The following is a 131037-nucleotide window of genomic DNA, read 5'->3' as shown; positions in this document are numbered from 1 at the left end:
ATGGGGCGCAGTTGAAAAAGACACCAATCGCACTTCCAGTAATACAAAAGCCCAGTTAATGGATAAAATTAAAACGGTTTTTGCGGCACTTCCCAGGGAGACTGTAGCATCAGCTTGTTCGAGGTTCCGAAGCAGAATTGAAGCTGTGATCGATGCTAATGGTGGTTATTTTGAGTAAATCTTGTTGATAGTATTGTAATTAACTCTGCCTGTAATGTTTTTTTGTCAATTCATTAAATTTAATAGATACAAAGAAGATTTTCTTTTTCCTTACGAAACTGTCAAATTTATCCCGAACACCCTGTATATATATATATATATATATATATATATAATATATATATATATATATATTGAATAGAGTTGCAAATGAGCTACATCCCTATCTGACACTCTGATTTATTCCAATTTCTTCTGTTAATTTATTACCTAACTGTAGTTTTTGTATTTTTTACAAACATTGTATAGCTTTTACCATATCTAATGGATATCCTTGATTTTGTTTTAATTTTATTCCATAGTTTTTCTCTGTGTATTTTATCAAAAGATTTCTCGTAATCTATAAAAGCCATATGAGTCTCTAAATTAAATTCTCGTATTTTTTCTATAATAATTTACAGTAATATCATTTACAGTAATGCAAACCGGGAATATACAGCACAGCAATCAATGCTGTGTTTTAGAACATTAGCAATTCAGTTCGCCACAAAACAGCGAATTTTTCAACTTGTATTTACACTTAATTTTATTAGTAAAGAGAATAACAAATGCCCACAGTAACGGGAATTCTCCTTATTTAGAAAGACTTGGGGGGGGGGGACTACAGGACAGTCACAGTTGAATGCGATTTCTTCTTTCTTTTCCTGCGTGCTACCGGCAGATTAATGAGAAGATGATCCCAGAAGAAAGTATCGTCCCACCCAATTAGACAAGCGGCCACGTCCAAATAAGAGGTCATGACATTTTCAGCAGGCAGTTCTCCGAAAGTGATGACAACGAGGTCTTCCTTCTTTCGCAGGACTTCCTCGTGGGCTTCCTTGAATTCCGACAGGCTGCATTCTTTCCTCAGGAAGTTGCTGCAAATACAGTTTCCTTCGGGATATTAGGGGTGATTCACGAATTCCTTAAGAATTCTATTACAAATGCAAATTATAAAATTAAAGCAGCACAAGGAATACTTTCTTTCTAAAGCGGGACTCCTTTTTCTACCAATTCTAGAATGTGAATTATACACTATAGAGCAGAAATTATAACGTTCTACCTTTTTTTTAATATGCCGAGCATTTGTGGCAAATACTTAGCACAGAAACGTATGAAGGAAAGAAATGTACACTGTACTTGTCACTGTGCGGGTGTACAATATCGAAAATAAAAAGTGTTTTAATTAATTCAACGTCATCGCGCTCACCAACGTAAGCCACCATATTAGTCATCAATCAGTTCGCATGAACAACTCGAGCAGCGTCCGATGGCATGCCAAAAGATGGAAAGAAAATGCAAGAACAGTTAGTTAGCTAAAGGAAAAGATAAGAGAGAGTACTAAAACGATGTGCATACTTCTGTTGAATCAGGGAAGTTTCGCAAACAGAGAATTGACAGCTGTTGAAGTTCAAGAGAGAGTATTGCATATTAATTTCTGTACACTCTTTTCTTTGTCGAGGTTGCAACGTCAAATTGCAGAAGTCACAAGCGGCATACACACGTTCTTCCGATCAGATTGATGTGTTTCGGATAAGACGTGACCAGCGGATACCAGAAGGTTTGACATTTACCGAATGATACATTCAACCTGCTAAACGTGGCAGCCGTAGTGTATTTCAAGAAAAGTTCAATAAAATGTACTACTTACAGTTTTCTGCTTGTTAGACTTCACAGGTTGTTCCTTGTAACCGTTGTACCCACCGTGGCAGCAATCGGAGGTTCTAACACTTGCTATAGCCGTTAATTATTATGAGAGAGACGTTGGATTTAAGGGTAGTAGCTGAACAACTGATACAGTCTGGCCAGCAGTTTTCTGTCCAAAAGGATAGAACAAAAAATAAAATCACTTCGGCTTAGTATTCGGCTTAGGTCATTGTGATTGCGACATCATGTGCTCCGTATTTTAGTGTGTCCCAATTGAATAACAGGAGAGGATGGACATGAAATGATCACACTTGCTTTATAAAATGTGAGCAGGATGAGAGCAGATAATTAAGTGGACATTCCGAAGTATGCAAAGGCAGGTTTGCCATTGAAGGACGAAAACTCACTTTTGAAAAGTAAGGAAATTAATAAAATGATCATGCAGTGAATAAGGACAGTTAATCTATTTTAGAATAAAATCAACACTGAAAATTTAATTCAGAACATCAGTTTCCTGCGCTGAAGAAATCAGCGTAACTCCTCTCTTAACGAAGTACGAATGCCCATTATTATTTACTTCCCGCTACGATAACAGAGGTCATGGTTGCAAATGTAACCTCTGCTACAATAGCGGAAAGTAAATATGCGTGACTGTCGCTGCATTCCCTGACAGTAAAGGAAGAAGAGACAACACGAGCGTGTACATTTTGTCAGGAAGAAATTATCTCTGAAATCATTTTAACGAAAAATATCGCGGGTGAAGGGGTTATCTCCGCATTAAGACGGCGATGTGTCTTTACGTTCAATGCAGTCGACAACCGATGAGACTGTTACTTTCGCTTCCAACTTAACGTCCTGCCTTGCGTCACTTCCTCGTGGCGACTTCTTCGAACTTAAACTGCGCCATTTCCTTCCTGCAACGCCTTTTTTATTTTTTGAAAGGGGGGATGAGCGGAAAACCAGCAGCCTGACAGAATAGCATTTTCTGTCTTCACATAGCAAAATGCTAAGGTCATGTTTGCTTCTATTTTCTGCCAGTAATAAGCTGTTCAATATTCAAACCTTCACTGAGACTCTCTTCTCTGTTAAAGGAGAAATACGTCTCAAGTTTGGTGATTAAAAAAAAAAAGCACCTAATTGTATCACATTTACAGCCTTCCGTATTAGCTGCTGACGCCATTATAGATCGTGATGATAATAAATAAACCACACGTACTGATTGATCAATTCATTATGTAATCTGCGCTGTCATCCTTGAAATGCACCGTTGCGTCGAAGACAGTATCCGTTCAAGATTATACGAAGGAAGACTGTTAGTGATTTCAGGATATAATTCAGTGGCTTCTCCTGTTAAGCGTCTTCTTAATCCAGAAGGTTGGCTGTTATGGATCTCTACCTGAGATCTATAATGTGCAGTAGAAAGTTAAGATGGTGAAGCCTTAATCTCTCCCCTCTCGCAGTTAATGATCCAATGTTTGTAGATATGTGTGTTTACTATTTTCAGGGACGAACTATCCTCCACCTCCGTGTGAGACCGGCATACGCATTGCAAACAACTGATAATTAAAGTTCCTCTCGTCATAGAAAAGGGCTCGAACTCCGGTCTTACCGACCAAACGGCTGGTCCATACCAGCTGAACTACTGAGGCTCCGACTCAGTGTAGTAACAGACCGATGGATGTCGGGAGCGAATATGAACGAGGCACAATAGTAGGAGCATGACACGCGGCGAGTGCAAACATCAAAGGAAATGCTAATCTGCTGAGACATTTACTGTTGAACCAACGTATAAATTGAAGTGGAGGCCGACCGATCGTTTAACGGAGTATTCCTTGTTAAACAAACAACAGGGTAGTCGTCTGCAAGGGCCACCATTCGAAGTTACTTCAGGTGTGGTGCTGCAATGCGAGGGTAGGAAATAAAGGTCGGACTGTTCTCCGATATGGTCATTCCGTTTTCAGTTGTTCCCAACCAACACCAGCAAGAGACACCGCAGTCCCTTTCGCTGGGTGACGCTCTTTACCCTACTGATAGCGGTAATGTTTTCTTACATTCATGAGATTCTTCGATATCGCGAAAGTGATGGCTGCTCGAACCCTATTTTAGACTAGGGACATTTCCTTCTGTTCAAGAGGCAGTAAGAGAATTCTGTCGACTCAGGTCATCAAAGGGGAAACGAAACGAGTATACGAAGTTCACTAAGCGATAATCGATCCGATCGAATATCATTTAGTGAGCATCAGCCAGGAACCCTCCCCCACGCCCACATGAGCTGACACCAAACAAAAGGCAGAATTCTCGCTTTTGGGTAAGTAACGAGCCTCACTGGGCGGCTACTCGGTGCCCATCTGCCATCTCATTGTTTTCATCTGAGACAAAATAAATCAATCAATTTATTTTTTAAGTGAAGGTTACTCAGACTCACCTGGACATGAAAAGAACCACTTTCCTGCTCTGCTCAATGGCTGACCTGATGTTGTCCAAACAGCCGAGTGCGATGAAAACATCTCGATGCAGAAGACACACCTCGTGAGCATTTTCTCTTTTTTCCAACTCTAACAGGACAAGAAATAACCAAGATTTATTTGACGCAGATCCGCGCTGCTACTAAACTATAAATTGTTGTTTCTTTGCAAATGCTTATCGCATGTTGGATTATCTTTTATATTCCAATCGACCATAACTAGAAGTGGATATTAACAAGTTCCTCTAATGCGTGAGGTGTGAAAGCTCCCGAAGTGTAAAATTCATATAATTAAATAACCGTAATGACTAGAGGCCGAGAGATACGAAAATATAAAAAATCTTGTTTATTATTTGAACACACAACTAGTCCAAGAAAAACAAGTATAAAATTACTTAAATATAAAGAGCTAATATGCTTCATTTCGGCGATATAAACATTAATTAAATTAAGGGGATATTAGATCCCACATTGTTTTAAAACCGAACAAGAAACTCAAAGTTTGGAATCAGAGAGATTCCTGCCGAATATAGCATAAAAAACTATAAAAGTATCGGCGATTACTAGCGTGAGCTAAATGCAAGTTATCCTAGAACGTAGTGCAAACACATGCAACTCGTTGTAAAGGTGGGGAAAGTTCTGATCGCTATTTTTGGTATTTTCCATAATGTAAAAACACATTTCCTAGGAAATGTATACATTATGGTGGGAGGTCACTACCCAGACCGGTTTCAGCCTTTATTGAGGCTTCATCAGTGAGTAGCTAGACCAAATTACGTGTTTGTACTACGTTCTAGGACTACTTGCATTTAGCTCACGCTAGTGTTCGCCGATACTTTTATAGTTTTTATACCATATTTGGCATGAAACTCTTTGATTCCAATCTTTGAGTTTCTTATTCGGTTTTAAAACAATCTGGGATCAAATATCCCCTTAATTTAATAAAAGTATAAAATTTCTTAGTATCTTTAACGTATTTTACACCCAAGATAAAAAAAAAACTTTCCACATCTTTCTCTCATCCAGAGAATTTTATTAAGAAGATCAAGCACCTTTTAACTACTTGTATATGACATATCCATATGACTTCTGCGTTACTTCAACCTTAGTATCTCTCCCGGGTCTGGTTCCTGCTGATGAGACCTCGATAAAGGTCGAAACCAGTCTCAGTAGTGGTCCTTCCCATTACGCATTGCAATATATACGCCTGAAAGGGGAAGGGTATGCTTTGCATTATGGGATACATACTAAGGCAAGTGATATGAAGTCATCAGCCTCTATATACAAGTAGCTCAGACGTGAATACATCTCAAGCGCAAAACTTTGTTTTGCTTACTTGGGAAAAGAATTAAAACCAAATATAAAATTTCTTGGTATCTTTAACACACACACACATATACAGTCGAGTCTCTTTTCATGCAGTAGACATGTTCCACAGAAAACCGCATATAAAAATGGCACAAAAAAGACTTAACTTATGTTGAAAAATTAGGGATATGTTCCATACTTTTCTCAAAGCGCATAAAACCGAAGCAATGAATTAAAATAAACCTAAAATCGCATAAAAAAGTTTATGAAAATTCAGGAAAATAAGAATGCCTAAGTTTATTTTAAAGCTTTATTCATTTAATTTTATTGAAAAGTAACATTTTTTTACATTTTGTCATCAAAATTATCTCGCTATTAGACAATATTCGGCAACGTTTGCGAACTGGTGAATCACTTTCATCACCAGAAGAGAGTCAGCCCATCAGATCTGTATGGTAAAGGCAATGGTTCTTCACAAACAGAATTATCTTCACCCTGGTTCTGTGCGGATTTTTTTCTTCTGACAATGTAATCAGAGATTAAACTTTGCGATAATGATTTCATTAATTTTTTATATAGCTCGCGATATCCAGACATGCAGTTCTTCAGCTCACGTTGGAATTTCAAGGCTCTTTCAGAATTTGTGTCATTAATAAGAAAATGATTTTCCAATTTATTGCACAGTTGAAGACCTTCTCGAATTATATTTGCAGTGAGGGGGGGTTTTTCTTTCGCTTCAATATCGTTTTCTGGATCTTCGACGATATCTATAGTTAATCGATATCCATTAATATCATCATCATTTATGGCATTATCCACAAGCAATTAGCCTACATCATTCAGGCTAAATGTATCCAAACCTTCTCCACCAATTTCATGTGCCACAGTTTCAGCTGATAATGTAGACGTTTCCATGGTTGCACTGTTTGCAACACATCCAGGCCAAGCTGCTTTCCAGCAGGCATTTAAGGTTTGTGGTCTTATTTCAGCGATAGCAGATGCAACACGATTTAAGCAGTCCAAAATAGAAATTTTTTTCCAAACGTCAGTTACTGTTAATGATTCATTTTCTAGTTTATCTAATATAAACTGAAAAGTGTGCTTAACATAATATTTTTTAAAAGTAGCAATAATGCCTTGATCTAATGGCTGAATAATGCTTGTTGAATACTTGATTGGACCAATATCCACTATCTTCAATAATTTTGGCTAACTACTTCTCTTGAAAACTTTTGGCTCCTTCTTCATCTGCTGCTGCAACCTCGCCTGTAATCTTCACTTTATGAACTGCATTCCTTTTTAAAAACCCGGTTAACCATCCTTTGCTAGCCGAAAATTCTTTATCAGCCTGGGAATCGGAAGTAGACGGCTCCAATTGCTTCATCTGTTCATAAAACCGAAGAGCTTTTTGTTTAATTAAATAACCACTTATAGGAATTCTTCTTTGAGTTTATTCTTCAATCCAAATTACGAGCGGTCGTTCCGTTTTTTTTCTAATAAATCATCTCTTGATTCCGATGATAATTTGGCTTTTAACTTAGTTTTGTGCCAGAAATTATAGATTTTCTTATTGCGATTCATTCTTTTTAATTGCTCTTATAGCAGATTCGCCTAAATTAAAATGTTTACCAATTGGCCGTAGATCCCTCTCCTTTTGCTAAGCGATCTAAAATTGCACTTTTCATTTCCAAAAAAATTGCTTTTTTTCCTCCATTGGGCCAAATTAAATCTTTAAAATGAAAATTAGCAAAATTTAGACTTTCGATAATGAAAAGACAAACACTCACATGCAAAATTAAACTTCACGGACACTCACTGCTTGCATGTTACTCACGTTATGACAGAATGTGCTGCAACACGTGTTCGTTATGTACAACGGTACATAAGTTTTGAAGTTATGCATCGCATAACTTCCAATCCGCATAAAAAAAGATACGCACAAAAAGAGACCCGATTTACTTGGTATCTTTAACATATATTATACCCAAGGTAAAAAAACTTTCTACATCTATCTCTCATCCTGAGATTTTTATTTAATAAAGTCAAAGCACCTTATGGTAACTTGTTTTGGTATTGATAAATGTTTAATAATATCTATTAATTATAAGCTCTGTATTATTTAAAACTTAGTATTTCTTAGCCTGGCTCCCACTGACGAGATCTCAATAAAGGTCGAAACCGGTCTGGGTAGTGGTCCCTTGTCTTTAATACATAGCATCATACACCTCCTCCAGGAGATGTGTTTTGCATTAAGAGTAAATATTAAGAATAGTGATCAGACCTTATTCTACCTTTACCACCAGTTACCTTGACTTTCACTACGTGCAGGGTCAACTAGACTTGCAACACTTGCAAGCGGAAACTTGACTGACTTGTCTGTTTGCTTACTTAGGAAATGGAGTAAAAAAAAACAGGTTTGTATTTAAAATAGCATGGTATCTTTAACATATATATATATATATATAATCACTACCAGTAGGCAACGTGTGTTTGTGAGTAAATTTCAAAATCTGCCATCATCATAACACACCTGCATTTATTTCACGCGCCGAACTTTGTTTAGCTTTAGCAATAAAGGTTGAAACCGGTCTGGGTAGTGACCTGCTCCTTTAATGTTAAACAACATACATATCCTAGGGGATGTGTTTTACCTTAGGGGAAAACACTAAAAACAGTGATCGTATCTTTATCCACCTTTACTGCGAGTTTCCCAGTATAGTACTACCAGGTGCTTGCTTACGCTTGGACTCGACGAATTTTTATAGTTTGCTATATTCGGCATGAAACTCTTTGATTTCTATTTTAGAGTTTCTTATTCGGCTTTGAAATAATGTGGGATTAAATGACCCCTTAATTTAAATAATTTTTACATCACCGAAGTGAAGCCTTTTGGCTCTTTATTTCATTAATTTGTTTAGCTTACTTGGGAAAAGGATTAAAACCAAGTATAAAATTTCTTAGTATCTTTATATCTTGGTGTATATATATATATATATATATATATATATATATAAGCAGCGCTACCATTAGGCAATGCACGTCTGTCAGTGAATTTCCAAATCTGCCATTATTATAACACCTGCATACAAGTGAACACGACGAATCATGTCGCCCTCTTCCGCATGTTGAACTGTTGCTTTTCAGCGTGCGAGGGTGATTTGAACACATTGGTTTCAGAAAAAGGATTTCATCGGATGACGTCACTCAAAGAAAGGTGTGATGGGCTAACGAATCCTGCCAATTGCTGGTTATGAAAAAGACGCTAAAAATTCTTGGAGGTTGAAGGGATTGGTCGTTTTTCAGGCAGAATTCAAGTCAGCAAGTTATTCGGATTGCTCATTCCAGAACATAAACGGATGAATAGGTGGTGCGTAATTGTGGAAAAGAAATTATTAAATGATAATACAAAGAGAAAAAAATTCCTCGGTTTTAGATGTTTCGAATTTTTATTTTAAGAAGCGCTTGTTTTACTTGGCTTGTGTTTCGGGATGTGCCAGTCAAGAAAATTCAAGGAAAATGAGATAAACTTAAAAATGTTGCCTACAAGAACGCACTTTAATGAGTTCAACTCTTAAAAGAGGACCCACCTGAAACCACATTTTACATTTTCATTAAATAAAAAGCGTTTCGCGCCCTTTGGGGATGTCAGCAGGCGAAAAGAAGTCTCAATAATATAATCACGTAATCACAAGAAAGATATTTATTTAACCAAATATTTCGGTCTGGAAATAGCAGACCATCGTCAGTGGTATTACAAGAACAGTTTAAAAATACAAGCTAGAATTAGTGATGTTAAATCACTAAGTATGAAACGGAATATTTGAAGTACAAACATGATTGAATTTGCTATTAAAAAAAATTAATTAATGAGTAATCTTGATTAGACTTTCCCAGAATTTTGATATAGATATACAGTCATTACGATTCAGGTTGGGGCGATGGAGCAAGGCCTCCACACTTTCCTTGAACAAACGTTCGAACCTATAACGGGATCTATGTAAGAGGCGAGTCCTGGACCAAAGGATGCTGTGGTCGGTTTCAATCCCGTGTTGAGCCAATCCAGACTTTTCAGGTTTGCTGTGAAGAATGGAGGATTGATGTTCTTGGATTCCTTTTTCAAGAGATCGTCGAGTCTGTCCAAAATAAGAGAGATCACAGTTGCACGGAATTTGATAAACTCCAGGAAGAGATAAAGTTGAACGTTTGTCTTTAGGAGAAGGAAAATGAGAAGACAATTTGTTAATAGGTGAATATGTAGTTGTTAAATCACATTTCTTTAAAATTCTTGCGATAGGTTCTGAAATACCGGAGATATAAGGAATAGGCACTCGACGTATTGAAACTTTGTTGTTTTGTGGAGGATTATAAGAATTGAGAAGACGTTGAGTATTTTTTCAGAAAAGCCATTAAGTTTCATGTGTTGTTGAATAGTAGAAAGTTCTTTCTGTAGATAATCAAAAAAATGAATCGTAATGACTGTATATCTATATCAAAAATCTGCGAAAGTCTAATCAAAATTACTCATTAATTAATTTTTTTTTTTGATAGCAAATTCAATCATGTTCTTACTTCAAAATATTCCGTTTCATACTTAAAGATTTAACATCATGCGGCGTGTTCTAATTTTAACGATCTATTGTTAGTATTCTAGCTTGTATTTTTTAAACTGTTCTTGTAATACCGCTGACGATGGTCTGCTATTTCCAGACCGAAATATTTGGTTAAATAAATATCTTTCTTGTGATTACGTGATTATATCATTCAGTCTTATGTCGCAAGTATCCCTGAAACAACGACAAGAAGTCTCATAACCAAAGACTGTGCGACGCTTCTCTATGAAATTTGATCTTTTAATTATGGTGGTGAAAACCGAAGGAAATATTTCTAAATAATTCAAGAAATAACCAAATATGTTTAGAAAGTGAAGGTTTATTTAGTTTTCCGTTTTCAATAACAGAGATTAATAAAACATAATCCGAATATTAACGACAATGAACGGCCCTGATTGGTCGAGTCGATATATTTCCACTCCCGCTACTATCCAACCCCCCATGTGTTCGATTCCCACTGTTAGCATCAATGTTTGGGAAAGTCTCGATGGTACTTTGCCTTGTGTGAGACCACGCTGGTGCTTATTGGATGCCTGCGACTTGAAATAAGTCCATGATTTGGTTTTTGAAAGCTTTTCCATTTGTTTATGCTATAAATTAAAGATACCAAGAAATTATATTCTTGAAAGCGAAGGTTTCTGTGGGTAGGCAGTTCTGGAGATAGTTTTCGGTATTCACCACATAAACATGTGGTCTCAATACCGAAAAGTATCTCCAGAATTATATTCTTGGTTTAATCCTTTATCCAAGTGTAAGCAAACAAAGTCTGCGCCTGAAGTATTTTCAGGACTGGGGCAACTCGTAGTAAAGGTGGTTGACTTCAGCCTTAGTATCCCATAATGCAAAGCACATCTCCTTGCGGGCATGTATAATGTTATGCATTATGGGAAGGGTCACTACCCAGACCGGTTTCGACCTTTATTGAGGTTTCATTAGTGGGTGATACCCATAATGCATAGCATTATACATATACGCAAGGAGATGTGCTTTGCATCATGGGATACTAAAGCAAGTGATATGAAGTCAACCACCTTTATTACGAGTTGCCCCAGTCCTGAAAATATTTCAGGTGCAAACATTGTTTGCTTGCACTTGGATAAAGGATTAAACCAAGTACATAATTTCTTGCTATTATATATTCTTGCCATGATTTGCATCTCCAGCAGGATGTGATTGCATTACATAATCTGCTCACCCAACTGTTATTATTAATGTACTAAAAAAATCCAACACTTTTCCATTGAGTAGCAGAAGCCGCGAACTTTTTTTGTGGCATGAGTGTTTATAATAACTTTTTCCAACCCTGGAAATTTAGTTTGGGGTGGATGGGTGGGAAGCCATCTTTGAAAATTGAGTGAAATATTGCGAACGTTTTTCGGAATCATGCTCTTGAATGCTGTGAGTGCCGAGGCATGTTTGATATCAAATTTGATTAGCACTGCGAAGGAAATTGAGTCATTTTCTTGTTGGCAGCGAGTAAAATTTTGAAGTTAAAATTTTAAAAGAAATCTGAAAATAATTCGCTTTTAAATTTATTGAAGTTTCAATAATAGTTTGTTAAGATGGGTAAGAGTGGGCACAAAAATCTTTAAGAAAGCAAGATATGCTCAAAGGAGAAAAACATTAAAAGGGGTGAATTAAAAATAATATTCACCTATAAGTGCTACGCCGAGGCTGACATAAAGGGGTAAGTTCTCAGGGCAAAGCATATCAACATCCAGCTTTATAATGATGAATCCCTTCAGAATTCCGCTCTCCTCATGACCGCACGCCGTCTGCTCGGCATCTTCCACCTTGAATTAGATTAACACCAAACCAGTACTAAGAAAAATTCAACGTTTCTTTGGAACAAAAGCAGATAATTTATTAGAATATTAGAAAAGTAATTCATCTAATTTTTAAAATAGTACGTTTAAAGGATTTGAAAACATGTTCCCCCCTTGCAATGGACGACGATCTCAGTGCTTCGTAATTATTAAAACGCTCATACTTCATTCATTTTTAAGATTCAGAACTGAACTAAAAACTAAACCAAAGAAGGAGCGAAGGGTAAAGCAAAATTCAATAGAAAATAGAGAGAATATTGTGGCATTTAAATAATCGTGTGTGTGTGTGTGTGTGTGTGTGTGTGTGTGTGTGTGTGTGTGTGTGTGTGTGTGTGTGTGTGTGTGTGTGTGTGTGTGTGTGTGTGTGTGTGTGTGTGTGTGTGTGTGTGTGTGTGTGTGTGTGTGTGTGTGTGTGTGTGTGTGTTTAAGTAGTCGGAAATTGTCGAAAGAATTTCATCCCTTTAAAAGCTCTTATTCTGACTTTAACTGCGATTCCCTTTCTTGCAGTCGAAAAGAGATTAAAATGTAAAGTTAGGAAAGACAGAAGGGCACAGAAGTAGTGGAAAGAATAATTGCACTCACTGCACCCAAAGTGAACAACAGAATATATGTGTGGGTTTGAAACTTGTCTTACTAATCTCCAGATCACCCGTGGGACGCTTGTCGTCATCACCGGACTCTCTCTCTCTCTCTCTCTCTCTCTCTCTCTCCTGCACAGAAAACTTCCGCTAGAATATTATACATGACTATAAACATATTGGTCCATTATGAATAAGTTGTTTTGCCCTTTATTAGTAAAGGCTTTTGGCCAGTTTCTACAAATTGTCATTGAGTTCTTTCAATACAAAATTAATAACGGAAAACTCACGTACAAAGATTATTTAATAGTATAATTTTCGCCTGTGTGTCACAGGCATCTTCAGTACATATTAACCTAAAATTAAACAATAACTGACAATTCCAATAAGCGTCACCTAAGTAGCTGGTGTAAGATAACTAAAAAGGTCAATACATTTCCTAACAAAAAAAAAAATCTATACAATAAAAAGTTAGGAAAGATTAGCTGATTTGTAAATTACTATCTCCCATAAAGGGGATAGACGTAAGCCGTCGGATCTGTTTAAGTTAGGAGAATGAAGTAAAGTTTCACATGTTTCTTCATAATGGCGTTCATTAAGGAACCGACGTTTGTGAAGGACTCTTGCCTTTCTCCAATGAACTCTATGTCTAGTGAAGATGGCATGTTCTGCAAGTCCAGACTTTTCAGGTTTAAAGTACTCAATATAAGATTGGTGTTCTTCTAGCCGAATAGAGGCAGATCTTCCTGTTTGTCTGAAATAAGATAATCCACAAGAGCACGGAATCTGGTAGACACCTGGATAAGTAAGATGTGGAAGCTTGTCCTTAGAAGAAGTGAGAAAGTTGGAGATTTTTCTAAACGGTCGAAAGGCAACAAAAATATTCAGTGGTTTTAAAACTTTTGCTATACGTTCACTAATGCCTTGTACATGAGAGATAGTAAAGCGCGTTATTTATTTTATATTTGAAGAGGAAGACATATTAAACCTACTAAAAGCTCTTTTAATGAAGCAATTCTTATAACCATTAGATAGAAAGGAAGAAGTTATATATTGCAGTTCTTTCTGTAAAATATCGTCTGAAGAACAAAAGGAGTGGGCCCGATGAACCAGTGTTTTAATAGTTCCTGCATTTTGCCTGGGATGGAGATGAAATTCAGCATGGATATAATGGCCTGTATGAGTCTTCTTTCTATAGACTGAGAAATGTAGGTTACCATCTGGTTGACGAAGAATTAGAAGATCTAAAAAGGCTAACTGCTTATTTCGGACAAACAGGAAGATCTGCCTCTATTTGGCTAGAAGAACACCAATCTTATATTGAATATTTTAAACCTGAAAAATCTAGACTTGCAGAACATGCTATCTTCACTAGACATAGAGTTCATTGGCGAAAGGCAAGAGTCCTTCACAAAAGCCTGTTCCTCATGGAACGCCATTATGAAGAAATGTGTGAAACTTTACTTCATTCTCCTAACTTAAACAGATCCGACGGCTTACATCTATCCCCTTTATGGGAGATAGTAATTTACAAATCAGCTAATCTTTCCTAACTTTTTATTGTATAGATTTTTTTTTTTTTGTTAGGAAATGTATTGACCTTTTTAGTTATCTTACACCAGCTACTTAGGTGGCGCTTTTTGGAATTGTCAGTTAGTGTTTAATTTTAGGTTAATATGTTCTGAAGATGCCTGTAACACAGAGGCGAAAATTATACTATTAAATAATCTTTGTACGTGAGTTTTCCGTTATTAATTTTGTATCGATATGTCTACTCACGGTATACCTCTTTTAAAACTTGAGTTCTTTCAGTTAAGACGGAGGTCTAGGCGTCTCCCTCGGCAAACTCTTTCCAAGAGTGTTCTGTAAAATTAATTTCGAGACTGTGGTGATCCCCATTCTCTTATTTCATCGAATCACGCTACTCCTGTCCTTGCTGGGTAATCATGCTGATAACGAGGTCATCTCAAATCCCACAGGGAAGGAAATATAACATTGCATCGAAAGGATGGAATGACAGACTGCTAAATGATTTCTCCTTCTCCTGAGAGCTGCCATAGCCAAGACGAATCCACGTGATTTGAAGAGTGTTTGTGCTGTGTGGGTGCTTTGTGATTCGCCACTCCAACCAACCCCATACACTCAGCCAATCTCTGATAGGTTAAAGTGCACTGGGGTCGCAGGAAGTGATTAGTAAATAATACTACAGTAATTTATACTGCCTGTGATGACGCCCCGCTAGTAATGCATTAACCAAAATCATGCTGTGGTTTTCCATATTGTTACACAACGTAAATTATTTACGTTAACTATAAAACCTCCAGATTACACTGCACTGTATTGTTAAACCCTGTTAGGTTTGGGATATTAAGATTGCAGTTATCACTGTTTAACAGAGCTAACACCCTATAAGAAATATAAAACTATGCTTGTTTTCTAGGTATGTTTAGTTATGTACTCTTAGTATTGAATACATTAGTTTAAAAAAAGAAAGAATTGTAAAATAACTCAGGGAGACATTATTTACTTGGTATAAGAAAAGAATATGTAAGAAAATTGTGCCAATGTTAAGTGTATGATATTAATACTGGTTTAAAGTTGATTTTACCCTTTTTGTGAAATAACGTGCAAGAAAATGGCAAATTTTATCAGCAAATGGCAAAGATTATCAGTGTATTCGGGGGGGAAGCAGAAAGTTGCCTCAAGCAGTCTCGTACTCGCGGGACGTGAAAAGAAAATGGAGGGAAGAATCGGACGTTGTGAGGTCAGACACATATGACGGAGAATTCTGCGTGCCGGGTGAACGACCTAAGTTACGTGATGGCCGGTAGGGAGGAGTTATAAAAGGGTTGGAAATTCCCCCCCCATCGACGTCGCTTGTATTTTCGTTTCACCTCGTGGTCGACCGGAACTCTGGGTGCGTGGTCCATCGCTGGCCGGACGGTTGAGGGAGCAACTCCATTCCTATGCGCTCGGACGAAGTTTCTGCGGGAAATCTAGCCATGAACTCCCTAGAAGCAGCAGCAGCAGCCCATGTCGCTTGGAATTTGGAAGAAAATACGCGTCCAGAATGCTGTAACCATAGAGATCAAGGAAAGGATCGCGTAAGCATATCGACGATCGGAAAGTCTAGGCCGTGGAACAGATTGAGGACGTCGAGGATGGTGATTAATGCATCAAGGGTGAAGAACTATCGTGTGTAGATAAGTAGAAATTTTGTTCTTTGATTTGTATGTAACCCGAGCATTTTATGTTATGTAAGACTTTAATAGCGAAGGACTCAGAGATAGTCATTAGAAAGGACTGTAGAAAAAGGATTTGCTGCATAGAAGATCCTGAGTGTTTAGGACTTTAATGAGTCTAAAAATATTGTATATGTTTAAGAATGTTAAGTAGATTTAACCTAAAGAATGAAAGTTGATAGGGATTGTTAGATCTAAGATTATAGTGTGAGACTTATGTTTTATATGAGTTATTTAAGGTGAATTGGATTTTGATGGGCTTATCTGTGGAGGGTATTAGTGTTAACTGATTTGATCTAATCTTTAGCTAGCTTTGAATGGAAATTTTTATTTGTATTGTTAGCTGTATGTACTTTATGTTTAATAAGCCTTGCTATTCTTTAACCAAGATTGTCTATGAATGGAATTCGATGCACCGCTTGTAAAATTGTTACAAATCCAGGGTGGGAAAATTATAGAATATCGATTTAGGGTCACGATTGCAAATCTAGTGTTATCCGAGTGCATCTTGCCAACTTTTTGATTAACATTTTAATTAATCTAAGATTTCTAAGTGGCGCAGCATAACAAATAAATTTCTTAGGACCTAAAGAGAAGTTGGTTACGAAGGCTCTACCACATTGGTTTTGGCTCGACCCTGGGCTTATCCCTTTGTGCTCCAGATCACGTGGCACACATAGGAAAGGCTATGAGGTAACACTGAGAAATATTATTTTAAAAGAAATAGGATACAACAGTACCATATCTGAATGTAATGTAAATGTTTAACATGTTGCGACGTGTGTGCAACAATCGATTATCTGATCTGATCGATGCGGCACATCCCCTTCAAATAAGAGCCACTACTTGTTAACATTTCAATCACTTCGACCAGGATTAAATCAGAATCCAGATGTGGAATTTATAGAAAGTGGGAGCATTTCCCCCAATGCACTCAGCATACGTAAAAATAACCTGTTCGCTGCTTGAAGAAGAAAACTCCCCTTAAACCGAGTTTAATCCGAATTAAACTATTTCAGTGTATTGCATTCGCCTTTCTCTGTTCTCGCAACGAGAGTTTAATATGAGTTTAACGTGATATTTATAGAACTATAGGTTAGGTAATTAATAACAAGCCTTGGAATGAGCTTACAGCCATCGCATAGCAGAAAATATTGCAGGGGAAAGATTTTAGCGGTGCATGGGATATCGGTAATCAGTGGGTATCTGAGGAAGGCAATATCAGAATTTATTCCCATGGTCAGAAAGATAAACAAGGTAGGCATTAGATGGAGGAGAAATAGTATCAGGCTTGATCTGCAAAAAAGCATCTTAGCGAAGGACTCAGAAATTAAAAGGAGAAAGGTGAAAATTACATTCATGAGCAGTATAAAGCTCAGGCTAGAAAGGTTACAAGCATAGCAAGAAAAGCTAAATCAGCTTATGAGAAGGCTTTAGCCAAGGGGATCAAGGGTAATTCCAAAGAGTTCTTCCACTTGTGGCAAGTAAAAGGAAGAATAGCTTTGGAAACATTACCTTAGTAGGTGCTAATGGTATAAAGGTGAGTAATATGGAACCCTTTAAACAAGATCAAGATCAAGAAAAGATAAGTATTCATGACGCCATTGGTGATAAGTTCATTGACGTCATTATCCGTGATTCTGTGTGTGACGTCATGAGATTGCAATATTTGGAATTTCCCTGGGGAACATGCGTTATAGACAGCATGTTTTGTGTTTTGGTTTGCATATGGAATTATGGGTGATAGTTAGAGATAAGATCGGGTAGGTATCCTTGGAATTTCCCTGGAGGACATATATATCAGGTACATCACATTTTATCTTTGGTTTGAATGATGTTTAGCGTATGAAACTCTAGGGAATATTTCTTCAAATGTTAGGGTCTTTGGTTCTATTGTGGAAGTGTTGGAAAATATTTGCCTATGGGTAGCAGCACAAATTTTTCAATTAAGTGTGTGGAATTTCGTTCCCATTATTGACTATGGGAATTTTTAGTTTAGAGTGAAGAGATGCCGTCAACATTTACACATCTTCTTAGCAATTATTTTTAGGCTATCATTGGTGTGCCCTTAAGCACACACACACACTTGTTTTTCTCCCATATACATAACTCATCCGAATATTTTGATTTGACTACAATTTTAAGACCTTAAAGTTCATTACTTTTTTCTAATTAAATATTATCTTTACTACAAAGTTTTTGGCTATTGGAAGTTTTAGTTTAGAGTCAAGAAATGGCATCAGCATTTAGACTAATTCTTAACTGTTATTTACAGGCTATCATTGGTGTCCCCTCATCACCCCCCCCTCTCAAGCCCACACACTGTTTTTCATTGCAAAAACCATCTTATAACTATATATAAGTAATTTAGACATGAAAATTCACTAATGTAGCACATGCTGAAAGTCTGTAATGTACACGTATATACCCTATGATTAATATTGTGACACATTATTCGGTATTAGAATTAGAATTGCTCTTACCAAAATCATATGATCAGTGATCATTTGAAATTACAAATGATCACTGTAGTATCATATCAAGTGTAGTTACTTTATATGATATTTAAAGTAACTACACTCAACAAATATTATCTGTTTTGGATGTATATGAAAAAAAATAAAATCTCAACTGATGTTAATATTTTCAAATGATGTATGTTTAAGCTACGCAAAAGAAACATTAACTTACTTTCTCTCCAGAATGCTCTCCTTGGAACCAATTAACTTCTGAATGCAAACAGTTATTCCAAATTAATTGAATTATAACCATATATTCACAACACACACACACACACACACACACACACACACACACACACAAAGGCCTGAAAGGATGAATTGGAGTAAATAATCTGAACTGAAATACAGTTGACTGTGTTTCAGATTATTTGTTCCTTATAGGTTTCTGACTGTGTTTATGGCTATGCTTTTCTCACTATTGTGGAGATTCTCTAGTTAGTGACATCATTGGGAGAAAAGTAAACTCACCGCTTGCCTATTCTGTTAATTTTCACAATGTAGTGCAAAAGTTTCTACTAAGACTTGATAATTTGCACTCGAAATTTTTTTTTCAATCTGATTGGTTGTTTTTTCTCTATTTTACTTTTAAGAATTCTAAATATGTTTTTCAAGATTTAGTTTTCATGTCTCCGTTGGCATACACAAACGGCTTTTGCTTGCAAAATTGTGGGGATGAACTGGTTTTCCTTCTCAGGCAAATAATTTACCATCGATTCCTTGTGTTTCAAACCCACTTCTGTAACGGAAATTCAGGAAATTCGCATGTCTCAATGCGGACTTTTTTTTTGCTGATTGGTTGTTTTTCTCTATTTTACTTTTAAAATTCAAAATAACTGGTGCTTGCAAAACTGTGGAAATGAACTGGTTGTCCTTCTCTGGCTATTAATTTTACCATCGATTCCTTCTACTTAAAACCTACTTCTGTAACTGAAATTTTATTTTTTTTCTTTAGAATTAGTACGTTTAACTAAAGGAAATGAGACAAACAAGGTTTGGAACTCTTTGTTAGAGATTTCTTATTAGAAGCTTCTTTTGCCAGAACAAATAAATAATTATTTCTTATTATTTCAAAAATACTAGCTCTGTAGTATACTTTGTTAATTTCTGTCTTACAATGTTCCAAACATTTAAAACTTTAGACTATAGTTTAGGTGAGCATAAAACTCAAAGCGTTTACTTTACTGGACACAAAACACCACAACACAATACGATAGCTACACTGGATGAATGATTGCAGTAAGTGAAAAGAACCTCAACTCGATTGTTTTTCCTTATAGTACTGTTTAACTTGACCTTTTCTTAAAAAAAACTGCAACATTTGCACAGATGATTCATGAGATGTTTTGCGCATGCTGGTGGATATGATGCCGGATATGATTCCTATCCATATCAAAAAAATACATTGCAGACCATATACCAGTTTAAACATCCTAGCATACTGTGTGACTCTACTTTTTTTTGTACTCATTGTCAGCAAACTCGCAAATTTCTTTTGGTTTTTCTACTCTTACAGTGAAAATGTGAAAAACTGTTGGACCCATTTCCTAATGTTTTAGTAACGTGATGGGTTAAAATATCTACTGTCTCTCTGAAAAATAAACAAACTCTAACAGTCATACTTTAAGTATGACTGCTATATTCAAGACTGGTGGAGGTATCTACAGATATAGTAACAAATTTGTCACTTTTCAGGTGAAATATTCTCCACTAAAAATTCTGGCTATTAATTTAACATCCAATTGATTTGCTTCCAAGAGTTGAAACAATTTCTGGACATATTTTAGAGCTGGCATGAACAAATAAGACTAATAATTCACTGAGTGGATTTTCAAAACTTTCTCTGGTTATTTTCGGGCAAGAAATTTCAGTAGAGTTTTCTCCAAACTTGCAAATATCTTTTGGTTTTTCTATTCTAATATATTGTTACATCTAATATAGTAACAAAATTGTCACTATTTAATTCATTTTCTACTTTATCCATGAAAAAATCCACAATTACTTATTTGCTAGCTATCTACATGTTAAAGATACCAAGCTATTTTAAATATAAACCTGTTTTTTTTATTCCATTTCCCAAGTAAGCAAACAGACAAGTAAGCCAAGTTTGCACCTGCAAGTAGTCTGGGTGACCCGCACGTAGTGCAAGTCTTAGGCAACTCGTGGTAAAGGTGGAATAAGCTCTGATCACTATTCTTAGTATTTACCCTTAATGCAAAGCACATCTGAGGAGATGTATGATACTATGTATTACAGGCAAGGGGCCACTACCTCGACTGGTTTCGACCTTTATTGAGGTGTATTTAAGTTAGTTGCAGGTGCACTAGTTGCAAGTGCAAACTTGACTTACTTGTCTATTTGCTTACTTGGGAAATGGATTAAAACCAGATTTTAAATCATATTTAAATATGATTTAAAACCATATTTAAAATAGCTTGGCATCTTTAGCGTATATTATACCCAAGGTAAAAAACTTTCTACATATTGCTAGCTCTCTTATTTGTTCTGTTCGTAGAATAGTAGTGTTGTAAAGTTTTGAAATAAGTTTCAACTGTTAGCCACATGATTTTAAACTTTTATCATGTTCATGTGTGGAAGAAAATAAAATGTAACTTCTCTTTATTTTTGAAAACATCATTGAGTGTTACTAATATTACTTGCTCAAACAGTGTCTTTGATGTCAGCGCATGTGACTAGTTCTGTCACTCCCAAAATTGTTGGGATGGCAAAGAAAGTATAGCATTAGGTGGTGGAAGGTGAAAGGCTAGTCGAGAAGGTGACAGTGGTCTTCCATACAATGCTCTCCACCCCTCTCTCCTCCAGAAGATGTCTTCTCAGCCAAGGAGAGATGAGCAAACTGATACTGATAATATCGGAGCAAAAAAAATGATTTTTTTGCTCCGCAGTTATCAGTATCAGTTTGAGATAAATGACATCACTAATAGATATCTAAAAAAAGAGAAATCATGCATCTCCCTGGTTATCACTTTGAGGTGACATCTCTATTCCACAAAAGATATCCACAAATTTGCGAGCGAGCTCATCTCCCTATGGCTGAGCAGACATCTTCTATAGGAGAGGGAGTGGGGATGAGGGGATGGGTGGGGAGCATTTTAGGGAAGACCACTGTCACCCTCTCAACTACCATTCCCCCCCTCCAGCCCCTGATGCTATATTTTTTTCCATCCCAACAATTTCAGACATATGAGTGACAGAACTAGTCACATGCTCTTACATCAAAAAACGCTGTTTGAGGATAAAAATACTTCACATAATAAGGATAAATAATGTATAATACCATCCAAGTCACAGAGATAAGGTTTGCCCCATGATGTCATCACAAAGTAAGATAAAAATCGCATGAATATTATGAACACCAATATGCAAAAACACGTCCATGAGTCATATGTGTGAAAGTTACATTTTTGAAGAAATGGTCAGAGTAAATAGTACTATAAGTAAAAAGAATTGCGTCGATTGCAATTTCAGTTAGTGTAATTTGTTCATCCAGTGCAGCTATCGTATTATATTGTAGTGGTTTGTATCCGGTGAAGCAAAATAATGCAAAATAAGCAAAATAATGCAAAATAAGCCACAAAAGTCTTTGATTTCCTTCTTAAGGAAAATAGCATGAGACAAAACTCACACAGCTCTAAAAGGATGGAAACCGATTGTTATTTTAGAAGATACTTTAATGTGGTTATCCAGACCACTTGGGAAAAGTTATGCAGGAAGTGGTCTGATATCCTTGCCTACTTGCAAAGAAGAGTTGACTACGAATTGGATGTCAGTGAGTGTTAAATATATTCTGAAATGGCAAGATGGGGAACTAATACTCGATGATACAGGAGCTGATGGAAGTAAAGTTTTTTCTATTAGTTGTGAAGAAGTTGAGAGATTTTAACCAAAAATCTATGATATTGATAATCATTTAATATTTTTGGAAACTAAATTACCAGCTTTCGTATAAGGGGACGAATTATCGCTAGCTAGCTAAATGAATCAATCATAAAATTACACTTTCAAGATTTTATTCAATTCGATAAAGAACTTTATACAAAAAACTGCTTGAGTATAACTTGTGACAAAAGTATACATGGAAAGTTTAGGGAGGGAGGCATGGTGTCATTTAACGACTAATGCAATATCAAATGTATGGAGCTGTACTTATGGAAGTACAGCTCAATATTGTAACTATAGTCTAAAGTTTTAAATGTTTGGAGCTTTTGTAACATAGAAATTAACAACGTATACTACAGAGCTACTATTCATTTGAAATAATAAGAAATAACTATTTATTTCTGGTGGCAAAAGAATTTTCTAATACGAAATTGCTAAGGTAGAGCTCCAAACCCTGTTTCTCTTATTTCCTTTACTTAAATGTACTAATGCAAAAGAAAATAATAATAATAATAAATTATGTTTATGCGAACAAAAACACACAACGTGACGTCACAGACACATGTTTCCCAGTAAAATTCCAAACTCATGACATTATGATTCCTTATCTCTAACCATCACCCACAATTCCCTATGTGAACAAAAACACGCGACATGAGATCAATGGCAGATGTTCTCCCAGGGAATTCCAAACATTCCACACTCATGACGTCAAACAGCGAATCACACACAATGACGTTAATGATCTTATCTTCCAATTACGTCACGAATCTTTACCTTATCTTGATCTTGTTCAGAGTGACACCCATATTACTAATGAGTTTACAGATCTCTGTTTGTCCGTAGTAAGAAAAATTACAAGAACATTGTACTTCGTACACACCAGGTATGATCATTGGTGAGAGTTTGTCTTTTGGAGAAGGTAGCAAGTTGTGAATTTGGTTGATTGCTTTATAGGTAGCAACGAGTTTGTATTTCTTCATAATTTTTGACAAGCGTTCAGAGATTCCATATATCAAAGGCACATATATGACGCAAATATAAGGACGCTTAGCAGTGGTCGTGTTATTTTGAGTTAGCTTGCGCTACTTATAATTACACGAACTTTTTAAGTAGCTTGCACTACTTAAAATAACAGTTAAAATAGCCTGAGAGCTCACGAGGATTGTATTCTCCTATGCTATCAGGTCAGATATTGGAAACTTTCATGGTTTCTTCAAACATTCGGCACTGAAATAATATTGGATCTTTAATATCCACTATTTCTATGTAATTTATTATACAATTTCTTGGCTTGTGACATTTTTAATTTTTTAATATTTAAAATTTTTCATGTTTTTCTTCTCCCAACGTATGATAAATCATATGGATTCACTCAAGTGACAACAATCCGGAGCAGTCGTGCGACCATTTCAGCTGCACAAAAGGAAAACAAGAAAAAGACACCCATTTTCCTTTAGTGATTACTGTAAATAACTTGTGTGGTTTATTTATGCACTGATATGCTTTTAATCTTCTTCTTCTCTCTTCCATCATCAATGCGGATGATGATGATGAGGCCGAATGAACTCTTTCCACTTCTGTCTGTCCTGGGAGAGTCTGAACAATTCTGTCCAGTTTGGTGTCGCTTGTGATTTGGTTTTCAGGTCATCTTTTATTTTGTCTATTCAGCTAATTCTGGGCCGTCCTTTGGATCTTTTTCCTTCCATCCTTGTATTCAGGGCTTTAGATGGTAGTCTGTCTGTTCCCATTCTAGTCACATGGCCGAACCATCGCAGTCTTCTTTCTTGGATTTTGTCTACTATTGCCATTTCTTGTTTTAATCGCTTCCTTATGTCTTCGTTTCTTAGTCGATCCAGCAGAGATACTCCAAGTAATCTTCTTAGCCAACCCATTTCAGTAACTAATAATTTTTTATCTTCAGCCATTTTGAGATTCCAGCATTCACTTCCATGGAGGAGTATTGGGAGGACCATTGTTTCATAGATTCTTACTTTTGTTACTTGTTTGATGTCTCTTGACTTCCATATTTTATTAAGTCGTCCAAAAGGTTGGGATGCTTGACTGATTCGTCTGTTCATATCTTTTATAATTCCACCACTGTACTCAGTAACTCCTCCAAGGTAGGTGAAGTTTTCTACCTGTACTATATTCTTACTATCAATTTCAATTTTCAGATTGGTGCTTCTTTTTACTATTTGCATAATTTTTTTGTCTATATTTATGTTTAATCCATATTTTATACACTCCACCTTTATTATATCAAAACTTCGCTGTATATTTTCTTCTGTGCTTGCAAGTAATGCAATGTCGTCTGCAAATTTTAAATGTGTTACATTTTCCCCATATATTTTGATTCCGGAGTCTTCATTGTTTAAGGCCTTATTGGTTGCTTCTTCCAGTGTAAGATTGAACAGGTCTGGTGACAGATTGCATCTCTGTATGGAACCAGTTGGTTAAGGTGTCCTCCATTCGTACTGCACTTTCAGATTTCTAATACAGATTCTTTATTATTCTTATGGTTTTGTTGGGAATTCCAAATTCTTCTATAGTTCTCTTCTACGGATTGAATCAAATGCCTGACGAAAGTCTATAAAATTTATGTAGCAACTTTGGTTGTACTCTAGCCTCCCAAACGGCCATGACGTCTATAGACGTCCAGCTAAATCTGGATATGATTCAGCCCACTTGTTGAAAGAACTGGGATAAGAAGTGCAATTTGACCGTCATGTCCATTAGAAGGTGTGATAAACCCTCACGCTGAAGAACGGTTAATTAGATTATCTCCCGTTCGTAGCTGCCTCTCAGTTGCCTATAACGAGAACCTCACTTCCTTATTCTATGCTGGTCAACTGGATTTTAGTTGTATAGAATAGACTAAAAATACAGAAATTATTTATATTTTTGTTTTCTTTGTCTGATTTAAAACTGTCTTTGACGTTGATTGCGCCCATCACAGTGTTTAACTGTGTTCTACCAGTTTAACTCTCTTTCTTCTGTGCATTTAATTTCTCCTTTTCTTCGCTTATTCGGAACGAGAAAAGCTCAGTTGTTGGCAAAATAGTTCAGTGTTTTCCAAAGTGTGGTCACTTATACCTGGGGGGGGGGGGGTACGCGAAATGTCAACAGGCCGTACATGGCAATTTTCGGCTATGCATCATTAACACATGGAATGAATCATTATTAAGAAAAGGGAATTATTTTAAACATTTTTTAATTTACTAAAAGAATTATTATAAACGTAGTTACTATCGCCCCGCAGTGAATGTCAGGGCGATAATAACTCGCTCCCTGCAGTAAACAACATGCCCTCCCCAACAGACAGCATAATGCAGACACAAAAAACAAGTAGTTTTATTATGAACTGAATCAGGTGCAGAGACGTTTGCAGGCTGTGTAATATATTTCTGAACAAATAGTGCAATTAGAGACAACTGGGATGAAAACGGCAATAACTAATGAATGACATGTGCCCAACCACAGAAACTGCTGTGTAGACTCAATTGTGCTGCATAATTGTTATATGTTGATATAAAAATTATACAGGGTGTTCGGGATAAATTTGACATATTTATAATTAATTATATTTTCCCGTAAGTTACATGTATTAACACACACTTCTCTTCATTTAAAAGTTTGGACCCTTCTTCATTCATATACAAGATGTCAGAAAGGATGGATAGCTGGAACCCACCTGAATCATGGAAGAGAATAACTTGTATCATGATGATTCGTGCCCGCCATCAAAATAAGGATATTACGACTGCTGCCCAATGCTCCCTGAATACAGTAAAAACAATCAGGCATGAACTATGCAATGGTGACTACGAGGATGTAGCAAGAAGAAAGATCCCTAGCAGACGATCTGATTGCGTTCGTACAGCAGAATTCCTCGCAAATCTGCAGGAACAGGTGTTGAAGAACCCTGGCATTGGAATTCGGGCTTTGTTCGTGGAGTTGCTAACTGTAGTCAAGCCCTGGATAACAAGGGTAGCCAATGGTAGGCCGTATGTATGGCAGCAGGATTCGGCCCCTTGCTACACCTCTGGGAAAAGTCAAAAATGGTTGTCTGAAAATTTCTACGACTTCACCAGTCCAAATGTTTGGCCTCCAAACTCCCCAGACCTTAACCCCATGGATTATTTTGTATGGGGCGCAGTTGAAAAAGACACCAATCGCACTTCCAGTAATACAAAAGCCCAGTTAATGGATAAAATTAAAACAGTTTTTGCGGCCCTTCCCAGGGAGACTGTAGCATCAGCTTGTTCGAGGTTCCGAAGCAGAATTGAAGCTGTGATCGATGCTAATGGTGGTTATTTTGAGTAAATCTTGTTGATAGTATTGTAATTAACTCTGCCTGTAATGTTTTTTTGTCAATTCATTAAATTTAATAGATACAAAGAAGATTTTCTTTTTCCTTACGAAACTGTCAAATTTATCCCGAACACCCTGTAAATTGTTATATCAACTTCTAAGAAGAATAAGGGAGTAAAAAACCTTAAATATTTTTGGCATGGCCATTTCAGTAGAAATCAATCTTTTCATTAATCGTTTTACATAACTCAAGAAATATTTTGATCTTTTAAAAGATTCTGCTTATAGATTCCTTTGTCACCAAATATACACAAGCGTATAGTTTTCACTTTCTAGATTTTAAAACTCCATTACTATTTTTCCTCATTCAATATCAACATTTTTTAACATAAATAAACAGAATTGTATTAAGGGATAAATTATGGATTTATATACCAAATTCTAAGCAGAATAACTGAGAAAAAACCTTAAATATGTTTTGCATGCATAATTAAGCAAAAATCTATGTTCCAATAATCTTTTTACACATATAACTGAACCAATATTTTGATCTGTGTTAAAGATTCCTTTGTGGCCAAATATACACAAACGGTTTTCATATACAGTAGATGACATTTTACAGCTATCAAAAGCTCCTTAATTTTTCCTAATCAAATGTTAACTTTGTTTTTTACCAGAATTAAACAAAATTGCATTAAAGTATAAAATTATGGATTTATATATCAACGTTTAAACAAAATAACTGAGAACAAATTTGACTGTGGTGTAAATTAAATATGGAAAACACTCCAATGACACAGAAGTTTATTCTTTTAGGTTTTACGAATGCATATTTTATTTTGCTGAAATATTATTTACAAGTATATTCGCAGAGAATAAATCGCAACATGTATTTACCTAGAAATATTTCACATGATTTAGTTTACACTGTTAACATTCTCCAATGAGATTAATAATAAAAATGTTAGTTACTCACTGTTTTTTCTTTTCTTTCTTTCTTTCTTTTTTTTTTTTTTTGGTTACAGTACATCAAAAGAGCTGGTCACGCAAAAGAATCTGAAGAGAGGATATCATGGAAAGCACAGCCCCATACATCTGATACGGTGTTAGTCCAGAAACTACACTATGCCTATGTAACGATTCCCAATATTCCTTTCATATCAAATATACACAAGCAATCTTCGCATGGTGATCGTAAATCTTCCAAAATAAAGAACCTTTATCGAATTGAATAAAGTCTTGAAAGTTTACTTTTGCCATCAAAGAGTTGAGATGAGTGGCTACAATCCTTTTCGTGATTCTAATAGCTGATAATTCAGTTTCCAAAAATAGTAAAATCAACAATGTCCTACATTTTTGGTGAAAATACTCAGCTTTTTTGCAGATAATAGAGAAAACTTTACTTCACCTTTATCATCGATGATAAGTTCACCATCTTGGTATTTGAGAATATTACAGTCTCCAGTGTCCAATTTGTAATCTACTATTCTTTTAAGAATAGGAGGATATCACACCACCACCACTGGCATAATTTTTCCCAAGTGCTTCTGGATAACCACATCACAATGTACACCCTCTGTCCAAAAAGAAACCGAACCTTTCAAAAAAATAACAAACTAGTGTCGCCACCTGTGGTATCTTTTTGTAGTCGAAAGCAGCAACCTTCATTAGTGTTGTTTCAACTGTTTATGACATTTGTTTAATTAGAAGCCGAGTTATAATGACAAGAGTGATGACGGTGATCACGATATTCGTGCCATACGAGACGAATTCTCGCTATCAATCGCTTCAAAATTTCTACATAAAATTCACCATTGACTCTGTGGCCAGGCGGAAATAATTCGTTTAGATAATGCCCTTGAAATTGTAGAAACAAATCAGCATTGTCTTTACTTTTGACTTTTCCAAGCGACTTTTTTTCAGATGCCCCTAATCTGGTGGTCTCCAATCAACACTCTGGTGCTTTGTTTCGGGCGCGTACACAAAACGCCACGTTTCGACACCAGTAGCCGTTTCAAGGAAGTTTGAGTCCTTACGAACGATTTTAATGAGGTCCTTGTAGTGTTCAATTTGATACATTTTTTGGTCGTCGATCAACTTGTCCGGAACAAATCGGGAATTCAATTTACGAAGGCCCAAACTCTCAGTCAAAATTTTAATTGCAGTTGATTTTGGAATCGCCAATTCATCTTCAACCAATCTTATGGACGATTTCAAGTTTTCTTTGAAGAAGTCACGCACCATTTTGGATATTAACTTCGCTCAGTCCTGTCTTAGGATGGCCGGACTTTCTGTCTTCCTCAAGCGTCTCACGACCATATTGATATCGCTTAAACCACTCATAAACTTGATTACAGGATAAGCATTCATCACCGTATGTTTATCCCGTAATCAAGCAACTTTTTAAACAACTGATACGTATCGGAAAAACTTTTACCAAGTTTAACCCAAAAGTCAATCACAGTTCTCTGTTTGAAACTCATTTTCCGACCGTTCGTCAAAACACACTATCACTATTGGCACTATAACTCGGCTTCTAATGCAATAAATGTCATAAACAGTTGACACAACACTAATGAAGGTTGCTGCTTTCGACAACAAAAAAGATAAAACATGTGACGCCACTAGTTTCTTCTATTTTCGAAACCTTCGGTTTCTTTTTTGGATAGAGGGTGTATGTACATTCCAAAATAATAATCCATTTCCATCCTTTTATAACTATGTGGAGTGTTTTGCCTCGTTCTATTTTTCTGAAGAAAGAAAATTTCAAAGGTTTCTGGGGCTCAGCCATTTTTAACTTTACAGGAAACACAATACAGCATAACCCAACATGATTTCTGGACAGAATGAAGGAATTACAGTAATCTGAAAATGCACTCGAGTGTTGCCCCTTATAGGATTGTTTATCCTATTTCCTTCGAAATGTAACTTTCTTGAAGATGACTCGTGGGCATATTTTCACATGATGCTGGATGTGATCTTGAAGTGATGTTATCCTACCTTGTGATGTCATCAGGTAAAAGCTTATCTATCTTTGTGCCTGTCTGGGAAAATTTTTCTGTTGTAAAATTGATACATTTTATTTTAAAAAAACTAATGCATATATTTTTGAGCATTCATTTAGCATAAAATCTTTAGTTATGTTTCCAGTAATATGAGTAAGATAACACTACATCTTCACATTTTGACAATCAGTATCGTTTAAATCAAGAACAGGTCTCTCTAATAATTTCAAAGTCATTACTGCAAAGTATTCTTTTGATTTGGGTTGCATTGAAATCATACTTTCCTTCATGTGTGAAAATTCTAGCCTGACTAATCAGAATTTTTTGAAAATCCACCTGGTGATTTATTATCCTCATTTTTCATGCCTACCTTCAATTTCTTCAAGAAACTGTGTTAACGTTTGAAAACAAATATGAATTTTCATCTGCAGAAGTTTGAAGTACAAGGAATTGAAAGTAAAGTTAATAACCAGAAGAAACAACAAGCTCGTCCCCAAAGCTTTGGAAGCAAATGTTGTCTCTGTATGCTAATGAATGTATGCTAATAAAGTAGATTTTGTAAAGCATATTGTGAATTTTTTATAAGAAATATATCTCTTATTTAGAAATGTGAGAAAGCAGTCTCGAAGATAAAGAGCAGTTTTCTTGGATACAGTAAAGTGGGAATTTTGAGCTTCAAAAATTTTTCAAGAATGTGTGTGAACGTTAAAAAAAAATTAACTCTCAGCTACAGAAGAAACTTTGAGGTACAAGGAATTGAACGTAAAATTAATAGCCAGAAGAGGCAATTTCATCTCCACAGCTTTGCAAGCAAAAGTAGTTTCTGTATGCCAATGAATGCAATGAAGTAGACTTTGAAAAGCATATTTTGAATTTTTATGAGAAATGCATTTCTTATTTAGAAAATGTGAGAAAGCAGTCTCGAAGATAAAGAGCAGTTTTCTTGGATACAGTTAAGTCAGGATTTTGAGCTTCAGTGCACAAATGTTGAGGCCTCTGCAGAATTTGTTAATTCCATATTTCATTTCGATTATCAGTTGTTGAAATAGACAAACGTTTTGATTAGGTTTCAATTATAAAAATAACACTGCAAGATTTAAAAGTAAAGTTGAGGAAATCAAGAAATCAGATTGAAGAATATAGAAGCATATCAGAAGGCCACATCAAGTGGTGTTAAATTACGAGTTGCAGTATTCAAAACGATGAAAAGAAAATGGGAGTGAATGTGAAAACTTTGAAAAGCTGATGGAGTTCATCTAATGCTTGCCATGATCCACAGTTCCAGTTGAAAGCATTTTTTCTCTGATTAACAATGTTTGGTCTGCTGACCGAAACAGTGTTTTCAGTTAAAACAGACTTTTAACTGAAAACACTATTCTTCAAATAAAAGTGAATTCAAATATGAATTACTCGTTGTTCTATGAAATGATAATAGTTACACACTTTTTTTTTAAAGAAAGTTCATTCCTCTGAAAAATACGAATACTACAATTAAAGTGAATAAATATTTATTTGAAGGTAAAACATTTAATTTTTCTTTTATTTTGATCGACGTAGATGTCGCTTTTTACTTTAAAGAAATATGATAACCCTACTTGTTGACACTGGTCTACGTAACAACAACGTATTAGAGTAATGTTTTCCCCTCTATCTGTTAAAAGAACAACACACTTTCTAATATGAGCATATACGCTCTGCGGAAACTTTCATCAAGTGAAGTTTTTAAAAAAAGGAATAAAACCAGCTCTTTCTGTTTTCAGACATGGAAAATATAATATTGGATGTTATGCAGTGTAGAATATCCAAATGCTCCAATCAGATTATGTGAAGATTAGCAGTAGCTACCGCGCAATTCTATGTATAAGCTGTGGGATAAAATAATATGGAAAAATAAGTTGAAGAAAGAGCTGATGTATTTGATTGAACGTTCTTTCATATTTGGTTATAGTAAATATTCGTTGTATTCGAAAAATTCACATCACATTAAGTAATGAAAGAGAAGAGCCTATCTTACACAAATAAGTAAAATTATCACTTGCCAAAAATAAGGATTTTTTTTTTTTACAATTACAGTTCATTCACACATGAACAGTAACACTTCTCTAGAGTATGAATATAACTAACAGACGCCGTGTTACACTGTCTTCGATTTTATTTACTTACTATTTATCGTATGATCAGATACAGCAAAATAGGGCTATTTACATCTATTACGAATCACGATTTAAATTGGGAACATTCTAATGCTCTATCTGTAGCCATCTGATGTAGATGTAGTTCCGCTATCCCCCTCTCTCCAGGCGAATGGGAAATTGGACAGGACTCCACTATATGAGACACGGTTTGCGGAGCAGAGCTCTCACAATTTGGCTTATTGGCATGTTTCCAACTATGAAATAGATATTTACACCTTCTATGGCCCGTTCAAATCCTGTTTCGGGAGGACCATTGTTTGCGTAGTAGATCAAATCCTAAGGGATCAGAGCAGGGAACTTCAATAAGTGATCGATTAGTGATGTTAAAATTGATCTAACGATTCCTCCATTCATCCTCAGGATTAAAGTTGTGACTTTCCAATAACTGTTCCTCAGACCAAAACGGAGTGCGCGATCTGAGTCGTGTTCGCAGTGGATTGGTTAGTATATTTGAGATTGGTTGTAAAGGATCAGATTTTACTTTGCTATATCTTTTCAACGTTGCAGTCTGTCTTCTAAGATTCAGTGCTGTGACATTTACTATGACAGGAAGCCATGGTACAGCAGTTGATTTCCGAGTACCTGAGATAATATGCAAATAATTCGTGTAATGTAATATTACTGGTGTCTGTAATTATTGTGGTTGTATAAACATTTGAATGTGTGCCTCTGTTTATAAAAATCAATCTGAAATAAAATTAGTTAACAGATTTGTTTAATACCCATAAACATGGGCATTAAACAAACTTCCGTCTTTTACTTACCGTCTAATAAATGCTAACCTATAGATATCAATACAGGGTGTAATATCTATCGACAAAATGTGTTTCTTATGAATTATATGAATTATTTATAAAGAGGAATAATGGGAATTCCTCTTTCTGCATCATGACCCTTAAATACGTCCTTAACCAATGGGCCAAAGTTACTAAGAATCATATGATATGCAATTCTCTCTTTCTTGTTTGGTTAATCGTGTCTCAAATGTCTCCCAATTAGATCTCAAATAGGAACCATGCAAACGCTAAAAATAAAATTGTCAATACACTTCGCAACCTTTCGTTCTGCCATTGCTGATCACTTTTAATCTAAATGTGACTTCAGATTTAAAGTGAACATGAGCATGCGCAGATTATTTTTGAAAGCTGTCTTGAGTCAGTCTTCATTTCTTATATTCGAGGCCATTCTCTTGACGAGAGGAGGATTTTAATGTATACTTCGTTGTCATCAAATTTGTTAAGAGTGAATGTAGACTCGGATTAAGCAAATAATATGCAGAAAAAGCAATGCACGTTTCCTCTGACCACATAGTATATAAGTCATCAATGGTCTATATCTTCATTACATAAAGTATCATTTCAACATAATTAATGAAAATTGTTTGGTTTCTATAATATTCATCTCTAATTCAGCGCATACATCGACTGATCTAATAAAGATATTCCCCGGCGTCTCTACAGAATTTTTCTCAGCACATTAACTCCTTACATTTTTGAAAGTTTGTATTTATAATCCTGAACTGTTGGATCGGACATTAATATTTTCACTTTGCGTTAGCAGCCATCAGCCCCCAATGTACACTACTGGACAAAAGTAACTTAGAAAAGGTCTTGAAACGAGTGCATTTAGAGATTTAGCATGTCATACCTGTTCTTAAACTCTCTCACATTAGACGCAGTCACCACTTAAACGGGCACAGTTCCACATATTCGCTGTTCTCTGTCAGAAACATTAACACCTCACTCCACTCTTAACCAAACTTACCTTCCACAGATTACCGGTTGTTCTCTCCCTACCTTCCACATAAAGAAAGAATTACTCTTAGAAGTGTATAGGCTTCTAAAATATCTTTGTCTTGTTTAACGATGTCTGTAGTCCACATAATCTCAATGTATCCTCATAATCTGCATTCCATAATCTCGAATATTTTCATTGTAATGAGTCTTCGCGCACTCTTTCTGCATCTCTTCATCCAGTCGGAATCCGTGATCACAAATTCACACTAGTTCAGGTGGAGTTGGAAAAAAAATCCACTATCGCCTTTGTTGCCCAAAAGGAGTAGTCAGAACTTGATTCTTTATTTCTTTCTTTTAGATCGGTTGCCAGTTATTCTCCAAGCTTTGTCATTAGCGATTCCCAGGGTCAAGCGATTGAAGAATCATCAATAACCCTGAACTTGACAATCGCTGCAAAACCGAATTACGAGAATACGCCAGTTACTTGTGAGTATTACTTCATACAAATCTCGAAAACTCATTTCTGTCTGAAATAGTGTGAGTTCTACGGTCGAGTTTCCTGAATTATGAAATTAAGAACTTATTTTCTATCTTCAGAAATGCACCAAACCTTGCCTAATTCAGGAACCTTCTAAAGAAAGGTAAATAAAAAGTGTGATCTATAACCATAAATTTACAACATTCAGGTAATTGTTCTCTCTCTCTCTCTCTCTCTCTCTCTCTCTCTCTCACACACACACACACACACACATGTTATCGAAACACATGATCTATTTGTTCATATGCCCCCATTCACAAAATTCAAGGTTGCTTTATGGAAATCAGAGGAAAATTCCCGAACTGGAACTGCTGTCACATTCCACTGGGAGCAGCGATGATTTTAGTTTTAAGCAAATAATTTCTTTTAGAAGTTATTGGTTATCAATATGGCTTAAATGTCAAAGGCTATGAAGGCAGTGTGCTCTCTCTCTGCCAAATCTGGTAGCGGTGGTCGATTTGTCTTGTGATGAAAGAGCTTACAGTTGCCAAGTGGAACATTGCACCAACAGACCGATCATTGAGTCTTCTTATTTCATCGGATGAGTTCAGGCTAAAAATTCATCAGAAATGCATCTCAACCATGATCAAAGCTGAAGGGTATGCGATGGGGAAATGTTTACTAGTGAATTCCTCGCAATTTTTAGAAAAATTAATTTAATCAAAGAAACTCAGGAGAAAAGTGTTTTTTTTTTTCATTTAGTCTATCAGTTTCTATACACATTTTTTTTTATTTGACTGGACACAATCGGGTAACATTCTTATTTAAGATTTTTATGTATAACCGCTTTCTAACATGATATAATATTGATAAATTCATAATCAGCGTACCACCTTCATTATACCATCTTTATTTTATTGCATTTTATAACAAATGTAAGAAAACAATTGATTTACGAAATAATAAGTTAGGTGATGATGATCATGCTATGTTCCATCTTTTAATGCCCATTGATTTCACAATTTACACTCTTCCCTCTGAAATATTCTGTTTTCTGAAAGTTTTTTCTTTCTTTTATGCACTTCTCCGATGTGGGTTTCCTGTCTGTCTATCTTTCTACAGCTGTTTCCGCACTCCAGATCCAAGTAGTCCATATAATATCGCTCCAAAGATAAGCGCAACAATTTCAAAAATAGTCGTTCCTCTAATGGCTGCAGACCTCTCCAATATTGAAAGATAGTTTGTAAGCACACCCTGTTAAAGAAAATAGATTAGGTACAATAGAAATGCACTAACTGCATTTTAACAAGTAATTAATAATAAGAGTATTTCAAAATTCAATATCTAAAACTGAGTATAACAAAATTTCTTTGTATACATAAACTGAATGATACACATCCACATTTTCGTACATGGGCAAATGTACGAAATGTAGTACGAAATCTACTAAAATGGCCATTCAGTGTTTATATGCGTAATAATCATGAAGTATAGAAATAGAGCTACCTGTAAACTGATATGCTTTTTAAAATCGATTAGCCGTTGTTTTCAGTTACGTATTTATTTTTTTCATTGATTTCAGATAACAATTTATGGTGCATATTGAAAAGGAGTTGTGGAAATCGGCAAGAAAATTAAAAGAAACTAGGAATGCAATTGTGCTGATTATCTATCACATTCCCAATATACGATATAATAATTCACACCCTTTATAAAACACGTTGATGATGAAAGGGGGTTAGTGAATTATTTAAGGTGCTGATAAAAAAACTTCTTGTGTTGAAAGACGGTCAAAACTATTAATCGAGTATACTTAAATATTAGCAGAAACGTCAGTTAGTATTACTGCAACAGGCATGACTATGTTGTAGACATTATAAGAAGGTAGAACTGGCGAAGAATGAAAGATGGATCGATTACAGTTAATTGGCTGAGGTTCTTCTAATTGATATCTACAAGAATTTCGTCAGGCAATAATATTAGAAACAGAAATGAGTACATCGTTATAGCGTTCAACAATAAATACAAAAAATATAATATTCTTGAGTGGTAGTAATATCAAGCAGGTGATGGAATACATGCGGAATTCGAATGAGTCTTATTTGTCCTAGAGATGGTTCCTCGAAGAAAAAACTGGAAACAAATAAATGGAACTGTTGGTCCTTGCTGCAGATCTAAACAGCAGAATAGGAAATATTATCAGACACAGAAATGTTTTGGAAAAATCAAAAATCAAAGCTAATAGTAATAAGTACTGCTGTATTTCTTCAGGACAAAGACCTATCATTGCATATCATCTCATGGACGATGGTCTTACGTGTAATTGTGGACACTAGTGTCCTCAATCTGGTTCTGGACATTCTATGGTCAACAAAGTATTTAAAATAGGAAATGAAAATGATTTTGTTTTAAGCATGAATCTCATATTGAAAGGAAAATCTTTAACAAAGATTTAAACAAAATCAAAGATAAGCTTCTTTAAAATGTAAATACCAAACACAACTATATAAATATTCTCTGAGAAAAATGGACTTTGAAAGAATGCCTATCGAAACTTTCTAGCAGTTATATCAGCAAGTATCATGAGTGAATTCAAAGAAAAATGTAAGGAAGAAAAGTGTTGTTTAAAAGGGGCTAAACAAAAGTCATGGGCAGACCTCGTGAAGAAAACTGAAAATAAATATCACGAAGGTAGCAAAATTGTCGGACCTTAGAAATGGAGGAGTGAGGACTGTAAAAGGATCATCAGAAATGACAAAGATGATACGAGAACTGAAGATGAAGATAACCTAGATGCTGCGAGTAATTTCTCTGAAAGATCTAACCAAGAATTCAAATGAAACAGGTGGTAAGAAAATATTCACGAAGAATTTTGTAGGAGTACACATGAATGCTCGAGGTAGAAAATGACACTAAAACCTGAAAAGCAAACAGCAACTGGACAGTAGAAGATATTCCATCAGAGAATCTACTATCAAAAGTAGAGATATTAATCGCTGCAGTTAACTTGATGCAATATTATTATAAAAGCGAGGAACATGAAAAGAATCTAACGCATTCTGAATGGAAATTTTATAGAACAAGTAAAGTATTTCAACTATTTAGGTGCAATTTTTAGTGAAAATGACAAAGTAAAAATAGAAGTAGACAACAGAATTAGCAAACCTGGCTTGATAGGGAATAAACTAAATAAACATATATGGATAAGAGAGTTATGAATGAGGTATGTTCGAAAACAAATAGTTGATTCAACTCTAGTTAGTGACAAGAGCCATAAGAAATTTCCTAGAAAAATTCAAGCAGTGAACAAATGTTATCAATGACAGAATCGCATTTAAAACGAGAATATTAGGAATGAACTTGACACTGTTAACAATGAGGAATGTGTGAGCAGAACTGTGGTGAACTTGAACAGACACTGGGGCAGATACCGTTAGCAAAACAAATGGTTTTTGTACAGGAAAAAGATACAGCGGAACACCAAAATCTGGTAGTATATACAATTAAAAGGTGTCTAGAAGATAAAACAGGAGATCTGACAAGCACAACATATTATTATTATGATGTATTATCATTATGTGACACTTCCAGGGAGTCCAAAGACTCATCGAGGGAGGATGTGCCAACAGCATCGAACGATTTAACTCTTTCCAACTGTTAACCGCGCTCAAACTTGCTTAACTTTTTGCGTTTGTCATTAGTATCAGAGGCTCTACGAATCGACCAACCTTTACTGGCAAGTATAGAGGAAACTTCTCGACTAGGAGTTAGTGATAACGAAAACTTTACATGTGATGTTCCTGTACGGTCTTTTGACTGTAGCTGCCAGCAATTTGCTGATGTATGTTTTCCTGTACCTACTGAGGGTTTGAACGCGGATTATATGGACAATTCACTTACGTTTTCAGCATAGATTGTAATTGCGTGGACAATTATCATGGAAATTGCGGCATATGTCTTTGTTATTCCCATGGTGATTGCTGCATGCTCAGGAGCCACGTCCAGGTGATTAGCATAAAAACCTAAAAGAACAGGAAAAAATGCAGTGTAGTCTCATATAACGAGAAAATATTCCGTACATGTAAATAGCACTTTTTATCCAATTTTCCAGGTTTCAGTCATGGTTATAGAAAGTATAATATCAAAAGTCATACAATAACAGAAAAAATAAACATAAAAAATTAAGAAACAGTGGCCATTTTTTAACAATAATTGCGAAAATGTGTTTTAGTGTTCTCGTCTGGACAATGTAAAAACGGCTTAAGAAGTTTCACTGATTGTATATGAAGGCTGCTTTATTATAATAATATAATTGCATATGAAATTCTAAAAGTATTTAAAAATGGAGGCTTTTTTATTTATGTGCAGTTAGCCTGTATAGCGTCTGCGATGCTGTAATAGCTTCCACCTTCACAACATCTCAAAGCCAGAGTAAAAAGTGAGGTGTGTTCGTTTTGTAGTTGAAATGTTTTTACCTGATATTCCCCAATGATCTCCGCCTAGCAGGGATCATTGAGGAATACGAGGTGATACAAGGCGTGAAGTGAAGTTTCACGTGAAGTATCTGATCTTTTACAAAAGGATGGGAGACGAGTAGTTCTTAGTTGTCCTTTTGCTTGGAATTCTGATGTATGCGGAAGAACAATCCCAAGCAGACGGTGGATAAGACTGGTTTTCTTTCATGTAATCAACAGCTGGTACTCCACTGAATAACAGGCTTACTTTTGTAAATCTGCGTTTGTGCAATTCCCTAGATTAATTGAATTTCTGTTTCTGACGAATATTTTTGCGGAGTTAAGGCCATGCGGAAACAGTATTTCTGATTGTTTAACTGTGTGTTAACTCAGGTGGATTTATCTGCTTTCATGAGTTTAAAACTGGACGAAATCATTTTTCTTATCATGTGAACGTTTGATAGCGCAAGTGTTCGTTGAAATTATTATTATTATTATTATTATTATTATTATTATTATTATTATTATTATTATCTAAGACCTCCAGGGAGTCAATGACTCATCGAGGGAGGCTATAATTCATCCAAACCAGCTATTATACCTTCCCTTAATCATTTATACTAGATGCACTCACTACCCCTAAGGGCAAATTATTCCACTCACTCACTGCTCTCTGAGAGAAAAACCTAGCTCTTACCCCTTTCTTGGCTGAGAACAACTTAACTTCCATGGATCCCCCTCATGTTCTCTCCCGCACCTTCCGCATAACGAAAAATTTCATCAGTTGAAATGCTATAACACTCATTCAAAGGTTTATAGACCTCTATCATATCACTCCTCTTTCTCCTGTTAGCTGTCTGCGCTCTACATATTCGCAATCTGTCCTCACAATCTAAATCCCATAATCCGGATTATAACTCTTCTTTGCACTCTTTCCACAGCTTCTTTATTCTCTTGGAACCCAGGTGACTAAATCTGCGCACAATAATTCAGGTGTGGTCTTATCAAACCCTTATAAAGAGGCAAAATGTCTTCCTATTCTTTACATATCAAAGTTCCCTTCAACATCGCAATTATTCTCCGAGTTGTATTTGCAACGTTTGCTATGTGACCTTTGAACTCTAAATTCCTATCCACCAATACGCCAAGATCTCTTGCCTCTTCAGTTTCTTGTAGCATAACTCCGCCAAAATCTGAAACTGTAATCAGGCCAAATTGCATACCTTTAGGCTTACTAACATTAAACTGACAGCCATTTTCGTTTGCCCAGATTTCCAGTCTATTCCTATCATTTTGTAATTGCTGGCTATCAACAATTATAAAATTACAATCAGTAGCATCTCTGGTTACACTGCCTATCTTCGCGTCATCGGCAAACAATTGTACATCTGATGATAGACCTGCTTGATGGCATTAATGTACAGATTGAACAATAATGGTCCAAGGACTGAACCCTGAGTTACAAACCTTAAATCTTGCAGATTCACACCCACTGTATACTACTTTTTGTTATCTGTCTGTCAACCATTCCCTTTATTTATTTATTTATTTATTTATTCGTATGTCATGAATAACAAAACATGCGGTATAATACACTCACTTCAAAAATATATAAAATTAAAAGTCATTTTGAAAACCAATAAAATTAAAAAATTACATCCATATTGGTCAAATAGTTCATAGCTTCGGGTGTAGCACTTAAAAGGTCCAATTTGTCTCCTGAATATGCTCTGAGATAAAACTGAGTCACAATATGGTCTACGGTTTGTGTTCGAGCTCCATAATCAAAATGCGGGGATGGTCGTTTACCCCATTTAAAAAGTATGTCCGCACATACACCATGACCAGATAGTATTCTATTAAGCTGAGTAATAGAAGTTTCGTCGGAGGTGTGAGCAAGCATCAAAACTTTCTTGCAATTCGTTGAGAGAGAATTCTGTGATGTCCTCTGTCTGGCTCTCCCACTGTTCTTGCAACTTTTGCTTCAGGTCAAAGTTAGATGGTAGTAGTTGGGCTAATTGTAATGGTGGATTTCTTGATCTCAATCGTTGTACACTTAAGTCTGGGAGATCTAAATGAATTTGTAGGGCTGTGTTCTCCAAGATTTTCTTATACTCCTGTAAGAGAGCCTTAGTCCTGCGCAGATTATTCGGTGGAATAATGTTGCTAAGGACTGGAAACCAGTGTGTGGGCGTTGATTTAATTGTGCCAGAAATCAGTCTCATTGTATTATTTAGTTGGCTACCAACAAGTTTAACATGTGTGATATTTAGCCACACTGGTGAGAAATATTCGGCAACAGAGAAAACTAGATCAAGAGCAGTAATCCGCAGATTATCGGCTGTTTCTCCCCGTGTCGTGCGTGTTAGTTTTTATATTATGTTGTTATGGGTTCATAACTTAGCAGAAACATTTGTTAGGTGTTACTTGTAAGAGAGCGTGCGGTCCAGGGTCACGCTCAAGTACTTTGGAAACATTGTGTCGTAGTAGACATCCTTCAAAGAAAATATGTAAAAGTGACATCTGCCATGTGATTATTAAGATGAAAGCTTGATACTTCTGTTTTGTCTGAATTGAGCTGGAGCCTCCATTTTTTGTAATTTTCACCTATTGTTTTCTGATCTTTTGTAAGTATCTCTTCAGCCTGATTCATATTTTTGTGTCGAATGGCAATTACAGTGTCATCAGAAAAATCCAACATTATCATAGAGCCATTCCCTTTATCCAATTCGGCCGTAGCATTGTTATAAAATATAAGCAAATTGCTAAAACATGACCTTACTTTAGTAACGAATGCTGTTCCTTGCAAAGTATAGAATGCTTGTCTAGCCATTTCTGTATGTGAGTTCTTAACGTCTTCTATAAAATCTTCACTACCACACCACAGATAATAATAGGTCGGTAGTTAGGCACATCAGTTTTTGTACCCCCCCCCTTGTGCAATATCAGACATTCCTTCCATTCCTGTGGTGTCATTCCTGAGCTAAGACTCAAGTTATACAAATGTGTGAAAGGCCTATCCAATTCAGCTGAACATTCCTTTAACAAACGGGCAGATATTCCATCTGTCCTTATTCACAAATTCTTATCCAGGTTATGCAAGAACTCTTTAACCTCATTTTCATGAACCTCTAACTCTTCATCCAACGTAGCAGTAGCACCATGACACATACACGAGGTTGATATATATTAGCAAAGTGAGTACTCATTAAGTGAACAATCTTCTTAGGTTCTGACACGTGTATCAGCTGCATTCAATAAAGTTATTCTTCCGCATTCATTCTTTCTTTTGCTTATGGCATAACGATAAATTTCTTTTGGATTGCCTTTAGCTTGCATGGCCAATTTCTTTTCATACTCCGTTTTTGCTTTCCTCACAATACTGGTTTCTTTTCTTGCCTGAGATTTATATATTTTATAACTCCTCTCACTCTTATTCTCATGATATTCTTTCCACATCATTTTCTCCTTGTGGATCTCTAGCTTAATAAGGCTGCGCATCCAATTCACTCCCAACCTATTTATACCTGGAACACTAGGGATACATTCAGATACTGCCTCATTCAAGCACTTTTTCAAAGATTTCAATGCATTGCTGACAACTTTTCCATTCAGAAACTGATACCATGGGACCAAAGATAGTATGCTTCTAAGTTGAAGATGATTTACAGCTTTGTAGTTCAGCATGTAGTCTGTTTTAATCGGAGCTTCAATACAAGTAGATACTTCCCAAGAAAGAACAGCATGATTACTGTCACCAATTGGTGGAAAATTAGCCATATTCTTGACAGAGATCCCTTTTGACGCTATGAGCAAATCCAAAACTCTTCGACCTCGAGTTCCTTCTTTCACATGATTCTTGAGAAAGTTCTCTCGCAACAATTCAATAAATTCCTGTTCTTTCTTATCATGAGACTTCTCTTCTTCTCAACCAATGTTTGGAAAATTGAAGTCACCCATAATGATCATTTGATTGGTACCCATAAGTCTAAATTGGCGATGCATTTCTTCGTCCCCCACAAACTGAGCCGCCAGGTCTGTAGCAACACCCACCATATATTTCATTCTGTTAACCTCCACTTCACACCAAATAGACTTAAACTCATCGCTACATGGGACATTGTTACCATCATTGTTTTCTTGTATTTCTACTCTAATTGGACATAAGTCATCTGATATCATTAGTAGTACTCCTCCTCCTTTCCTATCTCTTCTGTCATTCCTAAAAATAGTACACCCATTACACTCCATCCCACTTATCATATCTGATTCTGAAAGACAGGTTTCACTAATGTCAACAATATTAGGCCTCTTCGTATTCAATAAAGCAACAAACTCAACCTCTTTGTTTCTAATGCTCCTGGCATTTGTGTATAGACATAACAAATTAATACCTAGCCTATTTTCATAATTAGATATGCAGAGTCTATTTGGTCTTTTTCTAGAATTTTCTCTTTTCCCTCCCCAGACATACTTAAAAGAGGACCCAAAGCATATTTTTCCACTCCTTCACCACATACATAAACATGTTCAAAGTCATTCATATCTTTATCACGTTTGCATGCCATAGCTGATCTTTCACACGTATTTTTCTCATTCCTCCTTGATGATCTGGTTTCCATGACTCTGCATTAGGTCTCATACCAAGAAGTAAATTCTCCAGGTTTCTGATGCCAAATGAATTCAAGTGCAGGCCTTCATTCTAATAGAAATCTTTTCTGCCATCAAACATACCCCAAACGGTTAAAAACTCACATCCATATCTTTCACATAACCTGCGGGTGAAATCATTTGCTATCATCGCCCGTTTTTTAACTCAGTACTATCATATCTAAGTTTTAATCCTACAATTTTTACTCTTTCACATTTCTTTCTCGCTTCGTCTAACAGACTTTTCTCAAATGGTGAGAAAAGTGACTAACATCAGAATCGCTTTGTAAGGTAAAAAGCGGTCCTCGACCTGGTGCACACTCGCGCCGAGAACAATCCTGAAAGAGGCACATGTAGTTTGAAAAAAAAAAAGATTATTACTATCATTATTATCATTATTTGTCTCATATATCTTTGTCTCAACTTCGTTTTATTACGTTACCTACCATCCACCCCCTCCCGCCACCACATAAGTCGACAAAACGCGATCATACTAAAGAGCATTGTCGATAACCAAGTAAAAAATACAGACTGGAATTCCCTCTTTAAATAAACGATCCTGTAACATTATACGAGAATTTTCAACTAAAGTGCACAGAAATATACAAAAGAGCAACAAAGCCTACAAACACGAGACGACAATCAGACAACAATCCATGGATAAATGACGACATTCTAAATATAATAGTATTACTGTAAAAGAAAATCTATGGAAAAAACTCAAAAAGTCACCCAGTAACACACATTTACAAACTTTATACAAAAACACAAGAAATCAACTAACAAGAAAAATTCGGAGGGCAAAAAGACACTACTACTTCCAAAAATCACGGAATATAACGACAACGTGAAGCAAACATGGGCTACACCCAACGAACTAGTCACTCGAAAAAAGAAAACTTCAGCACAAGATTTTATTGCAAAAAGCTTCGGTCAGGACACAAACCAAAAGGAACTAGCCATGCCTTCACAAACAATATCACACAACTCAATAAACATACTACCAACGATCAACAGAAAACTACCGACACAAAATGTATTTTCCAACCCATAACAAAACAGGAGCTAAAAGAAACACTATTACAACCAAAGACCACTCCAGGAATAGACAAAATAAGACTCACAGAACTTATAACACACTTCGAACAAATAAATCCAATACATTTGAGACTCGTGAACATAATATTCGACACTATCCTTAATCCACAACAAATAATAATTACGCCAATTTACAAACATGATAAAAGAAACTATACTCAGAACTACACACCGATCGCTACCCTACCAGTCATTTAAAAATTCTAGAAAATATAACACACACCAGAACCACAGAACTATTTAGAGAAGTACAACATCATCTCACAAAACCAATACGGTTTTCAGAAGACAAAAAGCGCCATTACTTTATTAGAAGACATCGCTGACACAATAAACAAAGCTCTCGACAAAAACAAGTACGCCGTCCTTATACTGCTGGACCTATCCAAAGCATTTGACACATTTGAACATGACATACTACTCACCAAACTATACTCAATAGGTATAAGAGGAACACTGCATACGTGGTTCAAGAACTACCTCTCAAACAGAACACAAGTAACAAAAATAGGTACATGTCACAGTCGGAGTATACAAGTAAAACATGGTGTACCACAAGGTGCCATATTATCACCCACTCTATTCAACATATACATTAACGATGTTCATAACACGGCCATAAGAAGTCAAATATTTCAGTACGCAGATGACACCGCACTACTAGCAATCCACACAGACATCATCACGGCTCTCTTTAAAGCACAACATACTTCTACCAAAACGCAATTCTAATGAACTGAATCATGCGCCCCGCAGCACTATCAATACACTGTCACACATACCGTTTCTTTAACAACAAAAAACCTGCCAATGTCCCGAAATCAAACCTGTAATACATTCAAAATACCTTACTCTCTACATAGATTGCCACCTTAAATGGATAAAACATATAGAATACCTACATACCAAACTCCGGATCATCGCAGCAAAACTCTTCCAAGTTAAAGACATTATTCCACCCAGCATAAAAAAAAAAAACTTCTATATCACGGTATCTGCAAATCCCTACTCAGATACGTAATAACAGTCTATGCAAATACATCAAACAGCCACCTAACAAAATTAGAAACACTACACAGGAAAATCGTGTCAACAGTGATCTGGACACCTTATGCACAACAGCCAATATCCGACCAGCACATGGTGACACACAGAATCCTGAGCATTAAAAACCTGATTACATAACATTAACAAGGAATTACTTTAACACCATTTATCAAAACAACAGGGACACATATCGTATAACACGACCTACCACAACTCTCTACATTCCTACACCCTTCAACAACTCATACGGTTGTTTTGTGAGATCACATCAGGATATCCACGAAACTCAACAACCTACCAAGAAACTTATATCACATAGACAACTACAGAACATTAAAACACGAACCCTGGAAACCATACCAGCAAAGTTAAGAAACCATTAACACTAATATACACGTCACAAATCACCAGCATCGCATCCAATGCCTACATGTCATACACAAACAGTAATAACATCAACATAAATAGTGAAGGCTCCCACTCTCTTCATGAAAGCTAACCCACGCTTCGAAGTAGGTGGAATTAAAACAGCCTCACTCATCTATACGTAATCCTTATTATCAAAGAATGCAGATTATGTAACAAAACAGTCAGAAAGGTGTATAACAATAATGAAAATACTGATATTTAAAAAAATGTATATGTAAATAGTCTGTATAATAATAAGCTATGATACTGATATTGAAAAAAAATTATATACATTTATATTTAAAATAATCATTTTACTCTACATTTTGTACTGAACAGAAAATGTAATAGTATACTTTATTGTATAAATGTAAATGCTCCGTATGATGATAAATAAAATGTTATTATTATTAAAAAAAAAGTACGCAACTAATACACAACTAAAACAAGATCCAAGAATGTAAGAATAGTCTATCAGGTAAAGAATAAAATATGGAGTGTTAAAAAAAATTACATATATGTATGTATGTATGTATGTATGTATGTATTTATGTATGTAATTTATCTTAGATATAATAAAATGTTAAAAAAAAGAAACATGCAGGTAGTTAGAAAGTCATTGAGAGCGGCCACATTAGTGGCTTAGCTGAATTCATCTTCTTGAATTCACATTATTCACGCAACCTGCACTCACCAACTACAGTGACAATCCATTCCAATCAGGCATTATGCTAAGAGAGAAATATGTAGGTGTCACACCTTTCTTGACGGCATTCATTCTCAACTTTCAAGGATGACCTCAACACCGTCCATAAATTAAAAAAATTCTATATACTAATATCTTGAATTACCCTCTCAAACTTTGAAAGTCTCAATCATGTCACCCTTCTTTCTCCTGTCTGCTAGTGTCTTCGGTCCACAAGTTCTCAGTCTATCCTCAAAATCTACATTGCAATCTTAATATCAAGATTAAGAAGGCCTTGTAATATCATCTTTAACATTCTTTCTACTGGATCAGAATCATCAAGGAAACAAAGACACCAGACATGCGGTCTGGTGTCTTTCTTTACAAGCCCTTGAAAAGACTTTGAGGTCTTTTCAAGGCCTTGTAAAGAAAGAAAGTGACTTCCTTATCCTTAAATATCGAGGTTTCGTGTCTAGACGTGTTTCCTTACATGTCTAGATATGCGGATGGGTAGGCAGTCGGATACATCAGTGTTTGCCTCATTCTAATCTTTTAATTTCATATTTGTAAAACGGATAAAAATTATATACTTTGCTTGCTTGAACACAATCTTACGCGCACGCTTTATCGTCTCCCGGTTGGGAATTTGAAAGCAATGAGTTTCATTATTCACATTAATAGAAACTAAAGCTTACAATCAGTAAATAAATGCTTAGAAACAAAAAAAAAAATTTTCTGTTGGTCTTATTTTTTTATCCACTTTTTCATATTATGATAATGAACAGCCTATTTTTCTACCTGCAGGGTGAAGGCTTTCTCCTACTGAGGGAGGATTTGGGTCTGCTACTCCCATGGTGACCCAGTCCATATTGGAAGAGTCTATCTATACTTGGGTGAATGAATGTATGAAGGTGTCAGAGAATCACAAACATCCATGCTTACCCGGAATTCGAACCCGCAGTCTCCTGGCTGGAGAGCGGATACGCTAACCACTCGGCCAACCAGGCCATCATATATAATATAATTTGCATATTATGTACATCACAATTTAACATTTTAATTCTAAACGATGAAATTGTAAAACACAAATCCTTAAAATAATGTACTCCAGGAGCAACAGCATTCCTCAACTTCAAAAGCAAACCATGTGTTGGTGTTTTACTCCTTTTTAGTTCTGCAACAGCACGTTTGTATCGATCTACTGATATTTGGAGTCAAACTAAATGAGTACTTATTCAGTACGAGATGCTGAAGATTAAAGTACTTACCAGTAATTGAAAACGCCAGACAAAGGGGAATTGCAAAATATAAGCACATGATGGTAACATGGCCGATATATTCTATTGCTGTCAAAATGCTTATAATTATAGCCAGAACCACGAAACCTAAACAGCAAATAAACATATGAAACCATTTTCAACGTCTCTTTCATTTCATTTCAATTTATTAAATGAACTTAAACATGAGAGTAAAAGAAACTATCAGACATAACTTAAGAACAACATTCATTGTAAAAATGACTTGTCAAATAATTGCATGAATGTTCAAGAGCATAGCATTGCGTACGCTCGCTAACCTCAATCTAAAAACAGCGAGTACTGTGCTTATATTTGGAGATAATATTCGCATCTCTAGCAATAACGCACTCGAATAGAACCATCTTTATAATGGATAATGCTATCGCGTGTCACACGACACCCTCATTAACCTTACTGCCGATATTTTCTGCAGAGAGTAAAAATGTTAAAAAGTTCTACGAATCGTAAAAACAGTCCCTTAAAGTGTCTTATTGTACTTTATAAACAGCCCAGGGAAATTCAGCGTCAACTGAATTGAGGATTTAAAACGGCAGTAAATTCTTCCACAAATATTTCTGCAGATCACCTCCTGTAGTAGGTGATCTGCAAAATTTGTACTAAATTTGCATTTGGTTTTTTCTTGCACTGCTTATGATCATATCAAAATTTGAGCCAACTCAAAGCAAATTACGGCGGCGCTAAGCAATCACATGTATAGATGAACAGTTTTGACCAGATACTTGGTAAATTTAATGTCCGAATTTATACAGAAAGTGGAGGATAGAACGTTTAATTCATTCATATTTTATATAAGAATCGCCACATGAACTCCACCGAGTAGCTGGACACTACTTAGGGATGAACTAGAACTGATCCAGTGAACCTGCTCCAGGGATCCATCCCTAACGATTTTATAAGTGAAATAGGAAAATATTGCTAGAGCTCCAAAGCGAAAATTTGCAACGTAAATTGTTTGTTGCTCAGAAAATAATTTGATGGGAACTAAATCCTTCAGTTGACATAGCTCGCTAATAGCCCACGCATTCTCTAAGCTGAAATGCACTCAGAGAATGTGCTGATAATTGAGACTGTTAGAGGTATCGCTTCTGATTACAATATGGAACAGTCGTAAAGCTGTTTGAAGCATCTATAAAATATTTTAAGATTATAAAAGTACTATTTTTAAGATGAATCATTACTTCTTCTTCAGTATTCTGCAATTGAGCAGGTTCTTCTTTTAGTAGCATGATTCTATTCCCTATCAGAATATGTCCGATCCAGTTTCCCTTTCTTCTTTTTATCCTCCTTAACAGACTTCTTTTTTCTTTGTAAAGCCTCTTCATTAGTTATTTTACCTGTCCATTTGATTTTTCCATCCTTCTCCAAATCCACACCTCAAAGCTTTCCAAAATCTTAATTTATGATTTCTTCAATTTCTTCAGCTGCAGGGCAACGCTCCACACATAACATTTTATTAGTCTTTGCTTTAGGTTTCTATCCATTTAACTTCTGAATAAATTCCATTTTCTATTAAAGGCATCTCTTCCCATCGCCATTCTTGCTTTTATGTCACTTTCACATCTGCCATCACTGCTAAGAACACTAGCTAGATATTTGATTCAATTTTTCCCCATTTATTCTGATATCCATATTTGCCTCTTTCCTTGCTATTTTCATTACCTTTGTTATTTCTGGTGTTAATTTTCATTCATAATTGATACAGGATTCCAGTAATCTGTTCAACAGATGTTGTAGTCCTGTTGTAGTTATAGAGTATGATAGTAATGCCTTGACATCTGCGTATCTTATTGCAAATATCTGTCTACCTCCAATCTTTATTCCTTCTTCCGAATTCTCCAGTACTTCTTTTAGCATTGCTTCGGAATACATGTTGAACAAAATTGGTGACAGAGAACAGCCTTGTCTTACTTCTCATCCAATGATATAAGATTCTGTTGCACCATATACAGTTATGTCTCTCACCATGGCAGTTTGTCCCATATATAGTGAGATAATTAGCCTTCTGTCTTTCCAATCTATACCAATCTTTTCCATTACTTCCGCCATCTTATCCCATTTTACAAAGTCAACAGCTTTCTCAAAATCTATATAACAGATGTTAACTTCTTTACTCACTTCTAGACCTCTTTCACTTACTATTCTTAACAGTCCAATCGCATCTCTTGTTTCCCTACCCTTTCTGAAACCAAACTGATCTTCTCCAAGAAATTCTTCCACCTTAGATACAATTCTCCATGTTAGATTTCTCATAAGTATTTTTTGATGCATGGAAAATGAGGCTTATTGTTCTAAAAAAATCCTTTCAGTTCACGGCATTACTTTTCTTTGGCATAGGTATAAATATTTGGTTATTTCTTCAGTTACTTTCTTCTGAAGTTGTTTCAGGAATTCTGCAGGTATTTCGTCTATTCCTTCTGCCTTTCCACACTTTAGTTCTTTAATAGCCATTTCTACTTCTGTCTTGTATCTATTCCCAGAGATTTTGAATCTCTGGGCCTAGATCAACTTCATTTACCTTTTTATATCTTCTAATGGCAACACATTTGGTCTATTTTCCTTGTCATATTGATCTTCAATGTATTCCTTCGATCTCATTAGGATTTTATCTTCTTCAGTTATGATTTCTCCATTCTTATTTTCTATGCCTCTAGCTCGAATTCCATTTCTCTTCTGATTCATGCTTCTTGATTTTTCATACAAAAGATCATACCTTCCTACTCTCTCATAATTTTCCATTTCTTCACATTGTTTTTCAAGCCAATCTTCTCTACTTCTTTCTGCTTCCCTTCTCAATCTGTCATTCAGGGTTCTCTATTGTATTTTCCCTTCAGGGGTGTCTTTATTTCCCATTTTCTTCTTTCCTCCATTAGAGAAATCAACTCATTAGTTATCCAAGGTTTTTTTTTTATTCTTTTACATCTTATATATCCAATTTCTTCTTCTGCAATCTTCTTTATTTTCTCTTTAACTTGTTCCCATTTCTTTTCTGGATCTTCAGTTTTGACAAAACTTGTTTCCTCTAATTCTTTCTCCAATCTATTTCCAAATTCCTTGGTATTTTATAATTTCTCTAAGTATTTTTTCTTTTCATAGGTTCTTTAATCTTCTTTAGTTTCACATTTATTTCTATGAATAGTAGGTTGTGGTCAGAGTAAATATCAGCTCCAGGATACGCGCGTGCATTTTTTACACTATTCTTGTATCTTTGCTTTATTATAATGTAATCAATTTCATACCTTACCGTATCTCTTAGTTTCTTCCATGTGTATCGATTTTTTAAACCAAGATTTTTTATTCATTTTCTTAGATGTTTTAAACCAAGTATTTGTAATTATTAGCTTATTTTCTTTACAGAATTCTACTAACCTTTCCCCTGTCTCATTTCTATTACCTAGTCCGTATCTTCCTACTGCACTCCATTCATCTTCTTCTCCCATTATAATCATATAGTCTTTTTTTTTCTTCTTTAAATAAATAAAACTCCTTTCTCCTTTCAAGAAAACTCTTTAGTAATTATTGTTCTTTTTTAAAAGAAGAATCGTTACTAAGGAGTTTTTTTTCCTGAAAGAAATAAAATAAGTTGCGTGTAAAATGTGCATTAATGGAATACGTCAGTTCCGTCGTGGGCAAACTAAGGAAAGAATTATTAACCATAAACATTCGTAAAAATATGTGTGATAATTACTTTTTCAAAACTCAGTTTTCATCTTTTGTTTTTTAATGCAAATATTTGTTGGTTTCTTCGCAAAGTTTCTCATTTACGATATGTGAAAGTCGGTGGGTAAAAAATTAACTTCGAAATTAGTAGACCTCAAAAAAAGTATACTGAGTGGATAATGAGGCGGAACAGATCAATATGGTCTCTACCCGTAATTAGTGTTATGATGAAGATTAAGAAAATGCTGCTGTTTGAAAATAATGAAACGCAAGTGATCAAATGCGATCATTCTTCCCTTGACGTTCAGGGAGAAACATCGCAGCGTCTTTCAAACTTCTTTACTACGTCTGTTTTAGTGCGCAGATCTTTTACAATTTGCTCAAATTCTGAATCCAGTAATTCTACGTGACCGTCTCACTTTCAATTTAGTTAGTAGAAGCAAAAAAAAATCATTCTGAAATTCTGAGTACCCAACGCAGTTCACCCGACACGACTGGTTATTTACTCATCACGCAGGTGGGAAAATCGCCGACTTGCAAAAGTGCAGCTGAATAGCGACAACGGACAGAAGCAGGAAATGGCACATCCGCGTTTCCACAATTACATTGGTGGAAAAGGCAACAGCAATTTCACAGGTTTTGGGAATACAATAATGTGTTTAGTTTTTATATATTCTGTGATTCTCAGAACCTTTTTAAGAGGAATCTGGATTCACAAGACTACTCCAATTTATTTCTGCAGCATTTCGATAAAGATCTGCGTGTCCTTTATCCACTGTAGGTGACATTTCTGTTCGTTGCTGAATATCATTTAAATTAGCGGAAGATGACGTTATTTATTCTTTTAAGCTCTGAAGATTTGTCCAGAAGGAGGAAAAAGCTTTATTCGATCGGATTCGTTTATTTGTTAACGAAGTTTTATGTCGCAGGTCAATACCTACATATTGACCTGCGACATCTCCCAATTGTTACCACCCACTTACGTTTTGCTAGCTAGCTGCAGTTCCGTGACTTCTCAGTCGCTACACTCAAATGCTCAACTGCCGCACGATCCCATTTATATCGAAGTTTAAGTGGAAGCCTTGTTTATGGTATGCAACTTACATGACCATCATCAGTGTATCATTACACAGGGATCGATCAAATAGCACAGGTTCTGGTGAGATTCTTAGTAAAGCAACTACGACGTGCATCTTTTCTGCTGTAATTTGTCTCAATGCTTTTATTGATGAGGTGGAAGAATGAGTCCTACATTTCGATGATTATTCCTTGTGGAAAATTACATTTAAAGCGAATTAATTCAAGCACTAAAACTCTCTCTCTCTCTCTCTCTCTCTCTCTCTCTATCTATCTATCTATCCATCTATCTATCTATCTATAATTTGTAAAAATCGTAGTAATTTGTTAACAACTTTCTGAAAAAAAAATTAAAGAGCGGCTGACCTTACCTGAACACGTGGTCACTTTTCGTACTAGCGTTGCTTTCAATTCATACTCACTAATTAAGTAGTCGCACATTAAGCTGGCGAGAATGAGGGTGCCAAAACCAAGGAAATATCCCAATACTGCCAATACTTCTACCTGAAACAGAATACCTCGAACAATTTCTTATTTTAGCTTTCTTATTTTTTTTATATTAAAAAACAAAGAGATAATATTCGCATAATCTTTCATTGGGAATAATTAATAAATAATCGAATTAGGGATTAATTATTAATTGCTAATTCGATTAATAATTTATTTATTTATTAATTGAATCGAAGTAATAAATTAGCGATTAAACGTAATCTCTAATTCATTACTGGGACTAATCAGCTGTTAAAACAGCGTCTTCAACACTTTCATTCTAATGCGGAATCTCACAGATTCATAAAAGTCGCCTTTAGGTTGAGAGAATTTTGCATTTCGATATTCAGAAACTGGAAGCTGTTCAATGGAAGGTAAGTTAGCCAGTCCTATACGGATGTGGCAACTTCCCCTCAAACAACTCTCATTTCCACGTAAGCCGAGGCCATTTCTTCTGTCTGTAGTCTGGCGATGAACATTTCAGCCTCTTCTGCAATACGTTGAACAAGTTCATACCACTACAAACATGGATGTTATAAGTATCGTACCGCATTTTCTCGCAAATTCATTCTCTCCATGATGATCTTCTAGGGAGCCCTCTTTAAAGGCAAAATATGCGTAGGTATCATCGTAAACCATCGAGCTTCGCAGCCCTTTTGTGATGCTTTTCCCTCACATTCAAAGTCTATCCTTGATCTACTATACATCACAAGACTCCGTGTGTTCAGAATAATATTCTAAATGCATGGAATTCTTTAGAATATTATTCTAAATTTACCTATCAACTGTTGTGTCAACTAAACCGATGTTGGATATATGTGATCCAAAACTACACCTTTCTCACACGCTCCCAATTCGTGAATAATAAATCCGAATTATTCGAAATGATCTACAGCGGTGACAAGCGGGACTAAATCTGTTTTCTTCACCAACTACCAAATATCTTTATAAAATTAATATTTAATCCCATGCCGTAAACATTAATCAATTTCGTCAGCATGAATTCAGCGTCATCTCAACTCTGAGCAATTCTCACTTATTAATTCGCAATAAACATCGATACAGTAATGAATAAATAATATTGTTTCCAATATCAGTAATATTCATTCACCGTCTGATATCTCAGAGAAGGTGGTGACCTCGCGTGACTAACATCTCTGAGATGACAAAGTCACTTCTATATTCGAATATGATGAAATAAACGGCCAGAATTAAAATATTTTAGAAAATGTAACCGAAAAATTCGAAACAATAACATTACATCAGAAGCATTAGAATGAATGAAAAATGGAAAATCACCAGGAGAAAACAAAATCCTAATAAATTTCACCCACGATTTATTTGTGTAATATACAAACAGTGTAAGAATACCCAATGACGAGAACCAAGCAATTCTGATTCCCCGGAAGTAAGAATAACTGGGACAACTACAGAGGAATACGTTTATTAAACACAGGGTAGAAGATATGCCGAAATACTAAAGAATTGAATAAACCTTATACTAGACAAATTATAAATGAAGAACAGAGTGGTTTTAGAAAAGGAAGATCCTTCACAGAATCTTTATTCAGCCTGCAACTGCTAATTGAGAAAAGAGGATTTATCTCAGAAAAACATTCTTAGATTATTAAAAAAAACGTTTGACAAGATATGCAGATATGAACTTTTTCATAATCTTAAAACTACTTGCCTATAAATTTATTACAATCACTAGCTGTTTATGTGAGAAAAAAAGGAAAAAATAGCGAAGAACTGAAAGAGTAGTAGACAATAATATAATCAAACAAGTCAATGAGCATTGACAATAACAGAAAGAGAGAAGAAAAGAATCTCTGTAGCAGAAATGGAAAGAGCTTGCAGAACGAACGGATGATAGAATACCCAGGAAGATGATGAACTACAAACCAAAAGGTCAAAGAAATATAAGAAGACCGATGAAACGCTAGGCAGAGACCGAAACAGGCCACTTGGTAGATTCCTGATAGAAGGAAGAAGAAGAAGAAGAAGGTATTATCCTTAGTAGCTGGTCCCTCTCCATACTTTCATAATTCCATCAGTATTTCTCTCGGAAAAGCCCTCTTTGCATTCCCTGACCCGACCAGAACATTTTCTACCTCTCTTCAAAATAAATATGCCAACCATGTGACCTTTATATCACCACTTGTGTCTCCGTACATTCGTTCTTGGTCTGCGTGAGAAGAACCGAATGCTTCATCCAGTTGGTTACGGTACTAACATCACTGGATATGATCTTCATAAATCCGTTTCACCAACTCTACTTCGCAAGTCCCGAAGATAACAGCTTTTGTTTATCCCTACGTGTCTGCATAAGTCACACCTAACCTCAAATATTCAACCTTTTCCTGTATTAATGCATCCTCTGTTGAGCATACGTTACTTCCACTTCATAAAAATTAAATTCTACTTTTAATAACCGCTCACTAACATCCTCGAAACTTTTAATTGAATTGTACAAGTCATTTCTTATCCAGAAAGCGACTCGTAGCTCGACCCTACTGCCTTATCCATACCACTGTAGATACATACGTAAGCATTCTGCACATCTTAATCACTACTTTTATTTTTTCCTGAGATCCTGAAGTCCGTTTTCAATATATTTAGGCCAATCTCCTATATTTAGTGAGTTTCCCATCCACCACGAGGAAACGTCTCTCTAGACTCTTCTTAGAAAATAGTTTACAATACAAATTAAATATTTAAGCACAACGTTTCGTCAGCTTAAAGTAGTAGCATCATCTTGGAACTCAGAATGACAGGACACGAAATCTCTTCTGAACATGGAGAATCACGTGAATGAAGATGAAAGATGCAGTGTTTATCCTCTTTATGATATTCTGTAGTTGGTTACTGTTGATAGGAAGTAAGGAAGTGCTTCAAAAATTTGTTTAGAATCGTAAAGTCCGGTCAGTTGCAATTATTAGAGTTCTGTACTGCTTTAGCGATTTTCGAGGAAAGGCTTTGTAGCCTAACGTTAGATTTGTTAAGTAACTTGGCTTCCTTCCACACGACAAAGAACTTCAATTAACGTTTTAATATTAAAGTATTTACCCTTTCACTGCACTTAATAATTCTGTATCGGAAGGTCTCATTCCACATCGCACAAACCATTACGAAGACATTCATTTAGTTAAAAAAAAACGAATGTGGGTTTGAATTTTCTACGTAAAAATTAATAAAAGCCTGAGTTTCGTCATAATCGAAGTAGACTGGATTGATTTCTATCCAAATATGATTTCTGCCAAGTATTGATTGAGCACAACCTGTTTAAAACCAACGCAAAGACATCAGAATTAGTATTCAGTAATATGAGAGTGAATTTTTGAAATGAACGTAGTGAAATTCTGAAATTATTTTATCAAAACTGCACTTACCAAAGTTGTTTTTAATTCGGCCATCAAGGCAATGGGCTCAATTTTCACAAATACTCTGTACATCCCAAATCCTGCTGCGAACTGGGCGATTCCTATGGCAATAACTTCCTTGGAAGCAAGACTTTGTCTGATTATTGAACACACCTGCACAATAGAAACACGTAAATTGTAGAAATAAATGTCTTTCATTATTTCTCGTCCATAAGTTGCTCTTAAGTGCATTTATTATCTATAAAAATTTATATTTTTCATTAACTAAATGCCAATCGTTATTACAGTGTATAAGAAACTAACAATTAAATATCCATCTCGTACAATATTGCATAAACGCATTCCTTTGCAATATCAATAAAAAAGTAAGCGATCCCATATTTTTCTTCAGTACGTATATTTCATACCACAGAACACGTAAAGTAAAATCTGAAAGAGAACAAGTTCCTTATCTGCTTTGTAAATTATTTGCTAGTCGTGCAATTCAGCTCAAGATGTCTCCATGTATGCAATGTGAACGTGCGCATTCGTGGCGACGCACTTCTCCAACTTGCTATAGTTCCCTTAGTGCACATGCTTAACTTATCAGTGCAAATGAACGCGATTGTTTTTCTATTCAATACCCACCAAAATTCCTCCGCTTAGTCCTCTATTAGCCTTTCTCTAGATCAAAAATAAAAGCAATGTGACGATAATATTTTTTTCTTTATAGTTCTCGATTAGACTCCGAGCAATAGACATTGTCTGAAGTGTTGAAATGCCATGCATATAAAAAAAATAATAATAATAATAAAAATTAAAAGAAAGACGCTCCACTCTTTCCTAGAATCTCCTAATTCTTTTCAAAGCTTTCATTTTCCACTTTTTTCGTGATAATATCAAATGTAAACAAACGAAATAAACACTAAACAATAATAGTTACAGTCAGGGCTACGAGATGGCGCAGGTTTCAGTCAAAACTGTATGATTATCTCTACACTTATCTTTACTGGTAACACTAATCTACCAGAGAGCAACTCGAAATTTAAAAAGCCGCCTATGCATTTTAGATATTAAGAAGCGTAAATCATTTATATGCTATACATTATATTCTTGTATATAATAAAGAACGAAGAAGATTGCACGCTTTGGGTCCAGCCAGAAACCTTTACATCTGGAAGTGTTTGACAAGAAATCTATTCAAGTACATCAGAACTAGTATCACTGTTTACAGAGAATTTGATTCTAATCAAGCTGCCGAATTAACCATAATTTCGCTATTTCCAGATAGAAATAAAACTTCTGCCGTTGTAATAATTCCGACTCTTTTGACAGGTGGTCGAACGGCCACTGATGAGATGTTCATAAAGGTGGAAACCTGCCTGGGCCGGCAATATACACATCCGAAAGGATGCGAGCATATTAGGGGATGCTGGGCATTTCGATGTGAACTCAGTTGCTACTAAGGAAAACTAACTTAGCCGTGAAAAACTTTAATCGTAAACTTATGTTCGCTCACGCTACGCTAAATAGTAAAAAACAAACAAAAAATAAATTTCTTGTCAGGTATAATATAGATCTGCGATTTGTACAAAGAAGGCAGGTGCATATCAGGAAGCGATTTATATAGTAATTTATATAAATCAATACATTCGAGAACCTCCGTAGCTTACTCAGTATAGACGAAACCCTCTGGGTTCGATTCCCGCCAGTAACCTTCATCTGGTCTCTTTCGACTAAAGGTGAGTTATCCGGTCTCACACGGGGGTAGGGGGTTTTCTCACCCGGAAACTCGGGTTTTTTGTCCCCACAGAACAGGCAAACCGGCCGCGTGAACACACGGATTACAGTCACGACCCAGTCATATGTCGGTCCTGAGCCCGAATAAAATTGGGGAGAGGGAGGGAATGGTGAACTACCCTGTAAAAATCTCACCGGGAATATTATGTGACACTGGTTACAAAGTCACCTGCGGCTGGAAACGGCTGAAAAGGGAAACTCAGATCAGATCAGATTCATTCGAGGAACCTTTGGAGCCCATTAAGCTATGAATGGGATACCATGTCATGAAAAGCTATATTTTAGAGGAGCCTTTATAGCACGAGAAGTCACGGATATTATCTTGTAAAATTTCGCGAGAAATAATTTTTTTAGAGAATTTTCGCTAAATATTTTACACTTTTTTGGCTAAAAAAAAAAAAAAAACATGTACTAAAAATTACTGTTGGAATGCACCTGCACTTTACATTTGTTTGAAAAGCTTAATAGGAGTTAAGCCGGATTAGCGCTGAATACCACCAAAATCATAAAGTCTGGCGGCGAGCAATGACGTCAATTCTTTCACTGCTTCTGGATAATCCTGGAATACTCCGTACTAAGAACAAAGGACTGAAGATAGAATAAAAGGCAATGCAGCACGTGGTTAAGGGCTTTTTTTTTTTTGGTCCTTGACTCTTCACCTACCAGGGCTCCTTCCCTAGTTCCAGGATGATCGTTCTTCTCGCCGCCGATGCCAGATGTTAGTCTGCAGCCAGCTCGCTCTACGCTGCGAATAGCAACGGCAGACCTCCAGTGCGTACGACGAAGGAAAACTATCAAGGATTGACCGGATGGAACTATCTACGCGTGTTACCGATTAACTCTCCTGTCGAGATTGTTAGCAAGTAAGCCATTATTTTGTTTGTAGTATGTAATACGATTGTAACTCGAAATTGTAACGGATTGAGAAAGGTTACTTGTTAACTGGCGATTATATTGAATTTTGAATAAGGGAAGAAGTTGTGTTGTTAAGTATGTCTAATTCATAAGTTGCTTGTGATAATGTCTGAATTAGTATTATTTAAGTTTTGAATGTGTTTGAAGAAAGTTGAATGTAATCCCTCCTGAAATACTTATGCATACTTGTAAGCCAAGTTGTGTCAGAGAAGACACTTTTATATCAAGGAAAAGTAGGTTTTTCTGATAGTGAAAGCACTATAGTTTCTGTTGCTCAGATAGCAAGTAAATTTTTGTGTCAAAGTGTTTTTGATTAAGTTAATCTTAAATTAACTTTTATATGCTCTGTGTCACATCTTTTAGTTTGATAATAAACATGTTTTTGTTTTTGTAACTACTGCCTGGTTCTCATTCCTTAGGCAATGCACTATCCCGAAAATATTAACGATCCTGCGGGAATGGAATACAGTAACGAGCCACGACATGCACATGAAGGATTTGTATGGAAGTTTTAAATTAATTTTGTCATCTTCTCTCCCTGACTTACAAACATAAAAGGGTCAATTAAGTGGTGCAGTCGTTAAGATAAATAAATTTCTTAATGACATTGTGCGACTGCTCAGGGACTGTTACGTTAGATAGACTTACAACACGAGGTCTAAATAACAACAGAAAAAGGGGGGCAAGAAATAATATTAAGTAAGGAAGTAGATAGACAGATAAAAGGAAAAGGAAAAGAAAGTAAATAATTTGCAAAGGAGAAACCGACAAGGATTTAATAAAATTAATATAATAGAAAGATATAAAAAATTTACGATCTGTTGGGAAATAAAAAACTAGGATAAAATGGACGCTTAAGTGCTATCTTATTTTCTTTTAAAGCAGGGGTATTACTCAATATAAATGAAGCAGATAAGATGAATTTTTCCGGAGAAAAAAAGTGTACTTTATTTGTAATGAATCCAGGTTATGGCGTATGCTTCTTATGGAAAAAAAGTGCTTCCTAACCTGATTAGGAAATATTATGCACTTCGGAGAAATTTTGAACAAAGGAAGCCATCAAGGATGACAGTCACAAAGTAGTCAGAACGTATGCGATCAGTTAACAAAAGCGATTAGATAAGACTTTGGGTTTAGCTGAATGTCCTCCATATCGGATCCACTGGAAAATGAATGAATGTCATTCAGGCCAATTAGTTACCAGAACTGTGTGTGTGTGTGTGTGTGTGTGTGTGTGTGTGTGTGTGTGTGTGTGTGTGTGTGTGTGTGTGTGTGTGTGTGTGTGTGTGTGTGTGTGTGTGTGTGTGTGTGTGTGTAATTTTGGTGAAAACAGATTTATATTCATTCACAACTGCTTATTGATCACAATGAGATTTTGCGAGGTGGATGGAAAGAAATTCAATCAACAATGATTTTAATATAATTTTGTAATTTGCATTATCCCCATGAACTGCTCCTTGAAATTTTACAGCAACAGTCTACAAAAGGAAAGATCAAACCATCAGTAAATACCATCATATAAGAAATTCAAGATCCAGCATCATTATTGAACAAACACTTCCTCGTTTAAACGAGAAGCCACATTGCAATGATGGAAAATGTTGCAGATCGGAGAGCCACAGAGAGCATTGTAAGTGGATAGTGAATGAATTCAAAAGGTGCATTCGTAATGGATGGTATTAAGTATTAAAAGTTTTGGGCTGCAAAGTCAGACGGAGGTACGTAATGTAGATTCTAGAATATTTCAGTCCTTGTTCGGTTACGATAAACAATAATATTATCTGATCTGACTGAGTCAACATTGCCCAAGTATGAAGTTGCACTATCATCCATTGGTAAAGTGTCTGATATTATGATGGTTGACTATGGAACCGCCCACACTTTCTTCCTTATGATTATTAGTCTTTTTGCGTCACTTCCCATTCTGTAATTACTGAACTTGAAATCGCTTCTCATTTGGGAATTTATTACATTATAATAAACTTCGTGTCAACAACTACATCGACATTTTGGGGTATTTTTTGTCAATTACTTTGCCATTATTGATTCCGCTCCTATGTAAATTAGCATTCTAATTGTGGACTGGACTCTGCTCCTGTTTTCCGAACAATATGTTCTGGGTTTACATCTCGATTATTATGTCTATGATTGTCATATGAACGTGACTACTCACTGGGAGACCACCGTTCTGCTAATAGTAGGATTCAAGTGACTTGAAAACGTTCCTGACCAATGAGATTTAAAGTGTTCGTGGCGGATTCGCTAAAAAATATATTTTGTATAGTTCGAAGTGCTAAGCCTGAGTGATGATCATAACAGACTCTAAAAAAGTCGGTTTCCAGTTCAAGTGTTGACTACCGAAGCTGATTGTGGTATACAGCAATCTAGGCATGGAATTTCGTCTGTATATTTACACACGCACACATGAAATGATTTTAAACAAAACTTACCTCTCTATTCCTATTTGGATCTGCATTCCCTTCGTTTTCTAATCTCATAATTCTTTCCTTAGAAGATTTGGAAACTATGAATACTGCAAGCCAAATGGTAAACCACGCCAGACCCAAAGCACCTAACAAACAGGCAAAACCATATAACAACTTATTCTTCAATGCATTTAAAAGTACAACTTAGCATCATTTTTATCAATCTATAAGAGAAATAAAACCTAAAAAGTTTCTTAAAATGAAACAACCATAAAACTTTCTCTGGTGAATGGATAATTGTATATCAGGATGAAATAAAATGTATTTTTACATAAAAAAATCCTACATCGAGTGGACCTAATTCATTAGACGCGACTATAGAACAGTGCTTTGGTAGGTGTCTTCCCAGCGTTGAAACAGCCCCGACATAAATATACAACAGAGATGTATATTTGTGTTTTTCTTACCTGTTCCATGGTTGAAGAATGAACTTCCTTAGCACAGTCGGCATAGAAGTCCTTTGGTCGAATAAAAGTAGGTCCGAACCCTGTCTAGGAAGCGAAGAACCTTTATTCCAAATGAACCTAATTTAGCAGGTGTCATAACAGGGCAAAAGGGTTCTCTCTTACAAGAAACTGCAGTTTTTTGTCCCTTAAAACAGACAAACCGATCCTTAGACCATACGCAATTGACAGACGTAATACCCATGGCCTTTTAAAATGAGTTTCGTCAGCCGTAATTACAACTAACCAAGCTGATGAATTTAAATAACAATATTGTTAAACACATATAACTCACACAAAATATTTCGACATATGCTTCGCGTTCAAAATGTTATTATTTCTGGAACTGTAGATGCAGCAGGAGTGCCTGCAGGTAACTCACTCTTAGGGATTTGGAATAACGAATACAAAATTACGTAAAATAAGTAAAGCAATTAGACGCAATAAAGGTGACACAAACACTGAGGATAAAGATATTCTTGATGTATGGAGTAATTACTTTCAAAGATCTGTAAATGGAAAGAGAAATAACAGCATGATAGTAGAAGACAACCTGAAATGTGGAAAGGGAGTTGGAGTAGATAATCTTCGAACAGAAATGCTCCAATACAGAGGTATCAAAGCTTTACAGTAGCTGTACTGCATAATTCATACGGCCTGGTCAGAGGGTCCAATTCCAGATCATTGGACCAGAGCTATCATAGCACGCATCTATAAAAAAAAAAGAGAGAGAATAAAGCTGACTGTGAGAATAACAGACGAATATCTCTACCGAGTGTTTCTGCTACTATTTATGCAAGTATTCCTGAGAAATGGCTAAGAAAAATTGTGGTGGAGAAACTTGGAGTTGAACAAGCTGGATTCAAGTGGCCAAACAGAGGTTGCGAGGATCAAATTTTCACTTGAAGACAAATACATGAGAAATCATGGGAAAAAAACAAAGATCTCTATTTAGGTTCCGTACATCTGGAAAAGGCATATAACAGGGTGCCAACAGGAAATCTGCTCAAAACAAAGTTATATGGTGTCAATGGGACATTATATCAAGCAATCGACAGTTTCTATTTAAGTTGCAATTCAGCACTTAGGCTTGTAGGAGATACATGAAGATGGTTTGAAGTTGAATTAGATATGATGCAAGGGTGCATATTACCACCAATGCTATTCATTTTCTATATGGATCACATTATTAAAGAAAGTGATACGAAATCTGACATCATAATTGCTGATATTAATCTTAGCTCTTTACTGTATTTATATGATGTTATACTTCAGAATAAATACAGGAAAAGTCTTCATGATTCCCTGACCAAATTTGATAGCTGCTGTAATACATTTGACATGTTAATTAGCAATAACAAGACGAAGACAAGGAAAACAGGTAGAAACATTGAAAACATCAACTGCATCCTGAATAGAGAAGTTATAGAACAAGTAAAATATTTTATCTATTTAGCCACAATTTTTTAGTGAAGATGACAACTTAATCTGGAAGTAGATGACAGAATCAGCAAAGCTGATATGGTAGGAAGTCAACTGAATAAATTTATATGGAATAAGAGAGAAATTAGTCGGAACACTAAATTAGATGTACACAAGACAGTGTTGAAACCAATTTTAACTTATGGATCTGAGAGCTTGGTTAGAAGTAAAACACTTGACCAAAGACTTAAGACTGCAGATATGAGAATCCTGGGAAAGATGAATGAACAGATGGCATCAATGGCAGTATCATATTAAAAACGAGGATAATAGGAAAGAACTGCCATGGTCATTCGATTCCCATCCTTGACAAGATCAACTTTATCAAGTCGCTTTTGGCTAAAGGTGAGTTAGCCAATCTCATACTTAGGCTGGGGGTTTTTCGTACCGCAGAACATGCAAACTGGCCCAAGAAAACATACATCTACAAACATTGAACACCCTGGCAGTTATAAGGCTAACCACATTATCCTCGAGATATAGATGCGGTTAAATGAATAGAAAATCCGTGTCAGCGCAAGGTAAAAGAGGAGAAAAGGAATAAGAAGGAGAATTGGTTAATAACAAATTTGAGCACATGAGACGAACTACATCGTTGCCGTTTTCAGTTAAAAAGAATCACAGTATCATAAGTTAAACATTACCTTACAGACTGCAGTGATGCCTCTTACCATAGATGTAAAATTCTGATTTCCACATAGTACGATCATTCCGACAGTTTATTGCTGTAAACAGAAAAGTTCCAAAGTACATGCCTGCAGGGAAAAAAAAGAAGAATACAGTTATGGACTAACAACATTACACTTATAGAAATGGCAATAGTAGTAGGGTGGCCACTAGTGACCAGATCAAAATCAAAATAAGATAAGGAATCGTGACGTCATTGTGGGCATGACGTCATGAGATTGGAATGTTTGGAATTTCCCTGCGAGCATATGTGTCAATGGCTTCAGTTCTTGTGTTTTGGTTTGCGTATGGAATTGTGGATGATGGTAGAGATACGGATACATGTTGTGTTTGGTGGCACACTAGTGACCAGATCAAGATCAAGATAAGATAAGGGAACATGACATGAATGTTTGTTATTGTTATCAGATGAAGATATGTGATGTCATTTGTTATTTGTAAATAAGTGACGTTGTTGTTTTGAACGGAAAGGGATATATATTAGTGTATAAGGAATCGTGTCGTGATTGGTGGGACACTTTTAACCAGATCAAGATCAAGATGAGAAAGAATTGTGACGTGAATGTTTGTTGTTATAGAGTTTGGAATGTTTGGAATTTCTCTGGGGCCCTTGTCTGTCGGGGACTTCACGTGGTGTGTTTGGTGATATTTAGAGATAAGAATCGTGACGTTATGTGTTTGGAAATTTCTGAGGAACATATGTCTCTCTGTGATATCACATGGTGTTTTGGTTTGGCTATGGAATTGCAGGCGATGTTTTTCAGATAAGATATCTTGGAATTTTCTCAAGGTGACACACATCCTTCATTGTCATCATGTTTAGTTTGGTTGTCTATAGATGGGTGTATTAATTTCCAATACATATTAAATTAAAAAATACATATTAAACATTTTTCCCAGGGTTGTGTATTAGTCAAGCTTTCTGATGTGACTAATGTTTACAGTGATATAGTTGTTCGAATCACTTCCTTTCCTACATGTATCACAGTTTCTTCAAAGGTAAATTTCCCAGGATTATGTATTACTCAACCTTTCTGTTGTGAGTAATTGTTTTCGAGATGATATAGGAATTGATTATTACACTACTGATGGGTAGCAAAGGTTCACAATTTGACCTTGTGTGATCATTGAGAACTAAGTTATTCATTGCTACATGTTGTCGTTATTGATTTTCCCTTGGTTCTGATTTTTTTATAAATAGACTAATGGCTCGCTGATTCCATTTGACATTCTACTATTTGTAATATTTGTATGCATTCAGAAGATTGTAGTTTCAAAATGAGTTTTTCTGGAGAAAAGGTAAGTTAATTTATGTCATTTTTATAGCAATGTCATTGAAAATTAACATTACTTGAATTTTAGTGACTACATTAGTGAATTTTGTCTATAAAGTTATAAGGTGGTTTTTGCAATGGAAAATTAAAAATCATGTTAATGATTTTCAATCTGTTTTGTGTTAAGTGAAATCCCATAAGCCTATATATACAGGGTGTTCGGGATAAATTTGACATATTTATAATTAATTATATTTTTCCGTAAGTTACATGTATTAACACACACTTCTCTTCATTTAAAAGTTTGGACCCTTCTTCATTCATTATACAAGATGTCAGAAAGGATGGATAGCTGGAACCCACCTGAATCATGGAAGAGAATAACTTGTATCATGATGATTCGTGCCCGCCATCAAAATAAGGATATTACGACTGCTGCCCAATGCTCCCTGAATACAGTAAAAACAATCAGGCATGAACTAGAGACTTGCAATGGTGACTACGAGGATGTAGCAAGAAGAAAGATCCCTAGCAGACGATCTGATTGCGTTCGTACAGCAGAATTCCTCGCAAATCTGCAGGAACAGGTGTTGAAGAACCCTGGCATTGGAATTCGGGCTTTGTTCGTGGAGTTGCTAACTGTAGTCAAGCCCTGGATAACAAGGGTAGGCAATGGTAGGCCGTATGTATGGCAGCAGGATTCGGCCCCTTGCCACACCTCTGGGAAAAGTCAAAAATGGTTGTCTGAAAATTTCTACGACTTCACCAGTCCAAATGTTTGGCCTCCAAACTCCCCAGACCTTAACCCCATGGATTATTTTGTATGGGGCGCAGTTGAAAAAGACACCAATCGCACTTCCAGTAATACAAAAGCCCAGTTAATGGATAAAATTAAAACAGTTTTTGCGGCCCTTCCCAGGGAGACTGTAGCATCAGCTTGTTCGAGGTTCCGAAGCAGAATTGAAGCTGTGATCGATGCTAATGGTGGTTATTTTGAGTAAATCTTGTTGATAGTATTGTAATTAACTCTGCCTGTAATGTTTTTTTGTCAATTCATTAAATTTAATAGATACAAAGAAGATTTTCTTTTTCCTTACGAAACTGTCAAATTTATCCCGAACACCCTGTATATAGGTTTATATAAAACTATATATATATAGTTTTTTTTTTTATTGGGAAAAGATATTGAGTGTGGTTATTTAGTAATATTGTGTTAGTGAAACCATTGTTTAGTGTCGAAATTGCAAAAAGAACATTATGATGAGTAACATTTAGTTTTATTTTTTGGTTGTTAGGATTTTGGGGAAAATTTTGAGGGCTGATGTTTAGTAAAATAGTGTTAGTAAAAACATCATGATGTAGTCTCGAAATTGCAAAATCACCTTATAATTTTTTATTTCTAAATGATATTTCTGAATAGAAAGTAATTTAAACATTTTTTTTTTAATAGTGATCATCCGTTATTCATTTTGTTGATGGTGATGGGAATAGATTCATTCATCAACCCATTTTTGTAGAGGTTGATTTGGCAGGAGAAAATAGTGGAGAAAATGAACTAAGCACAGGACATGGTATTAATCCTCATGTAACAATCGCTGGTGTGGCTGGAGGAAGTCGCGACCCCCACAAAATTATATAATTTACATTCAGTTTCTGGATGTGAAACTAAACTGTCTACTTCTACTACTATTGAACTCTCACTCTGCAGGGACTTTTATACTGTTTCGGTGGCCCGATCACGTAATTCTATCAAGTATCAAACTCGACAATTGGAATATCAAATACGATTTCGTGATCTTGAACTCTTTTTACCAGAGTGTTTTTTTGAAATATTTCGAGATATGCTTAATGAGGTCATTCAGCATTTATCGAGTTCAGGAACTTTTTCTCACATTCGGTTGGGCGTTAGTGCATCCAGTTTAGAAAGCAATATAAAATTACCCTTCATGTTGCTTTCTGAACTAACCATCCAAAGGAATAGTTGATGCATTTTTTGTTGTCGCCCAATCGAAACGTGAGTTTCTTTTGGCAAATGATTTTGTTATTGATGTTGTTCTGATTAACATCTGTAACAATGGTGGTGGAAGAACCAATATAAAAAGAAGAATGCTGCTTAGCCTGGATGAATTTGTGAAAATAAAAAAGAGCTGTTGTGGAAATTAACAACAAGAATAATCTTTGCATGGCCTGAGTACTTATTCTGGGTGTTTCTTCACACACTGATGATGTTGCAACATACAGAGAAGTGGGTTTAGATCATAAAAATTTACAAACAAAGAGGGCTTTATCTCTCCACAAAATTGCAGGGGTTCTGCTCATTTTTTGTGCTATTCCAGAAGCAGATCTCTTTCAAAAGCATTTGACTCTGAAATACCAAATCGTAATTTTTTTGGCAGATGCTAATTTTTCTGTGGTGTTTCAGGGGCCAAATGCAAGTAAACAGATCTGTCTTTTATATCACAAACAGCATTATGATTTAGTGCGTAGCGTACCAGCTCTGTTTGGGGTATCTATTATTGCCCCACTTGCTTTCGAACATTCAAAGACTCTATCAAATTCCAAATTCATAGATGTAAAAACATATTTATCCATTGTCACACAAATGCCAGTCATAGTGTGCAGGGATCTTCTTTTATGCAAGTCATGCGATAGATTTTTCTATGGCAACGAATGTCTGAATTTGCACATACAAAATAATATTTGTTCAAAACTCCATCATTGCAGACAGTGTTTGGCTACTTTCTCTACAGATAAAAGCCATGTCTGTCCACCTGAAAATTTCTGCACCCACTGCAAATCAGTTCACCCAAAATAGATGTGCTTTGTGCAAAAATTGGAGGTCTAAAATAAGCAAATTTCTATGAATTTTTTTCACACAGAAACTATAGCTAAAAATCATCATCATGTACTAGTCATGTATAGCTGATTTCGGTTGTCATGAACGCGAGTTCTGGAGTGAAAACTGTGTAGGTCAATTCCTAGCTGTTTTCTGTCAAGAATATCATGAAAAGAGATTGAAATGGTGAGATCCTTCGGACTGTCAAACCAAAATATGAAAATATTCGTGTAATTGCGCAATTTCTGTAGTTTTGATGAGTATTTTATTTTGGAATATCTTTTTTCAAAAAATTTCCAATCCCGTGTAGTGTTTCACAGATCGAAGATACTTGCTATCTATTATGACCCTTTAAACATCATATTTCTTGATAGTTTTTCCTACATTAGTGTTGCTCTTAGGAAACTCCCGGTCATGTTCGATCTCCCAGAAGTACGTAAGGGTTTCTTTCCTCATAAGTTTCACACATCCAATTCTCTGGATCATTGCAGAGTCATCCCTGAAAAATCATATTTCCAGCCAGAATTTATGAATAAAGAAACTTGTACAGAGTTCGAGACTTGGTACGAAATTCAGCTAGACACTGAATACTGTCTGAAAGCAGAACCTTTAGCTTATACGAAAGATGACGTTCGTGTTTTGCATGACAGTTGCAACACTTTTCGCACTCTCTTCATACAGCTCGCCCAGATTGATCCCTTTCTCCATGACATTACAATTGCAGGAGTATGTTTGAGAGTATTTCTCCAAAACTTTTTGAAACCTAACACATTGGCCATACTTCCTGCTCGGGGTTACATAGGGACAAACGTGCAAAGTCAAAAGGCTTTGGCTTGGCTCAAATGGCAAGAACAACAGAACAACATAACCATACAACATGCACGTTCTGTGGGGGGAGACGTCTGCATTGAATCTTATTTTGTCGATGGGAAATGTGGAAGCTTAATTTTTGAATATTACGGTTCTTCTTCCATGGTTGTCAAAAGGGCTACAGACCAAGTACATTCCAACCATACAGAAACACAGACATGATTTTTCTTTTTGAGCAAACGAAGAATCGTGAAAACTATTTTCGTAGCAAAGGATTTGACATTATCTCAATTTGGAAATGTCAGTTTAATGCAGAAATTTCTGAAAACACAGCCTTGAAAAACTTTATTGCTGCTCTTAATATTCCAGATCCCATATTACCTCATAGTGCTCTGCATGGTGGCAGAACCGACTGCTACAAAATGTATCACAAAATTCAGTCAGAAGGGGAAGTTATTCGCTATTTGGACTTCAATAGCCTTTATCCATGGGTAATGAAATACCAGGTATTTCCTATGGGGCATCCCGAAGTTATTATCGATTATTTCGACTATTCTTCTGGGTATACTTCGGTATTTGCCATGCAAAAGTGGAAGAACCTACTGATCTCTTTTTACCGGTTTTGCCCATCACAGTTAACGAAAAATTAATCTTCACCCCCTGTGTGGAAAGCATGCTTCTGAAATGGCCCCATTATGCTCTCATACGGACTGATCATTTACAGGTTATTGGTGTACTCCAGAATTAGATTTAGCACGTTCTCACGGGTATAAAGTTATAGAAATTTACAAGGTGTGACATTTTTCTCAAAAATTTGAAGGGGAAGAAAACTTCTTTGCTCATTATATTGATACCTTTCTGAAGCTGAAACAGGAAGCATCTGGATGGCCTGAAGGTCAAAACCAACAGGCTTATCTGGACGAGTTTTTGCTAAGGGAAGGTGTTATGCCAAATTGTCAAATAGTGAACACATTAGTAAAAACCCTGGAAAACGTTCACTTGCTAAGATTTGTTTGAATTCTCTATGGGGAAGGTTTGGCATGAGAATGTTAAGAACTCAGACCCAGGTAATTTCCTCTTATGAAGACCTCGTAGAACTTTTTTTAGATAACAGTAAACTTATCCAAGATGCCAGGTTAGTTTCAGAAGAGCCGATGATGGTTGCCTACTCTCCTATTGAAGGAACTGAGCCTGTAAATAGGAAAGGGAATACTGTCATCTCCTCATTTGTAGCTGCCTATGGTAGGATAAAGTTATACGAGGTCATGGAACCTTTGCAAAAACGGCTTTTATACATAGATACTGATTCTGTCATTTTCATTGAAAATCCGGGCGATTTCTCACTGTCCACTGGTCACTACTACCTTGGGGAGCTAGGCGACGAACTCGACGGTGACTTTATTGTTGAGTTTGTTACCACAGGCCCCAACTCTTATTCCTATAGAATGCAAGGGGGTAAGATTGTTACCAAATGCAAAGGCATTACTTTAAATTTTCATGCGGTCACTGAGATTAATGTGGAATCTATGATAGCAGCAGTAAGATGTGAGCCACAAAACATCCAAATTCCTGTACCAATTGAGTTGACAGCTCCATTTGTCCATAGAGACAAATGGAGCTGTCAACTCAAAACGGCCTCCGTAACAAAAAGATTTGGATACACTTTTGCGAAGCGCATAGTGTCAACAGACACATGCACTTTTCCGTATGGGTATTTTAAAGGATAATTCTTTACACTCACATACCCCATAAGCAAAAGATGCCATCTGTGGGACAGAAAACTAAACAACATTCTACCTGGTAGGTAAAAATCCATGGTTGTTTCCCAACACGATAATTTGCGGTGTCACCCTACTCTTGTATAGTTTTCACATCAATGTTATTGTTATTATTATTCCACAATAGCTTTTTTCTTTCTTTCTTAGAATTTAAAAAGAAAAATTCGTCTTGGCATGATTACATGGTGACGGTGATAAAAAATAATAATCTAGTAAAAAAATAATTTTTAAATGTTGATAAGGAGATTTTTTTGATATTAAAAGCAAGTATCTATTTCATTTTTACATGATCTCTGATTATATAAAAATAATCACAGTCTAATTATGTTATCATTTTCGATATGTTCATACATCCATTTACATGCATTATTTCCGGAGCTACTCAGTCAGGAAAAACAACATTCGTGTTGTCTCTCATAGAACATTGTAATCAACTAATCAAACCACCACCGGAGCGAATCATTTAATGTTACAGTGAAAATCATGATAAATTTAAAAAATTTACCAATATAGAATTCGTGAATGGTTTGAAGTTACCTGAATTTGATTCTAATATAAGAATTTTACTCATAATCGATGATTTGGTTCACCAGGCTAAGGACAGCACGGAAATAGCTGATGTTTTCATAAAAGGTTCACATCACCGTAACCTTAGTGTCATTCTACTGACATAAAATTTATTCTGTAAAGGAACACATTTTCGTACAATTTCTCTCAATAGTCATTATGTTATTGCTTTTAAAAATCCTCGAGACTCTTTACAGTTTTCTCATTTAGCTTCCCAAGTATTTCCAGGACAAACGAACGTGTTAGTTCAGATTTATAAAGATGCAACACGCAAACCCTACTCATATTTAGTTTTAGACTTGAGACAGGAAACACCTGATATTTTACACTTAAGGTCACGGATTTTGCCAGGAGAAGAACCCAATACAGTGTTTATCCCTGAATGACTGATAGATTCAAACGCTATGAATATCTCATCAAGTACTTATCTCATTCCTCTCCCAAATAAGCAAATGATGCTTTAAAACATTGCACCTCTAGCCAAATCACCACATTCTGTGAAATCTGCAAAAATGTTTTATGTGGAAATATTCCACTAAAGCATAATCAGAAGTCACGCCTACGAAGGAAAAAAAAAGTATAAGAGCACTAAGTAACAAATTGCTTCCTTTCATTACTAGAAGAAAACTGGTTTTACAGCCCGGAGAAGCACTGTTCCCATTATTAGGCAGTATCATTGTTCCTTTATTGAGTTTACTTATTAGAAAATGAATATGTTTAAAAAATTTACGCTTCTCCACTCACCAGAGGAGCGTGAACTATACACACTCGATGACGAAATGAGTGCCATTTTAAAAATAAGAAATAAACATGCAGATGAAAATGTAAAAGCATATTTAAATGTTCTGCAAAAGTATTAAGGTTTGAAAAACCAATTGGCTCACACAGAAGGAGAGCAACAGGAACATAGACTGTCACATCCAGAACTTACACTGAACAAACCGAATACCCAGAACCATTCCCATTAACCATCAACATCAGCCAGTACCAGTGAGGAAAATTCTTCCACTCCAATCCCCTCCCCGCAAGAGAGCTCGAAGAAGGAATACCAAATTCATCTCTTTATCTCCCCGAAAGCTGCGTGGGAATAAAAAACTGGTGTGGAAAAATGGTAAGTGAAAAAAAAAAGTTTTTTTAATTATTTTTTTATTTTCAGTAAATGATCTTTAACAGCATTAGTTACTACAATATCATTTAACCACAAATCCTTAGAATAACATTTGCTAATAATATTTTGCATAGAAAGACCAGGACATCTCAATATTAAAAAATACACACAATGCAAACCACAGATTCCTTAGCTTGTACAGCTACAGAATTATAATGCCATTTATTAGTGTTGATATTCAGAAAGTTAACAATATCGTTTTCGGGTGGACGACCGAAGCTGTCTAAAAAATCACCGTGTTTGTCTTCAATATAGATAGTTTGCCAATGTTGTCTTGGCAACCAGGTCGGATCTGTGCTCAGGAAGAACATCGACTGTTGTTTTCTGATCGGATGTTGTGGGAATTCATCACGAGCACAATCACCTAAACCCACTTTTCTTTTGGTGGGTTCTAACTCTAGTATGCTTATTAATTGTTCAGTGTTCATAGTCCAGTAACAGAGAACGATCCTTTGTTACGGATAACGTACACTCAAATTCTGCATAAAGAACCCCTGTGATGTTTTCAGGAAGAGGTTGAGAAAATTTAACTTCGAGTCGCACACTTCCGCTTCTTAACAGGCTGACATGGGAGGACAGCGGCATTTTGATCTGGCGATAAGTCAAATCCATAGAGAACGTTTCCCTTTACGTATTCTTCATAAGAAATGTCATTACCACAGTCTGTCTCTGTTGTATTTGCTTAGTGATGTGAACAGTGACATATAACATCTGCTTAATGCCTTTCTTTGAAGTTCGGAGTCAAAGGTTGTGAGGGATACTGAATACCGCCAGCTGTCACTACAAGAAAATTCAGATCGAAATGAAGAAAATTAAATGGATTTCTATTGAAAGTACCATTAAATCCATCACTTGCAACCAGTCCAATAATTAATCTAGATGGTATTTCACCTAGATACCGATTGTCTCGTGTGGCATCTGACACACCCTTGGCAATCGAAAAATAAGACACTTGCACACGATTGATGGGATATACCATGTTTGATTTGTCTAACACAGACAGCTGAGCCAGTTGAATCTTTGGGATTATTTTGACTTTGCGGACAAACAGTGTAGCCTCTTCAATTTGCACTTTAGCCTTAGCATCGGCATTTGCAGTCAGTAAACAAAATTCGGAAGAACTGCGAACCATACGAACACGAACAGTAACGTTGTTGATCAAGTACCAGTCTTCATGCATGATGCCAGCATGTATTCGCCCAAGCATCTCGACACTTTTCGATTGGTTAATTCGAGCTTGTCGTCTACGCATCCCACATTCACTTTTCGTAAACATATCACTAACATTAGCCACATCATCTTTAACAAGTAGTTCATTTGTCAGCTGACTGTTTTTAGCATTTCTGTCATAATTTAGTAGGTTTTCAATATAACCCCTATAAGGATACGTGTCTGATAGCACATTCACTAGTTTATCTTGGAGAAAAAAGTCAATTTGACTGAACAGGGAATGGAAAAAATTATTCACAACACCAACTGAAGAATCTTCCATAGGTTTATTATCATTGTCACTGATGCGCACGCGAACACATAGGTATGATTTTCCCAAAACCAAATATTCTTCAGATGTACCTGGTATGCCAAACTCCACAGGACCTCCACTGTCAGTACTGGATATTGGTTGGTAAGTGACATAAGAACTTCTTTCCACATACATGTTGACACGAGGGTGGGAAAAAAGATCTAACTCTGACATCATATCCTCAGCAAAAGATGTCATCTCGCTTGCGCTTTTTAGTATTCGTTTTTTCCTTCTTGCTTCCTTGACCTCTCTGAAGTAATCGACTCTGAGCCTTTTCAGCAATGGTTTTCCCAGCTTCTGATGCTCTGTTTATAAAGGCTCGACATATAGGTACCCCTTCCAATACATCTCCTATCATATACTGTCCGGCTTTTAAGGCTTGACGACCGACAAATTGAGCTGCAGATTTTAAAAGTGGACTTAGAAAGAAGAAGGCACTTCTGAAAATGCTACCTAATCCGTACCCACGCTGTATTGGGGGACCCGTAAACATTTGAGCCCCACCTGCCTGCAATGTGTAATATCTGATTATCTCAGATATTACACATCGGAACTAAATGACTGAAATGTTTGTTTACCTAACGGATAATAATTAGGTTGAGCAAAAACGAAGGAACACTTAGTGCTGCACTGAACAACTCGTAACAATGGTGCACATGTATTACCAACTATCTGTTCTTGGATTAAATCAGAATAAACAATATTTGCGGCTACACCCCTCTTTATATCAACTGGATATTTCCCTGTGATTTTACCTTTCAGTTTAACACCTATCTGATTAAAACCCAGTAGAAGGCCCAAACCCGAGGCCGCCTTGGGAAACAACAGGTTGTAATCTTTTGGGACTGGTGTTGTTTGAGAATTGAGAAATGGTGTTGTTTGGGTTCTTTTTTACAGTAATCACAGAACTCACATCAAACACCGCTTGAAGTTCAGAGGTTGAATTGTAACTGCCATGGGAAATATTGTATACTTTGTAAACTCCTTCTTTATACTTCTCGAAAATTTTCTTTCCTGTGATGGTGTTGTTGTGAATAGTGTTGGCTCCTCCTCCAAATCCACGTATCATATGAAACTCATCACAACCGGAATTGATGTTATTAAATTCTCGAGGAAGATGAATTTCGGCAAGAGCAACTTCCAATTTACCTTTGAGTCTGATCTCGTGTGGTAATTTCACTTGAAATTTCGTTTGCGTGTTAGTAGGAAACATTTTCATGCTGGCGTTACTGGGAAGGATTAAGTAAAACATCTTCGCTACAAACCCAAGAATTATACGATGAGGGATAACCGAGCCACTTAACAAAATACTGAAACTTTCCTTTCAGTATTTTGTGCATGCCCTGTTTAAGTACTTGTTCGATTAGATACACGTCTTCCAGAAGTTCATTGGGTATATTAGCCTTTTGCAGCTGAGGTTCATAGAAAGTTCCCTCCACTATCTCTCCGTCCCAACTGCGAACTCTATATACTAGAGGGTTTCTATTAATAACCTGAGCAATAGTGAACAATTCTCGTGTCCAGTTACCCCAATACCCTTTTCTAAATTTGTGGGTATCATCACTTAAAACCACACTATCACCTACTTGAAATTTTGTTTTGGTAGTCTCCTCTTGGGTTCCGTACAAATATTTCCAAACACGATCCTCGTTGTGAAGGTTAACTTGCGATGGAGCCATACCGATAGTGCGGTGTGGTGTGAGGTTATAAGTATGTACAAGGGTCGGCAATACATTCGTATAACTTTTAATTTTAGTACATGTCATCCACTTGTAGATCTTTGTTTTCAGTGTTTTCATAAATCTTTCTGCAATGGGTGTTTTCATTTCGCTCCTAGTCGTGTAGAAATGAATATTATGGTTCTCTCATGAACTTTCTTGTTGCAAAACTCTTTTCCTTGATCAGTGTTTATGTAATATTACACTTCCTCTTTAAAAATAGACTCGAAAGAATTAACAACAGCGTCTGCTGATTTCTTCTTCAGTGTTCGAACCCACGCAAATCGGGAAAAACAATCAATGCATACAAGAAGGAAACACACACTCCCATTCTCTTTTGCATGAGATGACATATCTGGCAAATCACATTGAAAAGTGTGTAAAAGTGTCGGGACTTTAATTTGATTGCGTTTATACGTTCTTCTAATGGGTTTATGTCTCACATAAGTAGGTTGTGTTGCTAACCAACATTTCACGGTTTCATGTGACAAATCTGTCTGTTTCTGTAAAGCTTTTATACTTCTAAAACTAACTACTGTATTAGGATTATAGTAATCTGCAAACTTTTCCATTACTATCAATGATTTTTTTTCTTTGCAGTGAAAATCAAGAACCATCGCAAAAGTGGCAGATACCTGCTTTTATAGCAGTACTGCTAATATTAGTGACCGCAGAAATTGCCATAATCATTTGGGAAGTAGTATCAAAATCAGCGAATCAAACTTGCCTCATCAAAGAAATGTTACGCCAAGAAAAACTATTTGCATTGGTGATATATGTAAATTCCTATTTCTGCATATTGCATTGTAAATAATATCTGTGAAATAAATATGTAAACTTAAAAGAACAAACAGTGTCCTTGATGTGTTATGTATGTTTAAGTAAGAACACTTTTGAAATCACCGTGAATTCACACACGATTTGTTTATTTATTTATTTATTGAACTTTAAGTTCTTAATTTAGAACAAATCAAAATATTCGGATGAATTATGAATAAAATATGAAATTGAACTAGAATATGAATATAGAAGAAAATACGGATGAGCTATGAAAAAAAAAAGTGAGTGTTTAAGGGACACCAGTACATAATTAAATTATTCAAAAAACCTATTCACACCTGCCATCCCGACATACTCTAAGAATTCCAACCCTTTAACAGGAAAGAAATACCCCAAAAATGTATTGGAAAATTAGTACAGCCATCTATAGAAGAAAAACAACTGCATGTTTGAGTGACATTAGTATGTATAATTAAATTATTCATAAAATCCTAAACACGGACGCCATCACAACTCTACTCTACTCTAAGAATTCCCACTTTTAACAGGAAAGAAATATCCCATAATGTATTGGAAATTAGTAGTACACCCATCTATAGACAACCAAACTAAACATGACGACAATGACGGATGTGTGTCACCTTGGGAAAATTCCAAGATATCTTTTCTCAAAAACATCGCCCACAATTCCATAGCCAAACCAAAATACCATGTGATATCACAGAGAGACATATGTTCCTCAGAAATTTCCAAACACATAACGTCACGATTCTTATCTCTAAATATCACCAAACACACCACGTGATGTCCCCGACAGACAAGGGCCCCAGAGAAATTCCAAACATTCCAAACTCTATAACAACAAACATTCACGTCACGATTCTTTATCTTATCTTGATCTTGATCTGGTCAGAAGTGTCCCACCAATCACAACACGATTCCTTATACACTAATATATATCATTTTCCATTCAAAACAATAACGTCACTTATTTACAACTAACAAATGACGTCACTTATCTTCATCTGATAACAACAATCATTCACGTCACGATTTCTTATCTTATCTTGATCTTGATCTGGTCACTAGTGTCCCACCAATCACAACACAAATCCTTATCTCTACCATCACCCATAGTTCCATACGCGAACCAAAACACAAGAACTGAAGCCATTGACACATATGCTCACAGAGAAATTCCAAACATTCCAATCTCATGACGTCACGCCCACAATGACGTCAACCAATGAGTCACGATTCCTTATCTTGATCTTGATGTGGTCACTAGTGACCACCCTACTACTGGCAATGTATCCAAAAGCAATAAATATATTTTATTTCAGTAAATGTAATTTTGGACATAAAGTTGCATTTTTTTTCTTTGCTCATGTGGATGATTCGCAATTTCTAAAACGACCTTTCACTATCTATCAGTACCCACAGATTGTCAAATCTATAAACCAAACGCATGGATTTTGTTTCGAGGGGCTTAAATGTAAACTAATTTAAAATTAACATAGTGGTAAATCAAATGTTGGACACTGTACTAGTTCATTTGTTTAGGCAGTGGCCAACTACGTGCTACACGAGAACAATAGCCTGATTATACTTCCTCTTGACCCACACACTCTGTCTCTATCTTTCCATCTCTCTTTCTCTCTCTCTCTCTCTCTCTACGTGGTGATATTTCTTTCCAATAACCTGCTGACATATTTATTTCTGTTTCCTTTCGAGTGTGCTTTCTGTTTCCTTTTTCATTCACTAATTTTTGAATCGCCACGCACGCAAAAAATCTTGATAAGATGATATGATACTAAATGAATCAGAATACTTCAGGGAGTGCGGTGCCATAATAGGCAAACACAGTTCTTCCTGTTGAAAATGCAACTGTTCCTTTACTCGATACAAAAAATATACCATGCATATTTTATAGATGTAATGAATCATCCTCATGACCATTTCCCACTGAACACTGAGTTTCCGTCGAAAATTGTAGACGTAGCGAACTTGCTTAAAGTGGTTATATTCAAAGTTTCAAAATACCTTAAAATAAGTTAAAATGCATTTACTTCGCGTTAATACGTGTCTGTGTTTAAAAATTTTAAGCAAAAATATAAAAAAATTTCTAATATTTCTTTGGAAAGTCCCTAACAGCGGAGGAATAATCTTACCTGCTATTTCTGTGGTTCCAGTGGTTGTCGATCTGTTGTTGATATTCAGTTTAGCAAATGTTCCAAATGCCGCAGGGGACATCACGCCCTGTAAAAAGAACAATCATTTATTTCCCGATTCATCTCCTTATGTGAGAAATGCTAAACGTTTGAATTGCATATTGAAATAACACTTCTTCCTTGAAGGGACCACATAAAAGGGTCAGTTTACAGGCCCGTGGTTCAAAAGTAGCACACACTCGCTAGCTTTGCAGCTTTCTCCAGAGAATACCATGAAATCCAAACCATACCATGCTGTCATTCAAATCAAGTCGATATTGAATCCAACATTATTTCAAAGCCAAAGATACCATAGTTTCATGCCGAATATAGGAACTATAAAAATTTCGGCGGATTCAAGCTTAAGCAAATAATTTTGCATCGCCGAATTGAAGCCTTTTGGCTCTCTTTTTCATTGATTTATATCATTTTTTGAGTCAGTATGTTGACTGTTGCTGTTGAGCTAACAGTTGTTTCCTTGGAAATGCAGATAAACCGATTTACGAACGTTTTGAAAGCTGAAAACAGACGCCATCAGGAAAACGATATGATCATCATCATCCAGCTTCAAGAGCATGAAAGATGTCTTCTTGAGTGTGAAGAAGTTCAGCAGAAATTGATTCTGAAGAAAATACACTCAATAATCTGTATTAAGTAAATGCCCCTATGCGTTTAAAACAAAATAGCAACATCATTTTCGGGGAAAAACATCCTAAAAGTGATAATGCATAAGGGGCTGATCACTCCACAAACAATACTCGGCTACGTTAAGTGGTCATTGTCGCGAGCAACATAGCTGTGGTCTACACTCTTTCAGGCTTATATTCGTTTCATTTTTTTAAAGACAGCACATAAAAGAGGTTAAAAGACACTTCAGAGATCCGGTTCAAATCACAGAGGGGGCTCGACACCATATCAAATGAAGGCCATCATCTGAATTTACAGAAGAAAAATGTTGGGATCAGTGCAAAAATTCGCAAGCAGAACAATGGATTTTGAAGAGGTCCACGAAGATCAGTAACGAAATGAAACCTACCCTTTGATTTGGGAGGATGCCTTTCGCTCTACATCGCAGCAATATTGTCCCTTCTCCTCTATTAGGATTTACGTAATTTCAGTATTGGAATTGAGTTTCTAATCCGAATTAAGCAGATAAGAAGGAGAGATAATGCCCAAGAAAAATATGAGAATATCCGAGACATGAATGAAAGTCAGAGTAATTGCATTCTTTTCGGGAGAGGAATATTTCAACTGAAACTGGATTCTACTTCTTCCTTTACAACTCAGACTATCACATGTCTCGAGCAGTTTAACGAAAGCGAAATCCTGCTATGGACGAGAGTTGGATACGGCATCTACTGTACCTCGAAATTCATTATGATTGAATTATCTTGATCTTCATTATAACTCATTCTGTATACGATTTCCGTGAAATGTGGTGATATCTGAAAGTTTTTCAAAACAACGTCTTGTGATTAGATAATGGCATTTCAGATATCGTTATACCCTTACACCAGTGTCTAGTACGAAATTAAGCTTCCACTGTGATCAAAGAAATTTATTTTTTCGTGTTTCGTAGCGAATGATTCTAAGTATCAAACGATACGTAGATAAAGAGATGACTTTCACTGTCTCCTGTAAAACATTACCATACCATACCATACCATACCATACCATACCATACCATACCATACCATATCTAAACTTGATAACATCTGCAACAAAGTGGATATTCTCAAGTTTAGTCTCAAGATCCCGAGGCTTGGTTTTTCCGCGAAATCCAAATTTCGGTAGCGAGAATAACTATACCCTCCATGAAGGTACTTGAAGTAATTCTGCAGGTAGGTCCCTAATAACGAACCTCAGTCGGGGGTGACGGTAACTTTTATTAAACTGAGTGTTGTTGATGCTGCTTATTAGGCCTGCTCGGTCTTGGAGGAATGCAAGACGGAGTGCTATGCAGAAGGTACTAGGAAGAGGACTTAAGGGCTGGTAGTACTTTTGCGGAAAACATACATTCATAAACACAGCCAAAATGATCTTGTTGTGTAATTAACTCTCGCAACACCCCAATTAAATATAGTGCAGATCAGAAAAATCTCCAATAAAAACACATAACAAAAATCATATAAAAAGAGAAGAAACTCAAGAGAAAACCACAATAAACCACAAAAATAAAACAAACAAGTGAAAAATCTACGATCTTTCGCTTTCGCGAAAGATCGTAGATTTTTTCCACCACTTTTCCACCACTTGTACCATTCATATAAGCAATTATATACGGGAGCAATTTGCAGATATCGAAACCAATCGAGTGACTTTAGACAGACTTGCAGCCTCGATGAGTAGTGTTTGCTGTAAATAGTCAAATCCCGCTTTTGCACGACTTCTTTCGTGATGGCAGTAGCAGCAAATGTAGAATCAACAGATCGGACATCCATTGGAAGTGACAGACAAACTAATCTTTTCTCTCTGCTCTATCTCCAAATGTCTTGGACATTTTTCCATCTGGTGCTGGTTAATTATTTTCGAAAGAGTGAGCCTGCTTTCCAAGGAAATTTTAAAAGATCACTGAGTGGTCTTCCCTTTGTTCTCCAACTCTACTGGACAAGATCATTTCAAAGTACTTCTGCTAATAAATAACCAAATAAAATTCTCCATATTTTCATCCAAATACTAAATAATCTTAATCAGTCCCCGACAATCTGGATTCCTGTAGATGATACCAATCTTCAGAATAAATGCTGACAAGATTATGGATGGTAACTCCAGCCATAATCTTGACCTCATTCACTTTTATATAGAAAATTTTATATAGAAAATGAACAGCTTCTGACCAAATCTGTTCACAGTCCAGATTCAAACTTCACGAACCACCTGCTCCTCCTTCACTTCCTCTTTTTGTTCGTCTACTTTTATTCATTGCAATATCGTTTATGCACCATCGCTTCAATTGATTACTTCTCCTTAATCACTTGCACACAGACGGTGCCGCTGTTAAAGATTTTGCAATTTTAAGTCTTGTTTTTTATAATAAAACACAGTTAACATTTCAGATCATTTCTACTTAGATTTAAAATCATTTTACTTACCCTAGCTAATCCTAGAACTATCATAATGATGTAAACCAAGACAGGCCATTCTTCAACTGATATTGGGGTAATCAGGGTGCAAAGAGACACTGCAATTCCTGCTATTGCGTATAACCTGAAATTAAAGGGATGATATCAATTCGTTAATCGCATTGATATTGATTACATGCGATATTTTATTTATGAATTTATTTCTAAAGTCATGCACAGTAATTTACTACCAAACAGCTGTTGAAGAAAACTGAAAATTGGTGTGTCCTTAGCTGTAATGGATGCATCGCACAGCAATGATGAGATTAACGGAAAGATGAAAAGATTTCTGCGGTTCCTCGTTTTCCAGAATAGATAAAATTTGTTTCTTGTGGTCGGCATGAACAAACACTTCACATTTCAAACTGTTCTTAGTAAAGTAAAACATTTGGATAGATAGCCTGATAAGCAATTTCGTAACAAGAAAGTATACTGCACACAGTGATTAGCGACAACATTACACTACTTCATCATTCGCCAGTTCTGAGCAAGGTTTATCTTTTCTGACGAACGAAAACAATTAAAGATACGCAAAATACCAGCCAGATTAATTTTTAACAAAACTCTTGCAACTTGAAATACACGCACATATAGTCTTAGGCGTTTTATGCACAGAAATAGGTGCATATTAGTTATTTGTGTGCAACGAGTATAGGTGCGTGTGTTCCATAGAAATGTTCTTAAAACGCTTACTTTTTCTGTTGAACAAACAATCAACGATCATGGGTTCTTTGGGGTTTTCGATACCTTCGAACACGGTTTGAGAGTTATGCAAATGTGATCCTTTTAATCTCCTATAAAACAATCCCATGCCATATGAATTTGCGATTCGTGACTAGCAGAAAATGCCCCTACTATATCCAACAATTGTTAGATTGGTGGCCAAGTTGAATGCTGGGCATCCTGAGACACAGATGTTCCCAGATCAGGGAGACCTTACACAGAGATCACACCTGAAAACATCGACGCAGTACATGCCATGATCCTCGATGAACAAATACCAGCGAAAAACGTCGCAAAGACTGGAGATATCCAAGGAAGTAGGTGCGGTTATTATCCACCGAAATCTGAACATGCAGAAACCCTCAGCGAAGTGGGTCCTCAAATGTTTAAATGCCGACCAAAAGAGAAAACGTGTGCTGTAATCTCAAGGGAAATTTGGTAATTTTAAGAAATCAGGTGCATATTTTTGGTTCGTATTCTGACCCTTGATGAAACATGGCTTCGTTACTATGATCCAGAGAACATACAATGGTCTGGAGTGAAGACACCAAGGTTCTCCACGGCCAAAGACGTTTTAAACCAAAAAATCAGCAGGAAAAGTTCTTACCTTTGTGTTTTGGGATATGGATGTTATAATCCTTACAAATATCTCAAAAAAAAAAGTGAACATTACAACAGCTCTGAATGAATTGAAGAAGGTACTGAAGGGTGGATTCAGCAGAGGAAACTGAGCAGAGGCGTGTTGCTTTTCCAAAACAAGACACCTACTTATGAAACCATCAGACAGTACACAACTTGGGCTTTCAATGTCTACTTCACCCATCATATTTGCCAGAACTGGCTCCCCACCTGACGATTTCCAGTTCTCAAAATTTAAAGAAACACTTCAAAGGAACAAAATTTTGCGCAGATGATGAAGTCGTATCTGTAGATCAGGGCTGGTTTTTGCAAAAAAGGAAAGACTTTTTTCTCAAAGGATTCCAAATGGCAGCATGGTTGTGATAAATGTATGACACTTGGTAGGGAATATGTAGAAAAATGAGTAAGTTACGTGGTTCTCAATTCCTCCACGGCGATTATTATTATTATTATTATTATAAGGGAACAACATCTCTCTCTCTCTCTCTCTCTCTTGGAAGACTTTACTGACGTAATTAATACCGCCTTAGACAAAATTGCCATGGTAGTCTTTATCGATCTAACTAAAGCATTCGATATACTCACAGATCAAACCTTGTTAGAAAAGCTGAGGCATTTTGGAATAGACGGGCCACTGCACAGGTGATTTACAAACTACCTCCAAAATAGAAAGCATATCACACGTATCTGATCAAACTGAAGCAGAGAGCTACCAGTAACCTGTGGAGGACCACAGGGAGCTGTACTCTCCCCAAATCTATTCAATATTTACACACGATATTAATCAGCTACCTCTGAAAGGTAAGATATTCCAATACGCAGACGATACAGCAATAATATCCATCCATAATAACGCAAGCATAGCCCAAACAAATATGCAACATGACATAAATCTGATCACAGACTGGCTCACGAAAAACACCATACACCTAAACTCAGAAAAGACAAAATTAATGATATTCAGAAATCTACTGACTCGACCAGTTGATAACAAATATATAACCATCCAACATCCACTTTCCAACATAAAAATTACACAAAACAGCAAAACCACTACAATCACTCAGGTTGAAACAATACGATACCTTGGAATTTACTTCGCTGCAGATATGAAATGGAATAGCCACATAAACACAACAAACTCCGAACAATAAGTAGCAAACTCTACAGTTTAAAAGACATAGTTCCCACACTCCTAAAAACAATAATATACAAAGCAAAATATACTAAGATACGCTATAAAAACGTATGCTTTTTGTGCACCCTACAAACTAAATAGATTAATGTCGCTACAGTACAAAATGATAAAACTGATCTTTTGGGAACAAAGAAACAATAACGACTTTATATACACTGCAATGTCAGAACACGAAATACACAGCAAAACATTTATACCATTATGCAGCTTTGCTAAAACATTATTTCGATACCAACTACAGGACAGTCAGAAATACATACCATATAACAAGACCTCAGACAACTAATTATATCACATATAAATAATCACTACGGAAAGGCCACGCGAAACTTTTACATCCCAGACATGATAAACAAATTACCTTTTGAATACAGAAACCTTACAAACTACAATAGCCTGAAAAGAGCTCTAAGGACATACTACGAACAAGAAACACGCACCCAGAATACCATACAAACTTAATGAAACACAATATATTCGTTCAGGCTTCCAGTTTAGCGTCGCATCAATACATTCCACGTTATTGTGTGTGTGTGTGTGTGTGTGTGTGTGTGTGTGTGTGTGTGTGTGTGTGTGTGTGTGTGTGTGTGTGTGTGTGTGTGTGTGTGTGTGTGTGTGTGTGTGTGTGTGTGTGTGTGTGTGTGTGTGTGTGTGTGTGTGTGTGTGTGTGCGTGCGTGCGTGCGTGCGTGCGTGCGTGCGTGCGTGCGTGCGTGCGTGCGTGCGTGCGTGCGTGCGTGCGAATTTCTCAATCAACGGCTGCTGTGGAAATCAAGTCAATTAAACATAGATTTTATTTCATTGCTTCCCAACACAGCAAATAAACCAATGAATAATAACTGGTGTCATCCTCAGATAAGCTCACAAATAAGCTTCGACGACGAAAGCTGAGAAAATACGTCTCATCTCATCCAAAATAAAATAAAAAAAATAATAAAAATAAAAAATAAATAAATGTATCACATGTAAACAAATGTATGTAATGTTGTATCATATGTTATAAATTATTATAATTATTATTGCGAAAAAAAATTATTATTATTATTATTATCAGAATACATGAATGTATCAAATGTAAACAAATGTAAGTAATGTTGTATCATACGTGATCAAAACTATGTAATGTAAGTATCATATATAATAAATTATTATTATTAATAAAAAAATATAAAAATAAAAATAAAAATAAAAAAATTATATGACACTTCCAGGTAGTCCAAAGCCTCATCGAGGGAGAGTGCACCAATAGCATCGAATTCAACTCCCCCCAACTACTAACCGCGCTCAAACTTGCTTAACGTTTTGCGAGAGCCATTAGTAGCAGAGGCTCTACCAATTGACCAACCTTTTCACAAAATATTCAGCACATCCTCGTAAGATTTAAAACGTTTGGGAGGCACAGATGGGAAGCAGAATATAGGATGGTGTGGAGATATCTTAGAGGACATAGAGGAAATGAGGGATCTGTGATGTTGGTAGATAAGGACCTGAAATACTGAAGACATTTTGCCAAAATGCGCACAGCGCACTGCCAGTGATGGGAGAACACTGAAATGTAGGCATAAAGATGCAATGACTCCATTCTATAAAGCTTTATTCAGACCGCATATCGATTAATGTGTATAGATTTCGTTACTTAGTTTTGAAAAGGATGAAGATATGTTGTAGATGATTCAGAGCCGATTGACTAAGGTGGTTTCTAGTCGTTGGAATGTTAAGCATGAAGACAGATTGAGGGATTGCCATTGTAGAGTGTTTGGTGGATAGAATGACGGGATGGAAACGTCATCGAGACATATTATAAAGTTATTATGAGGTATTTATCGGATTAATGAGTATCAGATTTTTCATAGAATGGGTGGAAACAGGAGAGAACACGAGGCCATCCCTGGACGCAGTATAAAAAGGTCGTGAGCAAATGGGCAAGAACTGTTTTTTTTTTTTTATGGTGAGTTGAGAGTGGTTGGAATGCGTTGAAAGTGCAGGCAGTGCGAAGACGATGAGTATATTCAAGCCACTGTATGATGAGCGCTGTGTGTGTAATGGAGGATCTCCCAATATCAGTTGTTAACTGCAGGGAAGTCTACTACTGTAGACCTCCCTGCAGTCAACAACTGATATTGGGAGGTCACAGACCACCGCCGCATTGCGAATTTCATTGTAGAGTGAATCCCTGCCGGTTTTATCACTTGCAGAATGTAATGGCCAAATGATGTTTTAAGTAGTCATATGTGTGTGTGTGTGTGTGTGTGTGTGTGTGTGTGTGTGTGTGTGTGTGTGTGTGTGTGTGTGTGTGTGTGTGTGTGTGTGTGTGTGTGTGTGTGTGTGTGTGTGTGTGTGTGTGTGTGTGTGTGTGTGTGTGTGTAAATGACGTAAATAAAGGAATAATTTACGTCAGGTACACACAAGAAATATTTAGAATAATTTTCGGAAAAACGGAAAAATTATTCCGAATCGCGTGGCTTAAAGGAAGACGCCGACCTGTTCAGCCATGTTTCATCCAATTGTAAGTATTTGTTCTTTTTCTTTTAGGATGTATAAGAAGACATAAAATTAACTGCTCTTTGTTCTGGATGCTCATCAGAACTTTCCGCCCTTCCCCTCGTATAAATGGGTGCTGGTTATAATCGAAAAGCATCGTATAAGGGGATCGTCGAAAAGCCAACGTCATAAGCTGGTATTACTTCTTGCGTTGTTGTTAAATTAAAACATAATCACTAAAGGTTTTTGGTTACGTCAGTTTTAAAAAAATAATAATAATAAATAAATAAAATGTAATAAATAACATTTTCGGCATAATGTCTTTCTCACAACAAACAAAAGAAGTTAGCTGTTAGAAGAACCCCAAAGAGCAGGGAGCAATATTTATCGCAACAAACTATAAACGAAAAAAAGTAGTTTGACTTGCTGCATTTAATCTGCTGCTAATGGAAAGACCTTTTTCTGAACTGTGTATAACTTACATCCGTTCAATCAAATAGAAAATTCTAAATCCCTCTCTCATTCAAAAAATATAAAATAAAAAATAATAATCTTTGTACTGTTTCAGAAAAAAAAAAATAACATTTACAAAATGCATTCCAAATTTAAAGGGCAATTCAAAATGGTCACAATTAAAATATACACGTAACCCTAGTATAACGCGGTCTACAAATTGCAGTAACCCTTTATCTTTTCATATGTTTTTCATGGCGCGACTTAAAAATCAAATTTTATCTTCGTTAAATTTGTGTTCTGCCTGTATCCCGCATGTAATTATAAGTAGCGAATTTATATTAGGGGAAATACCCTTTAGCACGCATGTACGTCAATTGTTTACCGTATGAAGTGTTTATTGTTGAAAATTGTCCTCGTTTCTGCCAGAAAAGTACATTAAAAATCATAAGTGTGTTCATCTCAAGCTGAGCACTTTATTTTCTGGTGAGTTACATGCAATATGTAATGCTTGCTTTTTTGTGTAAAAAATTATTTTTATAGTAATGGCCACAAACTGCAACGAAAGGGAAAAACCAACATTGAAAACAAAATTAATTTTCCTCGAAGAAAAAAATTCAAAATCATGGATCGGTTAAAAAATGGAGAAAAACCAGGAGTTTTTGTAGGAACTTTGAATTTAAATGAATCAACAATTCGAACAATCAAACAAAATGAACATAAAATCCAATAAAGTGTTTACTGCTGGGTCAACGATAAGTGCAAAGCGCGTTACTCGTGCACGCGATATTCTAATGACAAAATGGAGAAATCTCTAATGATTTGGATAGAAGATTGCACCTCAAAAGAAAATTCCTATGGATGGAAATCTTATTAAACAAAAAGCTCTCAAAGTTCATAAACATTTATAGCGCAAAAAAAATGCAAAAACGCAATTATATTTCGAAAAATGGAAGATCAGCTCTTGGATTCAAAGTTTCCAAAGATAGAATTACTTCACTGTTTTGCAGTAATGCATCAGGTGATTACATGACAAACCCAATGTTCATTAATCAACCCTCAAACCCTCGTGTTAAGAAAGGTTAAAATATGCACTATTTTATTTTGCCTAAAACATTTCTGCAATTATGTGCAACGAAGTTTAAGTACAATTTGTAATTTTTATACTTTTATACTACGTATTTGTTTCATAGTTTATATGTTTTCTTAACTTACATGAATTACCTGAATTAAATAAAAATATATTTATGATGGATTTGTCATTGTTGTTTATATAATTAAAAAAAAAAAAAAAAACGATTCCAGAACATAACCCTACTTTTTCTATGTGATCTGAGGCTCGCATAACGCGATTTATATAACGCGGCATTTCTGCGGAACCTAACATCCGCGTTATACGAGGGTTACCTATACTAGTGTGTGTGTGTGTGTGGTAAGCAGATGATAATGCCCACTCTGCTAGGTTCTAGAGTTAGAGGAAAAAAAAAAAAATTCCAGATAATTTTAAAGATAACTAAAATGATAAGTTATGGTTCTCTTTATTTCTGCGATGTTTTCTTTTTTCTGGCTATCTCATCAAGAAGTTATTCGGTGTTCTTTTTTCTTCCCTCACTTCCAAGCTTAGAGTATAAACAAATATCTTTTTTGAGCATTCTACTTTCATAAAAGCTGATTTTTAGAGTATACTGCTTAAAAACATCTCGATGGATGCATAAACCACTGTAATCACTATACAGAAATAGGTCTTTTTCTTCTTCTTCTCCTTTCGTGTAGCTGAAATGGTGGCGAGATTGCTCCGGATTGTTGGCACTTGAATGAATCCATATGATTTATCATACGTTAGGAGAAGAAAAAAACGAAAACTTTTAAATACAGCGCCTTTTTAAAAGGAAAAGGAAAAATGTCACAAGCCAAGAAATTGTATCGATTATTATAGATTATAAATTACATAGAAATAGTGGATATTAAAGATCCAATATTATTTCAAAGCCGAATGTTTGAAGAAACCATGAAGGTTTCCAAAATCTGACCCGAGAGCTTAGGAGAATACAATCCTCGTGAGCTCTCAGGTTATTTTAATTGTTATTTTAAGTAGTGTAAGCTAAGGCATCGGGTTTGAGTTGACTTGCGCTACTTAAAATAACACGGCCACTGCCAAGCTTTTATATATATATGCCTTTGATAAGATGAAATATTTTCATATGATCAAAACGTTAATTACTGTTCATAAATTTTTACTACTTCTGTTGTTTCCGAAGACAATGAAAATGTCCCTATAACGTTAAGGACTTTCCAATTTCAACAGGGGTACTGCACAAGCCAGAAAAACATGACTTTTTTTTATCACTAAATACATTTGTGTATGTACTATATTTAGTGTAACTAAAGACAACTCAACGACACACTTAATGGAACACTCCGCTCCCCCAGACTATGCTGATGCATGCAAATAGAGCAGATTTATTGTGGCAATAAGCAGAGAAACTACAAGTAACTAAACACATTTCTCTAACAGTTGCTTTCAAATTTCAGTTCCAGAAATATATGTAACAGCTGTTTATAATAGCCATTGGGTACATAAAGCACTCAATTTATGAAAAGCGAAATGAATATCACTCGAAATCAGTTTGATGTCATCCAGCCTCTTAAATGCTAATTGCGTTTAATGTCTGGATGGAACTAAAGCTTTGTGAAAATGCGACCACTCGACCTGGAAACATACGTATGCTAAAAGCTAGTTCCCACCAGGGAATAAGGGAACGGCAGAGACACCCAGGTGCGAACGAGACGTGTTAATACAATTTCCATATGGAACGCATGAAGGTCAAATGAACAATAGTATAGCCAGGCTTACGAGCGGCGTTTTTGTGAGACACCGGAAGGGTTTACACTTCTTGGTGAGATTAGATTATCATTGGCAAATACTAGAGTGAGACACGGATAATTTTAATTTTGATACGATTTTTAAATACATCCATATAATACGCACAGAATTTGGAAAAACTAATAACTTGAAATTATAATTTTTCCGGAATGAATGAAAGAAAGGCTGAAATAACACGTTTTACTTTATACACAAGTTCCAATCTCCTGTTTTTCCTTAGGAATTGTATTAGCGCATCATCATAAAATGAAGTTTTTTCCTTCAGTTCCATCACCAATGTCTTGTCAGTAGCGAATAAGCTGAGGCCACACAGCCTTTCTTCAGATTGTCTTTTCTATAACACGCAGGATCGGCTTTACCGACGGTGCAATATGTGCATTTGCACGAGGCGAGAAATATTTTTGAGGTGCAAAATTGACCTAAACTATACGAAACATGAATCATAAACAAGTCGTTTATTCCTTCTCTGTTGAAACCAGACTTCAGGATGTGGTAACTTCATTGTAATGTATATTTCTTAAAAATCATAATCATTTAAAATTGCGTTTAATATCGCACTGTCAGTGTTGATTCCAGACGACAATAGCAGAACACTTCCTATCTTGCATTTATCTTCTATTTCATTGTTAGCCGTGAGTTGACCTAGACCTGAGGTTAAATCTCATTTAATCAATGAGACCAAACGATCATTATGAGATCAAAGAGTAACCAATTAAAGAAATAGAATCAAAATACATAAATACAGTTGTGTAGTGATTGTTAATAATACTTTTTTGATACAGTTATTAGGATTTGACTTTTAAAATAATTTTAACATTCCAGTATGTCTGATAAAAGAAGGAAAAAAAACTATCAGGCGCAGAATATCGCTGACGAAAATCGGAAAAAGAACGCGATAGCCAGAAACAATATCTAAAAACTGAAACAGCTAATTCAAGAGAAAATAAGCGAAAGGACCAAAACCAAAATGTCTGAGTTCATGGCAAGTTTTCTAAATGCGTTCCCAGTAATTAGGAGGGCAAAATATGCTACTACACGGGGTGACAAAGTTCGTACGGCTTGCCTGCCCTGATAACACGCGTGTATTCTCTTCGTAGCCGAAAGAGAATGCTCGACTCTAGCAATCGAGCTCGGAATCGACAAGAGGAGTTCTGTTAACTTATAAATTTCCTTGAATGCAACCTGAAGTTGATTTTCTTTCAAAAGTTTTAATAGGTTTTTCATCAGAAGGAAAGAGTACTTTTAATTCATTTTTCAAGCGAATGTGCTCAAAACCTGGGATAAAATCCATTAAGTTTTTTTTTTTAAATAACATCAGAAAACGATTATGCTCCGATTATTGTTATGCGACCTTTTAATGCTTTTCATCTAATTTCTGTGCCAGTAATAATAATATACAGCATTGTTCTTCATAGATTTCTGTATCATTATCATTACAACTGGGATTAACTGCCTTTTGTATTTCTTCTCGTTTTTAGTCCGCACTAGATTGTATACAGATATTGGTTTGTTTGGTACCTTCCTTCCTTTTCTGTTACTATGTATACATATCTTTACATTGACTTGGTTTAGTTGTTCATCAAGTTCCTCTTCTTTATGTGCGGTGCTCCTTATATTCCAATATGCGATTTTTATTATATGTTCTTCATCCAGTTTCGTTTACTTTTTCCTGAATCATTCTCTTTTCCCCTGACAGTCTGGGTTTTCTTTGGCCGAAACTTGAAAGTGTATGAAATTCCCCCAAGACAGGTTACTAGCCTTTTTGCTGAAAAAAAAAAAGTCTAATGATAGGGTTACTACCTAATACCTGTGGACAGGCAGTTCTAACAGCATTTGCTCTGTTAGGATTATACCTTCCATCAGTGCCGTACCGAGGGCGTGGCGAAAGACACGCCCGTCACGGGCGCAACTAGGGTTGGTGCGCAAAATGTAAAAAATGTAAAAAATAAAAATAAATAGATGGATATAAAAGTCCACTATTTTACATTGTATTTTTAAATTTCGGCAATACGCCGCTTTAGACACACAAATTCTGCAGCTCATTTTGATGGGGTCAATAGTAAGTATTTAATATATTGCATTTAGTAAGATTTAACTAAATGCAATTAGTTAATAAATAAATAAGTAGTAAATAAATGCTTGTTACACTTAAATTTTTCAAAATTTTTGTCGTTTTTGGGTTAGGAGGCGCAAGTTAGACACTTGCCACAGGCGCTTCATACCCTCGTTTCTGTACTGCCTCCCATACTCCAGAATGGACCAGTAGAAGATGAGGTTATATATTGGGCTTCACTTCTCTTCACATCCCCATGAATGTATGTATATTCACATGGAGAATCTGCAAGCTACTCTGAAATCCATTAATGTTTATCTAGATAAAAGAAAGCAATGTTTTAGTGTCATTTATAAATCTAAGAAATAGTCTTAATTTCTTAAGTCTTAATTTCTCAAAGGTCGCTTCCGCCGTCTCATTTCTGAGTAAAGAGAATTAAAGATTCTTGTGCTAGGAATGAGAAATGCCACTCCAGGATACTTTTATCCTGACGTACCTGGAAAATTAGACCATCGTGCCTGACAATATAGTGCAGGTTAATGAGGTCAGTTAACTGCAGTGTGATTAAACACGAAGGTATTCTGTTGTGTAGATTGTACAATTTGCCAAGGATATTTTTGTATGCTCCACCTCAAGTTCAAATTCCACACCGAATTCTTCAGTATACCAGTGCATAATATAGTCCGCAAAAATGTGAGATGCTACGAATTCAATATTACGCTTTCTATACAATGTGTACCTTAATTTGGTTGTAACAGCTGGGATATGGGTTTTCCATTTTGGATTATGATCTGCGTGTATGCCCAGATACTGATAGCCACAGACTCATTGAGTAGCTTCGCAAATGCAATCACTTCTGATGGCGCAGTAAGTGGTACGATGTTTAATTGGCAGAACTTAATATCTGCCCTTCAGTTCAAATAGGATAAACTGAGTTTTCTGAATGCTCATTTCGAAGTTAGAACCAAGGTCTGGTCTTTCAGCAAAAGAAAGAACATCGTCGATACCAACTAAGGTACGGAAGTTATTGTTCCCAACAATAATAAAAATAAACATGAATTATTTCTGAAATTAATTCTGCTGCTGAATAATATTCCAAATTCACTAAATAATTCGTAATTGCTCGCTAAATAGTAATAAATAAACATTAATTATAAACATACGAAAGCATTTTAATAATAATTAGCAGTTTTACAAATACTGTCATAAGTGGAAGAAGACAATTAATTCTAGTTACCAATGAGAAGGAAAGATTGTTGCTAGAATTCCACCAGGAAGCTGAACGCAGAAATACAACACAAGTAGGAATGTTACTCGATGTCTATACTGGTAGCCCTTTTCATCCAAAGCTCTTCTTCTTTCTTCTGCAAACTGTTTGAAATAATAAAAAAAATAATAATAATAATAATAATAATAATAATAATAATAATAATAATAATAATAATAATGAAACATTTTGGTTTGTTAACGAACTTAAACATTCGAGATCTAAAATATTATACTATCTGCTTAGTAGAGAGTTAGAGTTCTTTTGGCTAAGACAACCGCTTGAAGCTGTTTCAGCATTACTTCCACTAGACCACAGAATTTGCGATGAGGTCCTCTGGACCAACTACCAGAATAATGTCCAGGGCGTAAGCCACTGAACGACGCAATGTTTTCAACAGGCAGGTGTCGCGTCCCCAATGATCCCACAAATGTACGTTGGGATTCAACGCAGGAGAATTCGGTGGCCAGAGGAGCACAGGAAATTCTTGCTCATGCTCTTCGAAACAATTGCAGAATGCGAGCCCTGTGAGATGGGGAATTGTCTTCCTGAAAGTGTCTAGATCCCTCTGGTCACATTATAGGATAATCCTCAGGTACGAATTACGGCTAAGGGTGTGTTCAATCGGCTGGAGCGGGCCCAGTGACACCACGCCAACACTCCTCATACCAAGATACTGTCACCACAGATACGTCTCCAGACAATGCCATCTGGATAATTGAAAACAAGCTGGGTGGTCAGAATGAGTTGGCTCACAAGCTTATAAACAAACACATAATTTAGATATTTGCTACTTTGAAAGAATGCATTCTTATAGCTGATCTGTTCCTTGCATGGAAAAGATGATTTTTTTGTCCTTACTCCCACATAGGAGATGTCACAAGATCTGTAACAAAATTATTCGAATAAAGAAAATGAATAAGGAGCGTCATCAGCAAAACTATGATGTTAACAAAGAGAAAGGGAAGGAGGAAGCTGGATTATTTTCTCCACGTCTCATCATGGGATTGCCCACTTGAGTTGCTCCAAATCTTACGATGCGATTACAACCAACTCAATTCGACAATTCTTCTCATGAATTTCTTCAAATGGAATCAGAGTCTGTGTACAAAGGGAAATGAAAGTGATCTAATGCAGAGTCCATTCTAATCACTGCTTATGAGTCTCCAAGCAATAAAAAATCTCGTTATTGATCGCGTTAGAAACAGAAGAGAGAGAGCGAGGGCAATGGGATGATAGTTTTGAAGGCTTACTTTTATCTTTCGTTTTTCGGGAACGTCAGAAAGATGATCATCCAAGCTCTTTGGTAGATAAACGATGAGTGTCCTTATTGATATGAGCGATAGAGAGGGAGTGTTAATTTGTGTGCGCAAGATTGGAAATCAGCTGAAGGACACCACATAAACTCTAACAGCGTAATACTATTACATGGAAATGAGCATGTTACTGATGCCGTTCTCAGGACAGTTTAGAGGAAGCATGCCCTGTGTATTTTTGTGGAATGGTGTGGACATGATTCACCTTCTTTATCTAAATAACAGTTAGAGAGAAAAAATTGGTACCAACTGGAGGAGAGAAGTTGAATTATGGAAGGCCACAAATTTAGTCAACAGGAACCAGAAGTATTAACCGCTAACTGAACAGAAAACAAGCAGGAGAATTGGGTCTTTGGCAGTAGTATACCAGACACTAATGATAAGATTAAGATCAAGATAAGATAAGGAATCATGACCTGTTGGCTGATAAGATCAGTCAGTGACGTTATTTTGTGTGATGCTGTGCATGACGTCATTGGTTTGAAAAGTTTGGAACTTCCCTGTGGGCACATGTCAGCTCATGTATTTTTGTTTGCGTATGGGACTGTGGGTGATGGTTGGAGATAAGGACTCGTGTCGTGATTGGCGGGACACTTTAAACCACACAGGGGTAGGGTGAATGGGGGAAGCGACATAAGTGTCCTGGATGTGTTGTTATCAGATGTAGATAAGTGACATAATTTGTTACTTGTAAATAAGTGACGTTATTGATTTGAATGAAAAGGGAAGATATATATTAGTGGATAAGGATTCGTGTGTGATTTGTGGGACACTTTAAACCAAATAGGAGTATGGTAGGGGAAGCAATGTCAAGGATGTGTGTTGTTAGGACATGTAGATAAGTAAATGGTTTGCATATGGGATTGTGGGTGATGGTTAGAGATAAGATAGAGTATGGAATATTTGAAATTTCGCTGGAGGCCTATCTGTCAGTGACATCCTGTTGTGTGCTTGTTTCGCGTATTGAATTGTGGATGATGGTTATAGATAAGGAATCGTGACGTTTTGTGTTTGGAAATTTCTGGGGAACATAAGTGTCAGTGACATCACATAGTGTGTTTTTGTTCACGTATGGGATTGTGAGTGATGATTAGAGATAAGAGTATTGAATCTTGGGATTATATTAGCACTTCTCTCAGTGCAATTGTGCTGATTTGTTTACCTCTTAAAGTTCTTCCTTCAACTAGTGGTGGAAAGAAGCTACTCTTAAATAGTTAAATATTGTTTCATTTCAAAACATATTTTGGTCAATTGCAAGTGTTAAAACTAATTTTTATTGTAGGCATAATATTGTGATACTTTAATTATTTTGTGTCAAAAAACTGTTAAATAGCATGCAGAAAACACAAAATAAACTGAATAAAACGTCAAACTTAGTATGACTTCTATTTTGATAAATAAAACCGGTGCAGGGGGGATGACAGTGTTTTCTCTTGTCAGGTGGGGCTCAGAGGTAAAAAGTTTGAGAACCTCTGCTCTAATGTGTTAATAGAAGCTTTTCATTTGATTCTCTTAAACTGAGTTTAAATTAAGTTTGATGTTAGTTTCTTCCATGAAAAGAAACATTTTGTTTTGGGTTAAGTAAATAGATTTCTTACACAAATGAATCTTCTCAATTTCAATTTCCTTCTTTCTAGCTATTGTCGTAATAACAGCAATTAATTTCTTTATTTATATTCTAGATTATTATGTCACTTTCTTTCGTATTTTGAAACCTTCTGGTAATATATCGATCTTCAATAGTGTAGACAGTGTGCAAGACTGTGTCCTTTCTATTTACAGAAAATGAATACAAATTATGATATACGTAAGTATATGACTATGGATTCAAAAATAAGTTGTAAGCATGTATTAACGACTAATCCAAATATAATTTTTCTTACATTTCTTTGGCTCTAAATGACAAATGAGATATTCATATTGAAAGTCATGTGATGAGTATTTTTCTGTATTCAAACTGTTCCAGGATATCATTAAAATTATTTTAGAGTTCATACATTTATGCACTTCTACATTTTTCTCTCTGGTTGCCTAAGGCAGCGTTTTCCAAACTATGTTTCGCGAAACACTGGTGTCCCGCGGAAAGTGAGTAAGTGTTCCGTGAAAAATTATCAAATTAATATGAACCTGGAATGGTTTTAAATGCTGCAACAAGTTCAAACATGTTTGAAAATCAGGCACTCCTCACTCTGACTGTGGACGTGATGACCTTGACTCAGCTACTGACTAACAGCCGCTCGTGCTTGTCTATGCCTCCGAGAGTGATGAAGTAAGGAGATATCTATTCTATTCTAAGAAACCTGTAGTTACAACCAAGGTCAATGTGATACGATGCTGCCAGACACTCCTCTAGTTTGTGCTGTCGCATTTTTACGATGCGATAGTGTGCGATGTGAGATCAAAAATACTCGACTCTAACCAAGGTGTTCCGTCCTGTCCTTGGAAAAGTTTGAGAAACCCTGGTCTAGGGTATGAAGTTTACAATCCTTCACTACGTTTTGTCTCTGATTCTGCACTAAATGCGATGCAGTTGATTTTTTATGATGTGGAATTACTGCCAAAGCAGTAATAGTCATGGTCTATTGCGTGTCTCTCAACAATATGTGTTTGCAATTAACTGATTTTCTTGCACTGTCCAGGAAGAGAATGATTCACCATACTTTTTCTGAAGGTATGGTGAATGTCATGTGTACTTCTCAACTGGGATAAGTAAAAGCAGTGTGAGGGGTGTGAGGTAGGAACCGTGGGTGTGAGGTAGGAAGAAAGGTAGGTAGAAAGGGGTGTGAGGTAGGAACCGTGGCACAATTGGTTGGACAGTATGAAGCAAATTAAGATTGTATAGGGATTCGTGGCATGACTGTTGGGAAACTCTAAATTAAATAGGGGTAGTGCAAATGGGGGAAGCGATGTCAGTGTCATGGGTGTGTGTGTGTTGTTATCAGATGTAGATAAGTGAATGGTTTTCATATGGTATTGTGGGTGATGGTTAGAGATAAGATAGAGTATGGAATGTTTGGAAATTCGCTTGGATCCCATCTGTCAGCGACATCCTGCTGTGTGTTTGGTTCACGTAGGCATTGTAGGTGATGGTCAGAGATAAGGAATTGTGACGTTATGAGTTTGGAAATTTCAAGGGAACATATGTATCAGTGACATCACGTAGTGGGTGATGGTTAGAGATAAGACAGAGTATTGATGCGTGGAATTTCTCAGAGTGACGCACGTCTGTCATCGACGTCAAGTTGTGTTTTCGTTTGTTTATAGTCGGCAGTGTGAATTTTCCAATATAGGTTTGCGGTATTTCATTCCTGTTATTGAGTATGAGAATTTTAGTTTAGAGTGAAGAGATAGCGGCAGCATTTAGACCTTTTCTGAATAATTAATTATAGGCTATCATTGCTGTGTCCCCCTCAAACATACACACACACACATTTTTCTTGTCAATAGATGAGTATGGGAATTTTTAGTTTAGAGTCAAGAGATGTTGGCAGCATGTAGACATTTTGTGAATAATTAATTATAGGCTATTCTTGCTGTCCGTCAAACATACACTTTTTTTCCGTTTCTCAAACACCTTTTAATCATATACAGTCATCCCTTGACTTACGTCCATTCGAGTTACATCCTTTCGAAGATATATCCGTGATTCCATAAGGGAATAAACAACATTTTCGGCCATGTATAGAGAATCTGAACAAAAACGCATACCCATTAGCACTTTGACTATAATCACTAAGGCACTAAGTCTCTTCAACATGTTGAAGGAGAAAGCAGAACCCGATTATGACTATGAATTCAAACCTTCTTCTGGTTGGTGCATGAAATTCAAGCAGAGTTTTGTGCTGCATAGTATAAAAATCTTTGGGAATCTGCAAGTGCTAAGAAGGCTGTCAAGTAGTTTGTTGGAAAAGTGGATAAAATTATTATGGAGGAAAATTATTTGCCAGAGCAAATATTTAATATGGATGAGATCTCCTTGTTTTGGAAAGGAAATGGCCGAGTGGACATTCATGCACAAAGAGCTAAAATCTATGCCTAGTTTCAAAGCTCTTCATGGTATTACGATTATGTTACAGGTAATGTTGCTGGATATAAACTGAAACCATTTGTGATATGGCACAGTGAGAATCCACGAATCTTCAAAAACATTAGGAAGCATACTCCCAGTTCATTATCGAAGCAATAAGAAGTCATGGATGACTCAAAAATTGTTTGGGGATGCCTTAATCAACTGTTATGTGAATGAAATAAAAAGTGATTGTGTGAAAGAGAAGGTAGAATTTAAAATTTTATTAATTCTAGATAATGCTCCAGGTCATCCATCTTATACATCTTAGCAGTGATCTTCACCAAGGTCAAGGTCATGTTTCTCCCTCCAAACAATACTTCACTGATCCAACCAATGGATCAGAGCGTTCTTGTAATGTTTAAGAATCATTATCTATGGAGAACTTTTTCACTAGCCATTTCTGCAATTGAAGGAAATGACTGGATTCTCATGCAATTCTGGAAAAAATTCAATATTTATCATGCTATTAAAACTATTGCTGTACCTTGGGACTAAGTGACCTCTCAATGTATAGTGGCATATGGAAAACGACATTAAAAAGGTTTGTGCATGATTTTGGAAGTTTGTAATAGTGGGCCTAGCAAGCAATCTGAATCTCAAAGTGAATGATGACGACATTATTCAACTCATAGGAAGTTCCCCTGAAGAGTTGACGAATGAAGAATTGGTCGCACTAGAGGAACAACGTGTTGCAGAAGAGGAAAAACGAGAAACGTAAGAGGGAATAGAGAAACAAGGAGAGGCAGTTAAACAATTCACAGTGAAGAGTCTTGAAGAAATGTTCTCTGCAGTTAGCGATGTTCTCAAAATGATTGAAGACATGGACCTTAATGTTGAATGCTACTTATTAGTAGAAACGAAAGTACATGATGTGTTTGCTTGCTACGAACAAATTTATGAAGAAAAGAAGAAGAGGAATAAGCAAAGTACACTGGAATAGTGGCAGTAACACACAGTACAGTTTTATAATAAGATTTAAAAATTAAAATGACAGTATACTTATTAGAGTTGAGTCTCCAACCCTTATAACTCTGTTGATTTAATGTATCGACTTACGTCCTGCCAGATGGAACGGAACCCAGACATGTCGAGGGTTGATTGTATTAATAACTTACACATGAAAAGTCACTAATATATCCCATGGTGATAATCTCTCTAATGTATGTACCCTATGATTATTCTTATGAAAACCTATTCAGTATTAGACTTAGAATAGTGCTTATCAAAACGTACGAGCCATGTTCATTTGTAATTATAAATATCACTTGCTATGTTTAAGTTACACAAAAAAGATTAACTTACTTTGTTTTCCAGAATGGGTCATCTTGGAACTAACGAGGTTTAGAATGCAATAGATATTCCAAATTTGTTGAATTATAACCATATATTCACAGCACAAAACACACAAACGCAAGGTCTGGAAATGCAGTTGACTCTTTTTCCTTACAGATTGCCGTGTGTATCGTTTATTTCCTTCGCTCATGGCTATGTTTTTCCCATGTTTCTGGAAGTTCTCTAGTTAGTGACTAATGGGAAGAAAAGTAAACTCAACGCTTGCCTATTCTGTTAACTTCACAATGCAGTGGGGAACTTTGTACTGAGACTTGGTATTTGCACTCATAATTTTTTTTCAATGTGATTGATTGCATTTCTCTCTACGTTTAAAAATTCAAAATATGCTTTTCAAAACAAGTTTAACTATGATTTTACAGGAGAAGCAAGAGATTTTCGATCAAATATGAGCAAATGCAGAGAATGAATGCTGTCAACTCTCTTCTTTGACTCATTTCCATTAGGTCTAATTGACTATTGTCCTCTCGGCGTGGCATCTATTTCACAGTAGGGATATTTATATATATTTTAACACGTTTATAATATTACATATTTTTTTCAACACAAATAAATAATCATTTATTCTCATTTCAATTGAATATTAGGTTTAGTACTTTAATTTTCAACTTAATTCCTCTGTTACAATTTCATAGATTATACTTCAGATTCCGTATTTATTTGCAATGTACTGCGAGAGTTTGTACTAAGATTTGGTATTTGCACTCGTAATTTTTTTTTAAACTGATTGTTTTCTCTATTTTACTTTTAAAATTCAATTTAACTACATATTGTAACCAGAATGCTGAGCAAAACAAATAAATAAAAAAATAAATTGTGTGTGAATTTATTTTTCCTCCACTGTAGATTTTTCATTTACGTTTGCTTTAAGATGTCTCATTTCTGATTGCAATTTTCTCATGCACATGTGTGACATCCTGTATTTGGGTTTGGAACTCTTTGTTAGCGATTTCTTATTAGATAATTTTTTGTCAAGACAAATAAATAGTTATTGCTTATTATTTAAAATGAATATTAGCTATCTAGCATACTTTTTTAATTTCTACGTTACAAAATTTCAAACATTACAAAGTTCCAAACATTTAAAATTTTATGTACTCTTTCCTTGAGGTTTCTGTCAGTTCCTTCGTGTCTGTCCTTCGCACAGAGACTCAAGCTATGTTTTTTCCCATGAGGTGAGCCTAATACTCAATATGTTTTTTCATGGCTAATATCCACTAACGATCAGAAAATTCGCATTTCTCAATGCAGAGATTTTGATATGGTTCAATATTGTTTTTTTCAAACTGATTAATTGTTTTTCTCTATTTTACTTTTAAATTCAGTTTGCTGGTGTGTATAATGTTCATTTGATTTTTATCTTACATTTTGATATCATATGGCAAACCTTATCTCTGTGGCTCGAATGGTATTCTATATTATTTATTCTTATTATGTTAAGTCACATTTTTTAAACTTTTATCATGTACAAATGTGTGAAAAGAAAAGTAAATGTAACTTATTTTGAAAGCAGCATAAAAGTTTTCTATTTCTTCTTGTTGCACTGTATGAATATTAATTTATTCCGTCTTCTCACTCCCCAAAACTTGTATTTGTGTTATCTGCACAGTACGATACTCTTTTGTTTTCTATACCAAACTTGATTAGTTTTATTATCATGATGGGTTAAAATATCTTCTGTGTCTCTGTAAAATAACCAAATTCTAACAGTCATGCTGTTAGAATTACGTATGAGTATTTTCCTTTAGTCTGGTGGAGCTATCTATAGATATAGTAACAAAATTGTTACTTTTTAGTTCATTTGTACTTTATTCACAAAACTACAATTCTGTTATGTGGTATGGCCTCTCTTTTTAAACCCCCACACTAGAATATTATGGCTGGTGAAGTTGTGAAATAAATTTCGACTCGCAGTCAACAAGTGCCATCATCTTGTAGTCCTTAATCCTAACACTCGTATTTCATGTCTGAAATTACATTGGTTCTATGGTCGATTTTCTTGAGTTTATGGGACAAAAAACCCACTTGCCCATAACAGAGATCGACTAACTCAGAAACCAGTCGAAAAAAGGCTTACAAAAATTTCTTCTAGTCGCTGACTAGATTCAAAACCACTTCCTTCATGCAGTCAAGTGCTGTGGTGTGCAAATGCCACATCCATTAAGCTACACAGGCTTCATTAATTGCAGGACTCTCATCATCATCATCAAATTCCTGCCACATACCCTCAAGGGGTGTACAGGATATTATAGTGCTGTAAGAAAAATTTACATCATTACTAACTTCCTATGAACAATTTCATCCATATCAGTATGCTACTTGTCAAGACTCCATTATCAGATCATATATTTCTATCGTCTATGGCATTTTGTACCGTATCAATCCCCAAATATATTATCTGTTTAATTATTGTAAAAAAAATCACTATTGTGAAATTAATGCCAGGAACAGCAAAAAAAGTTGCTATCCTGTAATTAATTATTTTAGAAAATTGTCTAATGCTACCTACTGACATTTGAGTTATCTCTAAAGATTTCGTTCAATACTCGAAAAAACCCAAACTGATAATCTCAAATAGAATGTTGGTGTCATTAGAACACAGAAGGATTGCACAAAAACATCAAAAGGAAGGATGAGAGTCATGAAAAAGACACATTGAGTTTTCCACTCACCTAAACATATCATTACTACCAAAGTTTTAAATGTTTGGAACTTTCAAGGAACCTACCAAATAACGTAATTATAGGTTTTGTAATGAATAAAATACAAAATGAATTAAATAGTGACAATATTGCTACTATATTGGATGTGTCCATAAGTTTAGAATAGAAAAACCAAAAGAATTTTAACCCATCACGTTACTAAAACTCTTAACACGGGTGCAGAAAATAAAAAATATCGTACTGTGCAGTAACACAAACATAAATTTTGGGGAGTGTGAAGATGGAATAAAAAAAAATGTTCATACAAAAAAAAGAAGAAATAGGCTGTAAACTTTTATGCAGCTTTCAAAAATAAAGGGAAGATACATTTTTCTTTTCTTTTCACAAAATTGTACATAATAAAAGTTAAAATCAAGTGACCGCGAGTCAAAACTTATTTCACAACTTTACCACCCATAATATTCTAGTGTGGGGGAATTAAAAACAGAGGTCATAGCACATAACATAATAGTAGTTTTGTGAATAAGGTACAAATGAACTGAAATGTGACAATTTTGTTACTATATCTGTAGATAGCTCAACCAGACTAGAGGAAAATACTCTTACCTAATTCTAACAGCAAGACAGTGTTTGGCTACTTTCTCTATAGATAAAAGCCACGTCTGTTCACCTGAAAATTTCTGCCACCACTGCAAATTAGTACACCCAACACAGACGATTTTTGTGCAAAAATCAGAGGTCTCAAATAAGCAAGTTTCTATGATTTTTTTGACATAGAAACTATTGCAAAAATCATTGTCATGTTCCAGTATTATGTATAGTTGATTTTGGTAATCACGAACATGAGTTCTGGGGTGAAAAATGTGTGGATCAGTTCCTAGATGAGTTGTTTTCTGTCAAGAATATCATGAAATGGCATCACGATGATAGGATCATTCAGACTATTACAGTGAAAATGAGGATAAATTTTAAAAATTTACCAACATAGAATTCGTGAATGGTTTGAAGTTACCTGAATTTGATTCTAATGCGTGAAATTTACTCATAATTGATGATTTGGTTCATCAGGCTAAGGAGGGCACGGAAATAGCTGATGTATTCATAAAAGGTTCACATCACCGTATCTTCAGTGTCATTCTACTGACAGAAAATTTATTCTGTAAAGGAACACATTTTCTGATAATTTCTCTCAATAGCCATTATTAAATTATTGCTTTTAAAAATCCCCGAGACTCTTTACAGTTTTCTCATTTAGCTTCCCAAGTATTTACAGGAAAAATGAATGTATTAATTCAGATTTATAAAGATGCAACACGAGAACCCCACTCATATTTAATTTTAGACTTTAGACAGGAAAGACCTGGTATTTTACACTTAAGGTCACGGATTTTGCCAGGAGAAGAACCCAACACAGTGTTTATCCCTGAATGGCTGATAGACTCAAATGCTATGAATATCTCATCAAGTACTTATCTCATTCCTCTCCCAAACAAGCAAATGATGCTTTAAAATTGCACCTGCAGCCAAATCACCACATTCTGTGAAATTCTCAAAACTGTTTTATCTGAAAATATTCCACTAAAACATAACCAGAAGTCACGCCTACGAAGGAAAAAAAATTACAAGAGCACTAAGCAACAAATCCTTCCCTTCATTACTAGAAGAAAACTGGTTTTACAGCACGGGGGGAGCACTGTTCCCATTATTAGGCAGTATCATTGTTCCTTTATTGAGTTCACTTATTACGAAATGAATCATACATGTAAGAAATTTATGCTCCTACAATCACCAGAGGAGTGTGAGCTGTACACACTACATAATGAAATGAGTGCGATTTTAAAAATGAGAAATCAAAATCCAGATGAAAACGTAGAAGCATATTTAAATATTCTGCAAAAGTATTTAACTTTGAAAAACCAATTGGCTCACACAGGAGAGCAACGGAACATAGACTGTCGCATCCAGAACCTACACTGAACAAACCGAATACCCAGAACCATTCCCATCAACCATCAACGTTAGCCAGTCCCAGTGAAGAAAATGCTTCCAGTCCACTCCCTGCCCGCAGGAGAGCTCGAAGAACCAATACCAAGTTCGTCTTTTTATCTCCCCGAAAGCTGCTTGGGAATAAGAAACTGGTATGGAAAAAATGGTAAGTGAAAAACACATTTTTTTTAAATTATTTTTTATTTTCAGTAAATGATCTGTAACAGCATAAGTTACTACAATATCATTTAACCACAAATCCTTAGAATAACATTTGCTAATAATATTTTGCATTGAAAGACCACAACATCTCAAGATTAAAAAATATACACAGTGCAAACCACACGTGACAGAATCATTAGCTTGTACAGGTACACTATATAATCCATATATTAGTATTATTCAGAACGTTAACAATATCGCTTTCGGGTGGAAGACCGAAGCTATAAAAAATCACCTTGATATAGATAGCTTGCCAATGTTGTCCTAGCAACCAAGTCGGATCTGTGTTCACGATGAACATCGACTGCCGTTGTCTGATCAGATGTGGAAATTCATTACCAGCACAAACTCCTAAACCCACTTTTCTTGTGGTGGGTTGTAACCCTAGTATGCTTACTAATTGTTCCAGTAACACAGAAAGATCCTTTGTTATGGATAACGTAGACTCAAATTCTGGATAAAGAACCACTGTGGTGTTTTCAGGAACAGGTTGAGCAAATTTAACTTCGAGTCGCACACTTCCTCTTCTTAACAGGCTGACATGGGGCAATGGCATTTTGATCTGGCAATAAGTCAAATTCATAGAGAACGTTTCCCTTTACGTATTCCTCCATTTGCTTAGCGATGTGAACAGTGACATATACCATCTGCTGTAATGCCTTTCTTTGAAGTTCGGAGTCAAAGATTGTCACGGATACTGAATACCGTCCGCTGTCACCACAAGAAAATTCAGATTGAAATGATGAAAATTAAATGGATTTCTGTTGAACGTGCCATTAAATCCACCACTAGCGACCAATCCAATAATTAATCTAGATGGTATTTCACCTAGTTACAGATTGTCTCGTTTGGCATCTGACATACCCTTGGGAACCGAAAAATAAGACACTTGCACTCGATTGATGGGATATACAATGTTTGCCTTATCTAACACAGACAGCTGAGCCAGTTGAATCTTTGGGATTATTTTGACTTTGCGGACCAAAAGTGTAGCTTCTTCAATTTGCACTTTAGCCTTAGCATCCTCATTTGCAGTCAGTAAACAATATTCGGGAGAACTGCGAACCAAACGAACACGAACAGAAACGTTATTGATGAAGTACCGGTCTTGATGCATGATGTCAGCGTGTATTCTCCCAAACATCTCGACACTTTTCGATTGGTTAATTCGAGGTCGTCGATTACGCATCCCACATTCACTTTTGGTAAACATATCACTAACATTAGTCACATCACCTTTAACAAATAGTTCATTTGTCAGCTGATGATTTTTAGCATCTCAGTCATAATTTAGTAGGTTTTCAATATAAGCCCTATAAGGATATATGTCTGATGCAATATTCACTTGTTTATCTTGGAGAAAAAAGTCAATTTGACTGATCAGGGAATGGAAAAAATTGTTCGCGACACCAACTGAAGAATCTTCAGTTGGTTTACTATCATTGTCAGTGATATGCACACGAATGCATAGGTATGATTTTCCCAAATCCAAGTATTCTTCAGATGTACCTGGTATGCAAAATTCCATGGGACCTCCACTGTCAGTACTGGATATTGGTTGGTAGCTGACATAAGAATTTCTTTCCATACATCAGTTGACACGAGGGTGGGAAAAACGACCTAACTCTGGCATCATATCCTCAGCAAAAGATGTCATCTCTCTTGCGCTTTTTAGTATTCGTTTTTTTTCTTCTTGCTTCCTTGACTTCTCTGAAATAATCTGCTCTGAGCTTTTTTTTAGCAATGGTTTTCCCAGCTTCTGATGCTCTGTTTATAAAGGCTTGACGTACAGGTACCCCTTCCAATACATCTCCTACCGTATGCTGACCGGTTTTTAAGGCTTGACGACTGACAAATGGAGCTGCAGGTTTTAAACGTGGACTCAGAAAGGAGAAGGCACTTCTGAAAATGCTACGTAATCCGTACCCACGCTGTATTGGGAGTCCCGTAAATACTTGAGCCCCACCTGCCTTCAATGTGTAATATCTGAGATAATCAGTCATCCTTCACTTGTCGGAAGTGTAATTTAACTATTGTCTTGCCGCCACGAAAGTGGAACAACTCGCCGTGGTCAGAACGAACTTCAGTGCTGATTGACTGAAATTTTTCTTTTCGTAAAGGATGAGCAAAAACAGGGTGAGCAAAAATGAAGAAACACTTGGTGCTGCACTGAACAACTCGTAACAATGGTGCACATGTATCACCAACTATCTGTTTTTGGATTAAATCAGAATAAACAATATTTGCGGCTACACCCCCTCTTTATATCAACTTGATATTTCCCAGTAATTGTACCTTTCAGTTTAACACCAATCTGATTAAAACCCAGTAGAAGGCCCAACCCTGGGGCTTCCTAGGGAAATAACAGTTTGTTATCTTTTGGGACTGTCAGAGAAATGGTGTTGTTTGGGTTCTTTTTTCCAGTAATCACAGAACTCACATCAAACACCTGCTTGAAGAAGTTCAGAGGGTGAATTTTAACTGTCACGGGAATCTTGTACACTTTGTAAAATCCTTCCTTAGGCTTTTCGAAAACATTATTTTCTGTGATGTTGTTGTCGATAGTGTTGACTCCTCCTTCTCCTCCAACTCCACTTATCATATGAAACTCATCGTAACCGGAATCGATGTTATTAAATTCTCCCGGAAGATGAATTTCGGCAAGAGCAATTTCCCGTTTACCTTTAAGTCTGATCTCGTGTGGTAATTCCACTTGAAATTTCGTTTGCGTGTTTGTAGGAAACATTTTCATGCTGGCGTTACTGGGAAGGATTAAGTAAAACATCTTCGCTACAAACCCAAGAATTATACGATGAGGGATAACCGAGCCACTTAACAAAATACTGAAGCTTTCCTTTCTGCTTGCGGTGTTTAAGTACTTGTTCGATTAGATACACGTCTTCCGGAAGTTCATTGGATATATCAGCCTTTTGAAGTTGAGGTTCATAGAAAGTTCCCACCACTAACTCTCCGTTCCGATCGCGAACTTTATATACTACAGGGTTTCTATTACTAATCTGAGAAATAGTGAACAGTTCTCGTGTCCAGTTACCCCAAAACCTTTTTCTAAATTTGTGGGTATCATCACTTAAAACCACACTATCACCTACGTGAAATTTTGGTTTCGTACTTGTACGGAACCCAAGTCTCCTCTTGGGTTCCATACAAGTGTTTCCAAACACGATCCTCGTGGTGAAGGTTAACTTGCGAAGGAGCCATACCGATAGTGCGGTGTGGCGTAAGGTTATAAGTTTGTACAAGGGTCAGCAAGGTACAAGGGTCGTGTAGAAATGAATATTATGGTTCTTAAACAATGCACGAATGTTCTTGTTGCAAAACGTTTCCTTGATCTGTGTTAATGTAACATGGCACTTCTTTAAAAATAGACTCGAAAGCATTAACGACAGCGCCTGCTGATTTCTTCTTCAGTGTTCGAACCCACGCAAATCGGGAAAAACAATCAATGCATACAAGAAGGAAACACAACCCCCCCCCCCATAGTCTTTTGCTTTGGATGACATATCTGCCAAATCACATTGAAAAGTGTGTAAAAGTGTCGGGACTTTGATTGGATAGCGTTTAAACTTTCTTCTAATGGGTTTATGTCTCACATAAGTAGGCTGTGTTGCTAACCAACTTTTCACGGTTTCCTGTGGCAAATTTGTATGTTTCTGTAAAGCTTTGATACTTCCAAAACTAACTACTGTATTAGGATTATAGTAATCTGCTAACTTTTCCATCACTAACAATAATTTTTTTTTCTTTGAAATCAAAAACCATCGCAAAAGTGGCAGATACTTGCTTTTATAGCAGTGCTGCTAATATTGGTGTATGTTGAAATTGGCATACTCATCTGGGAAGCAGTATCAAAATCAGCCAATCGCACATGTCTCATCAAAGAAATGTTACGACAAGAAAAACACCACATGCATTGGTGATATCTGTAAAGTCCTATTTCTGCATATTATATTGTAAATAATATCTGTGAAATAAATGTGTAAACTTAAAAGAATAAACAGTGTCGTTGATGTGTTATGTATATTTAAGTAATATCACTTTTAAAATCACCGTGAATTCGCACATAATTTGTTTATTTATTTATTTATTGAACTTTAAGATCTTATTTTAGACAAATCAAAATATTCGTATGAATTATGAATAATATATGAATTTGAATTAGAATATGAATATAGAATAAAATATGTATGAGCTATGGGGAAAAAAGTGTGTGTTTGAGGGACACCAGCATATAATTAAATTATTCAGAAAAGCCTAAACGCTGCTGCCACTAGACTCTACTCTACTCTAAGAATTCCAACGCTTTAATAGGAAAGAAATACCCAAAATGTATTGGAAAATTAGTACTGATATCTGTAGACAACCAAAGACAAAACTTGATGACAATGACGGATGTTTTTCACGCTTGGAAATTCCAAGATATCTTAGCTCAAAAACATTGCCAACAATTCCATAGGCAAACCAAAACAACACGTGATATCACAGAGAGACATATGTTCCCCAGAAATTTGCAAACACATAATGTCACGATTCCTTATCTCTAAACATCACCAACAATGCTCTACACGAACCAAACACCCCAAGTTATGTCCCTGACAGAAGGGGCCCCCAGCGAAATTCCAAACATTCCAAACTTTAGCTTATCACTGCCTATCACCGATAACGCCATACACAAATCATTTACTTATCTACATCTCACAACAACACACATCCAGGACACTGACGTCGCTTCTCCTTTCACCCTACCCCTATTTGGTTCATAGTGTCCCACCAATCACAACATGAAGAATCCTTATCCACTAACAAATTACATCAGTTATCTTCATCTGATAATAATACACATCCACATCACGATTCCTTATCTTGATCTTGATCTGGTTAAAAGTGTCCCACCAATCACGACACGAATCCTTATCCAATAATATATCTTACTTTTCCATTCAAAACAATAACGTTACTTATTTACAACTAACAAATTACGTCACTTAAGTACATCTAACAAATGACCTCATATATCTACATCTGATAACAACACACACACATACAACACGATTCCTTATCTTATCTTGATCTGGTCAGAAGTGCCCCACCAATCGCGACACGAATACTTATCTCTACTCTCACCCATAATTCCATACGCGAACCAAAACACAAGAACTAACGTCACTGACTCATATGCCCTCTCAGGGAAATTCCAAATATTCCAAGCTCAAGAGGTCACGTCCAAAATGACGTCATCAAATGAACAACCAAAAACGTCATGATTCCTTATCTTATCTTGATCTGGTCACTAGTGACCCCCATGCTACTTGCCACTCATACTACTCACGACGCCTTTTCTTGCACCATGAAGTAGTCACATCAACGCAGATGAGCTCTAAACATCGAAGACTCTACCTGTTGAATGCATTTTTTCCCGTGTCATCTCACAGCAGAGGATATGTCATGCATAGAAGAAAATTCTCTTATAGGCGGAAAAGCATTCTCAACATCCTCAGCTTGGGGCTGTAAGCAACACATGATGAATGACAACATAAGATGATGCTCGTGTGTGACCTATTTGTGACGAGAAAGATACGATGTGACTCGGGATCATTTCCTTCTTTATCTTTATCTCTAAAATGTACTGTATCTGTGGAAGAGCCTCTCTTTATAACTAAGATTTTTTAGCTGTACGGCGGGTTAAAAAAAACAAAACGTGTAATTATCTTGCCAGCATTGAAGTTTTGAAGCCTCTCAATTCCAATTCTATCCATCTTCTTATTCCCACTTTTATTTTATAGTTATTTTGGACAATTTCAGCCAAAATATCCTTAGCTTAGAACTCGTTATCAAAATTTCACAAATTAGATGATCTCATCAACTAATCGAAATGCAGAATGTCTTGTCTTATACATTGGAGGTATTCATGCATTATGCTGTACAAAATATATAAAAATATAAATAATAAAACTTAAAACATATATTAGAAAAATTTCTTCATTAAATACTTACCTTGATATCAGAATTAATCAACATGGAGATAGAATACAAAACGATCGCACCCAACATCAACGAACAAAGGACTTCTCCGATGAATATAACTCCACAGAGCAACATCGATTTCAAAGGACGAGGTTGAGAAGAACTACTGACTCGTGAGGGCTCTCTAATTAAAAATAATTTCATAATAAATAAATAAATATTTGTTAAATAAATAAATAAATAAAATAAATATAATTCAATTAAGTCTCATGGACAATTTTCAGAAAAGGCTTCATTAAAAGTAGCTTAAAATTGTTACAATTGATGTTCACTAGAGAATTTCATTTAAAAATAACAATTAAAATAAATATTTCAAATGTTTAATTTATAATTTTTATCACGCTGGATATCATACAATAAAATACTACAACTTACACAAGTAAATAGCAAATGGCCAAAGAATTATTCCAGGTACACTGCTTGCAAAGTAGTCAAGGATGCCCTTTTATGTGTATAGGATATAACATGTAAAGACAGCCTCTCAGCAGACACGTTGAATGCGGATTTCCGGGCATCGAGTGCAACACGAATCAGTACATGGTAAGACCACAATATGCAAGTCCCACATTACCCGAATCAAATGCAACCTTGTCTTAAAGTGTTGCAAAGAGCGTGTACAGTGGGATGTGGAAGCTCGGAAAGTGTTGTGTAGCGACGAATCACAATACAGGCTATACGGAGCAGATGGACGGGTGTGAGCGTCACGGATGTCCGATGAAATTCTCTTAGCAGAGCGCATAACCCCAACAATGAAATTTGGAGGTGGCGGTGTGACGGCATGTCTCCTGGTATGGCGTTGGAACTCTGTTTGTAGTAACATGAACATTGAACTCGGAGAGGTTCATCGTGGGCAATGCAACGCTTCCTACTTAGTGGTGTTTCTTCTACGTAAATGACCAAATTCTCTTTCAGCAAGACAATGCTTCGTGCCATATGGCTGCTGCTGTAACTGTTTAGCTTGTAGCTTGTGGAAAAGGAAAGCCACCACATTTGATTGGGCTCCACAGACCCCTGATCTTAACCCTATTGAACATCTGTGGAATGAACTGAAGTTTCCATTGAAATCACAAGACACCATTACATGTGTACAGGAGGAATATATATATATGTATGTATTGTGAATTATTATTCTGTGATATACAAATACCAGAGACATTGAATTAGAAACTATTATGCAGGTATACGTAGAACATCACTTAAGCAGCATATATGCAAAATCCTTGGTCACGTGCTTCACCACGTGTTCAAGGCCGCTGTTTAACAATGCTGCTGGTCAGTAATAGTCAACAGTGTTGATCACAATGGAAAAAAGCAAAGGACGTATTATTATTTTAATATTATCAGGTTGGCTAATGGAAGTCAGAAAACTCAAGAATTCAAACATGGCACCTTTTCTTCAAGTCCTTTTAAGGTCTCGGCAATGAAATTCGTCGGCCAAACAATTCATGAAATACTCGTGCGACTCTGGTTGAAAGATTCGAACCCTTCGAGTATTGTTTAGATGGGAGGGAAGCCCAAGCCACTTGGCCAATGAGGAAAGGGAATGCACTTAAATCTACTTCCAAGAAAATACGTTTAAAACCAGTTAACTTAGGAGGTTTGATTTACCCCCCCCCCAACCAGCCAGAATGTCTATAAACGTCCATGCCTGGACAAAATCAAGTTTCATGCATACTTTCTTCACTTAAATATTGCCTTACCTTGCAGAACCAATTTCATTTAAAAAAAAAATTGCGCTAATTTTTTCTAATCGGTTACTCCACCAAGCATTTTCTTTGTTCTCGAAGAAATTAATTTACGATAATTATTAGAAATATTATTTAAAAAAAAAAAGTTGCCGACGTTCAAGTTCATGTTATTTTTATTCAAAATCATATTTCGAAGAATACTTCACAGACTTCCTGAAGGACGCACTGCTTTATAGAGAATAACATGAAATTCTTTAATCGCATCACTATTTTCCCCTTTATATAAAATAATCTACTGTTCTTTCACTTTCTTGGTATCCTTGTATAATTGGTCATTACAAAATGAAATTGACAGTTCTGATTTATATATTTGCTGCATAATTCAGATATTATGCTCCAATTTTTAATTTATCTTTCAAATAATAATTTATCAGTCATATATATTTTATAATTTATAGCTTATAATTTATCATTCAAAATATGTATATGCAAACACATCAAATGTGAAATTTCATTTCCATATTTCTACAAGAGAAGTGAACTTTATTTCGCCTTTGATAGTTTAACCCTCAGCCTGCTGCATAGATGCAGTTTTTAATTAATTCGTTATTTTTCTCTAGTAATTGTTCCACATAACTTTAATTTTTCGTTACAAAAATTAGATGGTGATTATCATAAATTGGCAAATTATAAATCAGAAAATACACATATTATTTCCTGATTATTATTATAAATCAGAAAATACACATATTATTTCCTGATTATTATTATAAATCGGGAAATTATGTGATATTGGAAAATACGGGAATATTTAAAATCACCGTCATCCTACAAATGCAATATCAGAATAATGTGTTTCTAATGTCTGCTAATCAATCAGAAAGATGGAAAAACCACACAAGAAATTTCTGGATTCCGAATATTTCTTAAATATTCAGATTTTGTATAAATTGTAATTGAAAATGTGAATTGTAAATTCACCCGACGAAAAATAAAATGATACATATTTTTCTTCTGTTATCTGATTTTTTTTTTCTTGTAGTACAAAGAAGAAATCACTGCGTATAACATGAGGTATGCAAGAGGGCAGAAATCTGTAAATTGATTACATTATAACGAATAGAGAAATCACGTCAGAAAAATTTATTTATGTAAGTGTTCTAACATCAGCAGATATAACGACATTTTCTTCTAGTTCAGATACGTGGAATTGTTGAAGTAGCTAAACCTTTGCTACTATTTACACTAAAACAAATGGGCATGTTTCCCAAGTGATTTACGTTTGTAACAGTTGTCTTCAGAACGGTTTATGAAGTAAAAATTCTCGGAAATCTCTGCAGATTGAATAGGTCTATAAATCCCCCCCCCCCCCAAAAAAAGAAGATTATGTAACTCATATGCTCCTTTTCTTTTAAAACAATTTTCTTTTTCAAGATAATTCTATCAAATAATTTATAATTTTTCTATAATAAAAGAGAAGCTGATTATTATAAATTAAGAAATTATTTTGGCATAATTTTACATGTATCAGCATATAAAAGAAATGTCAGTATTTCTGTGTTAGGATGTCTGCTAACCAACAATCGAAAAGAAAACAAGACATTCTTGATGTATTCTGCACTTCAGCTTGAGGCACTTTAGTGACTTCTGGAGAAGGCTCTTTCTTTTCATCCTTAATAGCATTGAGAGGAATCTAAGCTTTTAGCTTTACTTCCAATTAAGAGAATTATTATCAAGTATTTCTAAGATGTAGATTATTTCAGAAACAACAACCAGCAGCAGCAATAGCACTGGTAATATTTACATTTTTTTAAAGAAAAAGAAACAAAAATAATACTACTGAACTTTCTTTAGTGTGGTATGCATACAAACAGTTTTACGTGGTGAAGATATAGCATAGTATTTCTAAAATTTCAACAGACAGTAAAACAGCTGATTTTAGATTGCAAAGAAATAGTACAGAAGAAGCTTCACCGTACAGCAATCTTATTGCCTTATTTCTTTTGTGAAAACGGTAAATTGAAGTGATAGATTTCGAATACTGTCTGGAAAAGCTTTCACACTTGTAGAAATGACAGTACTTATGCAATTGAGTTCCAGGAGAGGATAAGAAGGAAGGGGGAGAGCATACATTTTGAATCCTTCCGTATATGATATATTTCATGTCATATTTTCCATATATCTATGGTGTTACGCAGTGATTATTATCATAATGTGCATCTTACAAAAAAAAAAAGGACGAAAGCGAAAAATCCCAGCTAAAATATTATTGGATGTAAATTTTTGATACTAAAAACGCTCACAATGGGAACCCGAGTAATGCAATTTAACATCATTTGTTGTTCATAAAAACAAAAACAAAAAATCGTTCCTAAAACTGAAATGTGATGATCCATATAATGGTATTTTGTTAGGAAAAAAAGCAAAAGATTAATATTTATTTCAATAAATATTATTTTAAAATATATTTGACATATTTTCAATGGAAACATTTGAAAATTCGCGAAAATAATTGTTTCTATATTGTAAGTAAAGAGAAAGGACAATCAGCACAAATGTCCGTCGCGCTGATTGAATAATAAAATGCAGCAAATTTACTATCACGAAATAGATTCATCGCAAAGGCTGATCGGTGGTCATTTCAGGATTATTTTGGCCCATGTGAAATTCGTTTCAATTTTTGGGAAGAGATACAAAAAATCAATTGTGAGCCAGAAAAAGTGAAATATCTTAGGGCAGTAAGGGAAATTCCAAGTAACACAGGGCAAGTAAAGACAGGGGACACAAAGATCGCTCACCAACTAATGGCTCTAAAATAGCCTTAAATGATTAACGGCGGAGAGAAATAATGGCATGATAAAGATAGAATGCCGATGAAGTTTTCATCCATGGAAAATGCTACGGTGGTCTGAATATATTTTCATCCACCTCAAACGGCAGCGAGGTTAAAACTATCTTTACCGTTGAATGTGCTCATGCAAGTGTTTAACGGTATTCACTTTTACGAGTTTAACTCGCTTTCATCTCTGCGTTTAATTTTCCGTTTCCTTGACATACTGAACACATCAGAAGGAGGACGGCTCAACTGTTGACAGAGTAGATGACTCGTGAGCGGAATGACGTACACACGCGGCGCCAAACTGTCTATCCGATGGCGCAACGGTTACTTCTGTAGTTAGCTCAGCTGCAGTTCTGAGAAATTTCACAGGCCGTCTGAAATTTAAATCTCGAGGGACTGGATAATTTCGTTATAATGCTGATTTACCCAGAAGGTCCTGAGGTGAGATATGGCTGGATTTGTTTATTGGTTTCTTATCATTATATCGCCATCCATTCCGGATTACAAAGCCGATGAGTCACTACGAATCTCCGTTGTCTGTGTGAACGCCTTTGCTGTGGGAAGAAGATATTCTTACCAGCTAAAGACCAGTTTGGGGAATTGGGTGGTGAACAGAAAACGTAAGGTTGATCTTTTGTGTCACGAATTTTCATCTCTTCCGTTGCAGATTGCTCTCCACAGTGTGGGTGTTTTAATTTTAACTTTGTTTATAATTTGATGAACTTTAAGAAATAATTAAAATAAACAGTAATACCCGGAAAATAACCAAAATAAATAAGAATTTTGCACACTCTGTATCCTTAACGTTATCATCATCTTCGAGATATCATCATCAGCCATTTTCTGTTCATGTTTTCACAACACATTCACATCTACGTTGAGCAAAACTTTCGCGTCATAGCAAGTTGCGCAATGCATTTGCACAAAAAAACAAGCGAAGATACTTCCGACTTACCCTGCTGGTGGTTCCTGTAACCTGTTCCTTTCTGTCGTTTCCAATTCCATAGCAGAGGGAACCCGCAAACTACAGAGATGAATGACGAAGGGGCGTGATGGTTTTAAAACTACGTCGATGCTGGCGGAAGGAATGAATGGAGTATATAGACGTAGCGCTTCAACTGTTGACTTTCACGTATGGCCAAGGAATGGAATGGCGCGGCTAATGCGAACGAGAATGGGAGGGCGCGTTTCGATGTTTACAGTGTTCTGTTCAAGGTCACAACACGGGTGTCCGGGTCGTTTTTCGATTTGAAAAAAAAAAAAAAAAGTTCCTGCTGCTTTAATGTGAAGCTGATACTTTGAGAAAATAAATCGAAACATTTCTGCATTACCCGTATAATACTTGATATTGGATCTCAGTCCTTTAACATGACAAATTTCTCTCTTTTACACGTTTCAACAACGAACTTCGCATTTTCCAGTTTTTTCGTAATAAGGAAGAGAAAGATGTCTGGTACAGTAATTAAAGGTTATCACTTGCTTAGATAACGATCTTGCTTTTTTTACATAAATGCGTTTCATACAGTTCATATTCTTGCTAGTTCTAATAATAACACAAATTTCTATTGACAGAAAGATGTGATATTCTGTACACAAACATCGGAACGATAATAAAAATTTTAATTATTTGAAATTTCTTAAATAAATTTTGACGGAACAGCCACACGTTGGTTCGCTAAATGTAACGAACCGGGGGTGTTGACTAAGCAGGATAATCGTTAAAAACCCGAATATTCAAAAAATTCTCAAATGTTAAAGCAAATTTTGATAAAGCCGCTTCACTTTAATCGGTGAATAGAATGATAGAGGGACTATAGCCTTCCCACCGACCCGAATCGCTAACAAAATTAAAATGAATTTTAATTAAGTTAAAATTTATTTGAATTACGGTTCAAAATATTCTTGCATTTTACAAGTTACTAAATTCTTAGTAAGCCGTAAAATTTTTTTAATAATTTTTATAAGTGGAATTATCTTTTAGGAAAAAAAAAGAAACTCAAGACAGATGAGAAAATAATAAAAGAATTCAGAAATAATTAGAACATTTAATATAAGTATTCAAAAATAACATCTTTACAGAATAACAGAAAATAAATTAAATTACATAAATATAATTGAAATTTTTTTTAAAAAAAATTTTAGAGCTTTTGATTTCATATTCACAAAATTAGAAATAATGACCTTAACGTCTAATTCCGCACAAATATCATTTTCAATAGCTATTATCACCAAACTAACAAGCATTTTTTGTGACATACTTGTTCTTAAGTAGGTTTTAATCAATTTTCAACTTGGAAAAGGAACGTTCACTGCTCGCCACACTAACAGGTAAGGTTAATAGTATTCTTAAAGCAATTGAAAAGTTAGGGAAAGATAAATTATTGGACACAATAAAATTAAGAATATCGAAAGGGTTTTGAATATTTAAATTATCCTTCCGAAAAATATCCCGGAAAGCACATAACTCGTCATATAGTTCTATTGCATTTACGTCTTTATTGTCGCCGTCCTTCAAGAGAATCTCTAAATCGTCACAATTTTTTCGTAAATCTTCGTTGTTAATTTGTAGTAATCTATACAAGAAATTGAAATTATCATAATATGTTTTTAGTTATTCAAAACTTCCTATTAACATTGCAACGTCTGGAAGTATATAAAACACATTCACTCTAATTTATCTTCTGGCGATTGTGGGGTTTCTTAATGAAGCTCGTAGTCAAATTGTCGTGTCTTCTTTCGTCGTCGAACTTCCGTACCAGTTTTAAGTTCTGGTTCTCCATCCACCTCTTCCCTCAGTTCTTTTGCCGAGATTTTAGAACTTCTTTAAAGTTTGTATCTGATCGATACTCTTGTAAGAATATTTTTAAGTTTTCGATAGATTCTAAAGGAAGTGTAATGTTCATATTTTTATCTTGAAGCATTTTACTCACAGGGTTTATTCTGTTAAGTAAATCATGTCAAGCTATAAGAGAGCAAATAAATTTGTAGTCCTTTATTTTAGCGCATAATGTTTGTGCTTCATGCTGAGTTTCTTATTAAAATTTTCATTACTTAAAATTTCAAAAAGTGCATCGTAAATTTCTTCTAACTGATATCATAGACGGTGGACTGCATTAATTTTACTTTCCCATCGCTTTTCTGATGGCTGTTTCAATGTTAATTTTTTTAAGAACTTTAAAAGGATTGCCCAACGTTTGTGAGAGAATGAAAAGAAATTATATATTTCTTGAATAATTTGCAAAGAAACTAATTGTATCTGCATTCACTTTGGCTGCATCGTTAATGATTAAATTTAGAGTATGAGCAGCACATGGCACGTAAAAAGATCAAGAATTTTTGTTCAAAAGCCAGTTTTGGAGCAAATATTTCTTTCCTTTCATATTTTTTACAATATTTCCCTTTAAATATTTTGCCCAGTTGTCATACCCTTGACCTCGCATGTCTTCAATGGGAATGTTCCATTTTTCCAGTTGTTCCATTATTGTTGCACATAAACCACGTCCTGTGGAATCTGATATATCTGCAAAACTTAAACGGTTTTCCCTGATCTTGACAATTCCCTTGTCACAGGAAACAAAGCGAATAATAATGATCATTTGTTCTGTTTTCCTTGCATCAGTTGTGCAGTCTAAAATTATGGAATAATATTTAGATTTTCGAATTGATAATAAAATTATATCCCTGATTGCGTTACTTAAAGTTTCCAATATTTCATTTTGACTGTCTTTACTCAAATAGCGTACTCTATTGTTTCGTTATAGGACCGTTTCAGCATGATTTTCCATAACTGGATCAAACTTCGCAAACAGTTCGACTAATTTTAAAAAAATTGTCGTTATTCCTTTCGTATAATTTATCAGATGATCCGCTAAAAGCTAAATTTTGGCTACCAAGGAATTTTATAATTTCAATCAAGCGTTCTAAAAGACTCGTCCAATGTTTCTTTTCCATTTCATACATACTTTGAGCCTGGCAATCAATAGTAGTTTTGTTTTTTAAATTTTTATCAAGTTCCTTCCATTTTAAGAAATTTTTCATGTGAGTTAAACTAGTCTCATGCATATGCAAAGTTGTACTTACATTTCTCCAATCGTTATAACCATCTACAAGACTACTTGATTCAGTTAATGCGAAAAGTTTGCAACAAAAGCAAAAAACAGAATTTAAAGTTTCGGAATAAATGAGCCATATTCTTGGCACGAGCTCCCCGTTTTCCATTTTTCTATTATAATACGTGGCTCCAAATTTATGACTATATGTGTCTCAGGGATATATTATATTTTTCTTTTGAACAGACCCCATTTCAATTAAAACAGCTCGTAATTTTTCATCAATATTTCCCCGTTCACCTGGATCTTCTAAATTTACAGAGACTAACAATGTGTTAGTTCCGCGATCAGCTACAACTCAATCTTCCTAACTGTTTTTCACTTAAATCATGCATCTTGTTATCTTGTTGAATAGTTGCAATAGTACTTTCATGAAAACTGGGTGATGTGAACGGTTCTTCAACTCTGATTTCTGATGTATCGAGTTGGTTACAATCTGCATCAGAATATTTTAATATTTTAACAAATTTATTAAGAGCCCCAGTTTGTTTCTTAATATCTGCTTCTTTCGCATCATGACGCTTACGATTTTGTGCACAGGGTAATTTTTTTTTAAAATTTTTGATTCCATTTCTATTTTATACCCACAAGAAATTATTACACAACACGATAAAGAGACGAAATAGCAGTCCACACTGCGCTACTGTCAGTAGCCTACTGAAATGCGTACCATATGACTGGTTAACTAGCAACAACGGTTTTGTTACTAGTTAACCAGTAACAAAAATACGAAAATTCGTTTCTGCGCATTAAAACCGTTCAACGTTTAACTTTAGATAGACTGCAGTAGACCCAACATTCTGCAGGCAAGCATTTAGCCTGCTCTCGCTGCAAAATTGTAAACAGGCGGCTAATCAAAGAGGCGGCAATATACAATTTTTTAAAATTTTTATTCGGCGTATCCAGCCTTATTTATTTTAATATTGATCATTCTAAGAATTTTTTCTTTTTATGATAAAAATTTTGTTTCTTAAAAATGAACTTATGAACCGTGCCTCGACGGCGGCGTCCCCTTTGTAGCAGCGCCTGCATGCCTGCTTCTGCCGGCGCTGCAAGTACATCTCGAACATTCTACGTACTGTCACCACTATTCATCGAAACAAAAATTAAAGTTAAAAGAAAAATTTGTGCAACAAAGAGTCTCGTGTGGAATAAAATGTTATGACTGGACATGAAATGTTCAACATCAACAGATCTTCGAGGAACTAATAGCACTTTTCGTTTTAGAGATTTCTATACTTTTCATATGCTGTGATCTGATCTTTCTTTCTCTCATTGTACATATAATTCTTCCTAAATTTTTCTTCCGATTATCAATAGATGGAATACCCTAAATTCTATTGGAACCAATAAAAAGGCTTTCTCTGTAGCGAGTAGGGTTGTCAATTTCATTAACTCTTTATGCACCCAGACTCCAGCTATGCAATAATTTTTCAAAAGGGAAGTATCATGAATACTGGTGTTCTATAAGTGCATTTATGAAGTTAGTAACCATTTTAATATGTCTTTGTTTTTCCTTTTCTATTAGAAATCGGTATTGTCGGACATGGCTCTTTATGCATATCTTGGATTGGCCCACCACATCCCATGTTTTTTTGCTCATCTTCCAGGAGGAATTCTGGCAACGATTTTTCCTTCTCATTGGTAAAAAGTGTTTATTTTGCAGCTATTTTTCCAACTTATGATAAATTTTATTTTCCTAAACTGGCCAGTTGTAATTATTTTATATTATGTAATTATGCCTAAAGAGCGCTGCGTGTAGGCATAGGAACGGGCGCACAGTGATATCGTCGCTGATCCCGTTTTTTATAGTTTTAAAGTGGTTCCAACTCCTGTTTTTAATTTGGATGTTTTTCCAAGTAACTCTACTTCTCATCCCGAAGACAGTGATATAAAATTCACCGAAATCGGCTAAGAGGAAACCAAATGTTGAAGTGCTGAAAAGTGAACAGAGAGGACCGCCGTCAACAACAAGCGAAGAACAAAGGACGTTGCCATCTTTACAATCACACTACAGTTGCTCAAGGAAAGAAAGGTAAGTCATGAAGTACATCAAATGCCTGAAACATTTATCGTCCGACGGAAATCATATAATCTATAGGAAATGCAGCAGGATTCTACACTTTACATGTGCTGGCTTTTCAGAAACAACCTGGCAACGTAAATCCAATGCAACATGCGAGGAATTGAATTACCTACTCTACGGGGAGAACAAAGAAACACACCTAAGGCTGCCACCTACGACGCAGCCAATTATACCGGAGGCAAAATCAGACGATGAACTGAACAGACAAAACATTACAGGCGAGTCCTATAATTTCAACTCCTTAAATATACTAATAGAGAGGGTCTAGAGACTATAAAAGCAAGCTCAGTAGATCTTGTGCAAAAAAAAGATCTTTTGATAAACGTCCTCTTTGACAAACAGGACGAACAGATAACAAAAACGTCTAGCGAATATGAAGATTTGGTCAAACGTTTAGCAGTGATAGAAGTGTTGAAACGTTAAAAGAGACATTAAAATCAGCATTAACGCACTAACTGACAGGCAATACAATTTGATGCAAGAGACATCCGAATTCCGTCAAGAACTTGATTCCCTAAAACTACATTACAAACGTTTAAATCAGCAACGACATAAAAAAGATCTTGTCATAAACTGTCTTCCAGGAACTGCACCTACAGGAAACGTCAGAGACGTAGTTTTAAAATTAGGCCATGCAATTGATATCCCCCTACTTAACGACATTCAGACCGTAAATCGTATTCCTAGGAAGAGCAAAAAAACAAGGTTTGCCACGATCTGCACCAGTCATAGTTTGTCTTACAAGCAAGTCCACAAGAGACAATCTCATAAAAGCCAGCAGACAGAAAAAACCAGTTGCCAAGGACTTGAACGCATTGCAAGACATTACATCAATCTTCCTATCTGAATATTTAACTCCATTCAAACAGAATCTGTTGTACCAATCAAGAAAAGCAAAAACAGAAAAACAAAATACCAATTTTTGTGGACCAAAGATGGCAAGATATTCTTAAAGAAGTCACAAACTTCAAAGCCGAAACAAATCAAGTTCAGAAGACATAGAAAGACTGTCAGTGGAAAAAAGTCTCCTAATGAGTTTAAAAAGAAGACCACAACAATAATGAATTTGAAACATCAAGATAGATGTAATAACACCAGAATATATCGGCAATTTCACTTTGATCAGACCTTTCAGATCATTCATTTGACTTCTCAAACATCAGCCTACTTCCAACACAGCAAACAAATTAATAAAAAATATCTAACTGGTGTCATCCTCAGATAAGCTTATTAATAGGCTGCGAGGATACAAACAGAGACATTACATTTCAACCGAGATCAACAGAAAAAAAGTATATATTTATTACACTGAAGTGCTGTAGTTACAGCGCTTAAATACATTAAAAGTAAAAATTGTAAAATATATATAACTTATTGTTATACTATAACTTATACTATAAATACTGTTAAAAATGTAATCTTATTCAATTTCAAACTATAATTACAATCTATATTAACTATTTTTAACACATTATACAAAAAAACGGAACATTTGTACGAAATTCATTGTTAAAAAAAGTTTTGTAATTCATAATATGCAATCATAAATTTAATAATAAAAATTATTGAATTAAAAAATACTATTATTATTATTATTATTATTATTATTATATTTAACTTTTAGAATTTTTAAATTTTATTTTTAAATTAAATTTTTAGAATTTTTTAAATAATAAAAATGTAATGTAATAATCTCTATAATTTTATAATGTAACTATTATATGTATGCAAGACATAATGAAGTGTTTACAAATATTATTCTTATTATTATTTCTCATAGACCAGCAGCGTTCTAATAGGATCTGTTGCACCAAGCAAGAAAATAAAAAACAGAAAAATACCAATTCTTGTGGATCAGATATGGTAAAATAGTCTTGAGGACGTCACAAACTTCAAAGTCCATACGAATCAAAATAACAGAAGACATATATAGACTGCCACAGTGAAAGCAAAAGACTCCTAATTAGATTAAAAGAAAGACTTCAGTACAACAGAAAAATGAATGTGAACCATCAGACAGATGTAATAATACCAGAACGTACCAGCAATTGTATCTTTGACTCGCTCGATGCATGGAAGCAGCACACAAATCAAATGAGAGGACTCTCCACCAGCATATTAACATCAGAAGCATTCGAAAACATTGGCTAATGTTACAGGCTTCTCTGAAGGATTATATCGATGTTATTGATATACTGGTCCTAATGGAAGTATCCCTTACTAATGGTGAAGCAACTGCCTTCCAAAATCCAGGCTTTAGATCCTGACTTCAAAAAAGAAGGGCGGTAGAATATTAGTACATACTGAACATAGATTAATAGTAAAAGAATCTCTTTATAGGTCTGAGTATGCTTATAACCTTTGTGTAGGAATAATTAATGATGCCAATCAACAACACCACTTAATGCCAAATACTATTTACAGGCCACCAAACTTAAACGTGATAAAATTCTTGTAATAGCGAAGTTGATGCTTTCACGCCACGAATTATGTTCATCTGAATGCCTAATGATAATAGCTGACATATGAGCATTAGTATTGCAAATTCTAACGATACCAACACTCTACAATACCCAGATACGCTAGCTCTGTGCATACCAACTATGCACTAAAGCAGAAACATTAGAAAATACTATCACTGATTTTTGGTTAGATCACATAAACATTCTAACACCACCAAAGGTTTACACCGTAAAATGCCAAATAGCAGAATATGAATTCACGAATCTTAATCTGCATACTAAGACAAAATCCTCACAATGCTCCACATCTGAAAAGCAGCACAAAACAATAATAAATGACATTAATCAACCACAAAATGGAAACACGTGGCGTCACCAGATTCAATAGATGTTTTATACAACATCAAACTCACTCTGGAGGAAATATATAAAGAAAATCAGAACGCTCTCTGATAAATCAGAAATTTTACTTTTTCATAAAGAAAACATGAAAATAACACTCATGAAATGAGAATATCATAAAGGGAAACAAAAGTATGTCCCTAAGAGACCGCAACAAGCTAGACAAGTATAATGCACATCTCACCAATCGATACTATGTAATTGCAGCTACTGCAAGATGCATCTCTCAATTAGAAGCGAATAGCTGTACGCACGTGAAGCAGCAAATCAAGCAGCCCACTTTCATTAATGATTCGTAAGTCCGTACCATCTTAAGGATGATCCCAAGAAGCTTAAGGTTTTGCCAAAGATGTGGCGAAATCCATCAATTATATTACAGTGCTGGAATGAATGTCTAAAATCAGGAAGCAAAAACAAAGCATATTTTAATTCATTTAGTTCGTTTAACAAGTCTTCATACGTTAAGTTAGCTAGCTTGTGTTGTGCCAAAAAAATAGAAAATATTGGTTAAAATTGGCCAATGATGCAGTGGAATTGAAGAGGAATGTTTGCCATGGTGGCAAGGGTCCTTACTAATCAAAATCGTGATGTAAATGTCTATTAAAAGAAGAACAGTTTCTAACTGGCGCGCTATTTGTTAGGGGCGTTCTTAACGGCGGGTTCAATCTCTTCTGACAAATGTGGATCGTAGAAAATCTTTTCATTTGTCGGTTGACGTCTTCAGAACTGACAGGCGGCTCGCACATCAGAGCTGATGTCACCAAATATGGACAATTTTTAGTTGTGTTCATGCATGGGTATTATGTCGTGCTGTACAGATTTCAGGTTTTTTTTTTAATTACACTTCAATTTTGGCAAAATGGAAAAGGAGCCATGATTTCTTCTAATATAGTTACGCCTATAAGTTAAATAGTAAATAACTAAAAATATGCCGCCTCTTTGAATCGTGTCTCGCCAATTCAACGAATTCAAAATATCTCTCTTATTTTCAGGTTATACGGATTGGCTGGCATAATACTTTCTGTCTCTTACCTCGTCACACCTGTATCGATTTCAGTAGGACCTCCGTTGATATATCTCCTTTATGTAATCAACGGTGGAGCTCAGGTAAGTAAGTAATATTTTAAATATGAATATTATTAAGTTAGCTTCCTGAAACAAAAGATTCGAAATTGATTTAGTTTTTAATTCATTTTAAAAATGTCACCAACTAAATGCTGTTTGAGTTGAATGTAACAGAAATCATAAAGTGAGAATGATCACAAAAGTTGTTTTGTTTTAATATTAACCCAACACATGAGAGCTCGCAAATTAATACAAGAATCCGTTTGGACTAGTGGTTAACGAGAAAGAAGGAACTTGCTGCAGTAATTCATTAATATGATTATATTATATTGTCTTTAGGGTTGAATTGGATTCTTTAGAATAAGATGAGTTATATAGTAAACATATGAGGGCAGCATATTATGCCAGTTGGACTGTGCGCTATTCGAATAAGAAGTCCAATTTCCAAGTGGGAAATCGTGTCCACCTTCCACCTCTTTCTATACAGGGATTGGCATAACTAATACACTGCAGCATACCGTCATACCTCTATAATGACGAGAACGTCCTCATAAAGGCCATTCACATCCTAAAAGGGATTGCAATCAACATCTACTGTATCCAACCAAAAATGCTTCATCGTTTCCACTTCAGCTGCAGACACACGTAGTCCTTAAGAAATACTGTAAAGAAGGAAGGGTTTACTGAAGGACAGAAGGAAATGGAATGAAAGGTTAAGTTGAGAAGCTGTTTCTGTACGTTTCACGTAACCTGTCTATGGAAATTGAACAGGAGTTGTTCGTGATTAAATGTTCAGAAGATGACAGAGGAGAGTTAATGGAAATAATGCAAAAATGTAAATTCTATTGAGGCATGGAACAAAGTGAGTTTTTTTTTGCTCTTGTACAAAACGATGTAGACTGATAATACCTTACATTACTATCGCTATGAGTATATTAACGGTTACATAATCCATCTCTACACACACACACACACACACACACACACACACACACACACACACACACACACACACACACACAAAGCGGAACGTTTTCAAGCAATCCCCACCAGGACTATAACAAACAAGAATTGATGTTTGCCCATCGGATGAAGAAAATCCACGTGCCAATAAGGGCATTCAGATACATCTATTACTACGACTGGATTCGATCTCAGGACCGAGTTCTGAATTGTTGATTTGAGAAGGGATACCCTAAGGGATATTATTATTATGTAAACCAAGTTTTCTCCCAAATAATAGCAATTAATTTAGGTTTGTTTCAGTGCACAACAGTTCTAAATCCGAGAGAATATTAAAATGAGACATGTTTATAAATGAGAGGTTGTCTTTACTGGAAGAGTATACGAGTCTTTTTTTATAAATTAAGGAGGCTATCGATTTGTTTGTGCCACAAAAACTAAAAATTAAAGATATCAGCGTACTGAAAGAACGAAATGTGGTTTGACCATAGATGTGAATATTATCAAAGTTTAGTGAAGTGTAATGAGATCTTTATTATGATAATCAAATGGAGCAGGCTGTCAGTGTGAATACAGGACATGCTTAAGAATATCCTTCTCGAAGATTACTTAATTTGACATGAACAAGATCCATCAGAAACAAAATATAAGGGATGAGTGTACCTTTATCAGCAAAACTAAGGACAGCAGCGGATTTAAATAAGAAATGGCCAATTAAGAAAAAATCTAGAACAAATCCGCATTAGCAGCGTGAAGAAACCGTCCAATTTTAAACGTCATGATGGAATTCATTTCCAAGCCTGAAAGTCGAAGATGGAAGAATACCCCTCTTTGTCACAACCCACCAAATTCCTGGGAAGTGTGCCGACGATTTCTCGAAACCCTTTCATGATGTACTTTCAACGATGCATAAGGAATACTGGGTTTGCTGCCTCATAAATTACATTAAATCACAAAGAAATACCCCACCCGTTCTGACTACGGTATACAAAACCACATCAGGGTATCCCCGCCAACTCATAGTAATTTCATTAGATATTAATTTACATTTCATTAAATTAGTGAAGACTAACTAGACTTTAATTTTCAGGGCGTTATGTCCCCAGCAATATTTGGAACATGGGCTAAACTAAATAGCGATCGTCGAAGAACAAACATTGGCACTTTAGAAATAGCAGGCAAGATTCTTTCATCCAAATTAAAGATATCTCTTCACTTTCAAATTTAAAATAAAAACAAAGTCTAACCCTAAATAATCACTCTTGATAGCCTTGATGAATCTAAATGCTGTGCTCAGCGAGGATCTTAGAAGTAACGTGATATCAAATGTTATATATTGCGGTGTCCAGTTGGGACATGAAAGACTGATGAGTTCTCCCACTTGATAAAGTAATCAAAAATAATTCACAATAGTGATAAAAATACCAATCAAATGTAGAGTACGCAGTGCATAATTATTATTATTATTATTACTATTATTATTATTATTATTACAGGCAACTCCAAGGAGTCCTTAGACTCATCAAGGGAGGTCCTAACATCACGTCAAGAACAACTATTCGACATTCACACAGTGTCTATGATACTTCGCCTTGAACTCATTCACAGTCATAGCACCCACAACAGACTCTGGCAGCTTATTCCACTCATTCACCACTCTCCAAGTAAAAAACCTAACTCTAACATCCTTGCTGACCACATTCTTTCTCAGCTTCCATGTATGGTCCCTAGTATTCCCACCACCAGTCCTATTCTCAAAAATATCTTCCGAATTAATCTTATAGAAACCCTTCAGTAATTTGAATGTCTCAATCATATCTCCCCTTTTCCACCTATCAACCAATTTCTGCAACCCACAAATCTTAAACCTGTAATACCTCATAACTCAAATAACTGAAATAATAATAATAACTCATAATAATAACTCAAATCAATCCCTGATTTCGTATTTTTATATTAAGTGTCTTTAAATAAGCAATAAATAAAAAAGCAATAAGCAGAAAGGTTTTTCTCTGGCATTGCTAACGTATCTAACAACCTAATGAATTCTAATGTACTGTTCAAATTAATTTACTCAACCATAAAAATTAATAATAACAGCACTACCAGAATGTTAAGAAATGCAGGGATTGGTTTCTTAAAATTTACCAACGCAATCACTACATTCCTACTGATTATTGTGATTAACTTCTAATTATGTAAAGTGGTTATCAGAAGATCTCTTTCTGGCACAGGATGTGGAGGAGACCCATCATTAACAGCGACCCCACTTAAGAGGGACAAGCTGCAGAAGAAGAAGAAGAAGTTATCAGAAGATCTCTTTGTATTAATCAACTTTAATTCTACTCACAACAGTCATTTAATTCATTCAGAAATTATCAAATTCTTCGGAGTCACGACCTTTCAGTTCTACTCCGTTCCAGCAGTAGCGTTTTAGAGGAGACATTAGAAATTTAATTATCGATTGCATTTGGAAGACAATACGAGAACTGTGAAATTAAAAACAAATTACTTTGCGAATACGCTCAGACAACTTCAGGTTTCCCAAAATCTGCGGTTGCTGGAAGATAATGAAAGAGATTTTATTTTTATTTTTCGATTTTAAAAAGCACACAAAAGGAAAGTCCATGACAAAAATAAGGAAGGAACAAAATTTGAAATGCGTTATTTCCAACGAAACTCGATATGCTCAATGCAAATAATTACAACGCGATCGCGTTAATTACAATAACAGTAGCTTAATTTTATTTTGACTTTCTTCCGTAGGCCAATTTTTCGGAATGTTTCCGTTTGCCGTTATAAACAGCAGAGATTGCATTTCTACGTGGAAAAGAGAATATTACATCTATGGTAAGTTTAATCAATCGAGTCTCTGCTTCGTCAATGCTTCGTCAACTTTCCATAAGTTGAAAGTTAAATTACGCTTAAACCTCCTCTTATTTTCTGATTTATTTCCTGCATTTCAACAGACGGAATTCGACTTCCTATTTCCGGGGAATTACACAAGAACCGGAAGGTATCAGGAAACAGGAGGAGCAACGTCTTTGAGACTGGATGCTTAAAGTTGACACCACGAGACGAGTGGCGGATGACTGCTAATCGAGGTCTTTTGCTCCGTTTCAGAGTTGAAAATACAAGGCTCAGGAATTTTTAAAAACTTCGGCTAGCTCCGTACGATGCTCCGATTTCATGCTGAGATAGCTGCATTAGTATTCCTAATTATGTACTCGCGATTCTAACAGTGGTCTTTTCAACCGAAATGCAAATACCACGACTCTTTCTCGAATATTCTGTGGAAGCGTTCCAAAAAAAAGAGACGTCAACAAACACAAACAAACCTTCGCAGATAAACAGAATCTGACTTACGTATAAAGGATGTAACTCAAGGTCAATGTTTTTCTAGTATTTAATTTACTGTCATCCGTAATAGAAACCACGTGTCTCGCATTTCTGCTGTCATCTTTAAGGGATCCGCTTCTTCCTCTACTGTGCTGTTCCAGAGTGCTGTCCTTATTTTATTTCGAAGAATTGCGATGCAAGTTTTCCGAATGACATTCCACTGCGGCTATTCTCTGGCATACCAGGATGGCCCTGTTTCATGTTAGTGCCTTAAATAAAATGAAAGGAAACCGGAATAAAAGAGAAGAGGAAAAGTAAAAAACAACAAAAAAGAAACGAAGAATCGCAATGCACATTTATTAAGTGAGGACGATTTATGAAGAAGGGTAATTGCAATGGTAAAAAGGGCAAAATTCGACAAAAGGGCTTCAGACAACGCTACTCCGAAAAGGAACGACATGTTTGGGTAAGTTTCGTAAGGAGTTATTTGTGTTGATTCAAACGATTAATTATTAAGCGAAGTTAATCAAGATCCACAGGATAATCTTTAACAAATTTAAGTGGATATTCTTAAGGTCTTTCGATATATTTCGAACTTATTCAGTTTTATTTTTTCCAATTTCGCACTCATTTAAAGCTCATTATTCTAGAACTGCTCAAAACTCTCGCTACGAGCAGACTTATACAAAAACACACTTATGCAAGACAAGGTAGTCGCTTAATTGTCTCTTTGCGAATAACGTCCAGTGTCACGACTCGATTTATCCATCGCTGCATGACACTGACCGTCGTCGTATACATTTTATAACATAAAAAGGCGCAACTTAAACATTCAGCAATTGTAGAGGACTAATTTGAATCTCAATATCAGATCGA

The 131037-nt window shown here is 35.7% G+C and overlaps 1 protein-coding gene across 2 annotated transcripts; it reads right to left on the bottom strand.

Annotated features, from left to right (window-relative positions):
* Positions 1-34914: 34914 nt before the first annotated feature.
* LOC150092500 (vesicular glutamate transporter 1-like) lies at positions 34915-116861 on the bottom strand. Of its 2 annotated transcripts, XM_090414678.1 has the most exons (12): positions 116691-116861; positions 111179-111332; positions 93531-93664; positions 81835-81949; positions 78704-78791; positions 64064-64147; positions 61432-61553; positions 56297-56440; positions 52787-52919; positions 47631-47747; positions 37921-38042; positions 34915-35274 (listed from the first exon to the last, which is right to left on the bottom strand). In XM_090414678.1, the coding sequence occupies exons 1-12, from the start codon at positions 116738-116740 to the stop codon at positions 35137-35139; spliced, it is 1401 nt and encodes a 466-aa protein (XP_090270804.1). In that variant the 5' UTR covers positions 116741-116861; the 3' UTR covers positions 34915-35136. The 2 variants fall into 2 exon arrangements, with proteins under 2 accessions (XP_090270804.1, XP_090270805.1); XM_090414679.1 differs by lacking the exon at positions 37921-38042.
* Positions 116862-131037: the final 14176 nt, after the last annotated feature.

The sequence above is a fragment of the Typopeltis vanoorti genome, chromosome 25, assembly GCF_054136105.1.
Source record: "Typopeltis vanoorti isolate ZY-2024b chromosome 25, IOZ_Tvanoo_1.0, whole genome shotgun sequence".
In the NCBI taxonomy this organism is placed as follows: Eukaryota; Metazoa; Arthropoda; class Arachnida; order Uropygi; family Thelyphonidae; genus Typopeltis; species Typopeltis vanoorti.
This window is presented reverse-complemented; position numbering and strand designations above follow the sequence as displayed.

Coding starts and splice junctions, on each gene's coding strand:
- LOC150092500 (XM_090414678.1), bottom strand. CDS start 116,740: ATGGAATTGGAAACGACAGAAAGGAACAGGTTACAGGAACCACCAGCA. Junction 56,441..61,431: donor ATCCAAATAGGAATAGAGAG/GTAAGTTTTGTT, acceptor TCTATTGTGCAG/GTGTGTTCAATAATCAGACA. Junction 52,920..56,296: donor CCGAATTAAAAACAACTTTG/GTAAGTGCAGTT, acceptor ATTCTGTTTCAG/GTAGAAGTATTGGCAGTATT.